The sequence below is a fragment of the Pseudorca crassidens genome, chromosome 14 (genome assembly GCF_039906515.1).
Source record: "Pseudorca crassidens isolate mPseCra1 chromosome 14, mPseCra1.hap1, whole genome shotgun sequence".
Classification (NCBI taxonomy): Eukaryota; Metazoa; Chordata; class Mammalia; order Artiodactyla; family Delphinidae; genus Pseudorca; species Pseudorca crassidens.
Window position 1 is genome coordinate 24,694,142 of NC_090309.1, and position 144,179 is coordinate 24,838,320.

Here is a 144,179-nt window from a genome sequence, read left to right on the forward strand (position 1 = left end):
CAGACCATAAAAAGCCAAAATTACAAAGAAAGTGGTACCATACAGTGTGGGGACATACATTGTAAGTGACTTCCCACACTTTCACCTTATTTTAGATTTTTGCAGATTCCTGGTAGAAAAAAAAAAGAAAAAAGAGGAGAATTTAAGAATAGAGCTGTGGTTACAAGGCACAGAATCTTTCAGAACTTTTGTCAATTCCACAGAACTGAAGAACAATTTAGAGTCATAGATGACAAGTCAGTTAAGACTTCACAGACCAAGATCTTGATGAAAAAGTAATCTCTGAGCAGCCAAACTGACACTTGGTTTTCTCTTCCAAAATTAGCAGAATTCTTAAAATGAACAGGGAAAAAGACTAAAAAAAAAGTTGTTAAACAGCAGAGAAATTTTTTAGAAGTCACTTCACTAATCTGAGGGGATAAAAATCAAAGGTCAGAACCTAACAAAGAGGAGGCATACAACATCCCCTCTCTATCTGCCTATGAGCAGAAAAGGTGAACTTCTCTGGAGAAAGATATCATTTGGAGCCTCCACTATTTTTCATATACAGTGTTTGACAATCATCCAAAAATTACAAGGACAGAAAGAAAGAAACATATAATAGAAATAGATTAATGAATGAGAATTTTTGGCATAAAAGCCAAGGATTTAAAAGTAACTGTGATTAATATGTTCAATAATGGAGAAAAGTGACAATATCAAGAATTTAAATTGAAAATTAAACTTCTAAAGTAGAAAATGAAATTGATTACTTAATAGATGGGTATGACAGCAAATAAGAACTGCCAGAGGACAAGATGAAAGGATACATAAATGAGAAAAAGCAATTTATATATAGCTATTTTCTCAATTATGTATATAATATGTACATAATCACCAAGCTAAAGTACAGAGAGAAAAATACAGAAAAAAAATCATAATATATGGAACATGTTGAAAAGGCCTAATGTGTAGAATTGGAGTCTAAGAAAGGAAAAGAGAGAAAATGGGCAAGAAGCAATATGTGAAATGAGAATGATTTAGAATTTTCCAAACCTGATGAAAAACAATAATCTGCTGTATATAATTCCATTCTTATTCTCAACCGGTCTATTGAAGCTGTATGCCTATTTCCAGAGCCACGTCATTGATCCTTGGCCAAACTAGAATAGAATAGAATAGAATAGAATAGAATAGAATAGAATAGAATAGAATAGAATAGAGTAGAGTCGAGTAGAGTCGAGTAGGGTAGGGTAGGGTAGAGTAGAGTAGAATAGAATAGAATAGAATAGAATAGAATAGAATAGAATAGAATAGAGTAGAATAGAATAGAACTAGGGATTGATGTAGTTTTGTGCTAATGTAGTTTTCCAAAACATAACAAGAAAGAAATCTAGTGTATAATATTATAAAAAAGACAAAACTGTAGGAACAGAAATAAAATCAGTGTTTGACAAAGCCTAAACGTGTGGGATTGACTCTTCATGGATATGAAGAAACTTTTTAAGGTAATGGACATTTATATTTCTTGATTGTGGTGGTGGTTATAGAATATTCATTTGCCAAGAATTATATATTTTTTCTCATTTTTTATTGAAGTATAGTTAATTTACAATGTTGTGTTAGTTTCAAGTGTGCAGCAAAGTGATTCAGTTTCATATATATATATATATATATATATGTACACTTTTTCAAATTCTTTTCCTTTATAGGTTATTTAGATATTAAGTATAATTCCCTGTGCTATACAGTAGGTCCTTGTTGTTTACATATTTTATATACAGTAGTGTGTATAAGCTAATCCCAAACTCCTTGCTATCCCCTTTAGTAACTGTAAGTTTGTTTTCTATACCTGTGAATCTATTTGTTTTGTAAATAAGTTCATTCATATATTTTTTTTGAGATTCCCATGTAAGTGAAATGATATTTGTCTTTGTCTGGCTTACTTCACTTAATATAATAATCTCTAGGTCCATCAATGTTGCTGCAAATGGCATTATTTCATTCTTTTATACAGCTGAGTAGTATTTCATTATATATATATATATATATATATATATATATATATATATATATATATATATATACCACTTATTTATCCATTCATCTGTCAAAGAATACTTAGGTTGCTTCCATGTCTTGGCTATTGTAAATTGTGCTGCTATCAGCATTGGAGCACATGTATCTTTTCTATTTATTTATTTATTTATTTATTTTGGCTGCATTGGGTTTTCATTGTTGGGTGCAGGCTTTCTCTAGTTGCAGTGAGCGGGGGCTACTCTTCATTGTGGTGTGTGGACTTCTCATTGCAGTGGCTTCTCTTGTTGTGGAGCATGGGATCTAGGCATGCAGGCTTCAGTAGTTGTGGCATGCAGGCTCAGTAGTTGTGGCTCACAGGCTTAGTTGTTCTGTGACATGTGGGATCTTATCATACCAAGGCCTGAACCCCTGTCCCCTGCATTAGCCAGAAGATTCTTAACCACTGCACCACCAGGAAAGTCACTGGGGTGTATGTAAATTTTCAAATTATGGTTTTCTCTGGAAAAAGCATGGGATTGCAGGATCATATGGTAACTATATTTTTTGTATTTTAAGGAACCTACATAATGTTCTACATAATGGCAGCACAAATTTACATTCCCACCAACAGTGTAGGAAGGTTCCCTTTTCTACACACCCTCTCCAGAATTTATTGTTTGTAGACTTTTTAATCATGGCCATTCTGACTGGTGTGAGGTGATGGCTCATTCTAGTTTTGATTCACATTTCTCTAATAGTGATATTGAGCACCCTTTCATGTGCATGTTGTCCATCTGTATGTCTTCTTTGGGGAAATGTCTATTTAAGTCTTCTGGCTATTTTTTTTTATTTGTTTTGTTTGTTTGTTTGTTTTATAGTAAGTTGTGTGAGCTGTTTGTATATTTTGGAAATTAATGCCTTGTTTGTAATATCATTTACAAATATTTTATCCCAGTCGTTGTCTTTTTATTTTGTTTATAATTTATTTTGTACTGCAAAAGCTTTTAAGTTTAATTAAGTCTAGTTAGTTTATTTTTGTTTTTATTTCCATCACTCTAGGAGATGGATCCAAAAAAATATTATTGCAATTTTTGTCAAAGAGTGTTCTGCCTATATTTTCCTCTAGGAGGAAACAGTTCCTCTAGGAGGAAACATAGTACCCAGTTTTACATTTAGGTCTTTGATCCATTTTGAGTTTATTTGTGTATATGGTGTTAGAGAATGTTCTAATTTCATTCTTTTACATGTAGCTGTCCAGTTTTCCCAACAACACTTATTGAAAAGACTCTTTTTTCCATTGTATATTTTTACCTCTTTCTTTGTAGATTAATTGACCATAAATGTGTGGGCTTATTTCTGGCTTCTTTTTTCCTTTTCCATTGATCTATATGTCTGTTTTTGTGCCAGTACCATACTATTTTGATGACTGTAACTTTGTAGTATAGTCTGAAGTCAGGGAACCTTTTTCTTCCAGTTCCATTCTTTCTCAAGATTGTTTTGGCTATTTGGGGTCTTTTGTGTCTCCATACAAATTTTAAGATTTTTTGCTCTAGTTCTGTGAAAAATGCCATTGGTAATTTGATAGGGATTGCATTGAATCTGTAGATTGCCTTGTGTAGTATGGTCATTTTAACAATATTGATTCTTCCAATCCAAGAACATGGTATATCTTTCCATCTGTTTGTGTTGTCTTCAATTTCTTCCTTCAGTGTCATAGTTTTCAGAGTACAGGTCTTTTGCTTCCTTAGGTAGGTTTATTTCTAGATATTTTATCCTTTTTGATGAGGTGGTAAATCAGATTGTTTCTTTAATTTCTCTTTCTGATTGTTCATTGTTAATATGTAGAAATGCACTATATTAATTTTGCATCCAGCAACTTTACCAAATTCATTGACGAGCTCGAGTAGTTTTCTGGTAGCATATTTAGGATTTTGCATCAGGTAATCTGCAAACAGGGACAGCTTTACTTCTTTTCCAATTTGGATTCCTTTTATTTCTTTTTCTTCTCTGATTGCCATGGCTAGAAATTCTAAAACTATATTGAATAAAAGTGGCAAGAGTGGGCATACTTGTCTTGTTCCTGATCTTAGAGGAAATGCTTTCAGCTTTTCACCATTGAGTATTATGTTAGCTGTGTTTTTGTCATATATGGCCTGTATTATGTTGTGATATGTTCCCTCTATGTCCAACTTCTGAAGAGTTTTTATCATAGACCTATACATTTTTAAAGGATAAATTTTACTGCATATGAACTATACTTCAATAAATCTGATATAAAAATTATATGAGAAAAAGTAATATTTTAACTGTTATGTGGATAATTTTAAATTTAGATGGTCATCCAAACAAGAAACACCTGACTTGTCAGATTCAATTAATGTCAGTGAGTAAATAAGCCACTACCTATATTAGCTGAAGAATAACACTGACATTTTAACCACTGGAAATCTTTAGAAATAATAAAACCACATTATGTATCTAGAATGAATCTGACCAGGAGTAAAGAGGTGTAGGTGCATGAGGACAAATGATCCATTTTCCCTGAAATAGAAGAATGTATTTAGAAGTTCCTTGTGGAGGTTATCCAAAGAACTCCCCACAAATATGTCCCATTAAAGAGACATGATGGCATTATGCAAAGTGAAATATGTCAGACAGAGAAAAACAAATACTGTATGGTGTCATATGTGGAATCTAAAAAAATACAGAACTTGTATAAATAGAGTAGATTTTTAATTACCAGAGGCAGGAGGTAGGGGTGAGGGAAATGGGTGAATGTGGCAAAAGATTCAAATTTCCAGTTATAAGATAAATAAGTTCTAAGAATGTAATATACAGCATGGTGCCTATAGCTAATGGTGCTGTATTTTATATTTGAAAGTTGCTAAGAGAGTAGTTTTTAAACCTTCTTATCTCATGGAAAAAATGGTAACTATGTGAGTTGATGGATATTAGCTAAACTTAGTGTGGTGATCATTTCACAATATATTCATATATCAAATCATTACATTGTACACCTGAAATGAATACAGTGTTATGCAGCAATTATACTTCAATAAAACTGGGGGGAGAAAAACAAAATAAACAAAAACTAAAGAGGCTGCATTCGGACACTGGACATGATAAGAGAAAGCAATTTCCAGATTCCAATAACATTTGTCTTGTGAAAAATATCCTAAAACAATTTGGAGAAAAAGTAAAATAAAAACCTGATCTGACATGAGAATTTATAATCTAAAGTTATCTTATTTAGGCTAAATAACTGTACATTAAGGTGTAAAAATACTACTGTATTCAACTAGGGATATGGCCACAGACCTCACTGACAGTGTTATATAATATATGGCACAAAGTATTAGCTTTCTCAAATTTTGAAATAGTCTAAATTTTAAAAAAACATCTTACCCCAAGAGTTTCAAATAAAGGCTTATGAATCTATATTGGTAATGTTATATTTCTTAAACTGGGTAGTTGACACATAGGTGTTTGAATTTTCTTTATAGTTTTTTTTTTAGAATATCATAATAAATGGCTGAAAAATCCAAAATATATACTAATTTATTTAAAATTTCCTGAACCCCACACTTAGGATCAACTTGGAGAAGCTAGGAGCAACTTAGTAGTTAAGGGTAAAACTAAACAAACTTTCCTCCTTATTTCCCTACTACCAACCCAATACCCCAGGTCAGAAGTTAGGCCAAGCTGGGAAAAGAGAAGCTTTGAAATGAATGAGAACTGGACTTTTTCATGTTCATAAGAGTGACTGAAAAACTAAGACTTTTGCCAGAGTTTTTGTTCAATGGCAGAGAAGGGAAATTTATCAGAGACTGCCTCAAAGCAGTGATGAGAGAAAAATAAAATTGATTCCTGATTATTCTTCCACTGATTTCAGCCTATTCAATAAAATGGCAATATTCTTATAGTCAAAACAAATGTATGTTTTGGTAATTTTATAGAAAGTCTCAGTGTTATGGCTGATTTTATTATTGAGTTGTCATCATTAAATGTAACCACCATTGTAGGGGAAAAAGAAACCTTTCTACCTGTCTAGTTTCTTTGGCTGGTCTATTAATTAAACTGACATAAGACATTAATAGTAGAAAAACAAATTTAATTTTATATATACATGATCCCATAGAAATATGACTCCAATAAGTGACAAAAGCAGGTAGTTTTACACCTTTTAGCAAATTTGTGAAGAATTGGCAAAACAAAGGGATTTGGGCTTGGGGTAGCAAATTATTGAAAAGTAACAATATTTGCTTATATAGCCTTCTTGGCCCTGAATTCTCTAGATATGGTGATAAGGATACCTTTTATCCTCCTGATACAGGAAGGGTAGTTTCACATGGAAGATTTATTTCCTACTTTCAAGGAGACAAAGGAAGATCAGAGTACCTTTGTACCTGCTGTTTCTTAAAGTAATTTTAATTGAAAATAATCAATATTCCAAAGTGGCATATTTTGAGGTGATATATTCTGCTCCTCTTAGGCTGATTTCTGTAGACAATATTGTGATCATGGCTTTTCCTCTTTCCAATAAATTAAATGAAATACATCTGCTTCATTAACTCTCCAAATTCCCTTTTCCTGTACATTTGTTAATTGATGAAGGAAATATTTCTGATACAGTATAGTATTTTTCTAGAAAATAATATTAATTCTTATTTGTATTAACCAATTTGGCTTGAAGCAATCAACACAGTTGGACCACTGCAGATAAGGCAAATCCCACTAGAACACTGGTCTCCAAAGCTGGCTGAGTTTGAGAATCACTGGATATGTTTTTTTTTTTTAAATGACATTCTGACTCACTAGGTCTGGAATGGGGCCTAAGGATCTGTATTTTTGAAAATGTCTCCAGGAGTTTCTATTGTGCAGCCAGGTTTAATGACCACTACTCTAGAGTACTCCTGTTTTTTTAACAGTGAATTTGAGGGAGCAGGCCAAAAAAAGAAAAACAATGTTTCTTTTCACTGTTGTTCACTCAGCTAAGACTTTCAGCACAGATTCTATGTATGTTGTTATCTTTCTCGATGAAATTCTTGATATAAGATAAAAATAAACTCTCCCACTAGGTTTTTTTTCTTCTTCATTATTATTGGAAACATATGTTGTAGAACTAACCAGTATGCAGGCAACATTAAGGTAATGTGTAGTAACAATTTCTGTTCAGAAAAAGCATTCCATCTAGACATCTGAAGGCACATTATAAAATAAAACATACACAGTGTCCTGGTAGAAAGTAAAAATGCAAATTTATAAAAAAAATTAAACACTACATCAGAAAATTGTATGCTACACCTCAGTTACCTCTGTCTTATGAAAATCACTAAAACCTCTCACAACTCTATGACTTTTCACCTGCAGTTCCTCCTGTTTGGAAATTTCCTCTGCATTTTCCTTGTCCAAGAAACCACTCCTTCTCCATTAAAAACTTATGAAGAAAACACAAATGTAAATCTTTATGACCCAGGATTAGGCAATTTTGTTTTGTTATGTTTAGATATGACACCTAAAGCACAAGCAACTGGGGAAAAAATAGAGAAAAGGAACTTTACCCAAATCAAGACCTTCTCTTCTTCAAAGGACTCTCTCAGAAAAAAAAATGGAAATGAAAAGACAATCCATAGAATGAGAAAAACATTTGCAAATCATATATCTCATAAGGGTCTAGTAATCATAATATATAAAAAATTATTACAACTCAACAATTTAAAGAAAAATAACCCAATTAAAAAATTGGCAAATGATCTGAATAGACATTTCTCCAAAGAAGATATAAAAGTGGCCAATAAGCACATAAAAACAAGTTCAACATCCCATTCCCAACTGGAAATGTAATTCAAAACCACAATGAGATACCCCTTACACAGAGTAGGATGCCTGTAATCAGAAAAAGATGAACAATAACATGTGATGGAAAGAATGTGGATAAATTGGAACCCCCATACACTGCTGGTAGTAATGTAAAATGGTACAGCCAAATTGTTGGGAAACAGTTTGGTATTTCTTCAAAAAGTTAAACATAAAGTTAGCATGTGATGCAGAAATTTTACTAATAAGTATAGATATATATCTATGAGAATTTTAAAAATATACACACAAAAATGGGTATGAATTTTCATAACATTATTCATAATAGCAAACAAGTATAAACAACTGAAATGTCCATCAGTTGAATGGATTTTAGAAAATAGATAAACAAATGTAGCTCCATACAATGGACTGTTGTTCAGCCATTAAAAGCCACTGAAACAAGCTACACCATGGATAAAAATTTACAATATTATGCTACGTGAAAGAAGCCAGAATCAAAAGGACACATATTATGTGATTCCACTGTTGGTTTGCAACCTCAGGAACTTCTTAGGTGAAATCTGAAACTGGCCGCCATACACAGAGGAAAAGGAGAGACCAAAGATAAAAGCAGGCCACTCCATTTTGGCAGGTGGTAGGTTTAATAAGAGGCTTGTCATGCGCAGTCTCAAGACAAGTGAATCTCTGTATGCATCCTCCAGACACTTAAAAAGTTTAAACTACAGAGAGGAGCAGGATTAAGATGGTGAAGTAGAAAAACCCTGAGCTCACCTCCCACCACAAATACATCAAAACTACAATTACATATAGAACAACTCTCTCTGAGACCAACCTGAATACTAGCAGAATGGCTTCTCTAAAACAAAGGTTATAAAGAAAGAACCATACAGAGTCTGGTAGGAGGGAATGAGAAGCAAACTTATCAGGACACACACCCAACTTGGAGAACCAGAAGAAGAGGGGGATATTACAAGCTCAAGCTTCAGGATCCTCCCTAAGGAGCAAGGGCTTCTAGCCCCACACTGAGCACTCCAGTCATGGGATCTGGTACTGGGAAGACAAGCCCTGTTGACTGGTTTGAAAACCAGTGAGACTTACTGGAGGGCTGTAGAAAACCAGAACTCCACTCTTGAGGAGAACACACAAAGACTTGCTTGCCTCAAGTTCCAGTGCAGAGACAGCAAACTGAAAACTTCCTGGTGCTCTTGCTGACATGCCAGGACCACCTCAGCTCACACCCTCTCCCCAGCCCACACCAGAATCCAGCTCCAACCCTCCTACTCCCCCAAATGACATTAACAACATTGCACCTTGGGCTTTTATTGGGCTTCACTCCATCTCCCAGCCCCCAGCCTCACCTTTGGCCAAGACAGCAACCACCATTCATCCAGGGAGAATCAGAGCTCATTCAGAACTGTGCCTCCAGACCCAAGGGTCCTAATTCTGTGCCAGGTCAAGAGGAAAACCACCATCACTCCAGAGAAAAACTGAACATCCCAGAGATCATAGGTCAGCTTCTTGGACCCCAGCCACACCCCCAACAAATGTAGTAACTGCCATTACACCACGGAAAAGATGAGGTTACTCCAGACTGTGGCTCCAACACCAGGGCCCCATGACCTGCAACTCAACAGGTAGCAGTAGCCATTGAGTCTGGGAGAAATCCAGGTTGCAACTAGCTCCGGCTCTAGCCCTAGCAGCTGTATCCCTATACCAAACCAAAGTGGTGACTGCCATTTTTCCCAAGGAAAAGATAAGGTTCATGCTCATTTCTGATCCAGCTTCCCCACCAAAATCACTGAGCACACACAGACTGCATAGAGATGTTCCCATTCAAGGACATAATTTCAAGACCAGGATAGGTAACTTTTTCACCTAATTTCATAAAGACAAACAGAGAAAGTTAAAAGAAAAAAGAAGAAAGAGGATAAAATAAAAACATATAGGGAGGAGACAAGATGGCAGAGTAGGACTTGAGCTCACCTCTTCTTATGGAAACACTAAATCACAACTAACTGCTAAACAACCATTGATCATAAAAACCCTGGAACCTACCAAAAAGATATCTTATATCCAAAAGCAAAGAAGAAGCCACAATGAGATAGTAAGAGTGGCACAACTGCAATAAAATCAAATCCCATACACACCAGGTGGGTCACCCACAAACTGGAAAATAATTATACTACAGAAGATTTCTCACAAGAGTGAAAGTTCTGAGCCCCATGTCAGGCTTCCCAGCCTGGGGGTTTGGCAACAGGAGGAGGAGCCTCCAGAAGATCTGGCTTTGAAGACCAGTGAGGTTTGATCACAGGAATTCTACAGGACTAGGGGAAACAGAAACTCCACTCTTGGAGGGTGGACACAGTTTCTCGTGCACACAAGGACTCAGGGGGAAAAAAGTGGTGAACTCATAAAAGACAGGGCCAGATTTACCTGCTAGTATTGGAGGGTCTCCAGTGAAGGCAGGGGTGGTGGTGGCTGTGGCTAACTGAGGGACAAGGACACTGGTGGTGGCAGTTCTGGGGACTACTTATTGGTGTGAGACCTGTTGGAGTCTGCCATTTTCTTACCAAGACCTGACCCCACCAAATAGCCTGTAAGCTCCAGTTCTGGGATGCCTCAGGCCAAAGAACAAGCAGGTCAAGTACACAGCCACACCCATCAGCAGATAGGCTGCTTAAAGTCTTTCTGAATACACAGTTGCCCAATAAACCACACCCACTGACACAGCCCTGTGCACCAGATGGACAAGACACAACTCCATCCACTAGTGGACAAGAACCACTCCCTGTTGCCAGGAAGCCTGCACAGACCTCTTAGACAGCCTCATCCACCAGGTGGCAGACAGCAGAAGCAAGAAGTACTATAACCCTGCAGTCTGAGAAATGGAAATTGCAATCACAGAAACTTAGACAAAATGAGATGGCAGAGGAATATGTCCCAGAAGATGGAACAAAATAAAAGCCAAGAACAAAAAAGTGAAGTGAAGACAGGCAATCTACCAGTAAAAGATTGATAGTAATGATAGTAAAGATGATTCAAGGTTTTGGAAAAAGAATGGAGGAACAGATCAAGAAGATACAAGAAATGTTTAACAAAGATCTAGAAGAACTAAAGAACAATAAAATGACTGAAATGAAAAGTACACTAGAAAAAATCATTAGCAGAATAACTGAGGCAGAAGAACAGATAAGTGACCAGAAGGACAGGATGGTGGAAATCACTGCTGCAGAACAGAATAAAGAAAAAAGAATAAAAAGAAATGAGGACAGTCTCAGAGACATCTGGGACAACATTAAATGCACCAACATTCTGAATATAAGGGTCTCAGAAAAAGAAGAGACAGAGAAAGGACCTGAGAAAGTATTTGAAGAGATAATAGCTGAAAACTTCCCTAACATGAGATAGGAAACAGTCACTCAAGTCAAAGAAACACAGAGAGTCCCAGGCAAGATAACCCAGGAAGGAACATACCAAGACACATAGTAATCAAAATGACAAAAATTAAAGACAAAGAAAAAATATTAGAAGCAACAAGGGAAAAGCAACAAATAACATACAATAGTACTCCCATAAGGTGATCAGCTGATTTCTCAGGAGAAACTCTATAGACTAGAAGGGAGTGGCATGATATATTTAGTTATGAAATGAAAGAAGCCACAAACAAGAATACTCTAACCAGCAAGGCTATCATTCATATTCAACAGAGAAATCAAAAGCTTTGCAGACAAGCAAAAGCTAAAAGAATTCAGCACAACCAGAGCAGTTTTGCAACAAATCCTAAAGGAATTTCTCTATGCAAGAAAGAAAGGCCAAAACTAAAATAAAAAAATTACAAATGGGAAAGCTCACCAATAAGGGCAAACATACAGTAAAGGTAAGAAATCATTTGCACAAAAATATGATATCAAAACCAGCAACTATGAGAAGAGGAGAGCAGAAATGTAGGTTATTGGAAATGTATTGGTAATTAAAAAACAAGAAACTTAAAACAATCTTGTTTATATATAGACTGCTACATCAAAAACTCTCAGTAATCAAAAAACAAAAATATGCAATACATAAACACACGAAAAGAAAAAGGAATCTAAACACAACACTAAGTCACAAATCACAAGAGAAGAGATAAAAAAGGGGAAGGGAAGAAAAAACACCTACAAAAACAAATCAGAAATAATTAAACAAATGGCAATAAGAACACACATATCCCCTCAGAATGGGAGAAAATATCTGCAAATGAAGTAACTGACAAAGGATTAATCTCCAAAATTTACAAGCAGCTCATGAGGCTCAATATCAGAAAAACAAACAACCCAATCCAAAAATGGGCAGAAGACCTAAATAGACATTTCTCCAAAGAAGATATACAGATTGCCAACAAACACATGAAAGAATGCTCAACATCACTAATCATTAGAGAAATGCAAATCAAAACTACAATGAAGTATCAACTCACACCAGTCAGAATGGACACCATCAAAAAATCTATAAACAATAAATGCTGGAGAGGGTGTGGAGAAAATAGAACACTCTTGCACTGTTGGTGGGAATGTACTGATACAGCCATTATGGAGAACAGTATGGAGGTTCCTTAAAAAAAACTAAAAATAGTACTATCATATGAACCAGCCATCCCACTACTGGGCATATACCCTGAGAAAACCATAATTCAAAAAGAGTCATGTACCACAATGTTCATTGCAGCTCTATTTACAATAGTCAGGACATGGAAGCAAACTAAGTGTCCATCCACAGATGAATGGATAAAGATGTGGCACATATATAAAATGGAATATTACTCAGCCATAAAAAGAAATGAAACTGAGTTATTTGTAGTGAGGTGGATGGACCTAGAGTTTGTCATACAGAGTGAAGTAAGTCAGAAAGAGAAAAATAAATACTGTATGCTAACACATATATATGGAATCCAAAACAAAAAGGTTCTGAAGAAGCTAGGGGCAGGACAGGAATAAAGATGCAGACATAGAGAATGGACTTGAGGACACAGGGAGGGGGAAGTGTAAGCTAGGATGAAGTGAGAGAGTGGCATGGACTTATATATACCAACAAATGTAAAATATATAGTTAGTGGGAAGCAGCTGCATAGCACAGGGAGATCAGCTCAGTGCTTCGTGACCACCTAGAGGGGTGGGATAAGGAGGGTGGGAGGGAGATGCAATAGGGAGGAGATATGGGAATATGTGTATAGCTAATTCACTTTGTTATAAAGCAGAACCTAACACACCATTGTAAAGCAATTATACTCCAATAAAGATATTTTTAAAAAAACACATATCGATAATTACCTTAAATGTAAATGCTCCAATCAAAGGCATAGACTGGCAGAGTTGATACAAAAACAAGACCCATATATATGCTCTCTACAAGAGACTCACTTCAGATCTAGGGACACATACAGACTGAAAGTGAGGGGATGGGAAAAGATACTCCATGCAAATGGAAGTAGAAAGAAAGCTGGATTAACAATAATCATATCAGACAAAATAACCTTTAAAATAAAGAATGTTAAAGGGACAAAGAAGGAAACTGAATAATGATCAAGGGATCAATCCAAGAAGAAGGTATAACGATTGTAAAAATATATACACCCAACATAGGATCACATCAATAAATAAGGCAAATACCAAGAAACATAAAAGGAGAAATCAACAGTAACACATAATAGGAGGTGACTTTAACACCCCACTTTCAACAATGGACAGATCATCCAGACAGAAAATCAATAAGAAAACATATGCTTTAAATGACATTAAAACAAATAGACATAATATTTATAGAGCCTTCCATCCAAAAGCAGCAGAATACACATTCTTCTCAAGTGCACATGAAACATTCTCCAGGATAGAAAACATCTTGTATCAGAAATCAAGGCTGGACTAGTTTAAGAAAACTGATATCATATCAAACCTCTTTTCCAACCACAATGCTATGAGATTAGAAATAAAACACAGGGGGAAAAAAGTAAAAAATGCAAACACGTGGAAGCAAAACAATAAGTTACTAAACAACAAATGGGCCACTGAAGAAACCAAAGAAGTAATCAAAACATACCTAGAGACAAATGAAAATAAAAGCACTATGACGCAATACCTATGGGATGCAGAAATAGGAGTTCTAAGAGGGAAGTTTATAGCAATACAGTCTTATCTCAGGAAACAAGAAAAATCTCACATAAATACCTAACCTTACACCCCAAGCAATAGAGAAAGAAGAACAAACAAAACCCAAAGAGAGTAGAAGGAAAGTAATAATAAAGATCAGAGCAGAAATAAATGAAACAGAGATGAAGAAAAAATAGAAAAAAATCAATGAAACGAAAAGCTGGTTCTTTGAGAAGATGAACAAAAGTGATAAAACAATAGCTAGACTCGAAGAAAAAGAGGGAGAGACCTCAAATCAGTAAAATTAGAAATGAAAAAGGAGAAGTTACAATGGACGCCACAGAAATACAAAAAATCATAAGACACTACTACAAGCAACTATATGCCAATAAAATGGACAACCTGGAAGAAATGGACAAGTTCTTAGAAAGGTACAATCTCCCAAGAAATGAAATTGAAACTGTGATTAACAAGACTCCCAACAAATAAAAGTCCAGGACCAGACGGCTTCACAGAAAAATTCTATCAAACACTGAGGGAAGAGATAAGCTATCCTGAAACTTTTCCAAAAAACTTTGGAGGAAAGAAAACTCCTAATCTCATTCTATGAAGCCACCATCACCCTGATACCAAAACCAAAGATATCACAAAAAAGGAAATTACAGGCCAATATCACTGATGAATATTGACACAAAAACTGCTTAAGAAAATACTAGGAAACTGAATCCAACAATACATTAAAAGGATCATACACTATGATCAAGTGAGATTTACCCAAGGGATGCAAGGATTTTTCAATATCAACAAATCAATCAGTGTGATACACCACATCAACATATTGAAGAATAAAAACCATATGAACATGTCAATAGATGCAGAGAAAGCTTTTGACAAAATTCAACACAAATTTATGATGAAAACTCTCCAGAAAGTGGGCCTATTGGGAACATACCTCCACATAATAAAGGCTGTAAATGACAAACCTACAGCTAACATCATACTCAAAGGTTAAAAGCTTTAAATGTTTCCTATAAGATCAGGAACAAGACAAGTATGCCTACTCTCTCCAGTTTTATTCAGCATGGTTTTGGAAGTCCTAGACACAGATATCAGAGAAGAAAATGTGTTAAAGTGAATCAAAATTGGAAAAGAACTAAAACTGTCACTGTTTGCAGATGACATGATACTATACAGAAAATCCTAAAGAAGCTACCAGAAAACTACTAAATCTCATCAATTGGTAAATTTACAAGATATACAGTAAATACACAGAAATCTGTGTCATTTCTATACAGTAAAAATGAAAGATCAGAAAGAGAAATTAAGGCAGAAATCCCATTTACCATTGCATCAAAAAGAATAAAATACTTAGTGTGACTTCCCTGGTAGTGCTGTTGTTAAGACTCCAAGCTCCCAATTCAGGAGACTGGATTCGATTGCTGGTCAGGGAACTAGATCCCACATAACTAAGAGTTCATGTATCACAACTAAGGAGGCTTCAAGCCACAACTAAGGCCCAGCGCAACCTAGTTAATTAATTAAAATGTCTTATAAAACAGGTATCCCATTCTATTTGTTTGATTTGAAAAAATATATATATAATGCTTAGAAATAAACCAACCTAAGGATGCAAAAGAACTGTACTCCAAAAACTATAAGACACTGATGATAAAAATTAAAGATGACACAAACAGATGGAAAAATATACCATGTTCTTGGATTGGAAGGATCAATATTATCAAAATGTCTACACTACCAAAGTTAAACTACAGATTCAATGCAATCCCTATCAAATTACCAATGGCATTTTTCACAGAATTAGAACAAAAAAATCTTAAAATCTGTATGGAGACACAAAAGACCACAAATAGCCAAAGCAATCTTGAGAAAGAAAAATGGAGCTGGAGGAATCAGGTCCCCTGATCTCAGACTATACTACAAAGTAACAGTCATCAAAATAGTATGGTACTGACATAAAAACAGACATATAGATCAATGGAACAGCATAGAAAGCTCAGAAATAAACCTTCGCACTTATGGTTAATTAATCTACAACAAAGGAGGCAACAATACACAAAGGAGAAAAGACAGTCTTTTCAAAAGTGGTGCTGGGAAAACTGGACAGCTACATGTTAAAAAAAAAAATGAAATTAGAACATGCTTTAACACCGTAAATAAAAATAAATGCAAAATGGATTAAAGACCTAAATGTAAGATCAGAAAACTACTAAATCTCATGAACTGGTTAATTTTGCAAGATATAAAATAAATACACAGAAATCTGTGGCATTTCTATACAGTAACAATGAAAGATCAAAAAGAGAAATTAAAGCAGAAATGTAAGATCAGATACTGTAAAACCCTTAGAGGAAACATAGGAGGAACACTGACATAAATCACAGCAATATCTTTTTCAATCCATCTAGAGCAATGGAAATGAAAATTAAAAAATGGGACCAAATTAAACTCAAAAACTTCTTCATGGCAGAGTAAACCATAAACAAAATGAAAAGACAGCCCACAGAATGAGAGAAAATATTTGCAATCAATGTGACTGACAAGGGACTAATCTCCAATATTTACAAACAACTCATGAAGCTCAGTATCAAAAAAGAACAAAGAAGCCAATCCAAAAATGGGCAGAAGACCTAAATAGACATTTCTCCAAAGAATACATGCAGATGGCCAAGAAACACATGAAAAGATGCTCAACACTGCTAATTACTAGAGATGTAAATCAGAACTACAAAGAGAATGGCCATAATCAAAAAGTCTACAAACAATAAATGCTGGAGAAGGTGTGGAGAGAAGTGAACATTCCTACACTGTTGATGGGAATGTAAATTGGTACAACCACTATGGAGAACAGTATGGAGGTTCCTTAAGAAACTAAAAATAGAGCTACCATATGATCCAGCAATCCAATTCCTGGGTATATATCTGGAGAATACATGCACATCAATGTTCAATGCAGTGCTGTTTACAATAGCCAAGAAATGGAAGCAACTTAAATGTCCATTGACAGAGGAATGGATAAAGAATATGTGGTATATATATATATATATACACATATATATATATATATATATATATATATATATATATATATATATACACACTGGAATACTACTCAGCCATTAAAAAGAATGAAATAATGCCATTTGCAGCAACATCAATGGACCTGGAGATTTTCATTCTAAGTGAAGTAAGTCAGACAGAGAAAGACAAATATCATAGGATATTGCTTATGTGAAGAATCGAAAAAAATTATACAAATGAACTTATTTATAAAACAGAAATAGACCCACAGACTTAGAGAATGAACTTATGGTTACCAGGGGTGAAGGGTGGTGAGGAGGGATTGACTGGGAGTCTGGGATTGGCATGTACACACTGCTATATTTAAAATAAATAAGCAGCAAGGACCTACTGTACAGCACAGACACTGCTCAATACACTGTAATAACCTAAATGGGAAAATAATTTGAAAAAGAATAGAAACATGTATATGTATAACTGACTCACATTGCTGTATACCTGAAACTAACCAACATTTTTAATCAACTATATTCCAATATAAAATAAAAATTAAAAAAGAAAATAGTGACAAACTTATAGCTATAAAAAGTATTTATTGATAAAACTACAATAATAGATAATTTAACAAACAGTGTCCAGTTTCTCCATGAAGGATTGAAATTTCAATATCTAATTATACTAGAGAAATCAAGACACACTGGACTTCTCCCAGATCATAGAATGAATTACTCCTGGACTTATGATAAGGATCCTCCAAATTAAGCCAGACTTTTAAACAACATTTTGCCAGCATCTATCTTTGCCAAATGCTAATAAAATATCAGAATCCAACTACCATCAAGAATGGAAGATACTTTTAAGGCTCTACTGGGGATAGGTTTTCACCACATGAAAATCTGACCTTCAGTAAATATTTTCATCTATAATTTCTTCTCTGATCAGAAGTCATGTAGAATTACCTACTGAAGGAAGAACATACTTCTTAGGAAAAGAGAAGAAAGTTGTAATCTTGCCCTGAAAATAATTCTTTCCCAGAGAGTTAAGAATCATTCCTTAGCTCTTGGATAACCAGTTATGATCAAACGTGGGGAAAATAAATAATGAAGACTGGAAAACCATAAAAAATGAAGAAAGAGGAATCTGTTCCAAATGAAAAAATAAGATAAAACCCCAGGAAAAAAACCCCTAATTAAATGGAGATAAATAATTTACCTGATGAAGAATTCAAAGCAATAGTTATAAAAATGCTCACTAAACACATGAAAATAATAGAGGAACACAGTGAAAATTTCAATAAAGAACTCAAAAATATAAAAAAGAACAAATCAGAACTGAAGAATAGGGAATTCCCTGGTCATCCAGTGATTAGGACTCTGTGTTCTCACTGCTGAGGACCCAGTTCAATCCCTGGTTGGGGAACTAAAATTCCACAAGCCATGTGGCATGGTTCCTCCACCATAAAACAAAAAATTAGGACCTTTTGTCCTAGAAGTAGAATTGAAGAACAAAATAATGAAATAAAAAATACATTGCTAAAGATTAACAGAACATTAGGAGATATAGAAGAAAGTATATGCTATGTGGAAGACAGAATAGTGGAAATCAATCCAAACAGAAGGAAAAAAATGTTTTTAATGAGGATAATTTAAGATGCCTCTAAAACAAAATCTAGCATACTAACATTTGTATTATAGGGTTCCCATCAAGAAGAGAGATAAGGGGGCAGAAAACATGTTTAATGAAATTGTAGCTGAAAACTTCACTAAACTGAAGAAGGAAACAGATATCCAGGTCCAGGAATCACAGAGTCCAAATCAAGATGAAATCAAAGAGATCCACAGCAACACATAATATTTAAATGGCAAAAGTTAAAGAGTAAATGGTTAAAGAGATCATTTTAAAGGCAGCAAGAGACAAAAAGAAAAGAAAAGGATTATACAAAAGGGAATCTCTATAAGGCTATCAGCTGATTTTTTAGCAGAAACATGGTTGGCCCAAGGGAGAATCATGATATATTTTAAAGTGCTGAAATGAAAATCCTATAACCAAGGATATTCCACACATCAAGTTAATCATTCAGAATTGGTGGAGGGATAAAGAGTTTCCCAAGAAGCAAAAATTAAAAGAGTGAATCACCACTAATCCAGCCTTACAAGAAACGTTAAAAGGTCTTCTTTAAGTGAAAAAGAAAAGGCTATAAAAAGATATAAGAAAATATTCAAAGGAAAAATATCTCACTGGAAAAGGTAAACATATAGTAAAGTCACTACATCAACCAGTTAAGTAATCTAGTACAAAGGTTAAAAAACAAAAATTGTTAAAATAACTATACCTATAATAAACAGTTAAGGGATAAATGTCAATTTGTAAAATATGATGCCAAAATGAAAAAAGTTGGGGAGTATAAAAGATATAGAGTTTTAATATTTTTGAATGTATATATTTATATTTGTGTGTGTGTTTATATTTCATACAAATGGAAATAAAAAGAAGCTTGGGTAACAAAACTCATATCATAGAAAAGGGAATTTTTAAAAAATCTATAACAAAATACAAAGAATGGTATTATAACATTCTTAAATATATGTGGCCTGATATAGGAACACCTAAATAAATTTTAAAAATTAATAAGCATAAAGAAAGAAATTGACAGTAAGACAATAATAATAGGAATTTTAATCTACTAGTTACATCAATGGATATATGATCCAGACAGGGAAAAAAATAAGAATCAGTGGCCTTACATTGCACATTACTCCAGATGGGTTTAATAGACATGTATAGGACAAGTCATTCAAAAACAGCACAATACACATTCTTTTTAACTGCACATGAAAATTTCTCCAAGATAGAACACAAGCTAGCCCAGAAAACAAGTCTAAATAAATTTTAAAAGATTGAAATTATCTCAATAGACACTGAAAAACCATTTGACAAAATTCAAATTCCATTCATGATAAAAATTCCTATTGAAATTCTGATAGTGGGAACATACCTCAACATAATAAAGGGCATTTATGACAAACAGACAGATACCATCATAAAAAATGGTGAAAAGTTGAAGACCTTTTCTCTAAGTATTGAAAGTCCTAGACTGAGTATTAAGACAAGAAAAGACATAAAAGGCATCCAAACTGAAATGGAAGAAGTAAAACTGTCACAATTTCATGATACTATATATAGAAAACCCTAAAATCTACAAAAAACCCTGATTAGAACTAATAAATGAATTTGGTAAAGTTGTGGGCACAAGATTAATATAGAGAAATTTGTTGTTTTTCTATACACTAATAATGAAATCGAAAGAGAAAGCAAAACATTCAAAATCACATGTAAAAGAATGAAATACCTAGGAATAAACTTAATGAAGAAGATGAAAGACCTATCCTCTGAAAAACTATAAAATATTGATGAAGGAAATTGAAGATAATTCAAAGAAATAAAAATATACCCTGCATTATTGCATTGGAAGAATTAATATTGTTAAAATGGCCACACTAGCCAAAGCAATCTACCTATTTAATGCAATCTCTATCAAAGTACCCATGACATTTTTCACACAACTAGAGCAAATAATCCCAAAACTCATATGGAACCACAAAAGACTGAATTGCCAAACCAATCTTGAGGAAAAAAAACAAAGCTGGACGTATGACGCTCCCTGGCTTCAGAATACAGTACAAAGCTTGAGTAATAGAAACAGCATGGTACTGGCAAGAAACAGACACATAAATAAATGGAATAGAATAGAGAGTCAATTAATCTGTGACAGAGGTAAGAATACACAATGGAGAAAAGACAGTCTCTTCAACAATTGGTACTGAAAAAACTGGGAACCTACGTGTAAAAGAATGCGATTAGAACATTTCCTCACACTGTATACAAAAATTAACTCAAAATGGATTAAAGATCTAAATGTAATACCTGGTATCATAAAACTCCTAGAAGAGGACACTTTTTGACATACATTGTAGCAATAATGTTTTGGATTGTCTCTTAAGGAAAAAAAGCCAAAGAAAAAGGGGGGGACCTAATTAAACTTAAAAGCTTTTGCACAGCAAAAGAAATCTCGACAAAATGAAAAAAACAACCTACTGAATGGAATAAAATATTTCCAAATGATATGACTCACAAGGGGTTAATATACAAAATATGTAAATAGTTCATAAAACTCAATATCAAAAACACAAAATACTCATTTTTTAAAAATGGGCAGAAGATCTGAACAGACATTTTTTCAAAAAAAATATATGGATGGCTTAACAGGACATAAGAAGCTGAATATCAGAGAAATGCAAATCAAAACCACAATGAGTGGTATCACCTCATACCTGTGAGAATGGATATCATAAAAAAATCTACAAATAACAAATGTTAGCAAGGATGTGGGGAAAAGGGAACCCTTGTACACTGTTGGTGGAAGTGTATATTGGTGCAGTCACTATAGAAAACAGCATGGAGTTTCCTCAAAAAGCTAAAACTATGATCCAGCAATTCCACTACTAGGTATTTATACAAAAAGATAAAAGACAGTAGTTTAAAAATATATATTCAGCCCAATGTTCATAGCAGCATTGTTTACAATAGCCAATATATGGAAGCAACCTAAGTGTCCATTAACAGATGAATGGATAAAGAATATATATATACCACTATTCAATGCAATATTATTCAGACTTAAAAAAAGAATAAATTTTTCAATTTGCAACAACATGGATATAATTGGAGGGTAGTAAGCTTAGAGAAATAAGTCAGACATAGAAAGACAAGTACTGTTGTTTTCACTTATATATGGAAATTGAAAAATGAAACAATATAACAAAACAGAACCAGACTCACAGATTAGAGAACAAACTAGTAGGTATCCGAGGGGAGAGAGTTAGGGGAGGAGCAAAATAGGTAAAGATGATTAAGAGATACACACTGCTAGGTATAAAATAAATAAGTTACAAGATTTTAAGGTACAGTACAAAGCATATAGTCAATATTTTATAATAACTCTTTACAGAGTATAATTTTATAAAAATATCAAAATACTATGTTGTACACCCAAAACAAATATAATATTGTAAATATTGTAAGTCAACTATACTTCAATTTTTTTTAAAGTTTACACAATACCATTCTCAACTGGACTCAGTCATGTATACTGTCCAGATGGTCTCAACAACACATTAGTATCTCAAGGCTGTGTTCTTGAGCTACCTTCTAGCATGAGGAAGGCAAGAAGAACACATATTCTAAGGACAGAGGAGGGTGGATCCCTGATGCCCAGATACATCTCAATGTTCAGTCAGTCATCACATCTTTTTTTTTCTTTTTTTTTGCGGTACGCGGGCCTCTCACTGTTGTGGACTCTCCCGTTGCAGAGCACAGGCTCTGGACGCACAGGCTTAGCGGCCATGGCTCACGGGCCCAGCCGCTCTGTGGCATGTGGGATATTCCTGGACCGGGGCATGAACCCTTGTCCTCTGCATCGGCAGGTGGACTCTCAACCACTGTGCCACCAGGGAAGCCCAGTAGTCACATCTCTTGACAAACTTCTCTAACATCCATTTTCACAAAATGTGCAGGATAATAACATAAATCTATGGAGACAGAAAGTAGACTGAGGGTTGCCAGGGTTTGCAGAGAGAGGGGAATAGAGAGTGACTGTTAATGTGATGGAGTTTCTGTTGGGGATAAAGAAAATGCTCTGGAATTATATAGCAGTGATAAGCAATAATTTGAATATAATAAAAAAATATTGAATTATACACTTTACAAGAGTGGATTTTATGGCATAGTAATTATATCTTAGTTCAAAAATAAAATAAAAATTAACTGGGTGTCCACAATATTTTCCAGTCATGGTTACAGGTAAATTCTTTAATACACTTTACTGCACTTTATGTACCCTGTGAAAATGTTTAATTGTGGTAATTCTTATATGATTTTTCTTTGAAACCATATAAGGCACCACTTTTACAGGTAGTTGGTGAGATGATGGAATTTTCCTGCAGGAAGTGTCAATTACTTTAGGAAGAGACAAAGCCTGGGACAAAAAAAAATCTGTAAAGCGTACTTGGGATGAAAGAAGATGGGACATCTATTTCTCCAAGTGTCTTATTGCTACTGTCTTGAACTGGTACTTCAAGTTTGAAGGCATGCCCAGAAGACATGGAAGAGAGAGCTACTGCTAACTCACTGCGGAGTTCTGGGAGCCAGGTGGATTGGTATCTTGCAGTTAGGCAGGAAAGCAACCCTCTCAGGGATATGGTGAGAATGAGTCACGATCCAGGTGCATCAGACTGCCAAAAATTTTTTATTGTATGTTACTTTCTATGTTGAATCTCTTGTTTCATCTTTCCCTGATATTAAGTGAAGACCATAGGAGGGAAGATCAAGATGGTGGAGTAGGAGCACATGGAGCTCACCTTTCCTTACAAATATATCAAAAACACATCTGTATCTGGAACAATTCTCACAGAATACCAACTGAAAGCAAGCAGAATATCTCATGTAACTAAATCTACAAGAAAGAGCCCCACATAACTGGGCAGGACTAAATAATAAAAGGGACTCGAGATAGGACCTGCTCCCTTGGGAGGGAGCCATGAAAGAGGAAAGATTCCCTCACCCTGGGAACCTGCTTCAATAGTTGGAACGTCCACCAGGACAAATAGTGAGCTGCAGAGGTGTGGAATTTGCCTGAGAGCAGTGTGCATGGGCTGGCTTTCTACCAAGCAAGCTAGAGAAGAATTGGTGCTGATAGCTGCCACATTGCTGCACTTCCCAGCCTGAAATGTACACCCACCTACTTGTATGTGCAGTGGCTGGGTGCTGAAACTTGGGCTTCAACAGACAAACTTAGGGAGAGTACTTGGTTTGGCTGTGCAGAGACAGGATGAAAGGCCTGGAGTGTGATCCAGGCCAAAATTGGGGTTGTGTGTTGGAAAGAGCATGGGTACATACACCCCATTATCAAGGGGTAGGGTATGATTGGGCCCACCATAGAAACCTCATTGCCAGTGTGCTCATCACAGGGCATAGCTTCCATGGATTTGGGGGGCTTGTGTTTGTGAGTGTGCACACTCTGAAGGCAGGCAGGGATGAATGCATAAGATGATTATCAATGTTCTTGCAGTAGAGACACGTCTGATTTTCTGGGCACACACACCAGGTGGCAGGCAGTGTCACAGAGTCACACATTCCCGTGGAGAGCTCCTGGAGAGGAATATGCAGTGGGTCCTTTCCCAGAGGAAGTACCCCAGTACCACTTACCACACAGGGCAGCTTAGAACTGGATCTGGTGGTTTCTACTCCAACAACTTGGGAGCAGACCCTGCCCCTGACAGGGTTGTGACAACCACAGAGCAAACAGGAGGCTCCACCCAACATCCAGTACAGGCTCTGGTCACTGCAATGTCAAACACACTCCCTATCACGGGGAAAATGGCCAGCACACACTGAGGAAGACTTCCCAAACCTAAAGAAGGAAACAGGTATTCAGGTACAGGAAACACAGATGGTCCTAAACAAGATGAACCAAAACAGACCCACACAAGACATATCATAATTAAAATGGCAAATGTTAAAGAGAAAATTCTAAAGGCAGCAAGAGAAAAACAAAGAGTCAGTTAAAAGAGAACCCTCATGAGGCTATCAGCTGATTTCCCTAGAGAAACTATGCAGGCCAGAAAGGAGTGGCAATATATAGTCAAGTCACAAAAGGGAAAAGTCTCCAACCGAGGATATTCCACATAACAAGATTATCATTTAGAATAGAAGAATAGATAAAGAATTTCAAAGACAAGAAAAATTAAAAGAATACAGCAATAATAAACTTATCCCAAAGAAATATTGAAAAGTCTTCTCTAAATAGAAAAGAGTTAAGAATCTCTAGGAAAGGGAATGTCACAATAGGAAAGGCAAATACGTGAAAGGATTGAAGATCACATAAATAAGGCAGCATACAGATTTTAAAAAATCAAAAAAATATTTTTGAAAGTGATGATAACCAAAATGAGCAGCAAAAGGATAAACATGAAGATGTAAAATAGAATATCAAAATCAGGAAATGTGGGGGCAGTAAGAAAATATACATCTTTGAGAATATGTTTGAGCTTACATGGCTATCAATCTAAAGTGAGTAAATAATTTCATGGGTTAACATAGTTCAAAACTAGGGTGAACACAAATCAAAACATAAATGTAGAAACATACAATAGACTCACAAAAAACAATGAAAAAAACTCAAGCATAATACAAAAGAAAACCATCAACCACAAAAGGAAAAACAAAAAAGAAGAAAGAAATGCAGAAAAAATACAAAATCAACTGGAAAACAAGGTTTAAAATGGCAATAAATACATTCATGTCAATAATTATTTTAGAAGTCAATGAAATAAACTCTCCAATCAAAAAACTTTGAGTGCCAGACTGGATAATAAAACAAGAACATACAGTATACTGCCTACAAGAGACCCACTTTAAGGTGAAGGACATAAACAGATTGAAAGAGTGGGGATGGAAAAGATATTTCATGCAAATGGAAACTACAGTAAAGTGGGGGTAGCAATACTCATATCAGACAAAATAGACATTAAAACAAAGGTGATAAAGAAAGACAAAGAAGAACACCATATAATTAAGAAAAGGATCAATACAAGAAAAGGATATTACTCTCATTAACATTTATGCACCCAATATAGCTGCACCTAAATAAATAAAACATATACAGATACAAAAGGAGAAACTGATGGGAACACAATATTAGTAGATTTTTAAAAACATCTTTATTGAAGCATAATTGCTTTAAAAGGGTGTGTTAGTTTCTGCTTTATAACAATGGGAATCAGCTATACATATACATATATCCCCATATCGCCTCCCTCTTGCGTCTCCCTCCCACACTCCCTATCCCACCCCTCTAGGTGGTCACAAAGCACCAAGCTGATCTCCCTGTGCAATGCGGCTGCTTCGCACTAGCTATCTATTTACATTTAGTAGTATATATGAGTCCATGCCACTCTCTCACTTCAGCCCACCTTACATTTCCCCAACCCTCCCTTTGTCCTCAAGTAATTCTCTACCTCAGTGTCTTTATACCTGTCCTGTCACTGGTTCATAAGAACCTTTCTTTTTTTTTTTTCTTTTTTTTAGATTCCATATATATGTGTTAGCATATGGTATTTAGTTTTCTCTTTCTGACTTACTTCACTCTGTACCACAGATTCTAGGTCCCTCCACCTCACTACAAATGAATCAGTTTTGTTTCTTTTTATGGCTGAGTAATATTCCATTGTATATATGTGCCACATCTTCTTGATCCATTCATCTGTTGATGGACACGTAGGTTGCTTCTATGTCCTGGCTATTGTAAATAGAGCATCAATGAATATTGTGGTACATAATTCTTTTTGAATTATGGTTTTCTCAGGGTATATGCCCAGTAGTGGGATTGCTGGGTCATATGGTAGTTCTATTTTTAGATTTTTCTGGAGCCTCCATACTGTCCTCCATAGTGGCTTGACCACCAACAGTGCAAGAGGGTTCCCTTTTCTCCACACCCTCTCCAACATTTATTGTTTGTAGATTTTTTGATGAAGGCCATTGTGCCCGGTGTGAGGTGATTCCTTATTGGAGTTTTGATTTGCAATTCTCTAATGTTTAGTGATGTTGATCATCCTTTCATGTTCTTCTTGGGAATTTGTACATGTTCTTTGGAGAAATGGCTATTTAGGTATTCTGCCCATTTTTGGATTGGGTTGTTTTGTTTTTTGATATTGAGCTGCATGAGCTGCTTGTAAATTATGGAGAATAATCCTTTGTCAGTTGCTTCATTTGCAAGTGTTTTCTCCCATTCTGAAAGTTGTCTTTTGGTCGGTTTCCTTTGCTGTGCAAAAGCTTTTAAGTGTCATTAGGTCCCATTCGTTTAATTTTGTTTTTATTTCCATTACTCTAGTAGGTGTGTCAAAAAGGATTTTGCTGTGATTTATGTCAGAGTGTTCTGCCTATGTTTTCCTGTAAGAATTTTATAGTGTCTGGTCTTACATTTAGGTCTTTAAATCATTTTGAGTTTATTTTTGTGTATGGTGTTAGGGAGTGTTCTGATTTCATTCTTTTAAATGCAGCTGTCCAGTTTTCCCAGCACCACTTATTGAAGAGGTTGTCTTTTCTCAATTGTATATTCTTGCCACTTTTATCAAAAATAAGGTGACCATATGTGCTTGGGTTTATCTCTGGGCTTTTTATCCTATTCCACTGATGTGTATTTCTGTTTTTGTGTCAGTGCCATACTGTCTTGATTACTATACCTTTGTACTATAGTCTGAAGTCCAGAAGCCTGATTCCTCCAGCTCCATTTTTCTCTCCCAAGTTTGGTTTGGCTATTTGGGGTCTTTGTGTTTCCATACAAATTGTGAAATTTTTGTTCTAGTTCTGTAAAAAATGCCAATGGTAGTTTGACAGAGATTTCATTGAATATGCAGATTACTTTGGGTACTATAGTCATTTTCACAATGTTGATTCTTCCAATCTAAGAATATGGTATATCTCTCCATCTGTTTGTATCATCTTTAATTTCTTTCATCAGTGACATAATTTTCTGCATAGTTTTCTGTGTAATTTTCTAATGAAACTTAAAAGCTTTTGCACAGCAAAGGAAACCATAAGCAAGATGAAAAGACAGCCCAAAGAATCGGAGAAAATATTTGCAAATGAAGCCACTGACAAAAGATTAATCTCCAAAATTTACAAGCAGCTCATGCAGCTCAATATCAATATCAGTGACTTATAATTTTCTGTCTCCCTAGGTAGGTTTGTTCCTAGGTATTTTATTCTTTCTGTTGCAATGGTAAATTGGAGTATTTTCTTAACTTCTCTTTAAGATATTTCATCATTATTGTACAGGAATGCAAGAGATTTCTGTGCATTCATTTTGTAAACAGAAGCTTTACCAAATTTATTGATTAGCTCTAGTAGTTTTCTGGTAGCATCTTTAGGATTCTCTATGTGTAGTATCAGGTGATCTGCAGTGACAGTGTTACTTCTTCTTTTCCGATTTGGATTTGTTTTAGTTCTTTTTCTTCTCTGATTGCTGTGGCTTAATGTTCCAAAACAATGTTGAATAATAGTGGTGAGAGTTGGCAGCTTTGTCTTGTTCCTGACCTTAGTGGAAATAATTTCAGTTTTTCACCATTGAGGATGGTGTTGGCTGTGGGTTTCTCATATATGGCCTTTATTATGTTGACGTAAGTTCCCTCTATGTCTACCTTCTGGAGGGTTTTTACCATAAATGGGTGTTGAATTTTGTCAAAAGCTTTTTCTGCATCTATTGAGATGATCATATGGTTTTTATTCTTCAATTTGTTAATATGATGTATCCCATTGATTGATTTGCATATATTAAATAATCCTTGCATTCCTCAGATAAACCCCACTTGATCATGGTGTATGATCCTTTTAATGTGCTGTTGGATTCTGTTTACTAGCATTTTGTTGAGGATTTTTGCATTTATTTTCATCAGTGATATTGGCCTGTAGTTTTCTTTCTTTGTGGAATCTTTGTCTGGTGTTGGTATCAGGGTGATGGTGACATCGTAGAATGAGTTTGGGAGTGTTCCTCCTTCTGCTATATTTTGGAAGCGTTTGAGAAGGATAGGTGTTATCTCTTCTCTAAATATTTGATAGAATTTGCCTGTGAAGTCTTCTGGCCCTGAGCTATCGTTTGTTGGAATATTTTTAATCACAGTTTGAACTTCAGTGCTTGTGATCATCTGTTTATATTTTCGATTTCTTCCTGGTTCAGTCTCAAGATGTTGTGCTTTTCTAAGAATTTGTCCATTTCTTCCAGGTTGTCCATTTATTGGATATAGTTGCTTGTAGTAATCTCTCATGATCCTTTGTATTTCTGCAGAGTCAATTGTTACTTCTACTTTTTCATTTCTAATTTTACTGATTTGAGTCTTTTCCCTTTTTTTCTTGATGAGTCTGGCTAATGATTTATCAATTTTGTTTCTTTTCTCAAAGATGCAGATTTTAGTTTTATTGATTTTTGCTATTGCATTTTAGTTTTTATTTCATTTATTTTCTGATCTGATCTTTATGATTTTTTTCATTCTTCTAACTTCAGCGTTTTTTGTTCTTCTCTGTGTGATTGTTTTAAGTGTAAGGTTAGGTTCTTTATTTGAGATTTCTCTTCTTTCTTGAGGTAGGATTTTATTGCTATAAACTTCCCTCTTAGAACTGCTTTTGCTGCATCCCATATGATTTGGGTTGTTGTGTTTTCATGGTCATTTGTTTCTAGGTATTCTTTTTATTTCCTCCTTGATTTGCTCAGTGATCTCTTGGTTATTTATTAGTGTATGTGTAGACTGTATGTGTTTGTATTTTTATAGATTTTTTCCCTGTATTTGATATCTAGTCTCATAGTGATGTGGTCAGAAAAGATACTTGATACATTTTAGTTTTCTTAAATTTACCAAGGCTTGATTTGTAACCCAAGATATGATCTATCCTGGAGAATATTCCATGAGCACTTGAGAAGAAAGTGTATTCTGCTGTTTTAGATGGAATATCCTTTAAATATCAATTAAGACCCTCTTGTTTAATGTATCATTTAAAGCTTGTGTTTCCTTATTTCTTTTCATTCTGGATGATCTGTCCATTGGTGAAAGTAGGGTGTTAATATTCCCTACTATGATTGTGTTACTGTCGATTTCCACTTTTACAGCTCTTAGCATTTGCCTTATGTATTGAATTGTTCCTATGTTGGGTGTAGAAATATTTACAATTGTTATATCTTCTTCTTGGATTGATCCCTTGATCATCATGTAGTGTCCTTCTTTGTCTCTTGTAATAGTCTTTATTTTAAAGTCTATTTTTTCTGATATGAGAATTGGTACTCCAGCTTTCCTTTGATTTTCATTCACATGGAATATCTTTTTCCATCTCCTCACTGTCAACCTGTATGTGTCCGGAGGTCTGAAGTGAGTCTGTTGTAGACAGCATATATATGGGTGCTGTTTTTGTATCCATTCAGCCAGTCTATATCTTTTGGTTTCAGCATTTAATCCATTTTCATTTGAGGTAATTATCGATATGTATATTCTTATTACCATTTTCTTAATCGTTTTGGGTTTGTTATTGTAGGTCTTTTCCTTCTCTTGTGTTTCCTGTCTAGAGAAGTTCCTTTAGCATTTGTTGGAATGTGGGTTTGATGGTGCTGAATTCTCTTAGCTTTCGCTTGTCTGTAAAGGTTTTAATTTCTCTGTCGAATTGAATGAGATCCTTGCTGGGTAGAGTAATCTTGGTTGTAGGTTTTATTCTTTCATCATTTTAAATATGTCTTGCCACTCCCTTCTGGTTTGCAGTGTTTCTGTTGAAAGATCATCTGTTAACCTTATGGGGATTCCCTTGTGTGTTATTTGTTGTTTTTCCCTTGCTGCTTTTAATATTTTTTCTTTGTATTTAATTTTTGATAGTTTGATTAATATGTGTCTTGCCATGTTTCTCCTGGGTTATCCTGTATGGGACTCGCTGAGCTTTCTGGTCTTGATTAACTGTTTCCTTTCCTGTATTATGGAAGCTTTCAACTGTAATCTCTCCAAATATTTTCTCAGTCCCTTTCTTTTTCTCTTCTTCTTCTGCAACCCTTATAATTCTAATGCTGGTGTTTTTAATATTGTCCCAGAGGTTGCTAAGACTGTCATTAATTCTTCATTCTTTTTTCTTTATTCTGCTCTGCAGTAGTTATTTCCACTATTTTATCTTCCAGGTCACTTATCCATTCTTCTGACTCTGTTATCTGCTATTTATTCCTTCTAGAGAATTTGAAATTTCATTTACTGTGTTGTTCACCATTGTTTGTTTGCTCTTTAGTTCTTCTATGTTCTTGTTAAACATTTCTTGTATTTTCTCTATTCTATTTCCAAGATTTTGGATCATCTTTACTATAATTATCTGATTTTTTTTTCAGGTTAAACTGCCTATTTCTTCTTCATTTGTTTGGTCTGGAGGATTTTTCCCTTGCTCCTTCATCTGCTGTGTGTTTCTCTGTCTTCTCATTTTGCTTAACTTACTGTGTTTATGGTCTCCTTTCACAGGCTGCAGGTTTGTAGTTCCAATTGTTTTTGGTGTCTGCCCCCACTGCTAAGTTTTTTTCACTGTGCTGTGTAGTCTTCCTGGTGGAGGGGACTAGTGCCTGTGTTCTGGTGGATGAGGCTTGACCTTGTCTTTCTTGTGGGTAGGTCAGGCTCCAGTTGTGTGTTTTTGGGTGTCTGTTACCTTATTATTATTTTAGGCAAGCTTTCTGCTAGTGGGTGGTGTTGTGTTCCTGTCTTACTAGTTGTTTGACATAGGGTGTCCAGCACTGTAGCCTGCTGGTCATTGAGTTGGAGCTGGGTGTTGGCGTTGAGATGGAGTTCTCTGGGAGATTTTCACCATTTGATATTATGTGGAGCGGGGTGGTCTCTTGTGGACCAATGTCCTGAACTCGGCTGTCCCACCTCAGAGGCACAGGCCTGATGCCCAGCCTGAGCACAAAGACCCTGTCATTCACATAACTCAGAGTTAAAGGGAGAAAAGAAGAAAGAAAGAAAGAAAGAAAGAAAGAAAGAAAGAAAGAAAGAAAGAAAGAAAGAAAGAAAGAAAGAAAGAAAGAAAGAAAGAAAGAAAGAAAGAAGGAAGGAAAGAAAGAGAGAAAGAGAATGAGAGAAAGAGAAAGAGAGAGAAAGAATGTTATTAAAATAAAAAAATAATTATTAAAAATTAAAAATTAAAAAGTAACAAAAAAAGAGAGAGAGCGATAGAAAGAAAGAAGAGAGAAACCATACCAAGAAACAAATCCACCAATGATAACAAGCATTAAAAGCAATACTAAAAGAAAAAAAAAGGACACAGAGAACCCTAAGACAAATGGTAAAAGCAAAGCTATACTGACAAATCACACACAGATGCATACACATACAAACTCACAAAAAGATAAAAAGGAAATACATATATATATCATTGCTCCCAAAGTCCACCACCTCAATTTGGGATGATTTGTTGTCTCTTCAGGTATTCCACAGACGCATGATACATCAAGTTGATTGTGGAGACTTAATCCACTACTCCTGAGGCTGCTGGGAGAAAGTTCCCTTTCTCTTCTGTGTTTGCACAGTTCCTGGGGTTCAGTTTTGGATTTGGCCCCGCCTTTGCATGTTGGTCACCTGAGGGCATCTGTTCCCCACTGAGAGGATGGTGTTAAAATAGCAGCTGATTAGGGGGCTCTGGCTCACCCAGGCCTGGGGAGGGAGGGGTACAGAATGTGGGGTGAACCTGTGGCAGCTGAGGCCAGCATGATGTTGTAACAGCCTAAGGTGCACTGTGTTTTGTCCCTGGATCACGGGACCCTGGCAGTGGCGTGCTACACAGGCTCCTAGGAGGGGAGGTGTTGATAGTGACATTTGCTTGCACACTGGCTTCTTGTTGGCTGCAGTAGCAGCCTTAGCATCTCATGCTTGTCTCTGGTGTCCATGCTGATAGCGGAGGCTTGCCTCTTTCTCTGGAGTTCATTTAGGAGACACTCTTAACCCCCTCTCCTCACGCACTATGAAACAAAGAGGAAAGAGAAAGTCTCTTGCCTCTTCAGCAGTTCCAGACCTTTCCCCAGAGGACACACTCCCAGCTAGCTGTGGTGCACTAGCCCCCATCAGGCTGTGTTCATGCAGCCAATCCCAGTCCTCTCCCTGGGATCTGACTTCCGAAGCTGGAGCCTTAGCTCTCAGCCCCCACCCACCACAGCAGGTGAGCAGACAAGCCTCTTGGGCTGGTGAGTGCTGGCCAGCACTGATTCTTGTGCAGGTGTCTCTCTGCTTTGCCCTCTGCACTGTTGTTGCTGTGCTGTCCTCTGTGGTTCCAAATCTTCCCCCTGGCCACCCGTCATCTCCACCAGTGAAGGGGCTTCCTAGTGTGTGGAGACTTCCTCCTTCACAGTGCCCTCCCCGAGGTGCAGGTCCCATCCCTAATCTTTTGTCTCTGTTTTCTCTTTTTTCTTTTTCCCTAACCATGTGTATGGGGAGTTTCTTGCCTTTTAGGAGGTCTGAGTTCTTCTGCCAGAATTCAGTAGGTGTTCTGTAGGAGTTGTTCCACATGTAGATGTATTTCTGATGTATTTGTTGGGAGGAAGGTGATCTCCACGTCTTACTCTTCTGTCATCTTGAAGGTCTGGAGGGAGAACCAGGAGGTGGGGCCGGGCTCTGTCCCTACTTCTTCCCCATGTGGACAGGTGCACACAAGTCCTTTCACTGCCTCTTCTCTTGGAGTGGAAGCCTGCAACATAAAATGGGTGTGTGAATTTGGGTGTGTGGGAGGTTTTCCAGGGCCACCAGCTGGCTGTCCCCACCCTACACACACCCCTTCGGGCACTGAACTCCCCTCTCAGTTGAGCACCACCCTGTGGGGGTTTGCCCAGGGCACAGTGTCACGTTGCTGCTGCCAAGCGCTGCTACTGCTGCTTCAGGAGGAGGAGGAAGTGTAAAGACACGGGGGGCAGTCCTTGGTCTAGAGCATCCCCACACTGCAATTTCTCCATTAATGGAACTTTTAACTCTTAGTGTCAATCACCTATTTCTCTCATCTTCCCACCCTCCTACTCTCTGGCAACCACTTTTTAGTTTTCTGTATCTATCTGCTTTGTTTTTTCATTTTTTTTTTTTTAGTTTCCACAAATATGTGAAATCATACCATATTTGTCTTTTTCTGTCTGACTTATTTCACTTAGTGTAACACCCTCTAGGTCCATAGATGTTCTTGCAAATGGCAAGATTTCCATCTTCTTTATGGCTTAGTAATATGACAGTGTGTGTGTGTGTGTGTGTGTGTGTGTGTGTGTGTATCACTTCTTTATCCATTCATCTATTAATGGCACCTAGTTTGCTTCCATATCTTGGCTATTGTAAATGATGCTTCACTGAACATTGGGGTGCATATATCTTTTTGAACTAATGTTTTCTTCTCTGGATAAATACCCAGGAGTCGAATTGCTTGATTGTACCATAGTTCTATTTTTTAATTTTTGATGAACCTTCATACTGTTTTCCATAGTGGCTGCACAAATTCACATTGCCACCAACAGTGCACTGTAGTTCCTTTTCCCCAAATCCTCACCAAAAATTGTTATTTGTTATCTTGTTGATAGTAGCCATTGTGACAGGTGACAGGTGTCAGATATCTCATCGTTTTGATTTATATTTCCGTGATTAGTTATATCGAGCATCCTTTCTTGTGCCTGTTGGTCATCTGTATGTCTTCTGTGCAGAAATATCTATTTAGGTCTTCTTCCCATTTTTGATTGTTTTTTTTATATTGAGTTGTATGTGCTGTTTGTATATTTTGGATATTAACCTCTTATTGGATATATTATTTGCAGATATCTAATTCCATTCAGGAGGCTCTCTCTTCATTGTGTTGACAGTTTTCTTCCATGTCAAAAAGCTTTTTGTTTAGTGTAGTCCTATTTGTTTATTTTTCCTTTCATTTTCCTTGCCTGAGGAGACATATTTAAAAAATATTGCTAAGACCAATGTCAAAGACAATGCTGCTTAAGTAATCTTTGTCAACCAAAAACAAAATGCACAACCTAAAACTTGAGAGTTATGTTTCATTTGGTGGACATGCTGAGGACTTAAGCCCAGGAGACAGGCTGTCAGATAGCACTGAGGGACCATTCCCAAGGTGTAAGGGAAGAACCAGGATATATAGAAGTTTTTTGCAGAAAAACAGTGTTGTCAAACCTCAAAAGGTTACTGCTAATTAAAGAAAAAACAGACATCCAAATTTAATGAATTTAGTGCTTTTCTGTGTATGAGAAGATGGAAGAGTCTGAGCTTAATGAAATCGTTCCTTTGATATGCACCTTAACTATTTATGGGCAGTATCCCATTTTTCTCCATCCTGAATCTGCTCAAGGTGTACAATTGGTGCTGGTTACAGAGACTAATGGCTTATTGACTGAAATATTCTTTGCTTACTGATTTGGCAGGTGGCATTCTTTGTTCACATCTTCTGAGAGTTAACTTCAGGTCTTACATTTAAGTCTTTAATCCATTTTGAGATTTTTTTTTTACATGGTTTGAGAAAGTAATCCAGTATGATTCTATTATATGTGACTGTTTGATTTTCCCAACATCAACTATTGAAGAGGCTATCTTTTCCCCACTGTATGTTCTTGCTTCCTTGTTGTAGATTATTTGACCATATGTGTGTGGGTTCATTTTTCAGTGATATACTTTGAAATCAGAGAGCATAACACCTCTAGCTTATTAGACTTTCTCAATATTGTTTTGGCTATTCAGGGGTTGGAATTTCCATAAAACTTTTAGAATCTTTTGTTTTTGTTTGTGAAAAATACCATGGTTATTTTTATAGTAATTGCATTGAATCTGTAGATTTTTTTTGAGTAGTGTGGTCATTTTAGCAATATTAATTCTTCCAATCCCTTAACATGGTATATCTTTCCATTCTTGTCATCTTTTAAATTATTTCATCAGTGTCTTATAGTCTTCCAAATATAGGCCTTTTACCTCTTTAGTTATGTTTATTCTTAGGTATTTTATTCTTTTGATGCAATTGTAAATTAGACTTTTAAAATTTCTTTTACTGATAGTAGTTTGTTGCTAGTGTATAGAAATGCAACAGACTTAAGTGTATTGATTTTGTATCCTGCAAATTTACTGAAATCATTTATTAGTTCTAATAGTTTTTTGGTGGTGTCTTTAGGATTTGCTATATATAGTATCATGTCATCTGCAGAAAGTGACAGTTTTACTTCTTCCTTTGCAATTTGCATTCCTTTTCTTTCTTTTTTTTTTTTTTTTTTTTTTTTGGTCATACTGTTGTGGTCATAAAAGATGCTTGATATGATTTCAATCTTCTTTAATTTATTGAGAATTGTTTTGTGGCCTAGCAGGTGATCTATCCTGGAGAATATTCCATGTACATTTGAAAATATATGGGTCATCTGATGATTTTGGAAGGAATGTTTTATATATATATACACACACACATACATACATACACATATACATAAATGTCCATCGGGTTTAAAATGTTGTTTAAGACCAGTGTTTACTGTTTCCTTATTGATTTTCTGTCTGAATGATCTGTCCACTTATGTAAATGGAGTGTTAATGTCCCCTACTAATATTGTGTTACTGTCAATTTCTCCCTTTAGGTCTGTGAATATTTGTTTCATATATTTTGGTTCTCCTGTTTTGGGAACATACATATTTACAATGTTTATATCTTCTTCTTGGATTGATCTCTTCCTTATTACATAATGTCTTTCTTTGTCTCTTTTTATAGTTTTTGTTCTAAAGTCTATTTTGTCTTATATAAGTATGGCTACCCCTGCTTTTCCACATTTTCTTTTGCATTAAATAAATATTAATTTTCATCCCCTCACTTTAAGTCTATGTGTGTCTTTAGATCTGAAGTTAGTCTCTTGTATGCAGTACATAGATTGATCTTGCTTTTTGTATCCATTCCGTTATTTTATGTCTTTTGATTAGAGCATTTAGCCTATTTGCATTTAAAATAGTTGTTGATAGGTATGTACTTATTGCCAATTGGTTAATTGCTTTGGAGTTGTTTTTGTAATTCCTTTTGTTAATTTCTTCTTTTGCTCTCTTCCTTTGTGATTTGATGACTATCTTTAGCCTATGTTTGGGTTCCTTTCTCTTTTGTGTGTCTCTACTATACATTATTTTGTTTGTGGTTACCATGAAGATTATATATCACAATCAATATATATACATGATTATTTTTATTGCTGATCCCTTAAATTCAAACTCATTTTAACAACCCTGCATTTTTACTCCCCTCCATATTTAATGTTTTTGACAACATACTTTACATATTTTTTGCTTTGTGTATCCCTTAACTACTTATTGTGGATATAAATAATTTTACTACTTTTGTCTTATAACCTTCCTACTAGCTTTATAAGTGGTTGATTTACTACCTTTACTGTAGATCTGCCACTACCAATGAGATTTTTCCTAATTTTCATATTTATAGTTGTGGCCATTTTTTGCCTCTTATAGAAGTCTCTTTAACATTTTGTAAAGCTGGTTTCATGGTGCTGAACACTTTTAGCTTTTGCTTGTCTGTAAAACTCTTGATCTTGCCTTCAAATCTGAAGATAACCTTGCTGGGTAGAGTATTCTTGATTACGGATATTTTCCTTTCATCACTTTATATTATGCCACTCCTTTCTGGGCTGCAACATTTCTGCTAAAAAGTCATCTAATAGGCTTAGAGTAGTTCCCTTGTGTGCAGCTAGCTGCTTTCTGCTGTTGCCTGTTGCCTTTAATATTCTCTCTTCATCTTTAATTTTTGCCATTTTAATTACAATGTATCTTAGTATGGTCCTCTTTAAGTTGATCCTGTTTGGGACTATCTCTACTTCCTGGATCCTTCTCAGGTTAGGGAAGTTTTCAGCTGTTATGTCTTCAAATATGTTCTCTGCCCCTTGTGCTCTCTCTTCTCCTTCTGGGAGACATATAATGAGAATTTTAGTACACTTGATGTCTTCCCAGAGATCTCTTAAACTGTCCTCACTTTTTACTTTTGTTTTGGATTGTTTCTCTTTTTAAGTTTCCTTTAACAAATTTTGGATGACAGACACATTTAAAAAAAAATCTGCTGTGCACAATAGAAAAGGCAAGGAAACAGAAATCAGTCAGCATGAATTCATCTCCAATTTTAATAAAATGTCAAAGCATATGTATTCTTTGTTTTGTTTTGTTTTAAATAAAAATAATCATATATTATCTTTTGCAGTTTTGGTGTGTCCAAAATTAAGGCATAGCACAGGAGAAATGGCTCCATGATAACTAGAGCCCCAGGGAGAAGGCCTTAAAGCTGGGGGCTGGAATCTTCTGAAGGCTCATTCATTCACGTATCTAGTGCTTGATATTGGGGTCACCATACATGGCCTTTCTGTGTGGCCTGGGCTTCTTCCCAACATGGTAGCTGGGTTATGAGTGTAAGCATTCTTTACTGTGTGCTTCCTTTTACCAGTGATCTTTTCCATTCATAATTTTCTTGTTTCTAGTTGTGACCTTTTCCTTTCCTCTTAGAGAAGTTCCTTTAGCATTTGTTGCAAAGCTGGTCTTGTGGTGTTGAATTCTCTTAGCTTTTGCTTGTCTTTAAAGCTTTTGATTTATCTGTTGAATCTGAATGAGAGCCTTGCTGGGTGTATTCTTGGTTGTAGGTTCTTCCCTTTCATCACTTTAAATATACCATGCCACTCCCTTCTGGCCTGCAGAATTTCTGTTGAAAAATCAGCTGATAACCTTATGGGAGTTCCCTTGTATGTTATTTGTCTATTTTCCCTTGGTGCTTTTAATATTTTTTCTTTGTCTTTAATTTTTGTCAATTTGATTACTATTTGTCTTGACATGTTCCTCCTTGGCTTTATCCTGCCTGGGACTCTCTGCACTTCCTGGAATTGGGTGACTGTTTCCTTTCCCATGCTAGGGAAGTTTTCAGCTTTATCTCTTCAAATATTTTCTCAGATCCTTTCTCTCTCTCTCTTCTCCTTCCTGGACCCCTATAATGCAAATATTGGTGCATTTAATGTTGTCCCAATGACCTCTTAGACTGTCTTCATTTCTTTCCATTCTTTTGTCTTTATTCTTTTCTGTGGCAGTGATTTCCACCATTCTGTCTTCCAGGTCACTTATCCATTCTTCTGCTTCAGTCATTCTGCTATTGATTCCTTCTAGTGTATTTTTTTTCATTTCAGTTATTATATTATTCATCTCTGTTTCTTCTTTAATTCTTCTGGTCTTTGTTAAACATTTCTTGCATCTTCTCAATCCTTACCTCCATTATTTTTCCAAGATCCAGGATCATCATCAGTATCATTATTCTGAATTCTTTATCCAGAAGTTTGCTTATCTCAACTTCACTTAGTTGTTCTTCTAGGCTTTTATCTTCCTCCTTCATCTGAGATATATTTCTCTGCTGTTTCATTTTGTCTAACTTTCTGTGATTGTGGTTTCCATGCCACAGGCTGAAGCCTTATAGTTAGTTCTTCTTGCTTCTGCTCTCTTCCCTCTGGTGGATGAGGCTATGTAATAGGCTTGCGCAGGCTTCCTGATTAGAGGGACCGGTAGTGGGTAGATCTTGTTCTTGTCTCTCTAGTGGGCAGGGTATGCTCAGTAAAACTTTAAGCCTCTTGTCTGCTGTTGAGTTGGGGCTGTGTTCCTGCCCTGTTGGTTTCTTGGCCTGAGGCTTCACAGCACTGGAGCCTACAGACTGTTGGGTAGGACTAATAGTAGCCTCCAGGAGGGCTCATACCAATAAGTACTCCCCAGAATTGCTGCTGTGAGTGTCTTTGTCCCTGTGGTGACACCCAGATGCCTCCTGCTTCCACAGGAGACCCTTCAATGTCAGCCAGTAGCTCTGACCCAGTCTCTTATGAGGTCACTGTTTTGTCCTCTGAGTTCTGGTGCTCATGGGTCCTTGTGCATGCCCTCCAAGAGTGGAGTCTCTGTTTCCTCCAGTCCTGTGTAATTCCTGTGATCAGACCCTGCTGCCCTTCAAAGCCAGATTCTCTGGGGCTTCCTCCTCCCATTGCCAGACCCCCAGTCTGGGAAGCCTGACATGGGGCTCAAAACTTTCACTCCAGTGGGAGAATGTCTGTGGTATAATTGTTTTCCAGTTAGTGGGTCGCCCACCTGGCAGGTATGGGATTTAATTTTATCACAATTGCACTCCTCTTATCTCACTGTGGCTTCTTCTTTGTCTTTGGATGTAGGGTATCATTTTGGTAGGTTCCACTGTTTTTTTGTTGATGGTTGTTCAGTAACTAGTTGTGATTCTGGTGTTCTTGTAAGAAGGGGTGAGCACACGTCCTTCTATCCTGCCAACTTGGGCTCTGTCCTCACTTTTTAAATTTTTGTTTCTTTCTTTTGTTCAGCTTCAGTGATTTCCACTACTGTGTCTTCCAGTTCACTGATCTATTGCTTTTTGTAATCTAATCTACTGTTGTATTTTTTTAATTTCAGTTATTATATTTTTCATCTCTGTTTTGTTCTTCTTTGTATTTCTAACTCTTTGTTAGAAACTTCTGTCTTCATTCATTCTTCTCCTGAGTTCTTTGAGTATCTTTATGAACATTATCTTGAACTCTTTATCAGGTAGTTCACTTAGCTCCACTTCACTTCATTCCTGTTCTTGGGTTTTAACTTGTTCCTGGATTTTGGACACATTTCTATGTCACCTCATTTTGCATAATTTTCTGGTTTTACTTCTAAATATTTGATTGGTTGGTTACGTTTTCTGATCTTGGAGAAGTGACTATATATAAGAAATGTCCTGTGGTGCCCAGCTGCATACTCTCTTCTGATCAACAGAGTTATATGCTCTAAGGGTGCCCTCTATGTTGGCTGCACATGCCCTTTTGTTGTGGCAGGCTGACTACTGTGGGCACACTGGTAGACATGGATGGCCCTCAGCCTGGTTGGTTACAAAGCCCTGCCTAGTATGAAGGCTACTGGCTGCTGGTGGGTGGGACCAGGTCAGGAGTCAGGTAGCAGTTCTGGCTACAGAACTCAGAGACGATGGGGATTCCTGGACTAATACCAGCCCACAGTTGGGTGGAGCCAGGTCCTAGGGTAGTTGTCAGTGGAGCTGGGAGTCCCAGAACTAGTGTCAGCCTGATGGCAGTTTGGTCATGGCCCCAAGGGGCTCTAGGGCTAGTGTTCTCCCCCTGGTAGGGGGTGGAAATTCCTGACATTGCTGGCTTCAGGATCCAATGTTTTCTAAGCTGATAATGACCTATTAGTGGGCTGGGCCAGGGCCCAGTGTGTCCTGTGTTGGGTGCTCACCCAATGATGGATGAGGTCAGATCTTGTGGTTAGTGCCATCCTATTGGTGGGCAGAACCACGTCCTGTGACCTCTTACTATGGTGACCTTGGTGTCCAAGAACTGGTGTTGGCCTGTTGGTGGACAGAACCAGGATTCATGGAATACCAGGGCTAGTGCCAGCCCACTAGTGGGAGGAGCTGGGTCCTGGTACCTCTGACTGCAGGGCCCTATGGGTCCTAATGTTGGCATCAGCCATTGGTGAGAGGAGCTGAGACCCAGAGGGTCCTGATGCTGGTGCCTTCACACTGGTTGGTGAGGCTGGGTTCTGGGGTCTTTTGCTGTGAACCCAGGGTCTTGGAGTTAGGTCAGACTGCTGGTGAGTGTGACCAGGTGCTGACACTGACTGCAGGGCCCCAGGGGTCCCAGGGCTAGTGACAGCCCATTTGTGCTTGGAGACAAGTCCGGGGGCCTCTGGTGTGTGGGACCAGGTCCCTGGGCAGCTGGGAGTTCAAGGTGGCTAATGGTAACCAGCTTGTTATTGGGTGGAATTGTATCCCCACCTGGCTGGATGCTTGGTCTGGGCTGTCCAGGCCTAATAATAAGCTAGGTCCAACTTTAATAAACTAGAGAGAGAATTCCAAAATGGAATTTGTCAGCATCAGTGTCCTCATTATACAAGGAGCTCGCCAAAATGTCTGTTGCCATTATCTATGTCCCCAGGGTGAGTCCCAGTTGCCTCTTGCCTCTCCAAGAGGCTATTTAAGATCACCAAGTGGGTCTGATGTAGGCTTCTTTCAAATTATTGCTTCTGCCCTGGGTCTTGGAGCATGTGTGTGCCCTTTAAGAAATGGAATCTCTGTTTCCTACAACCCGCTGGCTTTCCTGAAGGTAAGCCCCTGTGCCTTCAAAGCCAAACATTCTGGTAACACTTCTTCCCAGTGCATGATCCCCAGGCTGGGGAGCCCAATGTAAGACTTGGACCTCTTGCTCCTTGGGGAGAACCTCTGCAATTGTGATTATCCTCTCACTTTGGCGTTGCCTACCAGTGGGCATGGGTCTTGACTATACTGTGTCTCTGCCCCTCCTACCTGTCTCATTCTGGTTCCTTCCTTATATCTTTAGTTGTACAGATATTTTCTGCTAGTCTTCAGGTTGATCTCACTGATAGTTGCTCTGTAAATAGTTGCAATTTTGGTGTGCCTGTGGGATGAGGTGAGCTCAGGGTCTTCCTACTCCACCATCTTGACCACTCTCCCATTTTGTTATTATTGAAATCAAATTTAACTTATATTGATCTCTCCCTACCCCCATCACAATGTAGCACACCATCCTGTTTCAGTTTCTTTATGGCACTTTTCAGTGTCTGGATCTATCTTTGCCATTGATTTGTTTACCATCTCCCCTCTATAGACTACTTGTTACTGAGATGGGAACTTGTTTTTCTTCCTCATCTTGTATCTGCTGTACCTAGCACATAGTCAGCTAAATGATTATGGACTAAATGAATGTCTTTTTGTCTTTTATTTTTAGAGTGACACTGACCTAAGGAATATGTACAGACCTACAGATCAGTATGATCTGATCTTTATGTTGTGTAGACACTTTTTGTACCACTTTGTTGCTGGTAGAGTGTTTTATAATGTAAATTATTGTTGTCTACTGTTTAATCATTACTATTATTGTTAAAGAATGTTTGAATGTATCTACAACACTCTCTCATCCTCTTTCTACTAATGGCAAACTTCAGAGACAGCATATTAATAGTGTCATCTCCTCCCAGAAGCCTCCTCTGATTCCCTTTAAGTAGGTAGACATAGATTTTTTTATCTTCAGTGTCCTTTTTATATGATTCCATTTTGGCACTAAGTGTATAGGATTGTCATATGTTGCTTTTTTTTTCCTTTTTTGCCACATATTTGGTCTTTTTTCTGCATTCCTAATATTGAACATATGGCAAGAAATCAATTAATATTAATGGAATAATTGACTAAATTACTGAAGTAGGAATAATATTTTTATAAGTATATTAAGTTGCTTTTGTTTGACTTTTTCTGTTTGTACCATCTCCATTGTTATGCCAGAAACCCAAGAAAAATGAGGATTATCACAGCAGGAATCTGAAGGGAGAAAAAAAGTAGGTTTCAATTTTTGATGTATAGAATAGGATTAGTTTTATACATAGGATATGCTGTAATAGAAAGCAGTTGCTATAATGAAAGGGAGCTAGATTAGACTCCCAGACCAGGAGACATAGAAAGGAGAAAAAGAAACAGCAAAGAATTGTGATAAATTACAAACCCTCATGGGATTTATCCTAAGAGCACTTAAATAAGTGTGGGAAAATCAGGTACAGAATCCCACTTCTCTGGGTGTAGCTTGGAGTAACTTCAAGACTCCAGATGAAGTGCTATATGCAGTTTGTTGCCTCATCGCATGGCACGTCTGGAGGGAAGGGGCCTACATAGATCACCTGAGATCATGCTCTGGTCCCCCACGGGTTTTGAGTGGCCAGCAATGGATCCATGTGTTCCAGTGCAGAGACACAAAGGTGATGAGAAGGCAGTGGGAGTTAGACCAAAGCGCTACTGTGACAAGAGGCAAATGACTGAGAACCATGAGCTTCAGTAGCTGGTATACAAGTAATACCTGCAAAATCCAGAGGGTAACAGTGGAATCCAGGCAGACTTGAAAAGAGGAACAAGAACAGACCTGCCTCTGCTATAAAGGTAGATGCATAAGGGCTCCTGCACACAACTCCAAGGCTCCCTGTCCCAGCCACCTAAGTTCATGTAAGTCTCTCTTCCAGCCACACTAAAATGCAGATGCTTTACTGGTAAGAAACAGGAGAGGGAACAGAAATCTGGAAGGTTGAACATTTACCTGAAAGATATTGGAGTTACTTTAAAAGACTAAATCATAAGAGGGACTTATTTCAATCACTTGGCAAATTTAAGTTTTCCTTCTTAATCCAACAGAGTCAAGACTTTTAGAGTAGAATTCATTCAACTATTACATATAAAACATTTTTAAAAATCAAGGGGGCAGCAGTGTGCAACCTACCTTATGAAAAAAGGAACCAGAAAGGAAGGCCTCTGAGTTTTATTCCCAAATCAAGAAGAATAAGCTGTGTAACCATGGTCAAGGGATTAGTTAGTACCTCCAGGTATTAAATTTCTCTTTGTTATCAATAAAATGAGCAATAATGAGTAGGAAGGATAAGGGAATCTGTAAGAAACAAACCAGTTCTAACACCTTAAGATTCATGTGAACACTCAAGTTAATGAGTGTTCATGAAGACCATTTGTGAGAGAGGTGGTTGCTTGTTTGTATGGCAGAATGATACTCTTTGTGATTCACAAATATGTTAAAACTCAGATCTCAACTATATTAGTATGCTACCTAATGAATCTAAATGTATGGTTACCTAACTTAAGAAGTTTATTTACCATCCTCCATCCATTAAAAAAATTCAGCAGCATTTGATCTTAATAATAACCTCTAGTCCAACACTATGGGAAATATATCCTAGAATGTGTTCTGGGTCAAACAACATGGAATTCTGTTTAAATTATATGGTTATTTTCTTATGCTACACAAGTGACATAAGTGAATTATTTTAATATATTTTCTAGGAAGATATAATGAACAGCATTTGGGGTCAAAAATGTGATTTTACCTCATGTTAATGAAAAAACTTCCTCTTAATAATGAAAAGATTTGTTATTGCCCACCATAATATGTAAACAAGTTTAAAAAGGAAGAAGCAAGAATGGCAAGACAGAAAGAGAGCCTGAGAGAAAGAGGAGAGAAAGAGAGAGGGAGAGAGAATAAGAATATGAACTCATTCTAGAAGGAGTCTTTGACACACATGGGACATATTGGAATGGAAATCCACAGACACATATTACATGGAAATGCAGAGGAAAAAAGGAAAAAAGTCTACAGGGAAGATGAAATGAGAATGCACACCTTCCACAAGCATGCCACTAACCATCTGCTTTTCTTTAGAGTATGTCAACATCTCTTTAGCCCTTTTCTCTCTCAAAATGAAAGAGTACCAGCACTGGAAAATAGAAAAGATAATGGTGTCTGAGGAGAGAGTGCACCCAGTCATTTGTTATTAAAGAAGTCATTTGAAAAGTAATTATATGAGAAGCCAAATGGATGAAAAAGCTGTGATATTATTGATTAAATTTGATTTCAATTTAATGTACAGTATCAAGGAGATAGGGTTTCAGTTTTAAAATGTGTTATGTTGTAGCATCAAGCTAGTATGGAGGAGTAAAACAATTTAGTGTGGGGGGGTGGGGAAAGAGAGAGATGGGGAGAAGGCATAGATGGTGTGGGAAAGCAAAGCTCTTGTAGCTGAACTCTAACCAAAGGTAAAATTAGTTGCCCTAAGTTTTACTAGTGGCTAATTCCTACAAAAATAAATAGTAACAGCTCTCTCCAAAAACCACAAGCTCTCTCCAAATAAAATATTTCTCAGCATCTCTACTTAGCATTTATCTTATATTTTTTTGAGGAATTCAATATATAATTAGCAATGCCTGGAAACTTACATAATTCTCACAAGATCTGACTTTTTTTTTTCAGTGCTGTTCAGAGCCAGGCTCTTTTTTTTTCTGTTAAAATACTATCTTTTTATGTACTTGTCACAAAAATAATCCACATGTCCTTATCTACTGGGGCTATCATAAAAAAATTATATACTGGATGGCTTAAACAGCAGAAATTTACTTTCTCACAGTTCTGGTTGGAAAGTCCACGATCAAGTTTCCTGCAGTGTTCAGTTTCTTGTGAGAGCTCTTTTCCTGGCTTGCAGAAAGCCACCTTCTCATTATGACTTCACATGGCAGAAAGAAAGAAAGAAAGCTCCCTGGTGTCTCTTTTCATCGGGACACTAATCCTATCAGGTCAGGGTCCCCATCTTATGACCTCATTTAACCTTAACTAGTTCCTTCAAGACCCCATCTTCAAATATGGTAACATTGGAGTTTAGGGCTATAACATAGGAATTTGAGGATGACACAAATATTTAGTTCATAACACAATGTTTCTTAAAGAAAATTTACAAAGTAACAATAAGCAAAGAGACAAAAATTTTACCTATAATCCCAGCCCCAGTTACGTCCACTATCAACAGTATATTTACTTTTGGGTTTCTTTTTAACCTATACACATAAAAAATATTTTTATAGTATGATATTAAAGGTAATGTTTTCTAAATGCTTCCTTCATCTAACAACATTAATAAATTCTAACAAGGGAAATAGTAGAGAAATGGCCTAATGTCAGGAGGCCAGTAGACTGAAACCAGTAGCCATTATACAGATTTGAACACGTCATGAACACTCCAGGATGAAATTATGAGGTTTGTTAGAAAACACATGGATAATTGAAACTGCCTTTCCTGATAACTTTGTAAATCTGCTCAAGGGCAAATTGCCCTCCTTGATGGCTTTCAGCTACTCATTTTACTCAAGAGGGTAAGGCTTTGTCCCATAGGCCATCTGTGATTCTAATTTTTGATAAGTGAAAAAGAAATTTAATGGATAGCTATATTATTCAATGTTTGTCCAGAGAAGCAGAACCAGTAGGAGATCTATGTATCTATGTATCTATCCATCCATCCATCTATCTATCTATCATTTGTCTATGTAGAGCTTTATTACAAGAATTTTCTTATGCAATTGTTGGGGCTGCATGAGCAATCCTGAAGTCCATAGCCACACAGGATGAAAAGATCACATGATGTTTAGAATGCCATTATCATGAATGGGAACCCTACAAGGTTGGATTGAAGCCAGCATCCATTCCTGTTGCTTTTGACCTTGATGATGAGAGTATCCTGCAAAAACCAGAGCTCTCTCATCATGAATCTGAGCACACATACCTGGCCCAGGAGTCAGAAAAATTTAAGAAAGGGTCAGGAGGAAGGGAGAACAATTGCAGCCTCAGCTGCTGTTTCATAACAACAAGTTAAGTCGTGAGATTAGTAACACAAAGTGATTATGGGGGTACCAGAATGCAGAAAAATTCTACAGTTTTCTTTCCCCTCTGTATTATGGAGTCCCTTAATCTCCTGTGAAGGGCTTTAGTCCCTCTTTAAAAGGATTTCAGTTCATTATGTCAAGTCCACCCAAGATATTCTCCCTTTTGATTAATTCAACATTAACTGATTAGGAAATTTATATCTGCAAAATCCTTTCACAGCCGCACCTAGATTAGTCTTTGATTGAATAACTAGGAAAAGGTCTGCATATGCTCACACTTTATACAAAATTGACTCAAAATGGGTCTTACATAGAGACTAGACTGTTGGTTGCCAAGGGGGAGGGGGCTAGGGGAAGTATGGAGTGGGAGGTTGGGGTTAGCAGATGTAAGCTTTTATATATAGGATGGATAAATCACAAGGTCCTACTGTGTAGCACAGAGCACTATATTCAATATCCTCTGATAAACCATAATGGAAAAGAATATATTAAAAATGTATATATATGCATAACTGAATCACTTTGCTTTACAGCAGTAATTAATACAACATTGTAAGTCAACTATGCCTCAATCAAAAAAATGTAAGTGGATCATAGATCTAAAAGTGAAATGGAAAGCTGTAAAACTTTTAGAAGAATACATAGGAGAAAACTTTTGTGGCATAGATTTAAGGAAACTGTTTTCCATGACACTAAAAAAACAAAAAACAAACAAAAATCCATACAACACAAAATTGATAAATTGGACTCCATCAAAATGTAAAAGTTTTGTGCTTCAAAAGACCCTATTATGAGGGTGAAAATAAGCTACAGACTGGAATAAAATATTTACAAATCATATATCTGACAAAAAACTTGTATCTATAATATATAAATAAAAATAATACAATACCCAAAAATACAAAAATAACTTAATTCAAAAATTGGCAAAAAACCCTGAACAGACACTTTACCAAGGAAGATATAAGGACAAACACATTAAAGGATATTCAACTTCATTAGCCATGCAAATTGAAACCATGATGAGATACCATAACATATCTACTAGAATGGTTAAATTAAAAAAGAAATATTGACAACACCAAGTGCTAGCAAGAAAACAGAGCAACTGGAGCTCTCATACAATGCTGGTGGGAAAGGAAAATGTTATTGTACAACCACTCTAGAAAATAGCTTGTCAGTTTCTTACAAAGTAAAGCATACTCTTTCTTTTTCTTTTTTTTTTTTTTTTTTTTTGCGGTATGCGGGCCTCTCACTGTTGTGGCCTCTCCCGTTGTGGAGCACAGGCTCCGGACGTGCAGGCTCAGCAGCCATGGCTCACGGGCCCAGCCACTCTGCAGCATGTGGGATCTTCCTAGACCGGGGCATGAACCCGTGTCCCCTGCATTGGCAGACGGACTCTCAACCACTGTGCCACCAGGGAAGCCCCAGTAAAGCATACTCTTAACATTATGACCCACCAATCTCACTCTTGGGTATTTACCCTAGAGTAATGGAAATTAACTACATTAGTTTCCTAGGACTGACATGACAAAATACAACATACTGGATGGCTTTAACAACAGAAATTTATTTTCTTGCAATTCCGGTGGCTAGAAGTCTGAGATCAGGTGTTGGTAGGGTTGGTTTCTTCTGAAGCCTCTCTCCTTGGCTTATAGGTGGCCATCTTCTCCCTGGGTCTTCACATGGTTTTCTCTTTATACTTTGTGTCCAAATTGTCTCTTAAAAGGACACCAGCCATATTGGGTTAGGACCCAACCTAATGATCTCATTTTAACTCTTTAAAGACCCTATCTCCAAATACAGTCATATTCGGAGGTACTGGGAGTTAGGACTTCAGCATATGAATTTGGAGGGAACATAATTCAGCCCATAACACTTCATTTTCTCTCCCCCCATAACTCATGTTCTTTTCACATGCAAAATGCATTCACCTCATCCCTATAGCCACAAAAGACAACCCATTCCAGCCTCAATCCTAAGTCAAAAAAGTCATTTAAATCAATTGTGAGTGAGACTTTGAGATATAATTCATCCTGAGGCAAAATTCCTTCCCAGCTTTAAACCTGTGAATCCAGACAACAAATTATCTGCTTTTAACATACAGTGACAAGACAAGCATAGCATAGACATTCCCATTCCAAAAAGGAGAAATCTTAAAAGAAAAGGGAGCATAGGTCTCAAACAAGTCTTAAACCTAGCAGGGTAAATCCTATTAGATCTTAAGGCTTGATAATAATTCTTTTGGCCCAATGCTCTGTCCTTCAATCCAACTGATGTGGCCCTGACTTTCGGCAGCACAAGAGTGGCAGCCTTGCTCCCTCATCCCTAGGTAGAAGTAACCTAGTCTGATGACACTGGGGAGATAACCCCACCGTCTGAAACCTAGGAGGCGGTCCTGCCCTCAGAAGCTGAGGAGAAACCTCACCACCTGACCTGTGCTCTATGTGCCCATGGTGGCAGTGAATACCCTGCTGACCTCTAAACCACCTTCATGGTCATTTTTCCCTTTTCTTGGTAATAACATATGTTCATACCCAAATAGCTCTATTGGTCTATCCTGTAGAAACCCAGAAATCCAGCATACTTCCTTTATTTCATTCTTTCCCATCCTCTTCAGTCTAAACTGGCAGCATTTCTGCTGGTATAAAATTCTCGAAATCCTTGTTGGTCTCTAATTCAAGTTACAGGAATCCAAGCCATCAGAAAAGAAGGTCCTCTACAGATCTTTCCTGGATAACCACATCTCTACTCCTTGCTTCTGCTAGGAAGATTGATTGGATACATGAGTCACGCCTGCAATCTCTTTAAGAGTTGCTATCACACTCTTGATGTTCTCCCTAGAACATGCTTTCTTATATTTTACAATATAGATAGGCTAAGAATTTTCAAAATCTTCAAGTTCTGGTTCCTTTTTACTTAACAATATCTTCTTTAATTTATCTCTCTTCTCTTATATTTTACTATAAGCAGCAAGAAGAAACCAGAGCATACCTTCAACACTTTGCTTAGAAATCTCTTCAACTAAATATCTAAGTTCATGATTTACAAGTTCTACTTTCCGCAAAACACAAGAACACAATTCAACCAAGTTCTTTGCCACTTTATAACAGAGATAGCCTTTCCTCCAGTTTCTGAAAACAGAAACACCTGTACATAAATGCTTATAGCAAATCTATTCATAATTACCTCAACTGGACAAAATCCAAATGTTCTTCAACAGATGAATGGATAAACAAACATCCGTACCATGGAATGCTACTCAGCAATAAAAAGGAATGGACAATTGACACACAACTTCAATGGATCTCAAAGGTATTATGCTGAGTTAGACAAGGCAATTTAAAGGGTTTTATATTGTTTGTTTCTGTTTATATGACATTCTCAAAAGACATAACTATAGTGGTTTTCAGGGGTTGGGTGGGATGACCATAAATAGACACCATGAGAAAAATTTTGGGAGTGGTGGAACTGTTCTGCATCCTGATTGTGGTAGTGGTTACATGAATTTATACATATGTTACAATGCACTGAATTATGCAATTTTACTGGATGGTAATTTTTAAAATAAAATAAGACTTTCAAAATTTTCAAAAGAAATTAATCTATCTTGGCCTAAAATTCTAACTCTACCCTAAAGAAACTATGATTTACTTGACAAAATTCCCTAAACTCTTACCATATGAAATTATTACAGAGAAAAAAACTATGAGATACAAACTCACTCAATCTGACAGATTCTGCCTTACTCAATTCTGACTTTTCAAGGTTCTAACAAAATTAATATCAAAGACATGATTCCAAGAAGTGTAAACTGCACTTACATGTATACCCAGACATACACCTGCGTGATACCAAACAAGGAGGGAGGATAAATTGAAAATGAAATAAAAGTCTGCCTTAAAGGGACCATTTTGGGTGTTTCTAATCACAAATCCTGCTCTTAAAATACAGGTGATAAAACCATGGATTCTTGTTTCAGATGTAAACACTGCTCAGGATCTACAATCTGCATGTCTATTCCCTCTGGAGGTCAAACTCTAAGGCTCACTAAAAGAAGAAAAAATAGCTGCCACAAGAGTGAATTGTAGACAGTTTAATCCAGTGACTTTTACATCAAAATGCATGCTTAGGACAAAGGACTTACATTTAATTTGTCTTTTCTTACTGCCTGCCACTTACCCTTATGTTGAATCAGTGTTATGATTCCCCTTCCCCAGTTTTTTCTACTTTTTTCTTGGTTGTCTTTATTCCAATAAAGACTCTGAACTCCCTAATTCACCTTTCCCATTCAGAGTGACTGCCAACTTTTCCAGCTGCTGGATTTGTCACCCCACCTCAGATCTTTCTAGTAAGGATTTTATAGCCATACCCCAAAGTCCAAATAACACTACATTTCACTCAAGAACTAAAGGGTGAATCATCACTTTCCCTTATATATTCAGTACAGGAATATTATTAGCCCTGACACATCTTAATTGGACCTTAGTCCTCTAAATTAACTGCTGATACTCATATTTTCCAGAGCCTATAAAGAAACTCAAGAAACATCAGGATTAAGAATGATTATAGTCCAGTTATTTTATCAAGAAGCTATTTAGAAATCAGTACATGATATATTTAGTTTCATCTAAGGTGTTTGTCTTCCACAATGAGCCTAATTAAATCCAGAGAGCAATAGGCACTGACCTATTATCATAAACAATACATTTATGTTCCTTTAATGTGTACCACCAGGAATATTCTTTTTGTAATTAGATGACCCTCTCATGCTTAGCATACACAATTGAATTACCATTAGCACTCACCCACCACCTACCCGTGTTACTCATATTTCTCTAAGAGCCCAATATATGAATTCAATAGGTGAGATCTGAGACTTTGAATTTCCCCAGATAATAAAAGAATTTATATTATGGATACAAACTTGTGTACAAAAATGCATGTGCTGAAGTGTTTCCCTAATTACCACCTAGATAACAAATGAAATGGCTCAAACTTTGAAATCCAGACAAGCATAAACTCTGATAAAAGAAAACCTATATAATAGATTTGTACTTGACTGTTTATTGGCCAGTCAATGCCAAATCTTCAAAATTAATAATATATGTTATTTTGCCCATGTGAACACTTAAAGGAAAGAAATTCAAACTAAAAGAAAGTGCCACCTAGTTTTCCAAGATTGGTCAAACTAACCCATGGAAACTGATCTTTTGTTAGGCTTAGCCCAATTAAAACACTGGATATGAAGTGGGTTCCAACATTTTTATTGTTGTTGTCCCTATACTTCCTGCTTCCCTAGTTCCTGATACCTTGGTACTAAAGCATTAGTAAGTAGTGTTATCCCAACACAACATCCCCCTGATAATGGTGCATTAAAAAAGACTGAAGTTCTCACAGTCAACTCAGTATCCCTGGGAGCAGAGACTTACTAAAAGGGGAGACTGAGAAATCATAACACTAGGAGTGGTATAGACCTGGCTGAACTAAATAAGGTGTTAGTATCAATGGACGGATACCTGCAGCCAACAGATAAAAATACATCATTTATGCCCCATATATGAATCATAGGGTTTCTTAGAAAAGTCAAAAATAATTGAAATTGCCTTTCCTGATAACTCTTTCCCTTTGCTGAAGGACAAACATCCCTCTTTGATGGCTTTCAGTCTTTCAGCTTACCCAAGGGGAGAAAAAGATTCTGTTCCAGAGATATAGGCAAATTTACTTTTTTAAATCTTTCCTATTTTAGTCCATGAAAAATCTATATATCTTGTTTCTCACTCACATATGAGTAAACCTCATGGCACTCTGACTAAGTATACTATGTTCAGATTATCATGGTGTGGATATATATATATATATATGTATATATATATATATTCCACTGTACATATATAACAAATTTTATTCAACCATGTATAATGTAAAATTAGGTTACTTTCACAATTATAAAGAATATTGTAGGATATATTTTTACAATTTATATTTTCCATGATTATTTCCTTTGAGGAATCTTTAGAAGTATATATACTTAATAAATGAATATTTAAAATGTTGAGAATTCAAAAGAAATTACCAGTTTGTTTTCCAGAAAGATTCTACCAAATTTACTTTTCTGCCAACAATATTTGAGACATTATTTCACTTCATTCTTGCTAGAGACAGGCATTATTGCTCATTTTAATCTTTCCACATGAAAAAAGAACACAGCTAACTCTTTTTACTTTAATTTGTATTTTATTAATTATTCTTTAGCTTTACATTTCTTATATAGGTTTTGTATGCCATTGGTCTTCTGATTTCTCATCAGCTAACTTGCCTGTTCATGTACTTTGAATATTTTATTTTTTATTATTGATTATAATAGCTTTGATTATATGAGGAATGTTATATATATTAATTCAATGCAGTAAAATTTTATAAATCTACATTTACATGTATAATCTCTGTAAAAATAACAATGGGGATTTCCATGGAACTTGATGAGCTGATTTTAAAATCAATTTGGAAGAAGAAATATATGAGAAGAGTTAAAACATTTTTGAAAAAAGAGTGCACTTCCCTTATAGAATATATATTATAAAGCAGCATTTCAAACCAGAACAACTGACTGTCCATAAGGGAAAAAGAAAAAGGTGTTCTACTTCACACAATACAATAACAACAACAGCAAAGTCATTTCAATGTGGTCTTAAAACCTAAAACAAAAATCAAAACTATAAACATGATCAGAGAAAATATAAACTTTTGTATAAACCTTTACTTTAGAATAATTTTAAATCTACAAAAAAGTTAAAAACATAATACAGAAGAATCCCATAAACTGTAAACTGTAAACCTCTCATGAATTTCCCCTATTGTTAACCTCTTATGTCACCATGGTACATTTGTCAAAACTGATGATCAAAACATTGGTTTATTACTATTAACTAATTACCAGACTTCATTCAGTTTTTACCAGTTTTCCAACTATTGCCTTGTTTTAAAATTTATTTTATTGAAGTATAGTTGATTTACAATGTTGTGTTAATTTCTGCTATACAGCAAAGTGATTCAGTTATACATATGTAAATTTTTTCACATTCTTTTCCATTATGCTTTATCACAGAATATTGAATATAGTTCCCTGTGCTATATAGTAGGACCTTGTTGCTTATCCATTCTATATATAATAGTTTGCATGTGCTAATCCTAAACTCCCCATCCACCCCTTCCCCCTCCCCCTACCCCCTGGCAACTGCAAGTCTGTTCTCTATGTCTGTGAGTCTGTTGCCTTTTCTTTTTTCATATGATGACAAATCTTATGACTTCAGAAAAACTTCTCTAAGGAAGGCTTGAAACTCAAACACCATAAAAGAAAAAATTGATAGGTTTGGCTACATAAAAACTAAAATATTTCTATATGAAAACCCTGTATGCCTAATGAAAAACCAATGAAAATGTCAATATATACATATTAATTTTTTTCATTTATTCCAAAAATTTTACTGGAAGCTTACTCAGCCCTGAAGACAGAGCTGGAAATGAAATGTATAAAATATTGTGTATCCCTTCTCATGAAAGGGAGAAAATATCCAAATTCCTTCATCTCCCTCTTTAGTATAATAACAATCAAGATTGTAGAACTTAATTCATAAATTTCTTTTCTAATCTAGAGGGAATCTACCTGTACTCTGATAGGCTTAGGAGGAGTCAGGAAGAGGGAAGCGATTACACAGGGAAAATGAAAGAAACATGCCCTTTCCAGGGAGGAGTTGTTTTGAGAGATGGGGATTAGGGTATGTCAAGGGTTAAAATGGTCAGATGAGTGGCCTGCTTTGCCATTTCTGGACTTTAACTCAGAGAGGGGTAGGTATATTCTGTAACTTATTATTAAATAAAGTCTAAAGGGGAGTTATTGCCCCACACCAGTTTAGAAACTGTAGTGGTGCAATATTATCCAGCAGGAGGCTTAGCCATCTCAATCCACTCCCAAGTCCCAGCTGGTATGGACACTAATAATTACCAGGCTTGCCATGGAGGCCAATCCTACAACTATAGCAAGATGAAGTAGCTCTGCCACAGAAGCTGGTGTGAAATCCACTCAGTAGACTGATGGAGGGTGCAGCATTCACTCAGGGGCCTGCAGCAAATGGAATCTGAAGTAGGGCTGAATTAGTCAGGGACTTCATGGGGCCCCAACAAAGCCAAGAGAGAAAAATCTTGAGTTACACTATAGCTGTAGACTCTAGCCAGGCTTAAATATCAGCAGAACAAGCAGCTGTGAGAACTGCTTAGAACACCCACCTCTGACTCTGCCAGTCTCCAAAATTCAGTTTTGCAGCCCCTTTTGTGCATACCCTTAAACCAGAAATTCCACTACTAGACTACCTATTCTACAGCAATTCTTATGTATGTGTGTAAAGCATTTCACTGTAGAATAATTTGCAATAGCAAAATATTAGGGGAAAATACAATGCACAAATAGAGGAAAATAGAATCAAATACATCATGGAACCACCATGATACAGAGCATTATTTGAAAGTTACAAATAATGTATAACTCTTTATATATTGGCATGGAAGATGGCCAAAAAAATATTGTTTATTGGGAAAAAATCAATTTGCATAAAAATATGTGTAAGATGATCCAATTATTATTTTAAAATTATATGTTTAGATTGTACCTTATATCCACATGAATAGCTTTGTGCATTGCTTTATGTACACTTTTTTTTCTCTCACATGACCTACATAAGCCATAAAACTAATGAAACCTATCTATTATAACAAAAAGACCCCATAGCAAACGGCTTAAGAAAGAAGTTTATTTCTCACACACAGAACAGACCAAATGTGAATGGTCCAGATAAGAACAGCCTTACTCCTCATCTAATGAGGAACCCAAGTTCCTTTCAAGGCATTGTCCCTCATAAGTTTTGACATTGTTGCCATCTTCATGGTTAAAGCTGGATCACTTTCATGTTCGAAACGGCATGCCTGGTGTTTTAAGTTTCAGACCTGGAAGTGGAATCTGTCTCTTCTGCTCTCATTCTTTTACAAAATGATAGTCATACAAACACATATATCCAGAAGAGTTAAGTAGAGTCTAACAAACAATGTAGTCCACCATAGGCCCAGCCTGCATTTCTGTGGCAGGAGGGCTGAATTGATTTTTGTGAACAATGAACAATCCTCACCATACTACCCCACCTCCTAGCTTTTGTAGGAATAATCAGGGATAGTTTAAAGTTGTTATTTACTATTTCTTCCATTGTATTTCTATTTTTTCAATAATCCTAAAATAATAATAGCAATAACTACTTAGCTTTACCTCTGTGTTTTACAGGCTTTGTTTCTCACTGCTATTTTTTTCCCCCAATCTTTCTCATTAATTTCTTCATTTCAATGCATTTCTCAGTTAGTTGCAAATATTTTATTGATTTATATTTCCAAGAGTTGCACATTGGTAATTCACTTTCTGATTTCTTCCCATATCTCAGAATGTTTCTCTATTGTTCTTGTACATAAGTAATCTTTGGATGGGTGTATAATACTTGTGTCACTGTGATTTTTGCTGCAAAACTCTGGCAGTGCTGTGTCATTGTCTTCTGGAAGTGAATATTTTCAAACAAAAGTTTGATTGGTGGCTGCCAGAAATTTTTGCCTGAATACAGAAATTCCAGGAAGATTTTCTAAACAAGGATAATTTTAATTATTTTTTCCCAATTACATAACTGATGTGAAGATTCAAGTCTCTCTTGAGCCTTGGGAAATTTTGTAATCTTTTCTTTGATTACTGTTTCTTCAGTACCAGCTCTATTTCTCCCTCTGGAAGTCCCATTATATTTGATCTCCTGAATAAGTTCATCATGACTCTTTCTTAATTCATGGTAAACATCCTATATCATTGTGAACTTCCTCTGTGTCCTGGTGTTCACATTTACCTTTCTTCTATAGCATACAATTGCTGTAACTGTTCAATACTGATAAAATTCAAAAGCATAGAAAAGATCCATTTTTATATTATAAAGTATTTTTATATTATAAAGCAAGAGGATGCGTTTTTTTATCATTTGTTAACTTAAAGTGTTCCCTTTTCATAGATGCAATGCCCTTTTAAGCCTTTTCAAAAACACAGAATAAAGTTTCTGCAGTTATCTCTAGTACCATGTAGTAAGCTTGCTTCATAGGCAGATTTTTACTCTGATTCTTTAAATTCCTTTCTGATGAAGGGATGAGACTTTTTTGTATGTCTGTTGATATTTCTCTACTTTTTCCATCCTTAAAGTGTGGGTGGTTAGATGGGAGGAAAGAACTGTCTATTGTCCAGAATTAGGACAGGAGACTTTCTAAAAAGATTGTCCTTTGTAAACTCTTTGTGGCCCATATAAGGGAAATAAGGCAGGTTTCAGATTTCCTGTGTCTATTTCAATAGATTAGAGTTGGATTGTTTGTTAGGAGACAGAAGCTGGGGATGGGCAGAAGTTGCCTCAGGTCAGGAACTCTATAGCTGTGGTAAAGTGTTTCTTTTCAGTGTGCCCTTAAGTCTCAAAATGAACAAGAGTATTGTCTTCCCTTTTCTAATGGACATGATTTATTAGAAGCAAGACATGGGCAGGACCACCTGCTATACTTAGCTGTTCTTATTGGGGACCATCAGGAAAACACCAAAAGGTGCCAAATTTTCCCCTTGGCACCACCATGGAATGATTTTTCCACTTTTTGGAAAAGTATTTTAAAATTATTTTATGTAAAATATTTTTATGTTTTGTGTAAAAACCATCGTTCCTAGACCAGCTATGATAAAGTTCTTGCAAGACGACTGCATGGATGTACTGAGAAAGACTAAAGCACATATGCAAATCTCATGTATGCTGTGTCTTTCATTAGGCAACATACAGATGTTGATGACTTCCTTATGGATCAAGAGGGAAGCTAGTTTGTTGAAATCAAATGAGATCCAACTAGGCAGGTTTATTAGATCTTTATTTGAAAAGAGGTCTTTTGGTATTAAGCACTGAAAGGCTATAAATATATTTCAATATCAGCAAAATCTCTGCCCTCTGAGCCCAAGCAAAAGAGTTTACGTTCAGAGCAATGCTTCCAACTTGCTGGAAGAGAAGCCCAGTCAAGCCCACTGAGATTCAGCCATAAGGCCTAGACACTCTCATCGCCCTTCTAGCACTATGGGAACATTCGGCTCTGAAGCAAAGAAACTTCAGCCAAGTAAAGACTCCCACCTTTAAGCTGAGGACTAAAAGGAGAGGAAAGGGTATAATATTGTGTAGGCATTGCATTTAGTAAGAGATACAGTGTATATGAAAACCGTTATACAGGTTCTGATTTTGAAACCCTGACATTCTACTCTCAATATTATAAAAGTATTACATATAAGTCTAGCCCTGAGAGAGAAACATTCCCAATGATGGCAGCTCCCTAAAGCTCATGTCTTCTGTATTAAATGTTAGCTGAGAATGCATGCAGATGACTACCACTGTTTCGTGACACAACTCATCCTCACAGTTTGTGGAAGAACTAAGATTTGCTCTCCACCCTAACTTCTCAAGGGTTTGCTCCTGCTAGCTCTTACACAGTGATTCACAGTTTGGTGAAAGCCCATTCTGGAACTTGGAGTAACTTGAACGTATATTACTGAAATTCCTCTGGCATGAGGAGGGCACTCTTCCTTGTTTTGCAATTCATACAGATTTTTCCATGTTTATATTCCTTTGTCCATGTCAGTGGAATTTGGGAAAAAAACAGGAATTAAAATCATAAGGCCAGTTTGTCTTCTTGAAGCAGGCTTCAGACCATTTATTTTATTCTACTGTTTTATTTTACTTTTATATTTTTCCATTTTTCTTTTTAATTGAAATATGGTTGATTTAAAATAGTGTATTAGTTTCAGGTGTACAACATAATGATTCAATATTTTTATAGAATATATTTCATTTAAAGTTACTATAAAATATTGTATATATCCCCTGTGCTGTACAATATATCTTTGTAACTTATTTATTTTATACATAGTATAAATCCCCTACCTCATCTTGCCCTTCCTTTTCCTGATAATCACTAATTTGTTCTCTATATCTGTGAGTCTGTTTCTGTTTTGTTATATTCATTCATTTTATTTTTTAGATTATACATATAAGTGACAACATGCATTATTTGTCTTTCTCTGACTTACTTTACTAAGCATAAAATTCTCAGGCCCATCCATGTTGTTGCATGGATGTATATATATACACACACATACCACAACTTTTATATCCATTTATCTATTTATGGACACCTATGTTACTTGGCTATTTTAAATAATGCTACTATGAACATCAGGGTGCATGTATGTGTTAGAATTAATGTTTTCATTTTCTTTGGATATATACCTAGGAGTGTAATTGCTGGATTATATGGTAGTTCTATTTTTAGTTTTTTGAGGAAACTCCATACTGTTGGCTGCACCAAATTCATTCTCACCAAGAGAGTATGAGGTTTCCCTTTACTCCACATCCTCACCAACATTATTCATTATTTGTGGACTTTTTGATGATAGCCATTCTGACAGGTGTGGTTTTAATTTGCATTTCTCTGATGATTAGTGATATTCAGCATCTTTTCAAGTGCCTGTTGGCCATGTCTATGTCTTCTTTGGAAAAATGTCTATTCAGGATTTCTGCCCATTTTTTAAATTGGGTTGTTTGTTTTTTGATATTGAGTTATATGAGCTGTTTATATATCTTAGATGTTAATCCCTTATTGGTCATATCATTTGTAAATATTTTCTCCATTTAATAGGTTGTGTTTTTGTTACGTCAGTGGTTTGCTTTGCTGTGCAAAAGCTTTTAAATTTAATTAGGTCCCATTTCTTTATTTTTGCTTTTATTTCCTTTGCCTAAGTAGACATAGCCAAAAAATATTGCTATGGTTTTTGTCAAAGAGTGTTCTACTTATGTTTTATTCTAGGAGTTTTATGGTTTCCAGTCTTACATTTAGGTCTTTATTTCATTTTGAGTTTATTTTTGTATATGGTGTGAGCAAATGTTCTAAAGTCATTCTTTTACATGTAACTGTCCAGTTTTCCCAGCACCACTTATTGACCTAAGTGCATGGGTTTATTTCTAAGCTCTGTTCTGTTCCTTTGATCTACATGTTTTTGTGTGTGTGTGCCAGTACCTCATTGCCTTGAATAATGATATTGCCAGCTGTGTTCTTTTTTCTCAGGATTACTCTGGTTATTTGTGGTCTTCTGTTGTTTAACATAAATTTTAAGATTTTTTTGTTCTAGTTCTGAGAAAATGTATGGGCATTTTGACACAGATTACATTAAATTTGTATTTTATTTTGAGTAGTATAGATATTTCAACAATATTAATTTTCCAATCCATGAGCATGAGATATTTTTCCATATATTAGTATAGTCTTCAATTTTTTTCATCAATCTCTTATAGTTTTCAGAGTATAGATCTTTCACATCATCGGCTAAATATATATCAAAGTATTATTTTGATGTGATGGTAAATTGGATGTTTTCTTGCTTTCTCTTTCTGATGGTTCATTATTAGTATATAAAAAGCAACAGATTTCTGTATATTAGTCTTGTATCTTACAGCTGTATTTAATTAATTGATTAGTTCGAATTGTTTTGGGGGGATCTCTTTACGGTTTTCTATATATAGTGTCATGTCATCTACAAATAGTGATAGGTTTACTTCTTTTCCAGTTTGGATTCCTTTTATATATTCTTGTCTGATTGCTGTGGCTAAGGCTTGCAATACAATGTTAAATAGAAGTGGCAAGAGTGGGCATCCTTGTCTTGTTCCTGATTTTAGAGGAAAAGCTTTCAGTTTTTCACCATTAAGTATGATGTTAGCTGTGGGTTTGTCTTGAATGGCCCTTATTATGCTGAGATACGTTTCCTCTATACCCACTTTAATGAGAGTTTTTATCATGAATGGATGTTGAATTTTGTCAAATGCTTTTTCTGAATCTACTGAGATGATTATGTAATTTTTATCCTTCCTTTTGTTACTATGGTGTAACACATTGATTGATTTGCAAATATTGAACCATCCTTACATCTCCAAGATAAATCCCACTTGCTCATGGTGAATGATCAAAGGATCATAAAAATTTATATTTTTTTGAATTCAGACTGCTAATATTTTGTTGAGGTTTTTGCATCTATGTTCTTCAGGGATATTGGACTGTAATTTTCATTTTTTAAAGTGTTTTTTTCTGGGTTTTGTATCAAAATAATAATAGCCTCAAGAAATTAATTTGGAATTGTTCCCTTCTCTTCAACTTTTGGAATAATTTGAGAAGGGTAGGCATTAATTCTTCTTTATATGTTTGGTAGAATTCCACTGTGAAGCTGTCCAGTCACAGACTTTTGTTTGGTGGGAGTTTTAAAATTACTAATTCAATTTCACTACTAGTGGTTGGTCTGTTCAGATTGTCTATTTCTTCTTGACTCAGTCTTGGAAGACATATGTTCCTACAAATCTACTCATTTCTTCTAACTTTTCCAATTTGTTGGCATATAACTGTTTGTAGAATTCTCTTATGATTTGTTGTATCTCTGTGATATCAGTTGTAATTTCTCCTCTTTTATTTCTTATTTTCTCTATTTGAGCTCTCTGTCTTTTCTTCTTAGTGAGCTTGACTAGAGGCTTATCAATTTTGTTTATCTTTTTAAAACACCAGCTCTTAGTTTTATTGATTTTTGATTGCTTTTTTTTTTTGGTCTGTATATTATATATATAGAGAGACCAAAATATATATTTTGGTCTCTCTCTATATATATAATATAGAGATATTTCCAGGAAATATAAATACATATTTCCAGGATATATATATATATATATCCTCTCTGAACTTATCTCCTTGCTTCTGCTACGTTAGGGCTTTTTTTTGTTTTTTCTTTTTTCTAATTCCTTTATATGATAGGTTACATTGTTTATTTGAGATTTTTCTTGTTTCTTGAGGTAGGCCTGTATTGTTATTCCCTCTTAGAACTGTTATATTTGTGTCCCATAGATTTTGGAAAGTTGTGTTTTTATTTTCATTTGACTCAAGTATTTTCTAATTTCCTCTTTGATTTTTTTCATTGACTCATTGGTTTACTGATAGCACGCTGTTTAGGCCCACTAATTTGTGTTTTTCCCAGTTTTCTCCTGTAATTGATTTCTAGTTTCATACTATTGTGGTTGGAAAAAATGTTTGATATAATTTCTGTTCTTTTAAATTTGCTAAGTCTTGTTTTGTAGCTAGCATGTGATCTATCCTAGAGAACATTCCATATGCACTTAAGAAAAATGTATATTATTCTCCTTTTGGATGGAATGTCCTGTAGATATCTATTAACATCTAATTGGTCTAATGTATCATTTAATACCACTGTTTCCTTATTGATTTTCTGTCTGGACAATCTGTTCATTGATGTAAGTGGGGTTTTAATATCACCTACTACTATTGTATTATTGTCAACTTCTTTCTTTATGTATGTTAATGTTTGCTTTGTATATTTAGGTGACCCTGTATTAGGTGCTTATCCGTTAATGAGTGTAATGTCCTCTTATCGTATTGATCCCTTTATCATTATATAATGCCCTTCTTTGACTCTTGCTGTAGACCTTGTTTTAAAGTCTACTTTGTCTGACATGAGTATTACTGCTCCAGCTTTCTTTTCATTTCCATTTACATGAAATATATTTTTCCATTTCCTCACTTTCAGTCTGTGTGTGTCTTTGGCTCTGAAGTGTGTCTCTTGTAGGCAGCATATAGGTGAGTCTTATCTTTTTTATTCAATCATCCATTCTATGTCTTTTGATTGGAGCATTTAATCCATTGACATTTAAAGTGATTATTGATTGGAATGTACTTATTGCCATTTTGTTGCTTGTTTTCTCATGGTTTTTGTAGCTTTTCTCTGTTCTTCTTCTTTTGGTTTCTTCCCTTGTGGTTTGATGATTTTCTTTAGTGATATGCTTGTATTTTTTTCTGTATAATTTTTGTGTATCTATTATAGGGTTGTGATTTGTCATTACCATGGGAATTATATATGTTGACCTATAACTATACCTGCTTGTTTTAAACTCACAGTCTTTAAGTTTATACACATTCTAAAAAATTGACTTTTTTTACTCCCCTCCCCCACTTTTTGTTTTTGATGTCATATTTTACATCTCCATGTTTATCCCTTAACTGTTTATTGTAGTTATAGTTGATTTTACAATTTTGTCTTTTTAATCTTTATAGTAACTTATTTAAGTGGTTGATCCATAACCTTAACTATATATTTGCCTTTACTAATGGGATTTTACCTTTTGAAATTCTTGCTTTTTGTTTTAGTTTTTTCTATTTCGCTTAGAGAAGACCCTTTAACACTTTTTGGGGGGTCAGTTCAGTATTGATGGACTCTTTTTAGTTTTTGCTTATCTGAGAATTTCTTTATCTTTCCTTCAATTCTGAATAATAATCTTGGTGGTTAGAGTATCCTAGGTTATAGATTTTTCCCTTTTATCACTTTAAATATATCAAATCACTTTCTTCTTGTCTAAAAATTTCCTGCAGAAAAATCATCTGATAGGTTCATGGGGGTTATCTTCTATGTGACTCCTTATTTTTCTCTTGCTGCCTTTAGGATTTTCTCTTCATCTTTAACTTGTGCCAGTTTAATTATGATAGTCTTGGTGTGGGTTTCTTAGGGTTCATCTTGTTTGGGACTCTCTGTGATTCCTGTACCTGGATCTCTGTTTTCTTCTTCAGGTTCAGGAAGTTTTCAACCATAATTTTATCAAATACATTTTCAACAATTTTCTTTTTCTTTTTTCTCCTTCTGGGACCCCTATATTGTGAATGTTAGTTTGCTTGATGTCTCAGAAGTCCCTTAAACTATTCTTATTTTTTAAATTTGTTTTTCTTTTTGCTCTTCTGATTTGCTCTTCTTCTCTTTGTTTTCCATTATTCTACCTTCCAGATCATTTATGCATTCTTCTGTACCACCTAGTTTGCTGTTAATTCCTTCTAGTGAGTTTTTAATTTCATTTATTGTATTATTCACCTCTGAGTGTTTCTTTTTTATATTTTCTCTTTCCTTGTTTAAATTCTCATTGTTTTCATCTATTCTTTACCCAAGTTCAGCTAGCATTCTTGTAATGCTAATGCTCTGAATTCTTTATTTTGTAATTTATTTATTTCTCATAAGTTTTGTTTTCAGGGTTTTTTTCTTGTTCTTTCATTTGAAACAAATTTCTCTGTCTTCTCATTTTGTTTAACTTTCTCTGCCTCTATGAAATTACATGAAACATTACCTATCCCAGTCTTGAATGGGTATCCTTGTGTGGGAGCATTCCTATGCACTCTGTGTTCCCAGTGGCTTTGGTGGGGAAGCTGGATCTGACATGATCATGTTTGCTCTAATGGGGAGCAGTGCTGGAGGAAGAGGGCCAGAGTGGGCACCTGGTGCAAGTCCAAGGTGGACACCGGGATGGTCCCAACACACCAGTCAAAGCTTGAGATAGCTCCCAATCTGACACTTCTATGAGACCAGCAGTGGCCACTCTTGCACTATTCAGATGTGCTGGGTCTGAGCCAGTTTCATCCCCAGCAACTGTGCACTCTCCTTGACAATGGCAGCCTTTGTCCTAGTGGCAAAGTGCACCAGAGTTAGAGATGCTGGATCGGGTGCTTGACACAGACCAGCACACACACTGGAATGGTCTCAGCATGCCAGCTAGAGCTTGAGACAGCTCCCAATCTGCCACCTCCATGAATGCCAGAAATGGCTGTCCTCCCCCTATTCAGATGCAGTGCTGGATCTGCAGATGCAGTGCTGGATTCAGATGCAGATCCATCTCCTCAAGTACACACTCTTCTAGACAATAGCTTCCTTCACCCTAGTAGGGAGATGAACTGCAGCTAGAGGGGCTGGAGTGGGCACTCGGCACAGGCCAGGTCATGAACTGTGGCAGTAGCTGGAAACCAGCCAGAACCCTGTGCAGTTTCAATCTGCTTCCTCTGCCTTGTTCCCAGGAGTAAGCAAGCACATGCCTACTCTTCAAGAGCAGAGCCTAAGTTTCTTACAGCTGTCCTGTAAGTCCCACTGATTTTCAAACCAGCTAAGGGGATTCATCTCCCCAACATCAGACCCCAGTACTGGAACGCCCAATATGTGGTTCAAACTGCTCACTGCTCACTACCCAGGGAGAGTCTCTGAGCCTCTGATATCCTCTCCCCTTCTGTGTCCTCTCTTAGGGGCTCAGGTCCCAACCTGATTGTTTCTTTCTCCTTCATACCTGACTCCATGGGGATCTCTCTTTACAGCCTTGTTTGTAGAAGAGTCTTTCTGCCAGTTTCCAGTTAGCTTTCAGTGAGAATTACTCCACACGTAGATGTATTTTTGATGTGGTTGTAAGGGAGGTGAGCTCAGTATCCTCCTACTCCACTATCTTGATTTTCTCCCTGACCATTTATTTTAGATTCTTGTCCTGCTAGTCCTGACAGCCCATCTACAGGATGTTAAGTGCAGGTGTTTGGTACTCAGTGTTGTGGTAAAGCCGTTAGGCCTGATTTAGAGAAAAGACTATGAAGCTGAGATGAGGAAAAATAATGCTGGTATTTCATAAGACTAGGAACTAGAAAGCCATTAGTTCTTGTCTTTGGCATTGAGTCAGGCCATAACTCAAGGCCAATGTCTCCATCTCTGCATCTCAGCTTCACTGCCTATAAAATAAACAGCACAATCCAGCCCATAATACCTTGTTCAGGGAAACAGCTGTGGACAAAGAAAGGAGTGGGTAGTCTATGAATTAACATATACACTTAGGCCAGCAAAGGCAACACTAGCATGCTGAATAAGAGACAAAAATCAAGAGTGCACAGGAGGTTGTTTGCCACATGGCATAAAGATGGATTGCAAAAGAAGAGAAATTTTTTAAATGTTTGCTCATTTTCCAAGTTAGAAATGATTAATGATTGTGTCTGATGAACACAATGTATTTTTATTTGTGTATCATTTTTCTATCTTCCTTCTCTTTTTTTTAGAAAGACCTTTAAAAACTTCCAACTGTACAGAAATGTATCAGTGTAATTGATCACATACCTTAAAACATAAATGAACATAAAACATAAATAAGGAGGAAGGATAATTCTGGAATTAGAAATCTGACTCTTTCTCTGGTTTGGAAGCAAAATACCAAACATATTTACAGAGGCTAATTCTCAATCCCTTTGGCATTAAGATCTGAATGAGTTATAAGAGGCTACAACAGGAAATTGAGCCCACATTTCTCCCTTGACAACATAGCATATTAGACTCTAATCACTCAGTGTTGCATTGTTATTTACTGTTTTTCTGCCATCCACATTCATGTATATTTATGTGAAGTCCAAAAATATCCAGCAGCAGTTCTTCAGATTATTATCTATGTCCTAATGAGACATACTAATCAGGAAACATACTCAAACCCTATTGTGTAAGACCAACAGAATACAGAAAAATTCTGCTTAGATAAAATGCTCTTTGAAGTACCTTCCACTTTTTACAGCAATAAGAGGAGAAAATAAAGACCATTTGCTCCTTATTTCTGAAGTTTGAAAGCAACAAATTGTGAAAAATGGATCCGCTACAGGATCCTCTACAGAGAACAGCAAAGATCAGTACGTCACTAGTTTAGACACATGTTTTCACCATATTTTCAATCATAGGGAGTATAGAGCTGCTCAGATCTTTGAATCCCAGGTTCAGAAAAATATCATAGAATCTAGAAGAATCATTCAACCATTCTAAGATTTTTTACCATTGCTGACAATAGCATCGATAGCCTATGGATTTTCCTAAAAAAGAAAAAACATTTGAAAAGAGGAATTACAACGTTTTTTATATTGCAAAACTTAACTGACTGGATTTTTCAACCCTCAAAATAATTTTGTATCTCCATTTAATGTTTCCCTTTTTTTAATTGAGTAATTTTTTTCTCTGACAGACTGCTGTTTAGAAAATATTTTTTATGCACAATCATCTCTTTAAAGTTTTCTCCAGGTGTTGACAAATGGTCACATTTGGTTTTCTTTTTTCTAGCCACAGAAGTGGAAACATCTGTATCAGAGCATTAACATCAGGACGCCTACTGAAGTTTCTAAGGCCCTCCTACTCCATGCACCCACTCAGCCACTGCTCTCCTGAGACTATAACGTAGAATTATTTTCTTTTTAACTGGATTTCAGTTAAAAGGGTTTTTTTTAAGTGTATATGTTATGTAAATTCAAATGATTACTCTTTGCACATCAAAATCTATAGCAGATCTTCCAATGGTCTTATTATTCAGAGTATATGGACATCTAGTTATCAATTCCGCTGAAGGCAAATGCTTTTAGAAGGTGGTACAGTGTTCTTTCAAGATGCTATTTAAATAACACTGATTTATATTTATCAAGAGTTAGGATGATCACATCTTAAGAGGAAATAACTGCATGGTCAATCTAGGTGTTTGGGACTGACTCTGATTGCTCACCTCTTAATCAATACTGTTGGTTTCCATGCAATTGCTCACTTATAGAATTGAAAATCTGACCTTGACTGTATCACAATAAATATTGGCCATGGCAAGACAACAGAATCATAAGTGTATAGTAATTTACTGAGAACATCCTAAATTAAAATTGGAGAAAATTCAGTTTTATCCATACTGACAAGTCATTGTGTGACATTTGAAAAAAATTAGGAGAGTAGCTAAATCTCTCTATGGCTTGATATATAATCTTAAAAATAGTTTTTATAATTTTATTTCTCCCATTGGTCAGGACCTGAAATCATTAAGGTAAATTTGACCATTTTTAAGGTGATTTAGAAAACAATCCATCTAAAGAACATTTGTGAGAAAACAAGAATGTACCTCATTCCCCAAATAATTCCACTAGTTGTGTCTCTTAATACCTTACACTAGAACCCCAAAAGTTTTTAATTATTTTGAATAAGGAATCACACTCTTCTATAATTCAACTAATTTTGGAAAATAAATATATTAAGGCCTTATTTTAAATAGCATGTCAAGTTCCCTTTCAATATGACACTTAGTCAAGAGAGGAATACTGAAGGAATAGAACATAGGCAGGTTTCTGTGTGTAGGAACATAATGTATAGAAAAAATTTAAATATAAGGCTCCAGACAACAGGAAGAACCTGAACAACTGGGCTCTTCAGTTTCACAAAAAGAAAGCGAGAAACAGAATAAGTTAATGGGAAGGACATTGAGAAGAAATATGTCCTATTTCATAGTTTTGACTTTGGCTGATTTTCTGTGTAAGCCAAAGAGTTTTGTTCGGTCAGTTGGTTAGTGTTTGCTGGTTGGTTCTCTATGCTCCAGATCTCTATACTAAGTATTTGGAGTGCCTGATCCAAAAGCTCAAGAATTTGAGTAGTTACAACTTAAAAAAAAAATTATCTCCAGTGTGATCTAAAAAGAGAAGAAAGCTAAATTCTCAAAGAGCACAGGTGTTCTTTAGCCCCAAGTCCATGTGCCTGGTGTATCCAAGACTAGATGGTGATTTGGGAAATGTGAAGTAATTAGAACTAAACCAGGGGAACACTGTAATAGTATTTAAAATGAACAACACATATCAAGAGCATTCCAGGTTATGAAAATTAAAGACCCGATGAACATTATTTGTTATTTCATGCAAATGTCATTTATTGGAATGCATAGACAGGCAAAGGTATAGGTAAAACATTGGTGAAATGCAGGTCTCCAATGACTGCTACAAATAATTTATAAATAAATGCAGGTGTTTGAATTGTATTTTCAGATACCCCAATATTGGATCCTTTAAAGCAACTAACAAAATCCACCCAATTCTATCAGTTCTTTACAGAGAAAAGAACTTTTTCTTTTTTGTGACTGAAGACTGACTGAAAATACAGTCTCCCAGGTGCTGATAAAAATATATCTTTCATACTAGTATCATCTGCAAAGTAGTATCCAAAGAAACAAAAAGCCTAAAGAAATGCTTCTGAAGAGGTTATTATTAAATTTGGTGATTTCTCTAAATAATAGGGGTTCCTTAAAAAAATTATTAAAGAATAGTTGAGGGTTAAACAATTTATTTTTAAGAGAGATTCTACCTTGTTACTTACACCCTTAAAAATGTATTTGTTGAGAAGATTGACTTAATGAAGATTTGTTATATCCAGCTGCTTTTGAAATTGCTAAGAAAGAATAATTGAATTATTGGTGTGGATAAAGTTGAGTAATAATGAGCCATAGCCATTTCTCACTTTTATGAATGCTTTAAGCTGCAACTAGCAGGAAACCCAACTCGCAGTAGTTTAAATAAATAAGAATTTCATTTTCTCAGGTAAGAAGGAGTTTGAAAGTAGATGATTACATGTTAGCTGCTCAAAAATACCACCAAGGACCCAAGTTCTTTCTGTCTTTCTGATATTTCATCCTTAGTATGTTGGCTTTTACACATGTTACTCTCTGATTATAAGATGTCTGCTTTAGCTTTGGAGATCACATTTGCAGTTAAAGCAGAAAGAAGTGGGGATTGGGTAGCAACAGCTTCATCTATCCTCTGTTGTTAGGGTCCTAGACTATTTAGGTTGCAATAGCAAAATAAAATATAGTAGGTGGCCTAAACAACAGTTATATTCTCACAGTTCTGGAGGCAGGGAAGTTCAAGATCAAGGGGCCAGGGAATTTGGTGTCTGGTGAAAAGTCTCTTCCTGGCTGTTTGCTGAAGGACTTACCTTCAGCTTCAGGTTCAGAGGATTCATCAGCAAAATAACCACTCCACAATTTAATAAGCAAGAAATAAGGAAATTTATTATATTAGTAGTAAGTTACAATATAAGGACAAGCAATATAGAGAGAGAGACAGAGACAGAGACAGAGGTAAATGTACATACATCACCAATTTGGGAGAACAAGCAATATATATATAGATAGAAATAAAAGCATATACATCACCAATTGGGAAAACACCTACATCCAGACCCAAGCAATGCTGGGAAGTCCCTGGAACAGCAATCTGGAGTCCCAATTGGGAAGGTCCTGGGCAGTGCATCCACTCCACAGGTGCACTTCAGTGTGCAGTCCAAAGGAGTCCTTCTTTTAACATCAAGCAGCAAGCTGATAACCATCAGCTTATGTGCAAATATGCAGCTCTGGCTATCATCATAAATGCTTTGATACTTTAGTCATGAGTTTCAGAATGTTTGTTGATCTCTGGGAGCTGGCCAGATTCCCAAGGTCCAGGAAACTTCATGGCTTACTCCCTTCTTTATCTGTTGGTTCTCAAGACCTACTTTCACTGTTTCTGCTGATCTGCACATAGTCCAGAAGTTTGGTATGTAGCTTCTTTCAGGGTCTTTGTCAAAGGCTTATTGTTGTCGCTGAAGCCTGAACAAGACTATTAAGTTTCCCAACACTGGCTTATAGACAATCACTTTCTCGCTGTGTTCATATGGTCTTTCCTTGGGAAAAAAAGAGAGTTGTCTGTCTCTTCCTCTTCTTATAATGGCACTAATCCTACCATGAAGGCCCCACCCTAATGACCTAATCTAAGCCTAATTATCTCCCAAAGACCTCACCTCCAAACACCATCACACTGGAAGTTAGGGCTTCAACAGATGAGTTTGGAGAGGATACAAACATCGATCCCATAAGAGTAAGGAAGGCAAAAACTTACCCAGGAACGCTCAGCAGAGTGTTCAGACTCTCTGAAGACAAAAGCTTACCAGGAACACTCAGACTAAGCCATCTACTTAGTCTCATTGGTAAGAACTGGTTCACATGGACTCTTAGGACAAGGGCAGGGAAGGTGAAAGTTTAATGAGACACATTTTTGCCTTAAACAATATTAGGGATAGCCTGTCAAGTAAGTAAAAGGAAACAGATATTGGGTAGGTAACTACCAGTGACTGCTATACATGCTTAACTCAGCATAGTTGGCAAAAGTTCTAGGACTTCCTTTAGTTCTAATGAAACTGATGCTAATTTCAAGTCAAGTTTATAACATTTTTCTGAACAAAATTCAATACTATTAAGCAACATTTGATAAAGTCTTACAATATCTAGCTACTTTATCAAGTAATTTTACTTAATTGTCACAACAACTCTATGAGGTAGGAATTAGCATCCCTGTAACTCTAGTCTCTGAAGGAGTATTAGGTCACACATTCTACTCTGACATAAACAGCAGCAAATAAACCAAGGCCAAATTCCACCCAAAGCTAGAACTCCTATCTGCCTCACAGTCAACATTCTGTTCAACATATGTTGTACTTTTCTGTATTTCAGAGACTGAGGAATGTCATTTCTTCAATTCTTAGTATTACATGGAATAGACGGACAAAAGAAGTAGGAAGAAAAGCAAGTTTAGCAAACTGGAATAAAAGAAAATATTAAGGAAAAATTAGGTTATGATTTTTTTCTAAAATATACCTAAGATAAAAGTGATAAAGTTTCAATTTTCTGAAGCTCATTTATCCAGGCTTAATTAAGATTCAGCCCCTTCTTCCTCTGTGGTCTTAGATAAGTTACTTAATCTTTCAGAGCTGCATTTTCTTCTCTGTAAAATTTTTACTTTTCATATTAATACTTAGTTCTTATAATTATTGAAGAACTAAATAAATCAAGGTTATTACACATCTGACATCATGCCTGGCAAGCAATACAAAATAATGTGTTTTTTCCTCATTTTCCTTAAAAGAATCAATTTTAGTTATCTGGGAAGTTCATCCCTAGTAGCAACTTATTTTACTAAAATGCCACATGAGCAAGGTACTCTTGGTGTTAATAGAAATATTTATATAAAACTGTCTATTAAGCCCAAAGTCCAAGGTGATGAGGTGATTTGGTCCATTTTATCCTGCTTGCCTAAACCTATTGGAAAGTTGACTGCATGTGAAAGACTGCACAAGCAATAACTTTGGCCTTATATATCAAAAATCACTGTACCTACGGTTTCTGTTTATATTTTTGTTAGCTAAGTCTTGCATCTATCATGCTATAAGTGAGGAGGCTCACTAATGGAAATGGTTGCTATCATCTATATTTACAATTGTATTATGGGAAGAGAAGAGTGAGGAGAAGTGGCAATTTGGAGGTGAAAATGTCCAAGGCTGGATCCCATTGTAGGGAGCTCTGGATGCCTTGAAGATTCTACACAACTGAGGAAGAAAGCCACCCAAATAACGAAAGAAGATGTAAATGGAGGAGAGGTGAAAGTGTGGAAAACATCAACAGAATGTTGGGGAATTTATTGGACAAAACTCCTCCTACATCAGTATGTCAAAGATCCATTTTGTTAATTCCCTTTAATTGCAACTTGTCACTTCAGGTATTTATTTGTCCTCATTCAAATCTATTCATATTTCCTAGAACCTCTCAGGGTGTGTTTAAGCTTTTGATAGATGCTAAAAGATAAAAGATGTTCTACCAATTTGGGAAAGTTATTTTATTCCTCATGCCTCAAAGTTACAACTGCACCAATAAGAGCACAACTTAAACTCCCTTTATATCTTCTCATTAATTTAAACATTGCAGCTACCTCACTACTGTGTGTGGAAGGAGTGGTATAGGGTGTATTTGTGTACGTATGTGTATGATTGAGAAAGAGAACAAATCAGGGACAGTGAAATTACATCACCTCATCAATTACCAGCATAAATGTTTACCAGTCCAGTGGGATTTGTAATGGTGTTTTGAAGTTAAATTAAGTCATTCATTTTAAAGAGAAACTTTATTCCCCCAGTGATTTCTTTGTAAACATGGGATTCATTGTTTTATTAGTGTTGGCCATGTTTACAATTCTCTAGAGTGTGGGTTGGCAAACTATGGTTTCCTTCCATATCTGACCAAATACCTTTTTTTTTTTGGTAAATAAAGTTTTACTGGAACACAGCCATACCAATTGTTATATATTATCTGTGACTGCTTTTACACTACAATGGCAGAGTTGAGTAGTTGCAATAAAAAAATGTATGGCTCAAAATGAAAATATTTACTATCTGGCCCTTCACAGAAAAAGGCTACTGACACTTTCTCTTGACAGGAGGTCAGTCAAATTTAATATAGAGGTTGAAGAGGTGATACCTTGGAATATGGAATAAAATATTGACAGTTCAATTTCTACTTATCTTTTCCCTCCAAACAAATGAAAAATTACACTTTACAATCATTTAATTCACGGGTTGACCAGGATACCCCCTGCTTGTCCATGTATTAGATGGTCACATTTATGGAATGTGGATAAGGTATCTTAAGGAAAAAGATTCCACGTATGGAATCTTCTTCCACAATCCAGCACCCTTCCTCACTTTTTCACATCCAACCCAGGATGACATGGTACATTTTATATGTGACTAATTAACTAGATTTAAAAATCATATTATCTATCCAAATTGACACTTATGAAATGGACACTTTAAAAGATTCATGCAGAACAGGAAGATCAAGGTGGTGGAGTAAGAGAAAATGGAACTCACCTTCCCCTCATGACCATATCAAAAATACATCCACGTGTGGAAAAATTCCCATGGACAATTAACTGAAAACTAGCAGGATACTTGCACAACCAAGGCTGAAAGAAAAATACACACATAATCAGGAAAGAAGGGAAGCAAAGCGATTGGGCTGGGATCTGTACCCCTGGGAGGAAACTAAGAGGACAAGGAAGATTACACAGGTGGACATATACCCTGGGGAATAAGTGGGTTGAACCACAGACTTGGTGTACCAGTCCTGGGGTCCTACAAGTAGGAGACAAGCCCCCTTGGCTGCTTGAAGAACTGGTGGGAGAGATAGAAAGGCTGGAGAATCTTAGACTCCCATAATGAGGAGTGTATGGGTGCTGGCTTGCCCCCAGGCAGGGCAGAGAGAGGTTTGCCTTAGTGGTTGCACCTCACGGCACTTCCCAGGCCAACCAAGCAAATATCCCAGCCCTGCTCACTCCATGCCACAGCTTGACACTGGATCTAGGGTGGCCAGGACCAGTCAAAAGACTTGACCTTGAGATGCAGAACCAACCAAGTCAACTGGGTGGTAGTGCTTACTCAAGAAGAACTCCAGACCACACTGCCAGAATTCTCACAACTGCCTCACTGCACTCCAACCCTAAGCCAAAAACTGTCCAGATCCGCTCACTTCACACCACAACATAATGTTAGATCTGAGACAGTCGCAACCAGGGAAAAGACACAACTGTGGGTTGCCTCTGAGAGGAGCAGCAGATGCCTGCACAGACATAGCATCAAACCTCTGTAAGCATATGAGCCCCACTTGCGTCAGCATGCCCCACCTTTGGGGAAAATATCCCAGAAGGGACAGAAGGAAAAACACATTTGGAGAGAACAGAACCAGCTCATGCCTGACCCTCAGGGTTTCTACTCCAGCAATGTAGGAGCAAACTCTTACCCTGACAGAGCAGTGATGGAAACTGAACATAGAGGAAGTCCCACCTCACTCCCTGCAGAGGCTCTAACTTCTCCATCAACAGCCTCATCCATTACCAAGGTGATACAGCCAGCACACTCTAAATAAAGAGATGACTGGCACCCACATCAAGCCCAGGTCTCCCACTAAAGACACTGGGCACAAGAAAATTGCATAAGGATGTTCCCACATAAGAATACCACTCATAATCACAAGAGGTAACAGCCCATTCTGTGGCAGGTGGGACAGAATGTGACCTACACAGATAGTCTATGCCACAGATCTGTGTGCCCCAGCCTGAGACAGGTGTACACCAGTGCACATGGGGTCTGAGTGCTGGAACATGGGGTTTGGAGAGCAGACCTGAGGAGGGGACTGTAGTTGACTGTGAGGAGACAGCCTGAGGGGACAGGAGTGAGGAGCTCCACAACCAGGAGAGCTTGTGGAGGAAGCCTGGATTGCCACAGAAGTGAAGCATCATTGTTGAGTGATACACAAAAAGCAGAGCTGCCATTGAAGCCTCTCTCCTCAAGCACTGGTCCCTGTTTCCACTGGCATTTGGGAGGGCTACCACTGGAGCCGACTCGAGTGCCCCTGCCATTGCCGACTCTAACCTTGCCCCCCCCCCGACCTGGGTGATCCGCTTACCCCAAGCACTATCTGATGGGCTCTCAAATTCCAATTGCTACCCCAGCACCCTCCCACCTGGGTGGCGCAATTGCCCTGATCACCACCGCGGCTCCTTCCTGCCTGATGGGCTTGTATGTTCTGGCAACCTCTGGAACAGACTCAGGTGAGAGGAACAGGCAGAGGTGGGACTGAAACCACAGCTGAGCCTCAGGGGCCCTGTGACTAAGGAAAAAGAGCTGAAACCTCTCCTCACAGCTGTGCAAATTGGGGAGTTACACCTCCGTTGACAACTTTTTAAATTCAGCAACATATGAAAGGACAACAAGTGCTTTTGCAATTGAGATGGGTCTGGCTTTAGCAGCTGTGGGGTTTGTGGGCATGTACACCCTGGGATTGGGCCAGGCCAGAGTATGAGCTGCCTCCATAGCTCCCATAGTGGGTTCAAGTGCACAACTACTGCAGTCCTGGGACCTGACCTCAGTGAATCTGCACAAAGGGCCTGGTGGACCAATGCCTGAGAGTCACCAGGGCCAATTGCCTGCATACCCACAGTTAAGGTGGGAATGAGAGCATTGCCAACAGTGAACTTTGCGTGCCCGCACAATGGGCAAAAGGGGACACAACAGAGCACATTCACAGGTGCACATATCCCGAGGAGGACTACTCAGTGGCTTCTCTCCCAGTAGGAGTGCTCCTATCCTGCCGACCTTGCACCACTAAGAAACAGATCTCAGAGCCTCTACTGCAACAACTCAAGAGTATGCCCTGTCCCTAACAGGGCAGTTACAGCCACAGAGCAAAGGGGAATCCCTGCTCAATAGCTAAGGCAGGATCTTGTCACCACAACACCAATCAAGCCTCCTATTGGGGATAGTATGTGCTCTAGATTGGGAGCTCGCTCCTATCCCTTCTTTAATCAAAGAATAAAACTTTCCTTTGCTCCTGAACCAAACACCTTCTCATTCTATTGGCTCCAATGAACAAGGCAGGAGGACCCATGTTGGGGCCTGACTCAAAAAGCTCTGCAAAGGTGATTAAAATAAGGGCTCTTAGAGCTAGAAGATCGAGTACTCTTTCTTCCTGTTCTACAAAACCACCAGTAAGGTGAAGGAAGTGAAGCTCCCAAAGTTCAAGTAATTTGACCAATGACACCCAGGTCAGAAGTGGACAAACCAGATTTGATGCCGTCTTTCTGCCGCCAAGTCAAGAACGCTTTTATAATACTAGTACATAATTCAGTGGCTTTAAGAATATTCAAGAGAGAGACCTTCAAGGTGGCAGAAGAGTAAGACGTGGAGATCACCTTCCTCCCCACATATACAACAGAAATACATCTATATGTGAAACAACTCCTACAGAACACATACTGAACGTAGGTAGAAGAACCACACTTCCCAAAAGGCAAGAAACTCCACACGTACCTGGGTAGGACAAAAGAAAAAAGAAAAAAACAGAGACAAAAGAATAGGTACGAGACCTGCACCACTGGGAGGGAGCTGTGAAGGACAAAAATTTCCACACATTAGGAAGCCCTTTCACTGGCAGAGATGGGGGGTGGCAGGGGGGAATCTTCAGAGCCGTGGAGGAGAGTGCAGTAACAAGGGTGCAGAGGGCTAAGCAGAAAGATTCCTGCTTAGAGGATCAGTATCGACCAGCACTCACCAGCCTGAGAGGCTTCTCTGCTCACTTGTCAGCTGGGACGGTTTGGGGCTGGGAGCTGAGGCTCAGGCTTTGGAGGTGAGATCCCAGGGAGAGGACTGGGGTTGGCTGCATGAAAACAGCCTGGAGGGGGCTAGTGTGCCACAGCTAGCCAGGAGGGAGTTGGGGGAAATATCTGGACCTGCCTAAGAGGCAAGAGGCAATTATTTTGGGGTGCGTGAGGAGAGGGGATTCAGAGCACTGCCTAAACAAGATACAGAGACAGGCACGAGCTGGGGCTAACAGCGCAGACACCAGAGATGGGCATGAAATGCTAAGGCTGCTGCTGCAGCCACCAAGAAGCCTATGTACAAGCACAGGTCACTATCCACACCTCCTCTCCTGGGAGACTGTGCAGCCTGCCACTGCCAGGGTCCCAAGATCCAGGGACAGATTCTCCAGGAGAACACACGGCGAGCCTCAGACTGTTGCAATGACACAACGGCTAGTGCCACCCCAGGCTCCCACTGCATTATGTACCCCTCCTTCCCCCAGCCTGAGTGAGCCAGAGTTCTTAATCAGCTGCTCCTTTAACCCCCTGCTGTCTGAGCAAAGAACAGATGCCCTCAGGTGACCTACATACACAGGTGGGACTAAATCCAGAACTGAACTCCAGGAGCTGTGTGAACAAAGAAGAGAAAGGGAAATCTCTCCCAGCAGCCTCAGGAGCAGTGGATTAAATCTCCACAATCAACTTGATGTACCCTGCATCTGTGGAATACCTGAATAGACAACGAATCTTGCAGAATTTGAGATGGTGGACTTTGGGAGGAACGATATATGTATTTTCTTCATTTTTCTCTTTTTTGCGAGTGTATTTGTGTATGCATCTTTGTGTTATTATGTCTGTATAGCTTTGCTTTTACCAATTGTTCTAGGGTTCTCTCTGTCCATTTTTGTGCTTGTTTTTTAGCATAGATTTTACCACTTGTTATCATTGGAGGATTTGTTTTTTGGTTTGGTTGCTCTCTTCTTTCTTTCTTCCTTTTTTTTTCTTTTTTTCTTATTTTTTAATTTTCTTATTTTTCATAATCATCTTTATTTTTATATTAATAACTTTATTTTATTTTATATTTCTTTATTTTTTTTCCTCCTTTTTCTTCTGAGCCGTGTGGCTGACAGAGTCTTGGTGCTCCAGCTGGGTGTCAGGCCTGTGCTGCTGAGGTGAGAGAGCCGAGTTCAGTATATTAGTCTACCAGAAAACTGCAAGCTCCACATAATATCAATCAGCGAAAACTCTCCCAAAGATCTCCATCTCGATGCTAAGACCCAGCTCCACTCAATGACCAGCATGCTACAGTGCTGGACACCCAATGCCAAACAACTAGAAAGACAGGAACACAACACCACCTATTAGAACAGAGGCGGCCTAAAATCATAATAAGGTCACAGACACCTGAAAACAAATCACCGTATGTGGTCCCACCCATCAGAAAGATAAGATCCAGCCTTATCCATCAGAACACAGACACTAGTCCACTCCACCAGGAAGCCTACCTAATCCACTGAACAAAATCTAGCTACTGGGGGCAGACACCAAAAAGAACGGGAATTACAAACCTGCAGTCTGTGAAAAAGAGACCCCAAACACAGTAAGTTATGCAAAAGGAGAAGACAGAGAAACACACAGAAGATGAAGGAGCAAGGTAAAAACCCACCAGACCCAAAAAAAGTGAAGAGGAAATAGGCAGTCTACCTGAAATAGAATTCAGAGTAATGATAGTAAAGATGATCCAAAATCGTGCAAATAGAATGGAGAATATACAAAAAAAACTCTAACAAGGACCAGAAGAACTAAAGAGCAAACAAACAACGATGAACAACACAGTAAATGAAATTAAAAATTCTCTAGAAGGAATCAATAGCAGATAACAGAGTCAGAAGAATGGATAAGTGACCTGGAAGATAAAAGAGTGGAAATAACTACTGTGGAGCAGAAAAAGGAATGAAAGAATTAATGACAGTCTTAGCAACCTATGGCACAAAATTAAACATGTCAACATTCTAATTATAGGGGTCCCAGAAGAAGAAGAGAAAAAGAAACAGACTGAGAAAATATTTGAAGAGATTATAGTTGAAAACTTCCCTAATATGGGAAAGGAAATAGTCAATCAAGTCCAGGAAGCTCACGGAGTCCCATACAGGATAAATCCAAGGAGAAACACACCAAGACACATACTAATCAAACTATCAAAAATTAAATACAAAGAAAAAACATTAAAAGCAGGAAGGGAAAAGCAACAAATAACATGGAAGGGAATCCCCATAAGGTTAACAGCTGATCTTTCAGCTGAAACTCTGCAGGCCAGAAGGGAGTGACAGGACATATTTAAGGTGATGAAAGGAAAAAACCTACAACAAAGATTACTCTACCCAGGAGTGATCTCATTCAGATTTGACAGAGAAATTAAAACATTTACAGAAAAGCAAAAGCTAAGAGAATTCAGCACCACCAAACCAGCTTTACAAAAAATGCTAAAGGAACTTTTCTAGGCAGGAAACACAAGAGAAGGAAAAGACCTACAATAACAAACCTAAAACAATTAAGAAAATGGTAATAGGAACATACATATTGATAATTACCTTAAATGTAAATGGATTAAATGCTACAACCAAAAGACATAGACTGACTGAATGGATACAAAGTAAAACCCAAATATATGCTGTGTACAAGAGACCCACTTCAGACCTAGGGACACATACAGATTGAAAGGGAGGGGATGGAAAAAGATATTCCATACAAATGGAAATCAAAAATAGCTGCAGTACTAATTCTCATATCACACAAAATACACTTTAAAATAAAGACTATTAGAAGAGACAAAAAAGGACACTATGTAATGATCAAGGGATCAATTCAAGGGGAAGATATAACAATTATAAATATTTATGCACCCAAAATAGGAGCACCTCAATACATAAGGCAAATACTAATGGCCATAAAAGGAGAAATCAACAGTAACACAAATATAGTAGGGGACTTTAACACCCCATTTTCACCAATGGACAGATCATCCAAAATGAAAATAAATAAGGAAACACAAGCTTCAAATAATACATTAAACACGATGGACTTAATTGTTATTTATAGGACATTCATTCGAAAAACAGCAGATTAAACGTTCTTCTCAAGGGCTCATGGAATATTCTCCAGGATAGATATATTGGGTCACAAATCAAGCCTTGGTAAATTGAAGAAAATTCAAATTGTATCAAGTATCTTTTCTGACCACAACACTATGAGACTAGATAACAATTACAGGAAAAATTCTGTAAAAAATAAAAACACATGGAGGTTAAACAATGCACTACTAAATAACCAAGAGATCACTGAAGAAATGAAAGAAGAAATCAAAAAAACTTAGCAACAAATGACAATGAAAACACGACGACCCAAAATCTATGGGATGCAGCAAAAGCAGTTCAACTACAGAAGTTTATAGCAATACAATCCTACCTAAAGAAACAAAAAATATATCAAATAAACAACATAACCTTTCACCTAAAGCAATTATAGAAAGAGCAACAACAAAAAAAAAGTGAGCAAAAGGAAAGAAATCATAAAAATCAGTTCAGAAAACAATGAAAAAGAAATGAAGAAAACAATAACAAAGATCAATAAAAGTAAAAGACGGGTTTTGAGAAGATAAACAAAATTGATAAACCATTAGCCAGATTCATCATTAAAAAAAGGGAGAAGACTCAAATCTATAGAATTAGAAATGAAAGAAAAGAAGTAACAACTGACACTGCAGAAAGTCAAAGGATCCTGATAGATTACTAAAAGCAATTATATCCCAAAAAATGGAAAACCTGGAAGAAATGGACAAAATCCTGGAAAATCTCAACCTCCTGAGAGTGACCAAGGAAGAAAGAGAAAATATAAACAGACCAATCACAAGCACTGAAATTGAGACTGTCATTAAAAATCTACCAACAAACAAAAGCTCAGGGCCACATGGTTTCACAGGTGAATTCTATCAAACATTTAGAGAAGAGCTAACACCTACCCTACTCAAACTCTACAAAAATATAGCAGAGGGAGGAAATTCCCAAACTTATTCTTTGAAGCCACCATTACCCTGATACCAAAACCAGACAAAGATGTCACAAAGAAAGAAAACTACAGTCCAATATCCTTGATGAACATAAATGCAAATATCCACAACAAAATATTAGCAAACAGAATCCAACAGCACATTAAAAGGATCATACACCATGACCAAGTGGGGATGATCCCAGAAATGCAAGGATTCTTCAATATACGCAACTCAATCAATGTGATATGCCATATTAACAAATTGAAAGATAAAAACCATATGATCATCTCAATAGATGCTGGAAAAACTTTCAACAAAATTAAACAGCCATTTATGATAAAAACTCTCCAGAAAGTAGGCATAGAGAAAACTTACCTCAAAGTAATAAAGGCAATATATGACAAACCCACAGCCAACATCATCCTCAATGGTGAAAAACTGAAACCATTTCCACTAAGATCAGGAACAAGACAAGTTTGCCCACTCTCACCACTATTATTCAACATAATTTGGAAGTTTTAGCCACAGCAATCACAGAACAAAAAGAAATAAAAGGAATCCAAATCAGAAAAGAAGAAGTAAAGTTTTCACTATTTGTAGATGACATGATACTATACACAGAGAATCCTAAAAATGCTACCAGAAAACTACTAGAGCTAATCAATGAATTTGGTAAAGTAGCAGGATACAAAATTAGTGCACAGAAATCTCTTGCATTCCTAAACACTAAGGATGAAAAATGTGAAAGAGAAATTAAGGAAACACTCCCTTGTACCATTGCAACAAAAAGAATAAAATATCTAGGAATAAACCTACCTAAGGAGACAAAAGACTTGAATGGAGAAAACTATAAGACACTGATGAAAAAATTAAAGACAATACAAACAGATGGAGAGATATACCATGTTCTTGGATTGGAAGAATCAACATTGTGAAAATGTAGCCAAAGCAATCTATATATTCAGAGAAATCCCTGACAAACTACCAATGACATTTTTCACAGAACTAGAACAAAAAATTTCACTATTTGTATGGAAACACAAAAGACCCAGAATAGCCAAAGCAATCTTCAGAAAGGAAAACAGAGCTGGAGGAAATCAGTCTCCTTGATTTCAGATTATACTACAAAGTTACTTTAATCAAGACAGTATGGTACTGGCACAAAAACAGAAATATAGATCAATGGAACAGGATAGAAATCCCAGAGATAAACCCATGCACATATGGGCACCTTATCTTTGATAAAGGAGGCAAGAATATGCAATGGAGAAAAGACAGTTCTTTTATAAGTGGTGCTGGCAAAACTGGACAGCTACATGGAAAAGAATGAAATTAGAACACTTCCTAACACCATACACAAAAATAAACTCAAAATGGATCCAAGACCTAAATGTAAGGTCAAACACTATAACACTTAGAGGAAAACGTAGGCAGAAGACTCTATGATATAAATCACAGCAAGATCCTTTTTGACCCACTGCCTAGAGAAATGGAAGCAAAAACAAAAATAAACAAATGGGACCTAATTAAACTTAAAAGCTTTTGCACAGAAGAGGAAACCATAAACAAGAAGGAAAGACAGCCCTCAGAATGGGAGAAAATATTTGCAAATGAAGCAACTGAGAAAGGATTAATCTCCAAAATTTACAAGAAACACATGCAACTCAAATTCAAAAAAACAAACAAAATCCAGAAATGGGCAGAAGACCTAAACGGACATTTCTCCACAGAATATATGAACATTGACACACACATATGGAAGAATGCTCAACATCACTAATCAGTAGAAAAATACAAATCAAAAGTACAATGTGGTATCACCTCATACCATTCACAATGGCCATCATCAAAAAATCTACAAACATAAATGCTGGAGAGGGTGTGGAGAAAAGGGAACCCTCTTGTACTGTTGGTGGGAATGTAAATTGATACAGCCACTATGGAGAACAGTATGGAGGTTCCTTAAAAAAGTCAAAATAGAACTACCAAACGACCCAGGAATCCCAGTACTGGACATATACCCTGAGAAAACCATAATTCAAAAAGAGTCATGTACCAGAATATTCATTGCAGCTCTATTTACAATAGCTAGGACATGGTAGCAACCTAAGTGTCCACTGACAGAAAAATGGATAAAGAAGATGTGGCGCATACATACAATGGAATATTACTCAGCCATAGAAGGAAACGAAATTGAGTTATTTGTAGTGAGGTGGATGTACCTAGAGTCTGTCATACAGAGTGAAGTAAGTCAGAAAGAGAAAAACAAATACCGTATGTTAACACATATATATGGAATCAAAAAAATTGGTTATGAAAAACCTAGGAACAGGACAGGAATAAAGATGTAGACCTAGAGAATGTACTTGAGGACACGGGGAGGGTGAAGTGTAAACTGGGACAAAGTGAGAGATTGACATGGGCATATATACAGTACCAAATGTAAAAGTGATAGCTACTGGGAAGCAGTCACATAGCACAGGGAGATCAGCTTGGTGCTTTGTGACCCCCTAGAGGGGTGGGATAGGGAGTGTGGGAGGGAGACACAAGAGGGAGGCAATATGGGGATATATGTATATGTATAGCTGATTCACTGTTATAAAGCAGAAACTAACACACCATTGTAAAGAAATTACACTCCCATAAAGATGTTTATAAAGAAAGCCCCTATCCAGGGGATAATGAAACAAGTTTCTGTACCAAACTTACCCACCAGGGGGAAGGCACCAGAAGCAGGAGTAAATACATGCCTCAGCCTGTAGAAAGGAGACCACAAATACAGTAAGGTAGACAAAATGAGACAACAAAAATTATGTTGCAGACAAAGGAGCAAAATAAAAACCAAAAAGAACAATGAAATGAAGAGAAGATAGGCAATCTATCTGAAAAATAATTCAGAGAAATGATAGTAAGGATGATCCAAGATCTCAAAAAAAAAAAAAAAAAACATGGGGGCAGAGATCAAGAAGACACAAGGGGCTTCCCTGATGGCACAGTGGTTGAGAGTCTGCCTGCCGATGCAGGGGGCATGGGTTCATGCCCTGGTCCAGGAAGATCCCACATGCTGCAGAGTGGCTAGGCCTGTGAGACATGGCCACTGAGCCTGCGCGTCTGGAGCCTGTGCTCTGCAACAGGAGAGGCCACAACAGTGAGAGGCCCACATACCAGAAAAAAAAAATAAAAGAAGGCACAAGAAATGTTTAACAAAAGCCTAGAAGAACTAGTGAACAAACAAGCAGAAATGAGAAACACAGTAACAAAAATGAAAAATGCACTAGAAGGAATCATTTGCAGAATAACTGTGGCAGAAGAATGGATGTGTGACCTGAAAGACATAATGGTGGAAAAATCTCCCATGGAACAGAATAAGGAAGAAAGAATTAAGGAAATGAGGAAAGTCTCAGAGAGCTCTGGGACAACACTAATTGCCCCAACATTTGAATTGTAGGAGTCCCAGAAGAAGAAGAAAAAGAGAAACGGCCTGAGAAAAATTCTGGAAAGATTATAGTCAAAGACTTTCCTAACATGGAAAAGGAAATAGGACCCAAGTCCAGGAAGTGCAGAGAGTCTCATACAGGATAAAGCAAAGGAGGAATACACCGAGACACATATTAATCAAACCAACAAAAATTAAATACAAAGAGAAAATATTAAAAGCAACAAGGGAAAAGCAACAAATAACATACAAGGTAAACCTAATAAGATTAACAGCTGATTTTTCAGCATAAACTTTGCAGTCCAGAAGGGAGTGGTAAGATATATTTAAGTGATGAAAGGGAAAAACCTACAACCAAGAATACTGTAACGCAGCAAGGCTCTCACTCAGATTCAATGGAGAAATCAAAAGATTTACAGACATGTAAAGGTTAAGAGAATTCAGCACCACCAAACAAGCTTTACAGCCAATACTAAAGGAACTTCTCTAGGCAGGAAACACAAAAGTAGAGAAATAAAAGTAAGAGAAGAAAAAACACCTAAAAAATAAACCAAAAACATTAAGAAAATGGCAATAGGAACATACATATTGATAATTAATTTAAATGCAAACGGATGAATGGATACAAAACACAACCCATATTTATGTTGTCTACAAGAGATCAACTTTAGACCTAGGGAAACATACAGACTGAAAGTGAGGGGATGGAAAAAGATATTCCATGCAAATGGAAATCAAAAGAAACCTGTAGTATCAATACTCATGTCAGACATAAGAGACTTTAAAATAAAGACAGTCACAAGAGACAAGGAAGGACACTACATAATGATCAAGGGATCAATCCAAAAAGAATATATAACAATTGTAAATATTTATGCACCCAACATAGGAGCACCTCAATACATAAGGTAAATGTTAACAGCCATAAAGGGGGAAATCGACAGTAAAACAGTAATACTGGGGGACTTCAACACTCCACTTACACCAATGGATAGATCATCCAGACAGAAAATTAATAAGGAAACACAAGCCTTAAATGACACATTAGACCAGGTATACCTAATTAATATCTATAGCACATTCCATCAAAAAGCAGTAGAATACATTTTCTTCTCAAGTTCATACGGAACATTCTCCAGGATAGATCACACCTTGGGTCACAAATCAAGCCTTGGTAAATTCCAGAAATTGGAAATCATATCAAGCATCTTTTCCAACCATAACACTATAAGATTAGAAATCAATTACAAGAAAAAACACAAACACATGGAGACTAAACAATATATTACTAAAAAACCAATCGATCACTGAAGAAATCAAAGAGGAAATTAAAAAAACTACGTCGAGACAAGTGACAATGAAAACACAAGGATGCATACCTATGGGACACAGCAAAAGCAGTTCTAAGAAGGAAGTTTATAGCAATGCAATCGTAATTCAAGAAACAAGAAAAATCTCAAATAAACTAAACTTACACCTAAAGCAACTAGAGAAAGGAAACAAACAGAACCCAAATTTAGTCAAATGAAAGAAATCATACAAACTAGAGCAGAAATAAATGAAATGGAAATGAAGAAAACAAAAGCAAAGATCAAAACTAAAAGCTGGTTCTTTGACATTAAGAAAATTGATGAAACATTAGCAAGATTCATCAAGAAAAAAAAAAGAAGCTTTTCACCTTTGCTAATCTGAGTGCCAGAAACCAAAAGACACCATCAACAGATCCACAGTTCAGAAGAATTTAGATCCACAATTCTAAAGAATTACCAGATATATCAGAAATACATCTACACGTGGAACAACCCCTAGAGAACACCTACTGAACGCTGGCAGAAGACCTCAGACCTCCCAAAAGGCAAAAAACTCCCCAAGTACCTGGGTACGGCAAAAGAAAAAAGAATAAACAGAGACAAAAGAATAGGGACGGGGACGGGACCTGCACCAGTGGGAGGGAGCTGTGAAGGAGGAAAGGTTTCCACACACTAGGAAACACCTTCGTGGGTGGAGACTGCCGGTGGTGGAGGCGGGGAGCTTTGGGGTCGCAGAGGAGAGAGCAGCAACAGGGGGGCAAAGGGCAAAGCGGAGAGATTTCCACACAGAGGATCAGTGCCGACCAGCACTCACCAGCCTTAGAGATTTGTCTGCTCACCAACCGGGGTGGGCGAGGCTGGGAGCTGAGGTTCGGACTTTGGTTGGAGCACAGGGAGAGGACTGGCGGTGGGAACACAGCCTGAAGGGGTTAGTGCACCATGGCTAGCCGGGAGAGAGTCCGGGAAAAGTCTGGACCTGCCAAAGAGGGAAGAGACTTTTTCTTCCCTCTTTGTTTCCTGGTGCGCAAGGAGAGGGGATTAAGAGCACTGCTTAAAGGTGCTTAAAGCTCCAGACAGAGGTACGAGCTGCGACTAACAGCGTGGACCCCAGAGACGGGCATGAGACGCTAAGGCTGCTGCTGCCACCACCAAGAAGCCTGTGTGCAAGAACAGGTCACTCTCCACACCTCCCTTCTGGGGAGCCTGTACAGCCTGCCACTGCCAAGTTCCAGGGATCCAGGGACAACTTCCTAGGGAGAACGCACGGTGCGCCGCAGGCTGGTGCAACATCATGCCAGGCTCTTCCACTGCAGGCTCGCCCCGCACTCCATACCTCTCCCTCCCCGCAGCCTGAGTGAGCCCCGAATCAGCGGCTCCTTTAACCCCGTCCTGTTTGAGGGAAGAAAAGATGCCCTCCAGCGACCTACACACAGAGGTGGGGCCAAATTCAAAGCTGAAACCCGGGAGCTGTGCAAAAAAAAGAAGAGAAAAGGAAATGTCTCCCAGCAGCCTCAGGAGCAGCAGATTGAATCTCCACAATCAACTTGATGTACCCTGCATCAGTGGAATACCTGAATAGACAACGAATCATCTCAAATTGAGGAGGTGGACTTTGAAAGCAAGCTTTATTATTTTTTCCCCTTTTCCTCTTTTTGTAAGTGTGTATGTGTATGCTTCTGTGTGAGATTTTGTCTGTATAGCTTTGCTTTCACCATTTGTCCTAGGGTTCTATCTGTCCGTGTTTTCATTTCTTTTTTTTTTTTACTTTAAAAATATTTTTCTTCTTAATAATAATTTTTTATTTTAATAACTTTATTTTATTTTACCTTATTTTATTTTATCCTCTTTCTTTCAAATTTTTCTCCCTTTTATTCTGAGCTGTGTGGATGAAAGGCTCTTGGTGCTACAGCCAGCAGTCAGTGCTGTGCCTCTGAGGTGGGAGACCCAAATTCAGGACACTGGTCCACAAGAGACCTCCCATCTCCACATAATATCAAATGGGGAAAATCTCTCAGAGATCTCCATCTCAATGCCAACACCCAGCATCACTCAAAAACCAGCAAGCTACAGTGCTGAAAACCCTATGCCAAGAAAACCCTAGCAAGAAAGGAACACAACCTCACCCATTATCAGAGAGTCTGCAGGCACCCCAAATAATAAGTCCACAGGCACCCCAAAACACACCACCAGATGTGGACCGGCCAACCAGAAAGAAAAGATCCAGCATCATCCACAGAACACAGGCACTATTCCCCTCCACCAGGAAACCAACACAGCCCACTGAATGAACTTTAGCCACTGGGTACAGACACCAAAAACAACGGGAACTACAAACCTGCAGGCTGCAAAAAGGAGACCCCAAACACAGTAAGATAAGCAAAATGAGAAGACAGAAAAACACAGAGAAGATGAAAGAGCAAGATAAAAACCCACCAGACCTAAAAAATGAAGATGAAATAGGCAGTCTACTTGAAAAAGAATTCAGAAAAATGATCGTAAAGATGATCCAAAATCTTGGAAATAGAATAGAGAAAATGCAAGAAACATTTAACAAGGAACTAGAAGAACTAACAATGAAACAAACAATGATGAACAACACAATAAATGAAATGAAAAACACTCTAGAAGGGATCAATAGCAGAATAACTGAGGCAGCAGAACGGATAAGTGATCTGGAAGATAAAATAGTGGAAATAACTACTGCAGAGCAGAATAAAGAAAAAAGAATGAAATGAACTGAGGACAGTCTCAGAGACTTCTGGAACAACATTAAACACACCAACATTCGAATTATAGCAGTTCCAGAAGAAGAAGAGAAAAATAAAGGGACTGAGACAATATTTGAAGATATTATAGTTTAAAACTTCCCTAATATGGGAAAGGAAATAGTTAGTCAAGTACAGGAAGCACAGAGAGTCCCATACAGGATAAATCTAAGGAGAAACACACCAAGACACATATTAATCAAACTGTCAAAAATTAAATACAAGGAAAACATTAAAAGCAGCAAGGGAAAAACAACAAATAACACACAAGGGAATCCCAATAAGATTAACACCTGATCTTTCAGCAGAAACTCTGAAAGACAGAAGGGACAGCCAGGACATATTTAAAGTGATGAAGGAGAAAAACGTACAACCAAGATTATTCTACCTAGCAAGGATCTCATTCAGATTTGATGGACAAATTAAAACCTTTACATACAAGCAAAAGCTGAGAGAGTTTGGCACCATCAAACCAGCTTTACAACAAAGGTTAAAGGATCTTCTCTAGGCAAGAAACACAAGAAAAGGAAAAGACCTAAAATAACGAACCCAAAACAATTAAGAAAATGGGAATAGAAACATACATACTGATAATTACCTTAAATGTAAATGGATTAAATGCTCCCACCAAAAGGCACAGATTGGCTGAATGGATACAAAAACAAGACCCATATATATGCTGTCTGCAAGAGACCCACTTCAGACCTAGAGACACATACAGACTGAAAGTGAGGGGGTGGAAAAAGATATTCCATACAAATGGAAACCAAAAGAAAGCTGAAGTAGCAATTCTCATATCAGAGAAAATAGACTTTAAAATAAAGACTATTAGAAGAGACAAAGAAGGACACTACATAATGATTAAGGAATCAACCCAAGAAGAAGATATAACAATTGTAAATATTTATGCACCCAACATAGAAGCACCTCAATACATAAGGCAAATACTAACAACCATAAGAGGGGAAATCAACAGTAACACATTCATAGTAGGGGACTTTAACACCCCGGTTCACCAATGAACAGATCATCCAAAATGAAAATAAATAAGGAAACACAACCTTTAAATGATACATTAAACAAGATGGACTTAATTAGTATTTACAGGACATTCCATCAAAAACAACAGATTACACATTCTTCTCAAGTGCTCATGGAACATTATACAGGATAGATCATACCTTGGGTTACAAATCAAGCCTTGGTAAATTTAAGAAAATTGAAATAGTATCAAGTATCTTTTCTGACCACAACGCTATGAGATTAGATATCAATTACAGAAAAAGATCTGTAAAAAAATACAAACACATGGAGGCTAAACAATACACTGTTTAATAACTAAGTGATCACTGAAGAAATCAAAGAGGAAATCAAATAAAATACCTCGAAAAAAATGACAATGGAGACACGATGACCCAAAACCTATGGAATGCAGCAAAAGCAGTTCTAAGAAGGAAGTTTATAGCAATACAATCCTACCTTAAGAAACAGGAAACATCTCGAATAAATAACCTAACCTTACACCTAAAGCAATTAGAGGAAGAAGAACAAAAAAACCCCAAAGTTAGCAGAAGGAAAGAAATCATAAAGATCAGATCAGAGGGCTTCCCTTGTGGCGCAGTGGTTGAGAGGCCGCCTGCTGATGCAGGGGACCTGGGTTCATGCCCCGGTCCGGGTAGATCCCATATGCTGCGGAGTGGCTAGGCCTGTGAGCCATGGCCGCTGAGCCTGTGCGTCTGGAGCCTGTGCTCCATAACAGGAGAGGCCACAACAGTCAGAGGTCCACGTACCACACACACACACAAAAAAAAGATCAGATCAGAAATAAATGCAAAAGAAATGAAGAAAACGATACCAAAGATCAACAAAACTAAAAGCTGGTTCTTTGAGAAGATAAACAAAATTGATAAACCATTAGCCAGACTCATCAAGAAAAAAAGGAAGGAGACTCAAATCAATAGAATTAGAAATGAAACAGGAGAAGTAACAACTGACACTGCAGAAATACAAACAATCATGAGAGATTACTAAAAGCAAGTCTATACCAATAAAATGGACAACTTGGAAGGAATGGACAAATTCTTAGAAATGCACAACCTGCCAAGACTGAATCAGGAAGAAATAGAAAATATGAACAGAACAATCACAAGCACTGAAATTGAAACTGTGATTAAAAATCTTCCAACAAACAAAAGCCCAGAACCAGATGGCTTCACAGGCAAATTCTATCAGACATTTAGAGAAGAACAAACACCTATCCTTCTCAAAATCCTCCAAAATATAGCAGAGAGTGTAACACTCCCAAACTCATTCTACAAGGCCACCATCACCCTGATACCAAAACCAGGCAAGAATGTCAGAAAGAAAGAAAACTACAGGCCAATATCACTGATGAACATAGATGCAAAAATCCTCAACAAAATACTAGCAAACAGAATCCAACAGCATATTAAAAGGATCATACACCATGATCAAGTGGGGTTTATTCCAGGAATGCAAGGATTCTTTAATATACGTAAATCAATCAATGTGATACACCATATTAACAAATTGAAGGAGAAAAACCATATGGTCATCTCAATAGATGCAGAGAAAGCTTCCAAAAAAATTCAACACCCATTTATGATAAAAGCCCTCCAGAAAGTAGGCATAGAGGGAACTTTCCTTAAAATAATAAAGTCCATATATGAAAAACCCACAGCCAACATTGTCCTCAATGGTGAAAAACTGAAAACTTTTCCATGAAGATCAGGAACAAGACAAGGTTGCCAACTCTCACCACTCTTATTCAACATAATTTTGGAAATTTTAGCCGTACCAATCAGAGAACAAAAGGAAATAAATGGAATCCAAATTGGAAAAGAAGAAAAAAACCTGTCACTGTTTACAGATGACATGATACTATACATAGAAAATCCTAAAGATGCTAAAGTAGCAGGATACAAAATTAATGCACAGAAATCTCTGGCATTCCTATACACTAATGAAAAATCTGAAATTGAAATCAAGAAAACACTCCCATTTACCATTGCAACAAAAAGAATAAAATAGGAATAAACCTACCTAAGGAGACAAAAGACCAGTATGCAGAAAATTATAAGATACTCATGAAAGAAATTAAAGATAATAGAAATAGATGGAGAGATATACCATGTTCTTGGATTGGAAGAATAAGCATTGTGAAAATGACTCTACTACCCAAAGCAATCTACAGATTCAATGCAATCCCTATCAAACTAAAACTGGCATATTTCACAGAACTAGAACAAAAAATTTCACCATTTGTATGGAAACACAAAAGACCCTGAATAGCCAAAACAATCTTGAGAGCAAAAAACCTAGCTGGAGGAATCAGGCTCCCTGACTTCAGACTATACTACAAAGCTACAGTAATCAAGACAGTATGGTACTGGTACACAAACAGCAATATAGATCAATGGAACAGGATAGAAAGCCCAGAGATAAACCTACACACATATGGTCACCTTATCTTTGATAAAGGAGGCAAGAATATAAGAAAAGACAGCCTGTCTGGATAAAAGAAAACCTCTACAATAAATGGTGCTGGGAAAATTGGACAGATACATGTAAAAGAATGAAATTATAACACTCCCTAACACCATAGAGAAAAATAAACTCAAAATGGATTAAAGACCTAAATGTAAGGCCAGAAACTATCAAACTCTAAGAGGAAAACATAGGCCGAACCATCTATGACAGGAATCACAGCAAGATCTTTTCTGACCCACCTCCTAGAGAAATGGAAATAAAAACAAAAATAAACAAATGGAACCTAACGAAACTTAAAAGCTTTTGCACAGCAAAAGAAACCATAAAGAAGACCAAAAGACAACCCTCAGAATGGGAGAAAATATTTGCAAATGAAGCAACTGACAAAGGATTAATCTCCAAGATTTACAAGCAGCTTATGCAGCTCAATAATAAAAAAACAAACAACCCAATCCAAAAATGAGCAGAAGACCTAAATAGACATTTCTCCAAAGAAGATATACAGATTGGCAACAAACACATGAAAGAATGTTCAACATCATTAATCATTAGAGAAATGCAAATCAAAACTACAATGAGATATTATCTCACACCGGTCACAATGGCCATCATCAAAAAATCTAGAAACAATAAATGCTGGAGAGGATGTAGAGAAAAGGGAACACTCTTGCACTGTTGGTGGGAATATAAAGTATTTTTGAAAGACGGTAACATGAAGCCAAAAGTTTCTGATGAAAAAAGACCCCATCATGCCTCAGAAGGTTTGATTCAGACCAACCAGAGTAAAATGAGAGTCACAATTGAACCTAAGACACCCCAAAGGAGATTGGAATTTAAAGATGCTCTGCCTTCATTGGAACCAGAGTTTTCCAAGGTTCCTTCCCATAGATCTTTGAAAAGAAATGCCTGAGTGTTTTCAAACCTGCTGTAGCCAAAATCCACAAACCTGAGTACTGAGTTCCTCATTAGTCTATTCCTAAGTGAAGGAATGATTGATATTCTACAGTTCTGCCTGATGTTGGTCTACCAAAGTGAAAAATATGGTAGACCACAAGCCCTTTCAAAAAAAATTAGTGAATGTTTAGACATAGGACTAATCTAACCTGTCTTGGATTTTATCTTTACTGCTCTTTAATTGGCTATGACCTAATAGGAAGAATTATCAGGGCCATTTCTGGAAAGTGTTTTCTTCTGAAAGAAATGCATACCGTAGTTCCTGAGGGCAATTTTGGATTTAGCATCTCACATACCATCTCCATGTTGGAAAAAATAATAGCCAGGTGACTATATAAATGGCCATATGGGTAGATAAAGAATGGAACAATGACAGGTTAAAAAAATGTATTGTTATGGTTCTTTTTGTCACATGTAACAAAAACCAATTTTGTCTAGCTTAAACACAAAACATATTAGCCAAAAATAAAATTTTGAAAGATGAGGGTGGGGTGAGAATAGGGAGAGTTGTTGCCCAGAATCCAAGAGTGAAAGAAACAAAGCCCTCAGAAAGACAGAAGCCATTGTTGCTTCAAAGACCTCAGCTATGGAAAACAATGAACCTTTAACTAAAAGTTATCTCAGTTCAAAATTTCATATTTCTAAGAGGAAAGACCTGATTGGCCCAGCTTACACAAGTCCAGCCCTAGGCCATTCACATTTGGCCTACAACAGGAGGTCTTACAGACCACCCATGATTAACATGACGTGCTCTTCTGTTTGGGGAAAATTTTCAGTCAAGGTGGAGTCACTGAGGGGCAAGATCAAGATGATGAAGTAGGAAGACCTTGAGCTCCCCTTCCCCAATGAGCACATCAAAACTCCAACTACATATAGAGAAACTCTCTCTGAGAACAACCTGGAGACTAACACAACAGCTCTTCTTCAACCAAGGCTGTAAAGAAAGAACCACACAGAATCTGGTAGGGGGGAGGATAAGTAATCTAATTGGGACCCACAATGGGATGACTCAGAAAAAAGGGGGATATCTCAGGCTTGGAGATCCTCCCTAAGGAGTAAGGGGATTGGAGCCCCATAATAAGTACCTCAGTCCTGGGTTTTGACACTGGGATAATGAGCTCCCTTAGCTGGTTTGAAAACCAGTGGGACTTACTGGAGGGCTGTAAGAAACTTAGAGCACAAGTTTAAAGAGCACATGCACAGACTTGATTGCTCTCAGTCCCAGAATAGAGGCAGAAGATTGAAAACTGCCTGGTGCTCTGGCTGGCCTGCCAGGACCACCCCAGCACACACCCCAGCCTGCACAAGACCCCTGCTCCAAATCCTCCTGCTCTGGCACTGCTCCCCATTAAATGGGAGATCGTCATTCACAACACACATGTGCACACCAGGGAAGGAGTGGAGCCACCTTGGGCAGCAGCCCTACATCTAGCCAGGGTGGAGACACAAGCCAGCACAGAAGTGCAGCTCCAACCCCTTGAGCCTCAACCCTACCTCTGACCAAGTTGGACACCTGGAGCCAGGTAAGAAGTTTGGATCCAAAACCTTGGTCCCCAGACATTCCCCTTATCAAGGCAGAGACTGCCATTACACCTGGGAGAAGCCCAATTCACTAAGGGATCCTGCTCTACCCCTTGCGCTACAGCCTTGGCCCTCAATAGGGCATCAACCACCACTGAGCTGAGGAGAAGCCCTGGATCACACCTGGCTCCAGCTCTAGCCCCTCCAACTCCAACCTTACCTCTCATGGTGGTATGTGGGGAAGCTGCCAGTGCAACCCAGGAGAAGACACAGCCTGTGCTTACTTTAGTTCAAGCTTTCCCACCAAAACCACTGGGCACATGCAGACCACATGCAGATTTTCCCACAGAAGGACACAACTTTAAGACAAGGATAGTGTCATAGAGACGAAGAAACTCAAACAAAATGAGAAGACAGATGTGTATGTTTCAAAGAAAATAACAAAATAAAATTCCAGAAAAAAAAAACTAATGAAATGAAGATAATAATTTCCCTGAGAAAGAATTCAAAGCACAGTAATAAGGAATAAGACAAGGATGCCCATTCTCACCACTTCTATTTAATATAGTATTGGAAGTCCTAGCCACAGAGGTCAGACCAGAAAAAGAAATAAAATGCATCCAAATTGGAAGGGAAGAAGTAAATCTGTGACTATTTGCAGATGGCATAATATTATGTATAGAAAACCCTATCATCTCCACAAAAAACAAAACAAAACAAAACATTAAAACTAATAAATGAATTCAGTAAAGTTGCAGGATACAAGATTAATATACAGAAATCCATTGCTTTTCCATGTGCTAATAATCAGCTACCAGAAAGAGAAAGCAAAAACAAAAAATCTCATTTAAAACCATATTAAAACAAAGAAAATACCTAGGGATATACTTAAGCAAGGAGGTGAAAGACCTATACTCTGAAATCTATAAAACATTGATGAAGGAAACTGAAGAAGACACAAAGAAATGGAAAGCTACCCCATGTTCATGGATTGGAAGAATTAATATTTTTTAAATGGCCGTACTGCCCAAAGCAATCTGCAGATTTAATGCAATCCTTATCAAAATACTCATTATATTTTCACAGAACTAGAACAAATAAAATTTGTGTGGAATCACAAAAGACACTGAATAGCAATCCTGAGAAAGAGGAACAAAGCTGGAGGTATCACGCTCCCTGACTTCAGACTGTACTACAAAGCTACAGTAATGAAAACAGTATGCTATTGCCACAAATACAGAAACATAGAGCAAGTGAAAAAAACATAGAGAGCCTGGAAATAATCCCCCATAAAAATGGTCAATTAATCTATAATAAAGGAGGCAAGAATATACAATAGGAAAAAAACCAGTCTCTTTAATTAGTGTTGCTGATGACACTGGACTGCTACATGTAAAAGAATAAAATTAGGACATTTTTTCACCATATTCAAATATAAACTCAAAATGGATTAAAGACCTAAATGTAAGATTTGAAACCATAAAACTTCTAGAAGAAAACATAGGCAGTATACTCTTTGACATAGGTCTTAGCAATACTTTTTTGGATCTGTCTCCTCAGGCAAAGGAAACAAGAGCAAAAATAAATAAATGGACGTAATCAAACTTAAAAGTTTTGCATAGAAAAGGAAACCATCAACAAAATAAAATGGCAACCTACTGAATGGGAGAATATATTTGCAAATAATATGTCTGATAAGGAAGTACTATCCAAAATACATAAAGAACTTATAAAACTCAATATCAAAAAGCAAATATCATGATTAAAAAATAGGCAGAGGACCTGAGTAGGTATTTTTCTAAGAAGACATACAGATGGTCAACATGCATATGAAAATATGTTCAACCTTACTAATCATCATGGAAATGCAAATCAAAACTACAATGAGATACCAACTCTCACCTGTCACAATGACTATTATCAAAAAGACAAGAAAACAGCAAGTGTTGTTGATGTACTTTGTGCAGTGTTGGTGGGAATGAAAATTGGTGCAGCCACTACAGAAAACAGTATGGAGGGTCCTCAAAAAAAAATAAAAATAGAACTACCATACTTTGCAGTAGTCCCACTCTGAGTATTTTCCCAAAGAAAACAATAACACTAATTTGAAAAGTTATATGCACCCATATATCTATTGCAGCACTATTCACAATAATCAATATCTGGAAGCAAACTAAGTGTCCATTAACAGTTAATGGATAAAGAAGTATAAGTGGTATATATGTGTGTGTGAGTGTGTATATATATGTGTGTGTGTGTGTGTGTGTATATATATATATATATATATATACATATATATAATGGAATATTGCTCAGCCATAAAAAAGAATGAAAATTTTCCATTTGCAACAACATGGATGAACCTAGAGGGTATTGTGCTTAGTGAAATAAATCAGAAAGAGAAAGACAATACTATACATTTTTACTTATATGTGGAATCTCTAAAATAAATCAAATGAACAAACAAAACAAACAGACTCAGATATAGAGAACAAACTAGTAGTTACCAGTGGGAGACGAATGAAGGGAGGGGTAAGATAGGGAAAGGACATTAAGAAACTAGGTATAAAATAAGTAAGCTACAAGGATGTATTGTACAATACAGGGAATACAGCCAATATATTATAATTACTTTATATGAAGTCTAATCTATAAAAATATCAAATCACTATATTGTATAGTGAATGTCAGTTATCAAGAAGACAAGAAACAAGTGTCGGTGGGGATGTGGAAAAAATGAAACCCTTGTGCACACTTGGTGGGAATGTAAATTGGGGGCAGCCACTATGAAAAACAGTATGGAGGTTCTACAAAAAACTAAAAATAGAGCTACCATATGATCCAGTAATTCCTCTTCTGGGTATTTTCCCAAAGAAAATAAAAACACTAATTCAAAAAGATATATGTACCCCTATATTCATTGCAGCACTATTTACAATAGCTATGATATTGAAGCAATCTGAGTGTCCATTGTTAGATGAATAGATATAGAAGATATATATGTATATATATATATATATAATGGAATACTAGTCATCCATAAAAAGAATGAAATCTTGCCATTTGTGACAATATGGATGGACCTAGAGGGCACTATGCTAAATGAAATAAGTCAAAGAAAGACAAATACTGTATGATTTCACTCATATGTGGAATCTAAAAAAAACAAAATAAATGAACAAACAAAACAAAACAGAACAGAAATATACTCATAGATACAGAGAACAAACTGGTGGTTACCAGAGGGGAGAGGGTGGGGGATGCATGAAATAGGTGAAGGGATTAAGAGGAACAAATTTCCAGCTATAAAATAAAGAAGTCAGAGGAATGTAATGTACACATAGGGAATATAGTCAATAATAGTGTAAAAAATTTGTATGGTGATGGAAGATAATTGGACTCGTGAATATTTCATAATGTATAAAAATATTAAACTACAATGTTGTACATATGAAACTAATATAATATTGTAAGGCAACTGCACTTCAATTAAATAAATAAATAAACAAACAAACAAATAAATAAATAAAATATTTAAATAAATTTTTTTTTTTTTAAAGGTGGAGTCACTGTAAGGGGGCAATCAACCAGTACATGAAATATCTACTCCAGGACAGAAGAAGATGTGATAAATCAGATAGTAGTTCTTTGGGCTACAGGATAACAGAAAACATTTAAATAGTTATGTTCAGGTGTGGGGGGGTGGAAGGATGGGGGTTGGGTTTTTTGTTTATTAGTTTTTTGTTTATTGGCACCAATCAACCATTCAGTGCCAGAATTTCCAAAATTCTGTTGGTTTTTCCATTGTAGTCATAAGCTAACTGCTGCATCTTCAATCATCACCTCTGCAATCAGGTCGGAAGAAGACAAAAAGGGAGGGGATGGTGCCTGGAACAAGAATGTACAACTGTTAACATGTATATCCATATGCAAAAGAATTAAGTTGGCCCCTCACTTCATGCCAAAACTAATTCAAAATGGACTGAAAGCCTAAATGTAAGAGTTAAAACTATAAAACTCTCAAAAGAAAACATGAAGTGTAAACTTTTGTGACATTGGATTAGACAATTGTTTATTAGATGTAACACCTAAAGCACAATCAACCAAAGGAAAAAAACAGATAAATTGGACTTCATAAAAACTTCTGTTCTTCAAAGGAAAAAATCAAGGTAATGAAAAGGCAATGCACAAAATGAGAGAAAACCTTTGCAAATCATATATCTAAGAAGGCTCTAGTATCCAGAATATATAGCTATTACAACTCAACAATATAAGAACAAATAATCCAGTTTAAAAATTGGCAAAGAATCTAAATAGGCATTTATCCAAAGAAGACAAACAAATGGCCAATAAGCCCATGAAAAGCAATTCAGCATCTCATTCCTAATGGGAAATGCAAATCAAAACCACAATGAGATACCACTTCACACCCAGTAGGATGCCTATAATAAAAAAGGACACAAAATAACAAGTGTTGGCAATGTTCCGATGTAGAGAAATCGGAACCTTCACGTAATTCTGGTTGGAATGTAAAATGGTGCTGTTGCTTTGGAAAACTCTTTGGCAGTTCGTCAAAAATTTGGACATAAAGTTGGCATTTAGCCCAGCAATTCCACCTTAGTTATATACCCAAGAGAATTAAAAACAAATGTGCACATAAATGCTCATAGCATAATAGCAAAAAGTTTAAACACAAATGCTTATCAACTGATGAATGGATAAACAAAATGTGGTATGTCCTTATAATGTAATATTATTCAGCCATAAAGTATATAAAGTACATATATATGAATACATGATACAATATGGAGGAATTTTGAAAATATTATGTTAGGTGAAACAAGCCAGACACAAAAGGCCACATATTATATACTCCATTTATATGAAATGTCCAGAACAGGCAAATGCATGGAGACATAAAGTAAACTATCATTTGCCACGGTCTGAAAGAAGAGAATAGGAGGTGAATGTTAATAGGTAGGAAGGTTCTTTTGAGGATGATGAAAATGTTCTAAAATTAAATGCTGTTGATGGTTACAAAACTGTGGATATATTAAGTCATTGAATTGTACACTTTAAATGGGTGAATTGTATGGTATGTGAATTACATTTCAATAAAGCTGTTAAAAACAAAATTTACAAACTAAATCAAAATAAAAAGGAAGAGGTCTTCCCTGGTGGTGCAGTGGTTGAGTGTCTGCCTGCCGATGCAGGGGACACGGGTTCGTGCCCCGGTCCGGGAAGATCCCACATGCCGCGGAATGGCTGGGCCTGTGAGCCATGGCCGCTGAGCCTGCGCATCCGGAGCCTGTGCTCCGCAACGGGAGAGGCCACAACAGTGAGAGGCCATGTACTGCAAAAAAATAAATAAATAAATAAATAGGAAGAAAGAAAGGAAAAATGTATAAAACCCAAAGCAAAAAATTTTTTCTGAGTCTCATTGCATAACTGGTTTTACACGTAGACAGAAGTAGCTTCCTGGGGTTATAACTTCATGTTCCTGAAAAACTCTCTATGGCACCTGTAACTACTGCGCAAGACAACTCAGCATTACCTGTAAGAGAAATACAAATATCGAGGTTTTAAAGTGAATTTGAGTCTTAATTTTTAATTGCAGCTCTGACACTTTGGAGAAACTCACATGCTCTCAATAGTCTTCTGGACAATGCTGCCAGGACTCTGCCCATTTCCCCTCTGATCCCTTTTCATTTTTGTGTAGATTGGTCTATAATGGTCTTCCTTCCCAAAGGCATGCACTGTATCTATTTGTTAGAGATGCCCGCAGGCTGACAGGGATCCCTAAGTACCTGAGGATTGCAAATTTAAGAATGTCGCTCAAAATCTGATTCTACAAGAATGAAGTCACTAGTCACTGCAGTCATTGAGGGCAGAGATCAGGAATGAGGCACTGTGTGCTTTGGGAAAAACTGGTGGAACAAGCCTTCAGATAGATATTTTCAGATTTTATAAACCCAATTCTTTGCATCTTCTCATATCTAGAAAAGCACTAAAATCATTAACAGAGACATCTGCTCCTCATGAATAGCAGCAACCTTCTGCCAAAATGTGTGCTCAGTTACACATATCCCCTCTTCACTAAAATCATGTATCCCCCACTACCTCTTAGGAGCAGTTTGTCAGTTATCTGAGAGGCTGTCTCCTGGGCTATAGTCCTTAGTAAGCCCCAAATAAAACAACTTACTGCTCTCACATTGCACTTTTTTTTTTCAGTTGACAGGATGTACGTAATCCTTAGCCAGTGACCGATAGGTCCAGGCGTATAAATACCCTAGTCACATTGTCTCCCATGAGGCAACTCTGAATTAAGCCCCACAGTAACGATAGAGCTTCCAGTGGTTTTGAGCCAAAGTCTTTGCTTGGCCTCCTACTTTTCTGTGTCCCAATTTCCCCACCCCAGCTAAGAACATTTCTTGATACCTACTACCACAGGTATCCTCATCTCAAATCTGCTTCTGGGGAACCCAATCTAAGGTAGCTTTCCTTATCTACAAAACAACAAGCATAGGGATAACAAGGAAAAGGTTCTATGACAACAGAGAAGGCCCTTGATAAACAGAGATTCTTCTTTGACTTCTAGTACCATGACCTGTCAGAACATTCTTATCCTTGGATAACTTCCTGTAGACCATAAACAGAAAGACTATGAGGAAACCAAAGAGGTAGTGGAATGTGTGAGTGAATAAATGTGAAAAAAATAAGACAGGAAAACAGGACGTCTTGGATGCAACACAGCAGTGGTTGAGAATGTGAACTCAGACTAAGGTTGGACCTAAAGTATCCCAGCTACCTGGACACATTATTTACTTCTCCAAGTCTTGATTTTCCCCTGTAAAATGGGGATAACAACAGGTCATCTCATAAAACTGTTAAGAGGATTAAATGAGATCCTGAGTGGACAGCACCTGGCATTAAGTAAAAATTAGCTATGGTTATTGTGGTGGTGGCGGCAGTGGTAGTTATTTTTTTGTATATGTATGTGGCAGTAGTGATAGAAGTAATCTGGGGGCACCAAAAACAAGTTTTACTGACTTCATAATTTTGCCACAATTGAAGTTAGATCCAATTTGACAACTAGGCTAAATTCCAAACTCCTTAAGGCAGACGCAGTTTTAAATCTTATTCCAAAGGGTAAAACCCTATGCCTCATGTTGAGTGTTGAAGTGTTTTTTGCCTGGTGGCAGAAGGCACTAAGCTTCTGTTTCATGCAGGTGACACTGGGCAGAGATTTTAATCAGCCGCCAAGAGGGGTCTTTCTTACACCACCCAGGCTTCCAGTACTAGGAGAGGCACCACAGCTGTCAAACTAACACTCTGCTGAGCAGGAAAGCTTCATAAAATAGCATAGGGATATATGTTTATATACTTGTTTTTAACTTTAAAAGGATGAAAAATGCATGGCTATGAGACTCAGGCAGGCATAAATTATACAGTGAGATATGTCAGTCAGCAAGCACAACAATGAGATGTAAGAAGTCTGAGGAATAGGTAAACACTTATAGAGGGCTGTCTGACACACAGCTCAGACACAGCACACTGAAAGGGCATGTTGTGGCAATGAGTAATACAAAAAGCATCCCAGGAAGCAGTGCATACCTCACCTGAAGCCAATTCCCCAGGGAAACCAGAGACAAGCTTCAGTTGTACATGTGTAAACAGAGTGACTTCATACATTCTGACTCAGGTTCAGTTCAACTAGTGTTCCTGCTTCACTTCTGTGAAGTCTATTCTCCACCAAAGTGATCCTTTTACAACCAATACCAGTTTATGTCACACCCCTAATCAAAACCTTCCAATGGCTTCCATCACACATTGTACAAAATCCAAAATTCTTAACATGATCAGCAATCCCAACATAATCTGACTCCTGGGTCCCTAGCTTACCTTATTTCCTGCCCCTCCTCCCCTTGCTCATTCTACTCCAGTCCACTACCCTCTTTTGTCTTCCTCAAATTTGGCAAGTACACATGCTATCTAGGAACTTTACTCCTGTTGCCCTGCCAGGAATGCTTCCCTTCCCCCTCCCCAGGTATTTCAGGGGCTTACTCCTTTATTGCATTCAAATCTCTGCTCAAGTGTTACCTTCTCAGAATAGCCTGCTACCCAACATATAATGTATTTATTTGTGTACATGTTTATACGCTTTCTTGTCCTGGACTGTAAGTTCCATGAGGATAAGGACTTTCTTTTATTCATAGCTGTATATCCAGTGCCTAGAACTGAGCCTGGCATATAGTGAGCACTCAGTATTTGTTTAATGAATAAATGGTTGAATGAATGAATTCACTGAGTACATATTACATATGAGGTAACTGTGTTCGAAAACAGAATTCAATGGATAAAGGATCTTAGAATCTAGGTCTACACTGTATAACTTTCACAGGTGGCTACTGAGCACCTAGAAGGGTGAATATCCAAACTAAGATGTGCAATAAGTGTACTTACTGCTAAAAATCTACTGGAGTTTTGAAGACTTAGTATGAAAAAGAATGTAAATTGCCTCAATAATTTTTATATTGATACTTTTTTGGTTTTATTTTAAACCATGTTATTTTATTCTTTATTTTTATTTTTGGCCTCACTGTGCAGCATGTGGCCAAAAAAAAAAAAAGAAAACTAAAATAACATTCTTTAGAAAAAAACAGGGATTTAACCCACAACCCCTGCTTTGGGAGTGTGGAGTCTTAACCACCGGACTGCCAGGGTAATCCCTTGACTATGTTTTAACATGAAAATATTTTGGATATGTTGGGTTACACAAAGTATATGATGAAAATTAACTTTACCAGTTTCTTTCTTTTTTTTTCTTTTTGTGGTACACGGGCCTCTCACTGTTGTGGCCTCTCCCGTTGTGGAGCACAGGCTCCAGACACGCAGGCTCAGTGGCCATGGCTCACGGACCCAGCCGCTCTGCGACAGGTGGGATCCTCCCGGACCAGGGCATGAACCCGTGTCCCCTGCATCAGCAGGCAGACTCTCAACCACTGTGCCACCAGGGAAGCCCTGACTTTACCAGTTTCTTTCCACTTTTTTAATGTGGCTAATAGAAATTTTTAAGTTACATATTTCATTTGCTGTTTGGGCTTGAACTGAATTTCTATTGGGCCTAGACGATACAAAGGGAGTGGCAGATAGTAAATGGATTATTTCCAAATAGTATGAGTTAAGGAAGAAGGCTTTTTAAAGTTATCAACAAGGTGATATAGGGAGATCAAATGAGGGGCAATGTATGCAACCTGGATGTTCAAAGCCTGCTGAAGGATTTGATATATTAAGTGTTTTTTTTTAAAAGCAATGCTTCTCAATTGAGTGTGTATCACATCACCTGGAGATACTGTTACCATGCAGATTCTGAATTAATAGGTCTGGGGTAGGGCTTGAGATTCTGTGTTTCTTATAAGTTCCCAAGTGGTAGCAATATTGAGGCCTTGTGGACCACACTTTGAGTAGAGAAGTTTTGAAGGCCTGTTTAGAGTTGCCCAGGTGAAGAAGGTTGGGAAGGAATTCAGATAATTAGAAGTCTCACTCAAGGCTATTCCATCATCTCCCTGCCAACCATGGAAAGATCTGGTTTCTTAGCTGCTAACACTGCATTTTTAAAGTTACCCATGGCCTAAAGTTTCTGCAGGGGCCATGGATGCCTAGAGGAAACAAATCTGAGAAAGTCAAATTTGGAATTCATACGTTCTAATTTACTAAGACATCCGCAAGCAACTACCTAGAGCAGGAATTACTCACATTGAGCCTGAGACTTGGACTGCCAGAACTTCAGTGCCAAAGTCAGGGCCTCAATTCAATACATACCCTCTTTCCTCCAGATCAACAATCTGGCCTCTGGAGTTCCCTGAAGGGGAGAGAAATATGGCATTTGGGGTTTAGTTAGCCAATGGCTCAATCTAAGTGGTTATGGTCCAACTCAACTCTTGCTTTCTTATGAGTAAGGGAATCCTGAATCTTGTAGTAAAGGAACACAAGGCAGCATATGGGATTTATATAGGTTTGTCCCCACAGAGAGTGTCCAGGGTCTCAGGCAGGCACCTATGTTCAAATGATCACATATAGCATATTTGGGACTCAGTACATCACAGCAAGGGAAAGAAACACATTTGAGAGAAAGGTTATAGGAAGATTAATGTGAGAGTAGTACACATTCCATGGGCAAGCTGGTGGTGTTACAGAAAGAACATAAGCGAAAGCAGAGAATTAACTTTTCTACCCTGTTGGTGAGAATATAAATTTGTGCAGCCACTATGGAGAACAATATGGAGGCTCCTTAAAAAACTAAAAATAGAGTTACCATATAATCCAGCAATCCCACTCCTGGACATATAACCAGAAAAGATGAAAGCTCTAATTCAAAAAGATACATGCACCCCAATCCAATGTTCATTGCAGCACTGTTTACAATAGCCAACACATGGAAGCAACCTAAATGTCCATCGACAGAGGAATTGATAAAGAAGACATTTTTTATATATATATATATATATATAGCTTAGCCATAAAAAAAGAATGAAATAATGCAATTTGCAGCAACATGGACCTGGATATTGTCATACGAAGTGAAGTAAATCAGACGGAGAAAGACAAATACCATATGATATCATTTATATGCAGAATCTAAAAAACTGATACAAATGAACTTATTTACAACACAGAAACAGACTCACAGACTTAGAGAATGAACTTATGGTTACCATAGGGGAAGGGTGGGAGGGAGGGATAGACTGGGAGTTTGGGATTGACATGTACACACTGTTATATTTAAAACAGATAACCAAAAAGGACCTACTGTATAGCACACAGGTAACTCTGCTCAATATTCTGTAATAACCTAAATGGGAAAAGAATTTGAAAAAGAATAGATACATGTATATGTATCTGTATATGTATATGTAGAAATGAATCACTTTGCCATACACCTGAAGCTAACACAACATTGTTAATCAACTATACACCAATGTAAAATAGAAATATTAAAAAAAGAAGCAGACTAATAGATATAAAGAACAAACTGGTGGTTACAAATGGTGAGAGAGAAGGGGGAGGGGCAATATAGGCATAAGGGAGTAAGGGGTACAAACTATTATGTATAAAATAAGCTACAAGGATATATTGTACAACATGAGGAATATAGCAAATATTTTATAATAACTATAAATGGAGTATAAACTTAAAAATTGTGAATCACTGTATTGTACACCTGTAACTTATATAATATTGTACAGCAACTTATTTCAATTAAAAATAAATAAATTTTAAAAAACATTCAACTGTACATCAACAATACCTCAATTCAAAAAATAAATAACGTTTTTTAAAAAACACCCAAAACACAAAATTCAGGTCCAGATGGCTTCACAGGTGAATTCTACCAAACATTTAAAAAACAGTTAATACCTATCCTACTCAAATTATTCCCCCCAAATTGAAGAGGAATGTACACTCCCAAACTCATTGTACAAAGCCAGCATTACCCTGATACCATAATCAGGCAGACACCAAGAAAACGAAAATTACAAGCCAACATCGCTGATGAACATAGATGCAAAAATCTTCAACAAAATATTAGCAAACAGAATTCAACAATACATTGAAAGATCATAAATCATGATCAAGTGAGATTTATCCCTGGAATGCAAGAATGGTTCAATATCCACAAATCAATCAATGTGATACACCACATTAAAAAATTGAAGAACAGTAATCAAGTGATTATCTCAACAGATGTGGAAAAAGCATTTTACAAATCTCAACATCTATTTATGATTAAAAACTCAACAAACTGGGTATAGAGGGGACATACCTCAACGAATAATGGCCATATATGACAAACCCACAGCTAAAATTACACTTGATGGTTAAAAAAAAAATGGAAGCTTTTCCTCTAAGATGAGTAACAAGACAAGGATGCCCATTCCTACCACTTTTATTCAATATAGTATTGGAATTTCTAGCCACATCAATAAGGAAAGAAAAAGAAATAAAAAGCATCCAAATTGGAAGGGAAGAAGTAAATCTGTCACCATTTGTAGGAGACAAGATACTACATATAGAAAAGCTCAGGTCCACAGAGGAAACAAAAACTATTAGAACCAATAAATGAATTCAGTAAAGTTCTGGGGTAATAAATTAATATACAGAAATCTACTGAATCTACACTAATAATGAACTATCAGAAAAAGAAATTAAGAAAGTAATACATTTACAATTGTATCAAAAAGAATAAAATATCTCAGAATGAATTTAATCAAGAAAGTGAAAGACCTGTACTCTGAAAACTATAAAACATTGATGAAAGATATGGAAGACAATGTAAACAAATGGAAATATATACTGTGCTCGTGGATTGGAAGAATCAATATTGTTAAAATGTACATACTACCCAAAGCAATCTATGATTTAATGTAATCCTTATCAAAATATCAATGTCATTTTCCAAAGAACTAGAAAATATAATTCTAAATTTGTATGGAACCACAAAAGACCCTAAATAGACAAAATAACCTTGAGAAAGAAGAACAAAGCTAGAGGTGTCATGCTCCCACACTTGAAACAATCCTTAAAGCTAGAACAATTAAAACAGTATGGTAGGGCTTCCCTGGTGGTGCAGTTGTTAAGAATCTGCTACCAATGCAGGGGACATGGGTTCAAGCCCTGGTCCAGGATGATCCCACATGCTGCAGAGCGACTAAGTCCATGTGCCACAACTACTGAGCCTGTGCTCTAGAGCCTGTGAGCCACAACTACTGAGCCCACATGCCACAATTACTGAAGTCCACATGCCTAGAGCCTGTGCTCCACAACAAGAGAAGCCACTGCAATAAGAAGCCTGCACACTGCAATGAACAGTAGCTGCTGCTCACCACAACTAAAGAAAGCCCGTGCAAAGCAATGAACACCCAATGCAGCCAAAAATAAATAAGTAAAATAAATAAATTTAAAAAAAGAAAAAACAACATGGTACTGGCAAAAAACAAACACATGCATTAATGGAAGAGAATGGAGAGCCCAGAAATAAACCTACATTTATATGGTAAATTAATCTATGACAAAGGAGGCAAGATATACAGTGGGGAAAAGACAGTCTCTTCAATAAATGTTGGGAAAACTGAACAGCTACATGAAACAGAATAAAACTGGACCACTTTCTTATAGTATGTACAAAAATAAACTAAAAATAGATGAAAAACATAAATGTAAGACCTGAAACCATAAAACTCCTAGAAGAAAACATAGGCAGTACACTCGACATAGATTTTAACATTTTTTTTTTGGATATGTCTCCTCAGGCAACAGCAATAAAAGCAAAAATAAACAAATGGGACTATATCAGACTAAAACTCTTTTGCACAGTAAAGGAAATCACCAACAAAATGAAGAGGCAACCTGCTGAATGAGAGTTGTTTGTAAATGATATATTTGATATTGGGTTAATATACAAAATCTATAAAAACCCATACAACTAACTATCAAAAAACCCCCAGAAAACCTGAGTTAAAAATGGGCAGAGGGGGCTTCCCTGGTGGCGCAGTGGTTGAGAGTCTGCCTGCCGATGCAGGGGACACGGGTTCGTGCCCCGGTCTGGGAGGATCCCACATGCCATGGAGCAGATGGGCCCAGGAGCCATGGTTGCTGAGCCTGCACATCCGGAGCCTGTGCTCTGTGACGGCAGAGGCCACAGCAGTGAGAGGCCTGCATACCACAAAAAAAAAATAAAAATAAAAATAAAAATGGGCAGAAAAGCTGAATAGATATTTTTCCAAAGAAGACATAAATATGGCTCAACATCACTAATTATCAGGGAAATGCAAATAAAATCCAAAACGAGTACCACCTCACATCTGTCAGAATGTCAGTTATCAAAAGGACAAGAAATAGAGATTGGTTCAAGATGGTGGAGTACAAGGATGTGCTCTCAGTCCCTCTGTGAGAACACCAGAATCACAACTAACTGCTGAACAATCATCGACAGGAAGACACTGGAACTCACCAAAAAAGATACCCCACATCCAAAGACAAAGGAGAAGCCACAATGAGATGGTAGGAGGGGCACAATCACAATAAAATCAAATCCCATAACTGCTGGCTGGGTGCCACACAAACTGGAGAACACTTATTCCACAGAAGTCAACCCACTGTAGTGAAGGATCTGACTCCTATGTCAGGCTTCCAAATCTGGGGGTCTGACAACAGGAGGAGGAATTCCTAGAGAATCAGACTTTGAAGGCTAGCAGGATTTGATTGTAGAACGTCAACAGGGCTGGAGAAAGAAAAGACCCCACTCTTGGAGGGCACACACAAAGTAGTGTGTGTTATGGGACCCAGGGGAAGGAGCGATGACCCCATAGGAGACTGAAACAGACCTACCTGCTAGTGTTGGAGGGTCTCCTGCAGAGGCGGGGGTGGTTGTGTCTCACCATGCAGACAAGGACACTGGCAGCAGAAGTTCTGAGAAGTACTTTTTGGCGTGAGCCCTCCCAGAGTCTGCCATTAGCCCCACCAAAGAGCCATGTAGCCTCCACTGTTGGGTCGCCTCAGGCCAAACAACCAACAGGGAAGGAACCCAGCCCTACCCAGAAGCAGACAAGTGGATTAAAGTTTTACTGAGCTCTGCCCACCAAAAGCAACCAAAGCAACAGCCAGCTCTACTCACCACCAGTGTCTCCCATCAGGAAACTTGCACAAAGCCTCATCCACCAGAGGGCAGACAGCAGAAGCAAGAAGAACTACAATCCTGCAGCCTGTGGAACAATAACCACATTCACAGAAAGACAGAAAAGATGAAAAGGCAGAGGGCTATGTACCAGATGAAGGAACAAGATAAAACACCAGAAAAACAACTAAATGAAGTGGAGATAGGCAACCTCCCAGAAAAAGAATTCAGAATAATGATAGTGAAAATTATCCAGGACCTAGGAAAAAGAATGGAGGCAAAGATCGAGAAGATGCAAGAAATGTTTAACAAAGACCTAGAAGAATTAAAGAACAAAACAAACAGAGAAGAACAACACAACAACTGAAATGAAAAATACACTAGATGGAATCAATAGCAGAATAACTGAGGCAGAAGAACGGATAAGTGACTGGGAAGACAGAATGGTGGAATTCACCACTGTGGAACAGAATAAAGAAAAAAGAATGAAAAGAAATGAAGACAGCCTGAGAGACTTCTTGGACAACATTAAACACAACACCATTCGCATTATAGGGGTCCCAGAAGGAGAAGAGAGAGAGGAAGGACCTGAGAAAATATTTGAAGAGATTATAGTCGAAAACTTCCCTAACATGGGAAAGGAAATAGCCACCCAAGTCCAGGAAGCCCAGCGAGTCCCATACAGGATAAACCCAAGGAGAAACATGCCGAGACACATAGTAATCAAATTGGCAAACATTAAAGACAAAGCAAAATTATTGAAAGCAGCAAGGGAAAAAAGACAAATAACATACACGGGAACTCCCATAAGGTTAACAGCTGATTTCTCAGCAGAAACTCTGCAAGCCAGAAGGGAGTGGCATGATATACTTAAAGTGATGAAAGGGAAGAACCTACAACCAAGATTACTCTACCCGGCAAGGATCTCATTCAGATTCGATGGAGAAAACAAAAGCTTTACAGACAAGCAAAAGCTAAGAGAATTCAGCACCACCAAACCAGCTCTACAACAAATGCTAAAGGAACTTCTCCAAGTGGGAAACACAAGAGAAGAAAAGGACCTACAAAAACAAACCCAAAACAATTAAGAAATGGTAACGGGAACATACATATTGATAATTACCTTAAACGTGAATGGATTAAATGCTCTAACGAAAAGACACAGTCTTGCTGAATGGATACAAAAGCAAGACCCATATATATGCTGTCTACAATAGACCCACTTCAGACCTAGGGACACATTCAGACTGCAAATGAGGGGATAGAAAAAGATATTCAATGCAAATGGAAATCAAAAGAAAGTTGGAGTAGCAATGCTCATACCAGAAAAAATATAGACTTTAAAATAAAGAATGTTACAAGAGACAAGGAAGGACACTACATAATGATCAAGGGATCAATCCAAGAAGAAGATATAACAATTATAAATATATATGCACCCAACATATGAGCACCTCATTACATCAGGCAACTGCTAATAGCTATAAAAGAGGAAATCCACAGTAACACAATAATAGTGGGGGACTTTAACACCTCACTTACACCAATGGACAGATCATCCACACAGAAAATTAATAAGGAAACACAAGCTTTAAATGACACAATAGACCAGATAGATTTAATTGGTGTTTATAGGACATTCCATCCAAAAACAGCAGATTACACTTTCTTCTCAAGTGTGCACAGAACATACTCCAGGATAGATCACATCTTGGGTCACAAATCAAGCCTCAGTAAATTTAAGAAAATGGAAATTGTATCAAGCATCCTTTCTGACCACAACACTATGAGATTAGAAACCAATTACAGGGAAAAAAATGTAAAAAACCCAAACACATGGAGGCTAAACAATACGTTACTCAATGACAAAGGGATCACTGAAGAAATCAAAGAGGAAATTAAAAAATACCTAGAGACAAATGATAATGAAAACACGATGATCCAAAACCTATAGGATGCAGCAGAAGCAGTTCTGTGAGGGAAGTTTATAGCTATACAAACCTAACTCAAGAAATAAGAAAAATCTCAAATAAACAATCTAAACTTATACCTAAAGGAACTAGAGAAAGAAGAAGAAGAACAACAAAAAACCCTAAGATAGCAGAAGGAAAGAAATCATAAAAACCAGAGCAGAAATAAATGATATAGAAACAAAAAACAATAGCAAAGATCAATAAAACTAAAAGCTGGTACTTTGAGAAGATAAGCAAAATTGATAAACCATTAACAAGACTCATCAAGCAAAAGCAGGAGAGGACTCAAATCAATAAAACTAGAAATGAAAAAGGAGAAGTTACAACAGACATCGCAGAAATATAAAGCGTCCTAAGGGACTACTACAAGCAGCTCTATGCCAGTAAAATGGACAACCTGGAAGAAATGGACAAATTCTTAGAAAGGTATAACCTTCCAAGACTGAACCAGGAAGAAATAGAAAATATGAACAGACCAATCACAAGTAATGAAATTGAAACTGTGACTAAAAATCTTCCAACAAACAGAAGTCCAGGACCAGATGGCTTCACAGGTGAATTCTATCAAATATTTAGGGAAGAGCTAACACCCATCATTTTCGAATTCTTCCAAAAAATTACAGAGGAAGCAACGCTCCCAAACTCATTCTATGAGGCCACCAACACCCTGATACCAAAACCAAAGATACAGCAAAAAAAGAAAATTACAGACCAATATCACTGATGAATATAGATGCAAAAATCCTCAACAAAATACTAGCAAACAGAATCCAACAACACATGAAAAAGATCATACACCATGATCAAGTGGGATTTATCCAAGGGATGCAAGGATTCTTCAATATATGCAAATAAATCAATGTGATACAACATATTAACAAGTGGAAAAATAAAAACCATATGATCATTTCAGTTAGAGGAATGTAATGTATACATAGGGAATATAGTTAATAATAGTGTAACAACTTTGTATGGTGACAGAAGGTAATTGGACTCATGAATATTTCATAATATATAAAAATATTAAACCACAATGTTATACCTCTGAAACTAATATAATATTGTACATCAATTATAACTTAATTAAAAATACTTTAAGAAATTAAATCAACAGGACTTGGATATTGAACATGTGGAGAGAGATAAGTGTAGGCTGATTCTCATGTTTTGGGCTCAGAAAAAAGATAGGTGACAGTGCTGTGTTAGTATTCTGGTCTTGGGCCTGGAGAGAGGAATAAGTACTTCACTTTGGGACATGATGATTTTCAAGTGCCCAGAGAAAAGCCAAGTTTAGTAATTCAGCTAACTCTTGGATACATGAACCTGAAACTCAAGAGAGAAGTCATGGCTGGAGACAGATTTGAGTGTCATCACAACACAGGTGTACATTAAAATCATAAGAGTAGATAATACTGCCCAGGGATAGTGCAAAGGAAGAGGAAGGCTATGATACAAAGACAAATGCTAAGGAGGAAAAAGAAAGGTGCTTGGGATGAAGTGAGGTACAGTGCAATCAAGAGAAAATATCGGCAGGAAACGAGGAAGATTTCAAGAACGAGTGGTGGTTAACATAACAAAATGTGGGGTCTATAAAACAGAAATAGGAAAGGTCCATTAGATTTGGCTATTAGGTTGTTGGTGACCTGTTCAGTAATTGTTTCAATAGAGTATTAAGATCAGAAATCAAGTTACACGAGATTGAAGAATAATGAAAAATGAAGAAAGCAGAGAAAGTAAATTTATTCACTTCAAAGAAGCATTGTGAGAAGGAAGGATAGGGTGGGACAGTGGCTCAAGGAAGACATGATCTATAAGGGTCTGAAGCAGTTTTTTTCTCCTTATTTTTGGTTTGCTTTAGAATGAGAGTAAAATTTCTACTTCAATATGGAAGAAATTTGTTTGCAAGAATTTGTAAATCCAGGGCCTAGGCCTAGCATCTGGGAGAGAACTTTTTATCTGTAGTGGTAACACAGAAACAGGTACACACCAGTCATATCACATAGTAGTAACATGCATACACAGGCACATATACATACACATACACATAAACACACACATCAAAATTAGTTTGGGACTATAATCTTAAAGTCCTTACATTTATTCCAATTTCGAGTTCTAATAAGATATAACAGAAAGATTATTTGATTAGGGAATCAAAGACCCAGGTCATAATCCTGGCTTTCTTTCCAAATGATCATGTGACCTTTCAGTCATTTTATCCTTCTGAGATTCAGTGACCTTACCTGAAAACTTAGAGAGCTGAGCTGCATTAGGAATGACATCTTAAATATCAGCTCTGATGGACTGTCACAGACTGCTCAGCATGCTGTGTTGAATTGGCTTGAGGCTGTGTCTAAGCTTCCTAAGCACAACTATTATAATAGACTAGCAATCTCTGCCACAGGTAGGAAATCAGTAGTACTGAGTGTTTACCATATCCAAACTCCTGAACCTGACATCCCATGATTCATTAAATGCATTGTCATCCTGTCACACATTATGACTTTGACCCAGTAAAATGCTCTGTAGCCATTTACACCCCTTATTTATTCCAAATCCTTATTCTTTTACTAAAGAAGTGAGTGAATCTTACATCACTAGTCTGAGTCTGTGGTCCTATTCAGAAACTAGACCTATTCCTTTCTGTTTATCTTTCTAATAGGCTTCTACAACAGCTATACAATTTAGGGAAATAAACCACTGGTTGTAAAATCTTCAGAGATTTGGAACTGCGTAGATGAGGTTCCAAATTATGTCTATGATATTTTGGACTATGACAGAACTTATTTTCAAGCCAGCTCTATTGGTCCTTTCTTGCTAGATTCAAATGTCATATTTACAGCATTTCTAATACCCAAGTAAGGGATCCAATACCTAGTCCCTTACATCAGAATCTATTGCCCTACAATGGATGCAATCACAGAAGTGTATGACAAGCAGTCATCTAAAGCACATTAATGGAAGATTGCTCCTCTCCTCAAACCACCCACAAACAAATTCTCAAGGATATTTCTTTTCTAACTGACTGCGATAAATATAGCTTTGCTTACAACTTCAAGTGGATTCAGGCATTTTACAAAGCCTCGATCATTATCTTCATAAACTGTATGATTACTGTTTTTACACTATTTCCTATCATAGAGGCCCTAAACAGGGAAATATGGGGATGTTTTATAACTGTATGTATGACTGGTACTTGTATGTATGTATGTACTTGGTCAAAGAACCAGAGTGGCAATTCACAGAACTTTCAGCAGAACATCCTCAAACTCAAAAGGTGTTAATCCACAATCCCAGTGAACTTTGCCATTAATATCCTTCTTTATTGTGCTGTTTTTATTTGTAAGAAAGCTTTTTTTAATACAAAACTTGGTGGTTTCCTACTCCTTCAGCCACGTGTCTATCCCCTCAGGAGGTAACTAGGCAATTTTCTCTGTATGTGAACATTACTTCTATACCATTTGCTCTTTTATGTCCTGGAGGAACACTACTGACCTGTGTGCTCCTCCTCCATTGCCTCTCTTTGATATCTATCTTCTCTGTAATCATTTCCATCTCATTGCTTTCTTCAGCATTTGGAAACTCTTAGCTAGTTCTCCATATTACTGCTGCAATTATCCACAGGGTCTACTGTACTACTCCTAATACACTACAAGATTCTGCCAACTCATTTTTTTTTCAAAGCCATCATTTCAATTTCCAGCTGGCTTGTTTTTTGATTTTTGCCTTCCTGTAAACAAGCTTACTTTGATGTTTATTGTCTTATTATATTTTTTTAATGCACATCTACTTTTTTATTTATTTGAAAAAAACACCCAGCTTCCTATAAAAAGTAACTAAGAAAACAGGTTTTTTGTTTTTTGGGCTAAGTAACTTTCTACCCTTAGAGATAAGTTATTGTCTTATCTTTAATCTCATGTTTCATAGAATTCAGGCTTAATTGAATTTTATTGAAAGTAAAAGCAGATGCTGCCTTAAATTATTTTTGTTTCCTATAGTAAATCTTTTTTTCAAGTATGCCCTTCCTTTGCCTCATGTGAGCTCTGTTCTTTCAAGCTTCAAAATCTTTCATAGTCTCCAAATTGATATGTATGGATTTTTCCTCTAGTTTTATCCATAGTAAAAATGAGAATTCTACACAAGCCTGAAATCTCCTCTGGAAACAAGATGCTAAAAATTAGATGCTTTCTCATTTTCAGCAAAAGCCCCCACTTTAATAGGGACAACGAGGACTAGCTGCATAATTTTCTGGACCCAGTCAAAAGTGAAAATGCATGGTACCTTGTTCAAAAATTATTAAAAATTTCAAGATGGTGACAGCAGAGTATTAATCCAAGCACAGGGTCCTTTTGAGTAAAGGAAACTGTGTAACTGTAAAGTAATACATCCACAAAGCCATCCCCAGGAGAATGACCCTCCACTCTTCAAAGTAGGTTGCTAGAGCACCAAGTATGTCTTATAAGGAAGTGTCTATAAAATGGATTTTCAAACCTTAGCCCTTCACTCATTGAAAAGGTTTCTAAAGGCAATCCCAGTTTTAACAGCTGAAGAGTGAGTTGGAATGTGGAAGAATTCTCTAGAGCAAAGTATCAGTGTGCTGTGAGAAAGGCCCTCCTCAATGAGCCTTAAATAGTTTACATAGAGAGGAGTTGTAAGCAAACAGTAAGAGCAGCTTTACTCTCATCCACAGAAATGCAGTATAGTGTTCCCAGGGAGAAATTTCTGAGAATCTACACAAGTGCCACCATGAGAGTGTCAGTTTTGGCTATCTGCCAAGCCAGGAGAGCACCAAATCATTACACTGCCAGTCAAGAATGTTCTTTCTTGGCCCTGCCTCCTGGTCTAAGCAAAGAGTCTGAGGAGCAGAAAAAAGAAAAGCTTTATATCGAGGTTTTGACTATTACCTAGCACTGAAATGAAACTGTTTTGTGAGTCTAAGTGATCAGAAACTGTTTCTATTATCTGAGAGTAACTGGACCAGCCAGCCAGTTCACCAAAGGTCAAGAGGAAAAACTAATATAGTGGGCTTGTATAGAGTTGCTTTATAATTAGACCTCATCAATTTTGCTTGTTCAAATACAGAGTTTGTGTCTCTCTTGTGGATCTCTTCAGTTTCCTCTTGTTTGCTGGATATAGACCTCTTGCTGGATCTTTAGATCGAGCACCAGTTGCCTTTTTCATGATCCAGCATTGCAAAGTGAGCAAGAGTAAGCAAGGTCTCAGGCAACTTCACTCAGTTTGGCACAGCTGCAGCTCCAGGTGCCAAGCCTGTTGAGAATTCCTTCTGCTGCCTCAGGATACTCTCCCAGGTTCCTACCACTGCCCAGTAGGCCCAATTTCCCAACACTCTGACCCCAAAGAATTTGCGGATTTCAGAAGTTGTGACTACAAGACTTCCACTTCAGGAACAGCTTCCTCTAATTCTGTTCATGAAAGTTGGAGGAGAGAGTGCTACTGTCCACAATGAGTGAAGCTGTTGAGATTGGGCACCACTGGGGAGTCCCCACTTAGGGAGACTTGAGCCCTTAGTGCAGTTCTTTGACTAACAAATGCCACACTCTTTCCCTCAGCCTGCTCCTCCCTCCAGCCCAGCTCCTTCTGCTCAGAGCTAGAGCCCACCAGCAAGTTTCAGTTAAGGCACTGAATCCCCATCCTGGCTGTACATCAGAATCAACTGAAGAGCATTTCAAACATTGGATTATGTTTGGATTATATTCAGTCTCTAACTTGTCTTCGTCCATTATCCCGAGCATCAGCAATCATTGTCACTCTGCTACTTCATAAACTTTGCCACTCTTTAGGCAATTCAGCTGCATTTCCTCTAGCATTTTGTTCACCTTCATTTACCTTAAGAGCTGATGGAAATCACACCATCTCAGATATGTGGCTTCCTCACACAGGCCTTCTCTATCCCAAGTACAGCAAGCAGATTGTTTTCTTCCCTTGCCATTCTGAGCATTATCCAGGTGCTGAACACAAGATGCTGTGAATAAATGATGAAACCAAGTTTCAGCTTAGAGCTTTCTGTGTTCCATTTGCATAGCTATAATATCAGATTCATTATTCATGAGCATATGCTATTATGGCCCTTCCCTTATAGCTCAATCCTCCACTGCCTCTGACTCTCAGATGCGCAAGATGAACCATCTCTCCTGCAACTTGGAGCAATCTCTCCTTTCTGAGTGCACAATGGAGTGGTGGCCCTAATTCTTATGCAAAAAATGCATAAAATAGATACTTGGTTGCCTAACATTCACAACCTAACATAAAACAAAACCGAAGATTTTGATTCTGAAAATCATAAGCATATTGGGTCAACAAAAGAAACTAAGGAGCTGGGATTGTTTTTAGAATTCTGGTGGAGTGAAACGTTGGTCTATCTCTAAATAAAAGTAAATTATGGTGTATGGTAGGAGGTGTGCTAGGAAGGCTTTCTTAATAAAAATTCTCTCCCCTAGATAGATGCCTTTCATGCCTGGGATTCCACTATTAAAAATTATCAGGAAACATTGTCTCTTAGAAAGAAAACGTTCTTGAGAAGAATGCCATACTGGACCAGCTCACTTGTACATGGAGCTTCCTATGTGTCAGGTACTGTCCTAGGTGTTTTTCATATACTAATTCATGTGATCCTTAAAATAGACCTAGGATGTAGATAATATCATCATCAGCTCCACTTTTCAAATGCGGAAAGTGAATCACCAAAAGCGTGGGTAACTTGCCCAAAGTCATATGCAAGAATCAAGCCTAATTACAGAATCTGAATGTAAGCAATATATTGCAGGGCCTCTGGAAGATGATACATGTAAGGGGTCTCTCTGTACATCTGAAGATTACAGACAGAGTGGAAAATATTCTGAAAATAAGAAATGTGAAGGTATGCTGAATGGAGCAGGGGACAAAGCCCTTACTGTGCATATCATCTTATGCATATCATCTGCCCTCCAACCCTATTACCTTCATCCTCTTCTCCTTCCTGTCTCCCCTTCTCTTCCTCTATTCTCACACTCTGGCCTCCCTGCAGCAACTTGACACACCATGAATTCTCCCATTTCAAAGCCTTCACACTCACTCTTTTTCTTCCTAGAATGCTCAGAGATCCACATGATTTCCTCCTTTACCTCTTTCAGTTATCAGAGGAATCTTGTCTGACCACCCAGTATTGTCTGACTTGATCTTCCCAATAGCCCTTCAAGATCAATGTTGCCATATTTCTACCTATGCCCATTTTATAGATGAGAAAGATGAAGCCCAGTGATATTAATTCATTTGCTCAAGGTCATATAACAATAAGCAGCAGAGTCAGGACTTAAACTCAAAAATAACTGCAAGACTTTGATCATTTTTGGAACATCCAAACTCTATCTTTTCACTTTTATCCCCCATAGATTGCATACCTAGTGCTTCTAAGATCTGTACTAGGAAGAACATGTCAGCATCTCTGTCAAAAAACTTTTACTCATGCAGTCACCATAGTTATAATAGGTCTCCATCTAAAGATATATCTGATCTAAACTTATCATTGCCAAGAAGATCGGTGATTTAATTTTTCAATGAGCCTTGTTAATTATAGCCATAGACTCACATAACCAAGTATAACATGGAAGACCTGGAAGACCTCTAAAGTGTCTCAAGTTTTATCTTCCAGTTGGAGGTCATCTTGAAAGAATTGTAAAGTAAGTATTTCACAGCCATTCATCCATTCATTTAACAAATGTGTACTGAGCTTCTAATGTGGAAGGAACAGTTCTAGGTGCTGAGTATATAGTAGTGATCCAAAAGACTGAGCTCTTTCTCTCACAAAGCTCACACTGCAGGGGCAGGTAAGTAGTAGGGGGCAGCTACCAGACAAATAAATAAGTAAATGTACAACATGCCAGGTGATGATAAGTGCTGTGAAGAAAAAGCAGGGTAAGTGGACAGAGGTTTGGAGGGATTGGAGGGAAAGATGATGTGATGCTATTTTATATTGTGTGGTCAGACAAGACTTCTCTGATGAGGTGACAGTTGAAAGAGGTAAAAGAGGAAATCATGTCAATCTCTGAGTATTCCAGGAAGACAGAACAGTGAGTGTTTCCATTTTTTCCCTGAATCTTTATGCAGAGGTGGCATGATTTAGTGAGAAGTTAGAGGCATAATGTAATCAATAAGACTTTGTTTAAAAAGAAAAAAAAAACATAAAATTCACAAGATCTCCAGCCAAGTATACCTCATCCTCTTCTTTATTTCCAACAACTCTCATAGTTCTACTACATTGATTTATTTAACATATCATTAACAAAATGTGATTTATTTAATACATAATTAACAAAATTACTGGGCTCTCACTTAATGCCAGGTATACCCACTTAGTGAATATGTCTTATTAGGTCTCTTTTATGATTAATACCTCATTGATAAAGGATACCTTTATTGTTCTTCCCTCTGCCAGAATGCAAGTGTAGAATGAGAAAGCATTCAGTACTTGAGATGCTCTGGGTTGGATAAGAAGAATGGAGATATTGTATATTTTTCCTGACTTAAACAACCAAAAATACCTTGAGAAATACTTTGTGTTTTCAGTATTAGAATAAATCTATGGATTGCAAAGAGTGGATGATGCATCTGCATCACAGAGCAGAAATGAAATGACTAGTCTAGGCTCAGAGTCATTTGTTCTTTTAGTTTATGTCTAATCACTCTCTACTTCTCTCATGGAACCATTAACTTACATATGTATGGCTTCAGTCTAAGAAGAGAAGAAATGTTGCATGGAGTAAAGTCTTATTTTATTATGAATTCATTCTCTCTAGGTTCAGGTAATGCTCCATGGTTTTCTGTTTCTGTTGGGGAACAGACTGTCTCAGGGCTGTTATTTAACAGCCCTTTATTGGCAGAACACATGAACAAATGACTCCTGTTTATTTCAAGGAGAGAGCTGCTCCTACCAACTCCAGGAAGGGATTGCTGAAAATCAGAGTGTGGGTAATAGGGGATGTGACTCTTTCATTACACAGCACTTATTCACTTTCTAAGCCCTGTGGATACTGTCTCATCTAAGGTAGGAAAATCAGGGCTGCATCTTCCCTTTCCCTGACCAACTCTAAGTTTGGGAGGTATTGGGAGTGGTCTATGAAGTCAAATGAAGTCTATGAAGTCACAGGGCTTATAACTAAGTGGTAAGAGAGTTGGAACTAGATCTCAACCTTTCAAATCCTTGTCAATGGCTCTTTTCATAATGTCCTTCCTTCTTTCACCCAAACTCTTTGGTCCACATGTATTTGATTTTTTTTATTGGAGTATAATTGCTTTACAATATTGTGATAGTTTCTGTTGTACAACAAAGTGAATCAGCTATAAGTATACATATATCTACATATCCCCTCCCGCTTTAGCCTCCCTCCCATCCTCCCTATCCCACCCCTCTAGGTCGTCACAAAGCATCAAGCTTATCAACCTGTGCTATACAGCAGCTTCCTACTAGCCATCCATTTTACATTTGGTAGTGTATATATCTTAATGCTACTCTCATTTCAACCCAGCTTCCTCTTCCCCACACCGTGTCCCCAAGTCCATTCTCTACTTCTACGTCTTTATTCCTGCCTTGCCATTAGGCTCATCAGTACCATTTTTTAGGTTCCATATATGTGCGTTAGCATAATGTATTTGTTTTTCTCCTTTTGACTTATTTCACTCTGTATGACAAGCGCTAGGTCCATCTACCTCATTACAAATAACTCAATTTTGTTCCTTTTTATCGCTGAGTAATATTCCATTGTATATATGTGCCACATCTTTATCTATTCATCTGTTGATGGACACTTAGGTTGCTTCCATGTCCTGGCCATTGTAAATAGTGCTGCAATGAACACTATGGTATGTGTCTCTTTTTGAATTATGGTTTACTCAGGGTATATGACCAGTAGTGGGATTACTGGGTCATATGGTAGTTCTATTTTTAGTTTTTTAAGGAACCTGCATACTGTTCTCCATAGTGGCTATATCAGTTTACATTCCCACCAACAGTGCAGGAGGGTTCCCTTTTCTCCACACCTTCTCCAGCATTTATTGTTTGTAGATTTTTTGATGATGGTCATTCTAACTGGTGTGAGGTGATATCTCATTGTGGTTTTGATTTGCATTTCTCTAATGATTAGTGATTTTGAGCATCCTTTCATGTGTCCTTAGCAATCTGTATGTCTTCTTTGGAGAAATGCCTTTTTAGGTCTTTTGCCCATTTTTGGATTGGGTTGTTAGTTTTCTTGATATTGAGCTGCATGAGATGCTTGTATATTTTGGAGATTAATCCTTTGTCAGTTGCTTCTTTTGTAAATATTTTATCCCGTTCTAAAGGTTGTCTTTTCATCTTCTTTATGGTTTCCTTTTCTGTGTAAAAGTTTTAAGTTTCATTAGGTCCCATTTGTTTATTTTTTATTTTATTTCCTTTACTCTAGGAGGTGGGTCAAAAAGATCTTGCTGTGATTTATGTCAAAGAGTGTTCTGCCTATGTTTTCCTGTAAGTGTTATACTGTCTGGCCTTACATTTAGGTCTTTAATCCATTTGGAGTTTATTTTTATGTGTGGTGTCAGAGAGTATTCTAATTTCATTCTTTTACATGTATCTGTCCAGTTTTCCCATCACCACTTATTGAAGAGGCTGTGTTTTCTCCATTGTATATCTTTGCCTCCTTTATTAAAGACAAGGTAACAATATGTGCATGGGTTTGTCTCTGGGCTTTCTATCCTGCTTCATTGATCTATATTTCTGTGTTAGTGCCAGCACCATACTGTCTTGATTATTGTGGCTTTGTACAATAGTCTGAAGTCAGGGAGCCTGATTGCTGCAGCTCCGTTTTTCTTTCTCAAGGTTGCTTTGGCTATTCAGAGTCTTTTGTGTTTCCATTCAAATTGTAAAATTTTTTGCTCTAGTACTGTGAAAAATGCCCTTGGTAGTTTGAGAGGGATTGCAATGAATCTGTAGATTGCTTTGGGCAGTAGAGTCATTTTCACAATGTTGATTCATCCAACCCAAGAAGATGGTATAAGTTTCCATTTGTTTGTATCATCTCTGATTTCTTTCATCAGTGTCTTATAGTATTCTGCATACAGGTCTTTTGCCTTCTTAGGTAAGTTTATTCCTAGGTATTTTATTTTCTTTGTTGCAATGGTAAATGGGAGTGTTTCCTTCATTTCACTTTCTGATATTTTGTTGTTTGTGTATAAGAATGCAAGGGGGCTTCCCTGGTGGCGCAGTGGTTGAGAGTCCGCCTGCCGATGCAGGGGACACGGGTTCATGACCCGGTCCGGGAAGATCCCACATGTCGCAGAGCGGCTATGCCCGTGAGCCATGGCTGCTGAGCCTGCACATCCAGAGCCTGTGCTCTGCAACGGGAGAGGCCACAGCAGTGAGAGGCCCGCATACTGCAAAAAAAAAAAAAAAAAAAAAGAATGCAAGCATTTTCTATTCATTAATTTTGTATCCTGCTAATTTGCCAAATTCATTGATTAGCTCTAGTAGTTTTCTGGTGACATCTTTATAATTTTCTATGTATAGTATCATGTCATCTGCAAACAGTGACAGTTTTACTTCTTCTTTTCCAATTTGGATTCCTTTTATTTATTTTTCTTCTCTGAGCTCTGTAGCTAAAAATTCCTAAACTATGTTGAACAATAGTGGTGAGAGTGGGCAACCTTGTCTTCTTCCTGATCTTAGGGGAAATGGTTTCAATTTTTTATCATTGAGAATGATTTTGGCTGTGGGTTTGTCATATATGGCTTTTATTATGTTGAGGTAGGTCCCGTGTATGCCCACTTCTGAAGAGTTTTTAATCATAAATGGGTGTTGAATTTTGTCAGAAGCCTTTTCTGCATCTATTGAGATGATCATATGGTTTTTCTCCTTCATTTTTTAATATGGTGTATCACATTGATTGATTGGTGTATACTGAAGAATCCTTGCATTCCTGAGATAAACCCCACTTGATCATGGTGTATGATCCTTTTAATGTGCTGTTGGATTCTGTTTGCTAGTATTTTGTTGAGGATTTTTGCATCTATGTTCATCAGTGATATTGGCCTGTAATTTTCTTTTTTTGTAGTATCTTTGTCTAGTTTTAGTATCAGGATGATGGTGGCCTCATAGAATGAGTTTGGGAGTGTTCCTCCCTCTGCTATATTTTGGAAGATTGAGAAGGATAAGTGTTAGCTCTTCTCTAAATGTTTGATAGAATTTGCCTGTGAAGCCATCTGGTCCTGGGCTTTTGTTTGTTGGAAGATTTCTAATCACAGTTTCAATTTCAGTGCTTGTAATTTGTTAGTTCATGTTTTCTATTTCTTCCTGGTTCAGGCTTGAAAGGTTGTATTTTTCTAAAAATTTGGCCATTTCTTCCACATTGTCAATTTTATTGCCATATAGTTGCTTGTAGTAGTCTCCTGTGATCCTTTGTATTTCTGCAGTGTCAGTCGTTACTTGTTCTTTTTCCTTTCTAATTCTGTTGACTTGAGTCTTCTCCCTTTTTTTCCTGCTGAGTCTGGCTAATGGTTTATAAATTTTGTTTATCTACTCAAAGAACCAGCTTTTAGTTTTATTGATCTTTGTATTGTTTCCTTCATTTGTTTTCATTTATTTCAGATCTGATCTTTATGATTTCTTTCTTTTTGCTAATTTTGTGTTTTGGGGTGTATTTTTATTCTTCTTTCTCTAATTGCTTTAGTTGTAAGGTTAGGTTGTTTATTTGAGATTTTTCTTGTTTACGTATTCATTGTTTTCTAGTTTCTTGAGGTAGGATTGTTCGCTCTTAGAACTGCTTTTTCTGCGTCCCATAGGTTTTGGGTCATCATGTTTTCATTGTCATTTGTTTCTAGGTATTTTTTGATTTTCTCTTTGATTTCTTCAGTGATCTCTTGGTTGTGTAGTGCCATATGGTTTAGCCTCCATGTGTGTATATTTTTACAGATTTTTTTTCCTGTAATTGATATCTAGTCTCATAGCACTGTGGTCAGAAAAGATGCTTGATATGATTTCAGTTTTCTTAAATTTACTGAGTCTTGATTTGTGACCCAAGATGTGACATATCCTGAAGAATGTTCCATGTGCACTTGAGAAGAAGGTGTATTCTGTTGGTTTTGGATGGAATGTCCTATAAATATCAACTAAGTCCATATGGTCTAATGTGTCATTTAAAGCTTGTGTTCCCTTTTTATTTTCTGTTTGGATGATCTGTACATTGGTGTAATTGAGGTGTTAAAGTCACCTACTATTTTTGTGTTACTGTTGATTTCCCCTTTTATGGCTGTTAGCATTTGCCTTGTGTATTGAGGTGCTCCTATGTTGGGTGCATAGATATTTACAATTTTTATATCTTCTTCTTGGATTGATCCCTTGATCATTATACAGTATCCTTCCTTGTCTCTTGTAATAGTCTTTATTTTAAAGTCTATTTTGTCTGATATGAATGTTGACACTCCAGCTTTCTTTTGTTTTCCATTTGCATGGAACATCTTTTTCCAACCCCTCACTTTCAGTCTGTATGTGTCCCTAGGTCTGAAGTGGGTCTCTTGTAGACAGCATATGTATGGGTCTTATTTTTGTATCCATTCAGCCAGTCTGTGTGTTTTGATTGGAGCATTTAATCAATTTACATTTAACATAATTATTGATATGTATGTTCATATTATGATTTTTTAATTGTTTTGGGTTTGTTTTTGTAAGTCTTTTCCTTCCCTTGTGTTTCCAGCCTAGAGAAGTTCCTTTAGACTTTTTTATAAAGCTCATTTGGTGGTGCTGACTTCTCTTAACTTTTGCTTGTCTGTAAACTTTTTATTTCTCCCTCAAATCTGAATGAGATTCTTGCTGGGTAGAGTAATCTTGGCTGTAGGTTTTTCCCTTTCATCACTTGAAATATATCCTGTCACTCCCTTCTGACCTGTAGAGTTTCTGCTGAAAGATCAACTGTTAAACTTATGGGGATTTCCTTGTATGTTATTTGTTCCTTTTCCGTCGCTGTTTTTAATATTTTTTCTTTGTGTTTAATTTTTGCTATTTTGACTAATATGTGTCTCAGCATGTTTGTCTTTGGGTTTATCCTGTATGGGACTCTCTGTGCTTCCTGGACTTGATTGACTATTTCCTTTTCCATGTTGTGGATGTTTTCAGCTATAATCTCTTGAAATATTTTCTTAGACCCTTTCTTTTTTTCTTCTTCTCTGGGACTCCTTTAATTCAAATGTTGGTGTGCTTAATGTTGTTCCAGAAGTCTCTGAGTCTGTCCTCCATTCTCTTCACTCTTTTTTCTTTATTTTGCTCTGTGACAGTTATATCCACCATTCTATCTTCCAGCTCATTTATCTGTTTTCTGCCTCAGTTATTCTGCTGTTGATTCCTTCTAGAGTATTTTTAATTTCAGTCATTGTGTTGTTCATTACTGTTAGTTTGCTCTTTAGTTCTTCTAGGTCCTTGTTAAACGTTTCTTGTATTTTCTCTAGTCTATTTCCAAGATTTTGGATCACTTTACTATCATTACTCTGAATTATTTTTCCAGTAGTTTGCCTATTTCTTCTTTATTTATTTGGTTTTGTGCATTTTTATCTTGCTCCTTGCCTGTAAGATATTTCTCTCTCTTTTCATTTAGTCTAATTTACAGTATTTGAGGTCTCCTTTCCCTAGGCTGCAGGGTCGTAGTTCCTCTTGCTTCTGTTCTCTGCCCCTGGTGGTGGGGTTGGTCCAATGTTTTGTGTAGGCTTCTTGATGGGAGGGACTGGTGCCTTCTTTCTGGTGGATGGAGCTGAGTCTTTTCTCTCTGATGAGCAGGACTGTGTTGGGTGGTGTGTTTTGGGGTGTTGTGAGCATAGTATGACTTTAGGTAGTCTGTGTGCTGATGAGTGGGTTTTTGCTCCTGTCTTGTTTGTTGTTTTCTAGGAGGCTTCCAGTGTTGGAAGCTGCTGGAAGTTGGGTGGAGCCAGGTCTTGGATTCAGATAGAGGCTTCTGTGAGAGCTCTTAGTGATTAATCTTCCCTAGGGCTGGGAATTCACTAGTGGTCTAGCATCCTGGACTTGGTGCTCCCACTCAAGAGCCTGTAGACCAACTTCTGGTCAAGGGATCAAGACCCCCTAAGTTGCTCATCTCAGCAATCAAGGATATTTATGAAAAAAAAATAAACTAACAAAACCCCAGATCAAGAGTAAAATCAAACAAACAGAAACAGAAACAAGGAAACATGCACACACACAAAAGAAACAAAAACAGAACCAAATAAATCAAAGAGCAAGAGAACAACTGACAAACAAAAGAACCCAAGAACGAAATCAAACAATTAAGGAGAAAGCTGACAAAAACCCAAACCCAGAAAACAAAACCAAAGCAGAGTGCTAACTAAAGAATGAAACAAAGAAAAAAAAACTGATAAAAATGATATAAAAAGAAAGAAAAAGAGCAAGGGGAAAGAAGACAGAAGAACAGAAAGCAACATAGAAACAGAAATATATATTAAAAAAAGAAAATGTAAAGAAAAAAAAGACAAACAAAACCCTGGAGAAATGGTAAAAACAAAATCAAACGAATGAAAACAGAAACAAGGAAACACACACACATGTAAAAGAAACAAAAACAGAGCCAAATCAATCAAAAAGCAAGGAAACAACCAGACAAATAGAACTCAAAAATGAAATCAAACAATTAGAATTAAAACGAACAAAAACACATAACCTAAAACAAAACCAAAGCAGTGTGCTAACTGAAGAATAAAGCAAGGAAACTGAGCAAACTGATAAAAATGAATTAAAAATAATAATTATAACAAAATAAAATAAAAAGGGAAAAAACACAGGACAACAGAAAAGCAACGTAGAAATGGAAATATTAAAAAAAGAAAAAGGGGAAGAAAAAATAAAGGAAAAGAACACAGAACAACAGAAAAACAAAGTAAAAGTAGAAATGCCTAAAAAAATTATAAATAAAAGTATGTTATAAAACAGGCAGATCCCAAAAGACCTAATAAAAAAGAAACTAAAACAACAACAGACAAACAAAAAAGAAAGAAACCAAAAAAACCCACAAAAATCTAGAACTAACAACAGAATGAATCAAAACATGTTAAAGTTAATAGTAATAATTGTTTCCCTTGGGTCTCTGCTGTAAGTGTCCTTCCACAAACCATGAGCCACAGCCCATCTCCACCTCCCCAAGAGGCTCTCCTCTGCATCTGGGCTGGTCTCTAGAATTGCTGTGGGCCCTGTGGGGACCACTCAGTCTCTGATCTGGTTCAATTCCTGAGTGTGCTTGTCCCCAAAGTCCACAACTTTTAGAGCTAGACCATTTTCATTTGTGGGAACACTCATTGTCTACTCAGATATTCCATAGATGCAGGGTCTACCTAGCTGATCATGGGGATTTAATCTGCAGCTTGTACAGCTGATGGAAAGATTTTTGATCTTCTTCCTTAGTCACCCTATCACTGGGGTTCAGCTTAGGTTTTATCCCCACATCTGCATGTGGTCCACCCTCAGGAGTCTGGTCCTGCAGCTGCTTTGGAGCTCTTGAGTCTGCCCCTGTGAGGACCGGGAGCAAAGGTGGTATAACTGCTTGGATTGGAGGATTCCTGGTGGCGCCAAATGCACAGGGAAGCTGATGGCCACGGGCACAAGAGATATGGCCCTAGTGAGGGTCTTTTCTGGTGCCTGGTGTAAGGCGCATGAGGGTGAGCTCTGGCAGGGGATTTTCTGGCTGCTGGCAGCAGGCATGCAAGGGCCAGCCCTGAGAGGGCTTTTTTATTTTTATTGTCCTGCCGCTGGCACATGAGGGCCAGTTCTGAGGGGGCTTTTTAAATTGCTTTTCAGACAGCACACAAGAGCCAGTCCTGAGCAAGCTTCTTTTAATGTCATTGGCAGGTGCTGGCATGTGGGAAGAGAGAGGTTACAATAGTGGCCCCTCCCCCTGCATGTGACTCAGCAATAGCACCCTGCTTCCATGGCAGTCCAGTCTTCCTTCATAGCCATTCCCTTCGGCAGATTTCTTTCCTCTCATCCCCTCAGTCCATCTCCCCACAGGTAACAGCTGTTCTCACTCTGGGCCTGTTCGCCAATCCCCATGCACCAGCTCCCAGCCCCCTTGCACACCTGTGAACACATGTCCCAGTCTGGGGTGCTTAGGGCCACGGTATGGGCCATCTGTGTATTTCGCACTCTGTCCTGTCTGCCACAGATCAGCTGATTCACTCTCTTCTGACAGGCTCAAATGCTTCCCTTCTGTCCCAATCGATTTCCCCATCAGAGAGGGGGTTTCCCCAAATTCAAGAATCTCTCCTCTGCTTCAGCTCCCCTGCCCCGTTGTGCAGGTCCCATCCCACTACCTCTCCTTCTCCTTCTCCCTTCTTTTTTTCCATTCTACCAGTTATGCGGGGATCTTTATAGTCTTTTCCAGTGTCCAAGGTCTTCTGCTAGTTTTCAGGTGGTGTTCTGTGAGAATTTTTGCATCTATAGATGTATTCCTGATGCATCTGTGGAGAGAGATGACCTCCATATCCACCTACTCCTCCACCATCTTGAAACCCCCAGTCCACATGTTGAGCTTTGGTGATTTCTCTTCTGTCAAAGACGGCCCATAACTTTATAGGCCAGATTTCTTTGAGTGATACCTCTCTGAGGTGGTATAACTGTGAAGAGCACATAACAAAATTGTTCCTAAGTAAAGCCTTGTTGTAGGTAGGAATTATTCACTCTCATAACGATTTTGGTTCCCACTTGTATGATGGAAAAAGTAAAACAGTCTTAAGGAATTGGTGAAATATTTTTCATAAACTAAGTGCAGAATAAACTGATTACTGCAAAGTATTATTCATTTGTTCTAACCAAAAAGCAATACTATTTCTTGATTATGAACCTCTTTATTTAATAAAATTTTAGAACTTATACTGTTAATAGAAGAGAGCAAGAACCCAGGGAGTCAGTTGTTTTGATGGAAATAAATACCTTATGTAGTCACAAAATCTCATGAAAACCAACAGAATATAAAAAAGAAAAAAGAATATCCCAAGATTTGTAGTTGATTTTAAGTTTTTTGAATGACCATTTTTTGGATCTTTTCAGAAAATGTAAACAACACATTTGCATTCCCATCAAGTTTATAACCTTTTTCATTGTCCAACAGGAATGTGAACTGTCTCAGAGAGATGACTGTGATTTATAATTCCAAAAACAAATAAAAGTTTATTTAGTGGAAATGGGTCTGAATCATCAAAAAATCTAAATATAAAATAGTTTTCATTAGTATATTATTTTAAATACATTATGGACAAATTGGAACCCCCAACCATATCTTTCTGCATGGTTAGTTTAATGAGTGAATGAGTCATTTATAATGAGCAGCCATCCTGGGCATTAAAAACAATTTTGTTTAAATTTTTAAAGTTTATTTTCTTAGTAAACAGACCTCCTGACTGCTACCCCTACTATAACCATAAAAAGAGAAAGCATATTGATATTTTATATTTTCTTAGCAGTCTTTTGTTTCACAAATATTTCAGTATTAATTTTTTTCCAACACGTATAATCTCTGAATCTTATTGATGGAACTTAAGTCAACAAGATTTAACAGTATATGAACATAATTATATAAAAGTTTCAGTTCTCAGAAAGTAAAATTCTTAAGAAAACATCAACAGTCCTTAGAACCTTTAGATATATAGTATATACTTATGACTTTGATTCACAAGGGTCCAAACCTGCTCTAGCCTTTTGGAACACTTGCTCTTGGGATGCTCCCTCTGGAAAACTAGCTATTAAACTGAGGGAAGCCCAAAGCACATGGGAAGGTCATGCGGAGGTGCTCCAGGTTACAGCCCCAGATAAGCTTTCAAGTGAGCTCTCAGTGACAGCCAGCATCAACAGCCAGCCATGTAAGTGAGCCATCTCAGATGTCCAGCACAGACAAGCCTTCAGAAGACTGCAGCCTCAGACAATATCTGACAGCATCTGCGTGAGAGATTCTAAGAAACAGTTGTCCAGTTGAACCTAGTCAAGCCACACAACCATGATAGATAATAAGAAATTGTTGTCTTAAGCCACTAAGTTTTGGAGTGGTTTGTTGTGCAGAAAAAAAAATCACTGGTAAAGTCTCTATGACTAGGCTTTTTGGCCTGATTTATACCCTTTAGTTCCTTTCATGCTGCTAGATATAGAGTAAGTCTCTGAATCTGCTTATTTAAGGTCCAGGCAATTTTCTGATTTCTAACGAGTCCCATTTACTTCACTGTCCCACACTCCTCCCTTCCTCACAACTGAAATCACTAGACACACAAAACAGCTCAACGTACCTTAATATTCTGAAACCACATCATCTCTCTGGACCTTTTAAATCCCAACTCCTTGTCTTGATGGCTATCTATCAACAAATCTCTACCATAGTTTCTCAACTGTGACTGCATATTGGAATCACTTGGGAAGAATTTATAATGCATGTGGTTACTATTTCCCATCCCCACAGATTCTCATCTAATTGGTCTAGAACAATGTTTCTCTATACTGGCATTATTGATATTTTGGTCTAGATAATTCTTTGCCATGAGGGGCTGTCTGCTGTATTGTAGGATACTTGGCAGTATCCTGGCCTCTACCTACTAGATGTCAGTAGCACCCTTACAGCTTTGACAAACAAAAATATCTACAAATGTTGCCAAATGTCCACTTGGGGACAAAGTCACCCCCAGTTGCGAACCACTGGTCTAGGGTTTAGCCTGAGCATCAAGATATTTCCAAACTCCCTCAGAACATTCTAATGTGCAGTCAAGGTTGAGCACTACTAATCTAGAATAGTGCTGCTTTTTGAACTTAAGCGGCTTAATTCATGTATATGAACTTAATTCATGTATATGAATCACCTGGGGATCTTGTTAAAATGCAGATTCTGATTTAGTAAGTGTGGGGTGGGCCTAAGATTCTGCATTTCTAACAAGCTCCTAGGTGGTGTGATGTGGTTCTCAGACCACACATTGTGTAACAAGGAAGTAGACCCTGATGGCTATACTTCCACTTAGCACCTTCACTTAGTACCTTACCCTAATTTCCCCCCAGGTTATTGGTGATTGTCAAAACACGGTACCTATATTCTCCACAGTAGGCAGAGATGCCTGAAAACATGGTAGAGCAGAGAAATTACTTCAAGTGAGTTATTCATTTCTTAGGACTCATTGTGCCATAGACTACATGTTACATTTCACCAGGGTAGGAGATGCCAGCAGATTAGAAGCAATTTTCCCTACAGTTTGCTGCTTGCTTGTTGCCAAGGGAAAACACCAAATAGTACCTTGAGCTACCAGCCTTTTTCAATAATACACTTCACATTGTCAGTCAGAAGAAAGGCTGTATGCAAGACCAGAGATATCCCCCTGCTGCCTGAACCCAGCTCCAGCTTTCCTTCAGCATTTTAAAGCCCACAAATTTAACATATGTCACAGAGGTTAAACAAATGAGTCAAGAAAACAGATTTTTAGTTTGAAGAGAGATTTCAGGAAGCAAATTCTACACTGAATCAAGACAGACTAGACTTCTAGAATTTACACAGAACTGTGGAAAGGTTACATCTCCCTCCACTCACAATACAGGAATGCAGAGAGTTTGTACAGTTCTGTTCTTTGATTTTGTCTGAGGGAAGTGCTCTCATTTTATTTTGGTGGTATTTATTTGCATTAAAATCACTTCAGAAGTATCTTCTCTCTCACCTGTAAATTTAGCCAGGAACTTGACAATCCCAGTGTCATATTATTTAAATCCTATTGGCTCCAAAGAAGGAAAAAACATCTCACTATCTGGGAATCTATGGTGAAGTACAAGCCTATCTATAGATTCTCCATCTGTACATCTCTATCTAAAGATTCTCTGGTTCAAGTGTGATATGCAATACCACTGTTCTTGTCACCTGTAAAAGAAAAAAGGGGGGCTGTGAGTAACCTTGACTACTGACTGTCCACAGAAACAATGCTAATTAATTTGGGAGAGTTCTTTGAGCGTAGAAACTGTAAGAGATATTTCCTCTTCTACTTTTCTTCATGTCCCTCAGAGACAATATTAAATAAACTTCAAGTATGTGGACACTAATTAATTCTGAATAGATCTTCTTCTGAAACCCATACCTACTTTTTCACAATGGAGAAAATTTTGACAGTGAAAAAGAAAGCTCAAGTTCCCATTTACTTCTCTTTTTCTGAAAACCTTATACGCAGTCAGACTTGTTAATTGGTTCCTGGCTGCCTCCCCGCTTGACTATATCCTAGCTCCTCTTAGATCACTCATTATCAATAAGATGGGTCAGGGACATTTATCAATGTCTGGAGACATTATTGGTTGCCACAACTGGGAGGTTGCTACTGGCATATCTGGATAGAGGCCAGGGTTGCTGTTATATGTCCTGCAGTACACAAGAAAATCCCCCATTTTTAGAAGCTCAGAAAAACCCTCAAATAAAGGCTGCTGGAGGCTGTAGGCCTCATCTTACCGCCTAAACTGCTACTCTGAAATAGAAGGCAGAAAAAGAGAAAGAGAAAAAGGACTCCTACAAGTAATTCTGAGGCAGGAGATAGATGGGCCCCAGGCTGAATAGTTTCTCCCCTGTGGACAGAAACTCCATAAAAGCAGGATGATGGAGGAGGCTGGGTCCTGCCCAGATAAGAGATAAAAGACCACATATTCCTCATTCTCGAGATCAAGGAGACCTCCCTGACTACACATGATGCTGAAAGGCTCCCTGGAGGTCAAAAAGGGAGGGGGTGCCACCTCATAGTAAGTGATGTCAGCTACCCATAAGCCTCATTGCTAGAATCTGTCTTGGTTAAGAGCTGAACATGCACACAGGGGAGGACCCTGAGATATACGAAATATGGACTCAGAACCAGGCAGAGCAAGATGACTGGTCAAAGGCAACTCAGAAGAAATGCCCCATAAAAGTGATTCAAACTACCATGAGGGTGCAACTCTTCCTCTGAGCCCACCTGTGTGTCTATCCATACGTACTGTACTCCTTTTTCTCCTAATACACACTTTACTTGCTTCACTACTTTCCTTCTCTATGTGGAAATTCATTTCTACATTGCTGATGGACTAGGGCCTTGTCACTGGCCACTGGTCCCTGGTGGTCTAGTGGCTAGGATTCAGTGGTCTCACTGCCGCAACCCAATCTCAATCTCTGGCCAGGAACAGACACCCTGCTTGAAGCCGCTGCAGGCTGAGGCCACCCAGGATTAATTCCTTTACTTATCCTTGAAGACAGAGACCTTCTCATTCTTGTCCTTTTCTGTTACCCTGGAGGCTAACAGTGACTAAGACACATTAGGAACTTAATAAATATTTGTCAAAAAAATGAATAAATCCTACCCCTCAATTCAAGGATGTTCTCAAAGGAAAAGAGTAAAAGGAGAAATCATAGCTATAAAATTAGCTATCCTGGGGTCAGCAGTCTGGGACTTTTTCAAGAAGTGTAGTACATCACAGTGCTTCTCAAACTAGTGTGCATATGAATTAACTGGGATCTTGTTAAAAATGAAGATTCTGCTTTATTAGCTCCAGGATCAGGCCAGAGAGTCTGCATTTCCCTCATTCTCCCAAACAAATATACAGCCCAGGCCACACTTTGAGCAGCAGTAGACTGTGTCCAGCCTTGGAACCTTTCTCAGCTTCCACTTCCTGTTGTAGAAAACAGAGAGGATAATAAACTTTCTGCAATGCCCACATGAAAAAATTGTTGTGATGACTAAATTAAAAAATTATGATCTAGAAAATTTACAAGGGATTTCAGAAATCATATAAACTAAACTCTTCAAATTTAAGTGAGAAACAAAGGCTCAAAGACATTTTAACTTGCCCAAGGTCACACTGGTGATTGGCTGTAGAGTTTAAACCAAATCCTCACCCGGACTCTCAATCCAGTCATCTTTCCCCTCTCTGTGTGCTGGCTGCACACACTGCCTGGTACCTAGTGCTGCAGGTCTAGCTGTTGTTTAATTGTCTCTGTTTTTCCCTTGATGGTGTTACATAATGCCTTGGCTAAAAATGAACTCCAGCCATTTAAGTCCACCTGCCACTACATCCATATCTGATTGAACATTCAGTGAGATGGTTGGCTACTGCTATGTCTCTGAAATCAATCCTTACACTCCACTACTCCATTTTGTGCATTATAGTGAACTTATATTGGGTTTTGCTCCCCTGATGTATGAGAGAAGCACAAACCACAGGCAAAAAAAGAGCAGTTAGCCTGTTGCCAAACAACAGAGAAGGTACTGAGCTGGTATCAAAACCCCACATTCAGATCCTCTGTGCATGCTCCAAACCTCTTCAGAAAGAACACAACCCTTCACTATTTACACCAAACTCTCATTAGTACAACACCCTGTTGTCTTAATATTAAAAACCTGCTCATCAATATCGATTTAGGTGAAGGTAAATTATATTCAAAGCGGAACATTCTATCATTTATGATTCACTTTAAAATCCTACCCTTTCATTGTCTCAAAATAATCTTGGATCTACTTTTCTTCCTCTCCTGCAAAGTAGATAATATTGTTCTAAGAACTCAAATTGCATTCCTGTCCTGTGTCTTTTGCCTCCCAGTTGAAGCAGGCCTCTGTGTCTCATGGATTTTAAGTGCCATCTAGTGGTAAATCTTCAGATGTTAAAAAGAATGCAATAAAGTTTATTAATTCATCAAGCATAGTTGGGTCTCCAGATAATGGGATAATCCCTTTACCTGAAAATCACTGTATCTGCCATATGTGAATTACCAATATTCAAAATTTTTAAATACTAAAAAAAAAAACTCAAATAAATGTGAATATTGGTTTGAGCATCCCCTTTAAAAACTATTGTAACTTCTCAAGCAAAAAGCATCTGAAAGATCCTTATAATTAGAGTTTTTCTGTTTATATTAGAGACAAATTGAGGCATTCTGCATATTTTTTTAATTTGAAAGACATATTTTTAAACCATAAAAGTAGTTTAGCCCTTCTGAGTAACTTGTATTGGTATTTTCTATTTGCTTTGACTATTCTACTCACTTCTTCCATCACAGAGAACAGCAACAACTTGGATTTCAACCTACAGAAAGACAAAAAAATCTTTACTTTCTTTCTCTTCCTTTGAGAAGGAGATCCTGGAAAGATGGAGCCTTCCTTCTCTTCCTCCACTCACATAAGCCTTCAGTGTCTGCTCCTTCCTAAGTTTGTAATCTCCCAACCCACCACCTGCACTTAAGTGAATCTGGCTGAGTGCTATAGGATTTGGGCCCCTCTGTCTATTTTATGTACAATGGCAGACAAACCAGAGTGGGCAGAAGTTAAGAAATATATCTACACAAATGAAAATAAAAACACAACCATACAAAATCTATGGGACGCAGCAAAAGCAGTTCTTAGAGGGAAGTTCACAGTGATATAGGCCTTCCTCAAGAAGCAAGAAAAATCTCAAATAAACAACCTAACTTACCACTTGAAAGAATTAGAAAAAGAAGAACAAATAAAACCCAAAGTCAGCAGAAGGAAGAAATAATAAAAAACAGAGAAGAAATAAGTAAAATAGAGATTTAAAAAAACAATAGAGCTGGTTCTTTGAAAGGATAAACAAGATTGACAAACCTCTGGCCAGGCTCAAAAAGAAGAAAAGAGAAAGAACCCAAATAAACAAAATAAGAATTGAAAAAGGAGACATAACAATTGATACCACAGAAATACAAAAAAAAAAATAATAATAATAAGGGAATACTATGACAATTATATGCCAACAAATTCGACAACCTAGAAGAAATGGACAAGTTTCCAGAAACATACAGCCCACCAAAACTGAATCAAGAAGAAACAAATAATTTGAACAGACTGATGACTACAAGTGACATAGAATCTATAATTTAAAAACTCCCTACAAACAGAAGTCCAGAACCAGATGGCTTCATAGGTGAATTCTATGATACATAAAAAGAAGAATTTATGCTGATCCCTCTCCAATTCTTCCAAAAAATTGAAGAGCAAGGAACACTACCAAATTGATTCTATGAAGCCATCAGCACACTGATATCAAAACCAAAGACACCACCAAAAAAGAAAATTACAGGCCAATACCTTTGATGAATATAGATGGGAAAATTATCAACAAAATGTTAGCAAACTGAATCCAACAACACTTAAAAAAGATTATACACCACGACCAAGTGGGATTCAACCCAAGTTCAAAAGGGTGGTTCAATATACACAAATCAATATGGTACACCACAGAAATAAAAGAAAAGACAAAATCACACAATCGGAGAGGACTGGGGTTGGCGGTGTGAACATAGCCTGAAGGGGTTAGTGCACCACGGCTAGCCGGACTTCCTAGTCCGGGAAAAGTTCTGGAGCTTCCGAAGAGGCAAGAGACTTTTTCTTCCCTCTTTGTTTCCTGGTGCGCGAGGAGAGGGGATTAAGAGCGCTGCTTAAAGGAGTTCCAGAGACGGGCATGAGCCGCGGCTAAAAGCGCGGACCCCAGAGACAGGCAGGAGACGCTAAGGCTGCTGCTGCCACCACCAAGAAGCCTGTGTGCAAGCACAGGTCACTATCCACACCTCCCTTCCGGGGAGCCTATGCAGCCCGCCACTGCCAGGGTCCAGGGATCCAGGGACAACTTCCCCGGGAGAACTTACGGTGAGCCTCAGGCTGGTGCAACGTCACGCCAGGTTCTGCTGTCGCAGGTTCACCCCGAACTCTGTGCCCCTCCCTCCCCCAGGCCTGAGTGAGCCAGAGCCCCCGAATCAGCGGCTCCTTTAACCCCGTCCTGTCTGAGCGAAAATCAGACGCCCTCGGCGACCTACAAGCAGAGGCAGGGCCAAATCCACAGCTGAGCACCTGGAGCTGTGAGAACAAAGAAGAGAAAGGGAAATCTCTCCCAGCAGCCTCAGAAGCAGTGGATTAAAGCTACACAATCAACTTGATGTACCCTGCATCTGTGGAATACATGAATAGACAACGAATCATTGCAAATTGAGGAGGTGGACTTTGAGAGCAAGATTTATGATTTTTTCCCCTTTTCCTCTTTTTGTGAGTGTGTATGTGTATGCTTCTGTGTGAGATTTTGTCTGTATAGCTTTGCTTCCACCATTTGTCCTAGGGTTCTATCCTTCTGTTTTTTATTTAAATTTTTTTTCTTAATAATTAATTTTAATAACTTTCTTTTATTTTACTTTATCTTCTTTCCTTCTTTCTTTCTTTCTTTCTTTCTTTCCTTCTTTCCTTCTTTTCTTCTTCCTTCCTTCGTTTCTTTCTTTCTTTCTTTCTTTCTTTCTTTCTTTCTTTCTTTCTTTCTTTCTTTCTTTCTTTCTTTCTTCCTACTTCTACTAATTCTTTCTCTCTACTTTTTCTCCCTTTTATTCTGAGCCATGTGGATGAAAGGCTCTTGGTGCTGCAGCCAGGAGTCAGTACTGTGCCTCTGACGGGGGTGGGCCAACTTCAGGACACTGGTCAACAAGAGACCTCCCAGCTCCACATAATATCAAACGGCGAAAATCTCCCAGAGATCTCCGTCTCAACGCCAGCACCCACCTTCACTCAATGACCAGAAAGCTACAGTGCTGGACACCCTATGCCAAACAACTAGCAAAACAGGAACACAACCCCACCCATTAGCAGAGAGGCTGTCTAAACTCATAATAAGTCCAGACACCCCAAAACACACCACCAGACATGGACCTGCCCACCAGAGAAACAAGATCCAGCCACAACCACCAGAACACAGGCACTACTCCCCTCCACCAGGAAGCCTACACAACCCACTGAACCAATCTTAGCCACTGGGACAGACACCAAAACAATGGAAACTACGAACCTGCAGCCTGCAAAGAGGAGACCCCAAACACAGTAAGATAAGCAAAATGAGAAGACTGAAAAACACACGACAGATGAAGGAGCAAGATAAAAACCCACCCGACCTAACAAATGAAGAGGAAATAGGCAGTCTACCTGAAAAAGAATTCAGAATAATGATAGTAAAGATGATCCAAAATCTTGGAAATAGAATAGACAAAATGCAAGAAATGTTTAATAAGGACCTAGAAGAACTAAAGATGAAACAAACAACAATGAACAACACAATAAATGAAATGAAAAATACTCTAGATGGGATCAATAGCAGAATAACTGAGGCAGAAGAACAGATAAGTGACCTGAAAGATAAAATAGTGGAAATAACTACTGCAGAGCAGAATAATGAAAAAAGAATGAAAAGAACTGAGGACAGTCTCAGAGACCTCTGCGACAACACTAAACGCACCAACATTTGAAATATAGGGGTTCCAGAAGAAGAGAAAATGAAAGGGACTGAGAAAATATTTGAAGAGATTATAGTTGAAAACTTCCCTAATATGGGAAAGGAAATAGTTAATCAAGTCCAAGAAGCACACAGAGTCCCATACAGGATAAATCCAAGGAGAAATATGCCAAGACAAATATTAATCAAACTGTCAAAAATTAAATACAAAGAAAACATATTAAGAGCAGCAAGGGGAAACAACAAATAACACACAAGGGAATCCCCATAAGGCTAACAGCTGATCTTTCAGCAGAAACTCTGCAAGCCAGAAGGGACTGGCAGGACATATTGAAAGTGATGAAGGAGAAAAACCTGCAACCAAGATTACTCTACCCAGCAAGGATCTCATTCAGTTTGATGGAGAAATTAAAACCTTTACATACAAGCAAAAGCTGAGAGAGTTCAGCACCACCAAACCAGCTTTACAACAACTGCTAAAGGAACTTCTCTAGTCAAGAAACACAAGAGAAGGAAAACACTGACAATAACAAACCCAAAACAATTAAGATAATGGGAATAAGAACATACATATTGATAATTACCTTAAATGTAAATGGACTAAATGCTCCCACCAAAAGACACCGATTGGCTGAATGGGTACAAAAACAAGACCCATATATTTGCTGTCTACAAGAGACCCACTTCAGACCTAGAGACACATACAGACTGAAGGTAAGGGGATGGAAAAAGCTATCTCATGCAAATGGAAACCAAAGAAAGCTGGAGTAGCAATTCTCATATCAGACAAAATAGACTTTAAAATAAAGACTATTAAAAGAGACAACGAAGGACACTACATAATGATCAATGGATCGTTCCAAGAAGAAGATTTAACAATAGTAAATATTTATGCACACAACATAGGAGCACCTCAATACATAAGGCAAATACTAACAGCCATAAATGGGGAAATCGACAGTAACTCAGTCATAGTAGGGTACCTTAACACCCCACTTTCACCCATGGACAGTTCATCCAAAATGAAAATAAATAAGGAAACACAAGCTCTAAATGATACATTAAACAAGATGGACTTAATTGATATTTATAGGACATTCCATCCAAAAACAACAGAATATACATTTTTCTCAAGTGCTCATGGAACATTCTCCAGGATATATCATATTTTGGGTCACAAGTCAAGCCTTGGTAAATTTAAGAAAACTGAAATTGTTTCAAGTATCTTTTCTGACCACAACGCTATGATACTACATATCAATTACAGGAAAAGATCTGTAGAAACTAAAAACACATGCAGGCTAAACAATACACTACTTAATAACGAAGTGGTCACTGAAGAAAGCAAAGAGGAAATTAAAAAATACCTAGAAACAAATGACAATGGAGACACGATGACCCAAAATCTATGGGATGCAGCAAAAGCAGTTCTAACAGGGAAGTTTATAGCAAAACAGTCCTACATTAAGAAACAGGAAACATCTCGAATAAACAACCTAACCTTGAACCTAAATCAAATAGAGAAATAAGAACAAAAAAACTCCAAAGTTAGCAGAAGTAAAGAAATCATAAAAATCAGATCAGAAATAAATGAAAAAGAAATGAAGGAAATGATAGCAAAGATCAATATAACTGAAAGCTGGTTCTTTGAGAAGATAAACGAAATTGATAAAGCATTAGCCAGACGCATCGAGAAAAAAAGGGAGAAGACTCAAATCAATAGATTTATAAATGAAAAAGGAGAAGTAACAACTGACACTGGAGAAATACCAAAGATCATGAGAGATTACTACAAAAAACTCTATGCCAATAAAATGGACAACCTGGAAGAAATGGACAAATTCTTAGAAATGCACAACCTGCCAAGACTGAATCAGGAAGAAATAGAAAATATGAACAGAACAATCACAAGCACTGAAATTGAAACTGTGATTTAAAATCTTCCATAAACAAAAGCCCAGGACCAGATAGCTTCACAAGCGAATTCTATCAAACATTTAGAGAAGAGCTAACACCTATCCTTCTCAAACTCTTCTAAAATATAGCAGAGGGAAGAACACTCCCAAACTCGTTCTATGAGGCCACCATCACCATGATACCAAAACCAGACAAGGATGTCACAATGAAAGAAAACTACAGGCCAATATCACTGATGAACATAGATGTAAAAGCCTCAACAAAATACTAGCAAACAAAATCCAACAGCACATTAAAAGGATCATACACCATGATCAAGTGGGGTTTATTCCAGGAATGCAAGGATTCTTCAATATACACAAAACAATTAATATGATAAACCATATTAACAAATTGAAGGAGAAATACCATATGATCACCTCAATAGAGGCAGAGAAAGCTTTCAACAAAATTCAACACCCATTTATGACAAGAACCCTGCAGAAAGTAGGCATACAGGGAAATTTCCTCAACATAATAAAGGCCATATAAGACAAACCCACAGCCAACATCATCCTCAATGGTGAAAAACTGAATGCATTTCCACTAAGATCAGGAAAAAGACAAGGTTGCCCACTCTCACCACTCTTATTCAACAGTTTTGGAAGTTTTAGCCACAGCAATCAGAGAAGAAAAAGAAATAAAAGGAATCCAAACCAGAAAAGAAGAAGTAAAGCTGTCACTGTTTGCAGATGACATGATACTCTACATAGAGAATCCTAAAGATGCTACCAGAAAACTACTAGAGCTAATCAATGAATTTGGTAAAGTAGCAGGATATGAAGTTAATGCACAGAATTCTCTGGCATTCCTATAAACTAATGATGAAAAAACTGAAAGTGAAATCAAGAAAACACTCCCATTTACCATCGCAACAAAAAGAATAAAAAATCTAGGAATAAACCTACCTAAGGAGACAACAGACCTGTATGCAGAAAATTATAAGACACTGATGAAAGAAGTTAAAGATGATACAAATAGATGGAGAGATATACCATGTTCTTGGATTGGAAGAATCAACATTGTGAAAATGATTCTACTACCCAAAGAAATCTACAGATTCAATGCAATCCCTATCAAACTACCACTGGTATTTTTCACAGAACTAGAACAAAAAATTTCACAATTTGTATGGAAACACAAAATACCCCGAATACCCAAAGTAATCTTGAGAATGAAAAACAGAGCTGGAGGAATCAGGCTCCCTGACTTCAGACTATACTACAAAGCTACAGTTATCAAGACAGTATGGTACTGGCACAAAAACAGAAAGATAGATCAATGGAACAGGATAGAAAGCCCAGAGATAAACCCACGCACATATGGTCACCTTATCTTCGATAAAGGATGCAGGAATGTACAATGGAGAAAGGACAGCCTCTTCAATAAGTGGTGCTGGGAAAACTGGACAGGTACATGTAAAAGTATGAGATTAGATCATTCCCTAACACCATACACAAAAATAAGCTCAAAATGGATTAAAGACTTAAATGTAAGGCCAGAAACTATCAAACTCTTAGAGGAAAACATAGGCAGAACACTCTATGACATAAATCACAGCAAGATCCTTTCTGACCCACCTCCCAGAGAAATGGAAATAAAAACAAAAATAAACAAATGGGACCTAATGAAACTCCAAAACTTTTGCACAGCAAAGGAAACTATAAACAAAACCAAAATACAACCTTCAGAATGGGAGAAATTATTTGCAAATGAAGCTACTGACAAAGGATTAATCTCCAAAATTTATAAGCAGCTCATGCAGCTCAGTAACAAAAAAACAAACAACCCAGTCTAAAAATGGGCAGAAGACCTAAACAGACATTTCTCCAAAGAAGATATACAGACTGCCAACAAACACATGAAAGAATGCCCAACTTCATTAATCGTTAAAGAAATGCAAATCAAAAGTGCAATGGGATATCATCTCACACCAGTCAGAATGGCCATCACCTAAAAATCTAGAAACTATAAATGCTGGAGAGGGTGTGGATTACAGGGAACCCTCTTGCACTGTTGGTGGGAATGTAAATTGATACAGCCACTGTGGAGAACAGATCGGAGGTTCCTTAAAAAACTACAAATAGAACTACCATATGACCCAGCAATCCCACTACTGGGCATATACACTGAGAAAACGATAATTCAAAATGAGTCATGTACCAAAATGTTCATTGCAGCTCTATTTACAATAGCGCAGAGATGGAAACAACCTAAGTATTCATCATCGGATGAATGAATAAAGAAGATGTGGCACATATATACAATGGAATATTACTCAGCCATAATAGGAAACGAAATTGAGCTATTTGTAATGAGGTGGATAGAACTAGAGTCTGTCATACAGAGTGAAGTAAGTCAGAAAGAGAAAGACAAATACCATATGCTAACACATATATATGGAATTTAAGAAAAAAAAATGTCATGAAGAACCTAGGGGTAAGATAGGAATAAAGACAGAGACCTACTAGAGAATGGACTTGATGATATGGGGAGGAGGAAGGGTAAGCTGTGACAAAGCGAGAGAGAGGCATGGACATATATACACTACCAGACGTAAGGTAGATAGCTAGTGGGAAGAAGCCGCATAGCACAGGGAGATCAGCTCGGTGCTTTGTGACTGACTGCAGGGGTGGGATAGGGAGGGTGGGAGGGAGGGAGATGTAAGAGGGAAGAGATATGGGAACATATGAATATGTATAACTGATTCACTTTGTTATAAGGCAGAAACTAACACACCATTGTAAAGCAATTATACTCCAATAAAGATGTAAAAAAAATAGAATTAGAAATGAAAAAGTAGAAGTAACAACTGACACTGCAGAAATACAAACAATCATGAGATATTACTACAAGCAACTATATGTCAATAAAATGGACAACCTGGAAGAAATGTACAAATTCTTAGAAATGCACAACATTTTAAGGGTGAACCAGGAAGAAATAGAAAATATAAACAGACCAAACACAAACACTGAAATTGAGACTGTGATTAAAAATCTTCCAACAAAATAAAGCTCAGGACCAGATGACTCCACAGGTGAATTCTATCAAACATTTAGAGAAGAGCTAACACCCACTCTTCTCAAACTCTTCCAAAATATAGCAGAGGGAGAAACACTCCCAAACTCATTCTACGAGGCCATCCTCACCCTGATACCAAAAACAGAGAAACATGTCACAAAAAGAGAAAACTACAGGTCAGTATCACTGATGAATATAGGTGCATGAATTCTCAGCAAAATACTAGCAAAGAGAATCCAGCAGCACATTAAATGCATCATACACCATGATCAACTGGGGGGAATGCAAGGATTCTTCAATATATGCAAATCAATCAATGTGATACACCATATTAACAAATTGAAGGAGAAAAACCATATGATCATCTCAATAGATGAAGAAAAAGCTTTTGACAAAATTCTACACCCATTTATGATAGAAATCCTCCAGAAAGCAGGCCTAGAGAGAACTTACCTCAACATAATAAACACCATATATGATAAACCCACAGCCAACATCATTCTCAATGGTGATAAAATGAAACCATTTCCACTAAGATCAGGAAATAGACAAGGTTGCCCACTCTCACCAGTATTATTCAACATAGTTTTGGAAGTTTTAGCCATGGCAACCAGAGACAAAAAAGAAATAAAAGGAATCCAAGTCAGAAAGGAAGCAGTAAAACTGTCACTGTTTGCAGATGACATGATACTATACATAGAGAATCCTAACGATGCTACCGAAAACTACTACAGCTAATCAATGAATTTGGTAATGTAGCAGGATACAAAATTAATGCACAGAAATCCCTTGCATTGCTATGCATTTATGATGAATAATCTGAAACAGAAATTAAAGAAACACTCCCATTTACCATTGCAAGAAAAGAATAAAGCACCTAGGTATAAACCTACCTAAGGAGAGAAAAGACCTGTATGCAGAAAACTATAAGACACTGATGAAAGAAATTAAAGATGACACAAACAGATGGAGAGATATACCATGTTCTTGGATTGTTATAAGGCAGAAACTATGTTGACTCTTGTCAACATTGTGAAAATGACTATACTACCCAAAACAATCTACAGATTCAATGTAATCCCTATCAAACTACCAATGGCATTTTTCACAGAGCTAGAACAAAAATTTCACAATTTTTATGGAAACACACAAGACCCTGAATAGCCTAGCAATCCTGAGAAAGAAAAACGGAGCTGTAG

The 144,179-nt window shown here is 37.4% G+C and overlaps 1 long non-coding RNA gene across 1 annotated transcript; it reads right to left on the bottom strand.

Annotated features, from left to right (window-relative positions):
• Nucleotides 1–69,651: 69,651 nt before the first annotated feature.
• Nucleotides 69,652–116,734, bottom strand: LOC137205610 (uncharacterized). The gene is made up of 3 exons (XR_010934218.1): nt 116,598–116,734; nt 73,294–73,388; nt 69,652–70,278 (listed from the first exon to the last, which is right to left on the bottom strand). It is a non-coding gene; the product is annotated as an uncharacterized lncRNA (long non-coding RNA).
• Between the last annotated feature and the right edge of the window lie 27,445 nt (nt 116,735–144,179).